Raw genomic sequence first — 140,211 nt, 5'->3', positions numbered from 1 at the left:
CCACCGCGCTTACACGTGTCCACACTGAATGATATTTGTACCAGACTGACTGATGCGATTTGTGTTGTTGTACTTCAGGGGAACTCATCAGCATCGAGTACCTGTACTCCCAGACGGGCAGAGTGCTGCAGGACGTCAGCTTGGACCCTGACATTCCGGACGCGGGGGGGGACGTTCCCCAACTCGTCGAGGATGATGAGCTCGCCGACGGCCCGCAAGAGGTGGAGGACCTCACCCTGCACGTGCCTGGCGAGTTCCCAGCTCCTCAGACGGACCCGCGGTCAGGGCGACCGGCTGACGCACCCGCGCCCGAGCCATCCAGTCCGACCGGTGCCCCCGACCCCGCACCCCACTCCCCCGGCCGGTCCTCGCCAGAGCCTCAGCAGGCTGCTGAGGTAAGCACGCCACCTCTTTGTGGTCTGCGACTGCAGTGCATCTCGCATCACCAAAAACTGCGCTCGCTCTGTTCCATCCAACTGACTTATTGTTTTCCATCTCTTCTTGTGTGTCTGCAGGACTACAGAGGACCGGATGACCAGCCGGGGTACCTGGCCGTGGTCCAGTTGGCCACGGCCTTGGTGGGGTTGCGTCACGACCCGGCCTTGTCCGAGGGGAGGGTAGACGAGCTTATCAGGCTCTACGAGGCCCTGTCACCGTACGACAGGGCCCGAGTAGTTTACCCTCCCCGCTACAGGGACAGGCCAGCTCAGGGGCGCTTCATGGCAGCCAAGCCAAGCCGCACCAGTATACCTGGTGTGGAAAGCTTGAGACGGTAAGGCTACGCTTCCATCATACATTTCCCTGTTGTACAAACAAGCTGCATTATGCAATGTTGCCCATTATCATGCTCATATCTGTCATTGTTTTTGTCCATTGTCCACAGCTGCCTGGTCGGAGAGACCTCTGGACCTGCCAGCAGTCCCAGCGCAAGCCGGCTGGTAGAGGCAGTATGCACCCAGCTCTGCCGCTTGATCCCCTCGGGCAGCCGTGCGCGCGGTGCCCGGAGGTCGCGGTGGGACAGCATACTGCTTCGGTACCAGCACATCCGGGACCTTGTGCTGGGCCACCAGAGGCTGATGGCTCGGGCGTCCATACAGCTCTTTGAGCTGAACGCCAGGACCCTCTCGCTGTGGTATGTTTGATGCTTTTGATGTTATGGTAATGACATGCTTGAATGGCATGCTCTCAAAATTGTATATGTAACTAAAACACTACGTTGAAATCCGTTTTCAGGTTCACCAGGATGCAGCGGGAGAAGGAGAGGACTGTGCTGGCTTCAGGCGTTGCAGCAGAGGGACGACCACCAGCGGCAGCGGCAGCGGGTTCGGCGCCGTGCCCAGCAACAGCGGTGGATCGTTCTCTGGCAGCAGCAACAGGCCAGGCGAGGACGGCAGCGCCAAGGGCGGCGGGACCTCTGGCAGCAGCACCGGCTGTGGCAGCACCGGTGCCTGTTCTGCCAGCGCCAGTGCGCCCACTGGCGCCTTTACCGCCTGCCCCCTCAGCTGTTGTCCTGGCCATACCACCGGCTGCTGCAGCTGCAACAGGACCTTTTCCGGCAACACAGCCTCTCTTTCTGGACCTCTCACTGCCCCAGCAGAGTGTGAGGGTGCTCCCCATCCCAACGCTCCCTCGGACAACGCCAGCCCCACACGTCCTCTCTCTGGCGCTGGCCGCCGCACATCACGCCGGCCCTCGGCTGCCTGCACCACCTCCTGCTCCCCCTCCTCAGCCTCGCTCTGCTTACAAAACTGAATGGCTGAGGAGGAAGAGGGCTGAGCAGAGGGCAGCGGCAGGAGCAGTCGTCGCTGCCCGGGCCGGCGTGCCACAAGAACAAAAGTGCAGGAGATACGGCCAGCCAAAGCGGAGGGAGACCGGACACACCCGCTACGGCAATGTACATTTTTGCTCTGCCGCCGCGGCGGGTAAGAGTGTGGAGGACTGGCTGAGGGAGATGAAGGACCAGGGTCGAGCCCCGGACTGATTTCGCATTCTGGCTAGGGCAGGTGTATATAGTTGTTTCAGTGTTTGTTTGTTTGTTTGTTTGTTTTTTAAAGACATTGACTTTACCCTCCACAAGGACCGGGACCTTGCCGCGGTGTGGAGGCTTCCTACAAACACCGGTCCACACCTGCCACAACTTTTCTACCGCAAAAAAAAAACATTGTGTATCCCATTCACACCTGTACAACATTGCCATGCCTTTGTACTATTCTGATTCTTTACACTGACAAGTTATACGGGCCTATACTGTGTGTGTCTGCTGCCTATCATATGGCTTAAGAAAAAGAAAAGAAAACATTGTCTGTCCCATTTACACCTGTATAACACATTCACACCTGTATAACACATTGTCATGCATTTGTGCTCTTCTGATTTTATGCGTTGACAAGTTATATAGGCCTTTTGGACATGTGGGTATGTTCAATAATGTGGTCACTGTCTTTGGAGTTACGTCCAGTTGCCACTGGCTCTGTTGGCGCCGCGTTGGTACTTCACACTGTATGCTGCTGCTTTATGCATCCATGCATGTCTGTAATGAGCCCTTATACTATGCGTCTGTCTGCTGTGATTTATGTGGTTTAAAATAAGAGGAATGAAGCCTTGTGCCACTGTTCTGCATCACTACCACTGTTCTGCATCTCGCCCCAGAATATTTATGCCATGTGTCTGCTCTGATGCTCTATTTTTATTATTATTATTACTATCATCATCATCATCAAAATCATCATCATCATCATCATCATGTTTTATTGCATTGTAGTTTGAAATAAATAATCTATTGCACACTGTCTACTACTGCTGTGTTTGGTGTTTTCTGCATCTATACATCATCATCAACAACAACAACAACAACAACAACAGATATTTAATTGATATTTTTTTTACTGAAGAAAAAGGTGAAACGAATAATACACGGTATGTAACTTTTATTTATACATCGAAATAAAATTATTGACATAATATAAATGTAATATAATGTTTAACATAACAAATTGTAATATATATGCAGAAAAAAGTGAAACAATATAAATACAATATATCTATGCAGAAAAGGGTGAAACAATATAAAAAGGGGAAACAATATGAATACAATATATTATTTAACATACATTTTAATAAGGTGACACAATATAAATACAATATAATGTTTAACACAACAGATTTGAATAAAAGGGGAAACAAATAATACACAGCATGTTACTTTTATGTATACACATGAAATAGGCATAATATGCTCTTTCTTACAAGAAAATGATATCTATGAAAAATTCCAGTCGGGATTCAGACCGCATCATAGCACAGAAACTGCGCTAGTTAAAATTACAAATGATTTACTTTTAGCTTCTGACCAAGGCTGTATCTCAATACTAGTTCTACTCGATCTTAGCGCTGCGTTCGACACTATCGATCATAAAATACTCTTGGATCGACTACAAAACTACACTGGTGTTCAGGGACAGGCATTAAGCGGGTTTAGATCGTACTTATCAGACCGTTACCATTTTGTCTGTTTAAATGGGGAAAAATCAAAGATAACGTCAGTAGACTATGGAGTGCCGCAAGGATCGGTGTTAGGCCCTCTGCTATTCTCAATATATATGCTGCCACTTGGTAATATTATAAGAAAACATGGAATTAATTTCCACTGTTATGCTGATGACACTCAATTATATATCTCATCACGACCAGATGAAAACACTAACTTATCTAAATTGACAGAGTGTCTAAATGATATAAAATGCTGGATGACGTGTAATTTCCTGCTATTAAATTCAGATAAAACGGTACAGAGGTACTACTTATTGGTCCAAAAAACTACCCACAAAATCCCTTACAATACAACTTTAATTTAGAAGGATGTCCTGTTACTTTATCCACTACAGTAAAAGACCTGGGTGTTATACTAGACCGCAACTTGACTTTCGAAAATCATATTTCATATATTACAAGAACAGCCTTTTCCACCTTAGAAACATTGCTAAGCTACGTAACATGCTGTCTGTTTCTGATGCAGAAAAGTTAGTTCATGCATTCATGACCTCGAGACTAGATTACTGTAATGCTTTATTAGCTGGTTGTCCTGCATCCTCAATAAACAAGCTACAGTTAGTGCAAAATGCAGCCGCTAGAGTTCTTACTAGATCAAGAAAATATGATCATATAACACCTATTTTATCATCTCTACACTGGTTACCTATTAAGTTACGTATCAATTACAAAGTATTCCTACTGACCTATAAAGCCCTAAATGGTTTAGCTCCTGTGTATTTAACAGGCCTTCTATCGCCATACAATCCATCGCGCTCTTTAAGATCACTAAATTCGAGGCTTCTGGTCATTCCTAGGATATCTAAGTCCACTAAAGGAGGGAGGGCGTTCTCGCATTTAGCTCCTAAACTCTGGAATAGCCTTCCTGATATTGTACGAGACTCAGACTCGCTATCCCAGTTTAAAACTAGATTAAAGACGCATCTCTTTAACCAAGCATTCACTTAATGCTTAACCTTTAATACTACTGCTGAATCAGTTCGAATGCATTAACATTATGAACATCAGCTATGCTAATTATTTCCCATCTGCCTTTCTGCTGTTATCTCGGGACGCTAGTAAATAGCGTTCGTCAGCTCCAGTTTGTATCCAGCCTCTCACGGAGACTTTAGATGCCCCAACGCCTGTGAAGAGACGACTCGACGCCTGTGAAGAGACGACTCGACGCCTGTGAAGAGACGACTCAAAGCCGGCGATATGTTATGCCATAAATTAATACATGATTAACTAACTGTATTTTTCTATGTACATTTCCGAAATGTACTTTCTGTAAAGCTGCTTTGAGACAATGTGTATTGTGAAAAGCGCTATACAAATAAATTTGAATTGAATTGAATAAAAAAAATTGGACCAGGCACAGGGTCAGAGTGTTTGCAAAAACAGGTATTTCATTTTACTTTAAAGGATCATTCAAACAAAATGTTAGTGCAACTCTGTTAAGGAATGCTACATTATACTCACTGTATTTTTACTTCAGGTGACTATGAAACTGCAAAGAAGTGGTCCAAAAGAGCAGCTGTGCAGTCTTCTGTGGAGAGCTCTGATGACGTTCCCAAGAGAAAAAAACGACCAGTGTGTCTCAGCAGCTCTGATGAAGGTATGAACCTGAGCATGTGAAATAAGTTTACAAGTAAACAATTAAAGTAATTCTAAAATCATTTTTATTCATTTTTTTAAAAGATACTTCTTCAGTACCTCACCCCAACAAGAAGAGCCGGGTGAACTGTACATCAACTGGTAGGCCTTTCTTAGTTTTAATTATTTTACTTTACCACTTGTGCACAATTTCATATTAAAAAGTGTTTGGGGGTTTTCAGAATACCAAAATTTCATTAGTTGATTGATACCAATACCAGTACATTTCATCGTTTTTCGTTTGTTCCTATTTTTTAGTAATTACCTTCTAATTTACAGTGGAACCTCAGCTGCCATTTCCCCGAGCATTTAAACCCAACAAACAAACCACACTAACACCAGCAAGACCTGAAGATTATACCATTCTTGATGCATCATTAAGACCAGCGCCTCCTAGAGACATCCAGAAGAATGGTAAATGCAAAACATAATTTGAAACTTAGTTTTTAATGAATTGATGTCCAATCCTAGAATCCAGCAAGCAACAGTGGAGGACATTGTGGCAGACACACTTAAGCTCCAGCAAGCTGTCAGAATGTAAGCTCCTTTGGTGCAGTTTTCTGTAAAATAGTTATTATATTCTAATTACATAATTTAAAAAAAAAAGGGAGATTACATGTTCAGTTCACTTAGTACTTTTCTTTTACTAGAAGTAGAAACAATGTGAAGTTGACCGTTTAGTCACTGGTTTGATTTACTTAAAGTTGCACAAACAAAGAACATCTGACAGTCTGTCGTTTAGGTCAGTTAGGCTTGGGGTAGGTTTGAATTTTAATTATTCCAATTCCGCTCATTCGAATCTAATTAACGGTAATTTAGGTAAAACAAAAGTTTGGATCTCGTGCTATAAGCTAACATGATTAGCGCATCTCACCTCGTCATAATTTACATATAGTTGACATATGACAATCCTAACAACAAATAAAATATTAAAATGAAAAATATAATTCATGGTTACTCACATAGAGCGCAGCTGGAGTTTTTTCTTATATCGCTCAACAACTGCCGAACAACCGTCCTTCTTCATTTGGTGTAATGGCGGGTTGCGAACCAACATCAATAGGTGCATGTCGCCACCTACTGTCATGAAGTGTGAAGAGAACTGGTTCTCACGTAATCCCTATATCCGATTTTGTAATCCACTAATCCTAATAAACTCACTATTGCATTTATTTGTTTCCTGCATTTTAACCATTTAGTAAATACAATTACTGGATTTATAGTATATTTATAGTTATCTTACATGATTAATACAATGAAACCATCATATTTTAAATAAATTATATTGACCAGCTGAATCTAACATTTAATTTCAACAAACGTAAAAGTCAAATGAAAAAATGTATGTGCAATTAATTGTATAAAACTGAAATAGGCTACTTTTCATTTTGCAGCAGAAAGACCAGAGAAAATGTGTGCAGCAACATGATGAAGATGATGAAACACTCCTACTTTTGGAAAACAAATAAGAATTTTTTTGTTGTTGAAATTTTCATATTTTTTTCCTTAAAGTAAGATCAAATTAATTAAAATCAATGTATATGCCAAATTTTCACTTCTCAATAACTTGTTAACTTTTAATATATATATATGTTAAAAATTATATGTTAATTATTTATTATCTTGAGGTGGAGAATGTCATTAACTAACTGCTGATTATTAAATGATATAAATGTTTTCTAGTTGATTGATTCTCGAGGCACACATGTGTGTGACACATTGATGCATGCGGTGCATACACACAATAGTACAGGTAACACTGAATAAATGCTGATTAAATGTATGCAGTGTTTTTTGTTGTTGTTTTTACGTGGTATTTTGGTCGTTGTTACGACTAAAACGGTCCTTTGATGTTACCTCCTCAGAACATACCAGTTAGGTCATTGAGACATTGAGACGAATATGGGCCGGTCCTGTTACGTCTTCACAACGTAACTGTGTTAGCTGGGATATATGATAGCTAGCTAGTAAGTTAGGGTAGTTAGGTAATAAATGTTATATATCCTTAAGTTTGTGATTAGTTTATTTATTTAATCAACCAACCAATCAATAAATCAATCTACATTCTGAATCTTGCAGGGCTTATAATTTCTGTAGGATGTTATCAATCCTACAGGACAGTATGTGGACAAACCTACAGGACTCAGCAACAGGCGCGTCTTAGACATGGGGATTCGGGGCTTCAGTCCCGGATGTTTTTTTTATAGCCCCGGATCTCAAAAAAATTAATTTATTGATAATTTTTTTTTTTTTTTTTAATAAATTTGTATTTATTTAAAAAAATGAACAGGTCTTTTAATCTATCCTTCGGAATCATGTATTAAAGACGATTAAAATGTGTTCAAACAGATCAAAGTTACTGTGGTTACAATAATATGCTTGCATTTAGAGTGCGCACCAGAGGAGAGAGAGAGAGAGAGAGAGAGAGAGAGAGAGAGAGCCTGAAAAAGCCATTGGTTAAAGGGTAACTAAACACTAAAACAACTTTTTAAAGTTAATGATCTGTAAGAATGGAGCTTCATAAATGCTGTTCATTGATTCCAGTACATTTTTTGACATTTTGGTTTAAAGTGTTTTAATTCTACCATATATGGTGTAGAAACGTCTGAGTGCTGCCCTCTTCAGGTTGAACGGTGGCTACTGCAGTTGAATTTTTCTATTGGATGTTTGCGGTGGTTCGTGACGCAGCGGTTGTTGGTTGCGGGATGCGCATAAGCGCTGTGTGCCGCACTGTATTGGAGTCTTTCATAATCATATCATACTTTTGGGCAATGAAAGATTATTAATAGCCTTTTTTGTTCTGTTCTGTCCTATCTATCATATGTTGCTGCCTCATTAAACAGCTGTGCTATACATTTAAATAATGTCTTAATTTTATAGTAGACTATATATAATAATTGATCTTTCTGATTTTTATCTTGTTTTTCATGAATGTATTTTACAACAATACAAAGAGCAATGTGTAACGTTTTACCAGATTTAGTGCTACACTTATTGTCTCTTTGTTCCCCACTAAATAATGTTTTTCACTAAATGTTCATATTTTATACAATTATTGTTTTTTCTAGACTAAATTTTACTGAGTTATCCACTAATCTAGTTTATAATATAATTTTTGTCAAAGGTAATGATCATATTTTTTTGATTTGTTGTTTTTATTTATAATGAAGTTGTCTGTATTAAGTGGATGATGTTTAACACAAAAGAGTGATTATCAGTTCAACACACAGAGTTATAGAAATTCTACTTGATTTAAAAAAAAAACTGCGCTGGTATCCGATCGGTATCGGTCGATACTCAAAATTTTTGGTATCGGATTGGATCGGTTCAGAAAAAATGGTATCGGGACATCCCTAATAATTTCTGGTAGGCTATATCTAAGTTACCCAGGAGCTTTGTTCACATAGGCTTAGCTTGATGAATCCAGATGAATTGATGAAACCAGTGGAAAATTATTAGCTAACGCTACAGAGGCCATAATATTTCTGACTCATGGCTGAAGTTAAGTTTCTCCAGCTCTCCCCAGGTTGGCAAAAATGCATCTCAAAATGCATCAGATTGATGGTTTAAAATATGGAATATTTTAATTTTTCTTACGGGGGAGCGTGCCCCCGAACCCCCTTAGAGGGGTAATATCCTTCTCACCTTTTTCACCCCTGGCCCGTTTTCATGCCTGCTATAGTTCCTTTTCCAGACTTATACAAGCAGACTGTTGGAGTGATGTGTGTGTGTATAGATATATATAAATATAGATAGATAAATATCTATATACACAGTATATATATATATATATATATATATATATATATATATATATATATATATATATATAGTTTTATATTCATTTTTTTAAAATATTATTTCATATTCATGTATTATTTATTTGTGTTTCTGTGAATAGCTGTTACAGTTCTACAAATAAAGCATTCTATCTTTTTTCCTATCATTTAAAATGCTACAAAAAATGCACCTGAATGCAGGAAATGAAGTGTTTAATGCCCAACGTTCCCTGGGGGAGGTCCCCCAGACCCTCCATTGATGATATTATTGCTTATTATTATGTGCCTCTGAGTAGAAGTAGTAGTTACCAAAAGCGGGGGTGGGTGGTGCGGACTGGGCTAAGCCCCCAATGTATCAAGACCCTAGCAACGCCCCTGCTCAGCAATATCCTGTTCTGTAGGATTTTCATTCTGTCTTGCAGGATTCCTGCATTAACCCCGCACAGTGAGTGCAGGGTTTGAAAGCGTTTTATTCTAACTATCCCATAGTAACTAATGCTATTGAGTCTCGCGCGGTCGTACTTTTTGGTCGCGCTCGAGCGCCGTAAGCGAAAATCCAAAGTACATTGTGAATGTTTTTCTCTTCAGTCGCTGAAACTCTAACTGAAGTCCTGCAGAAGTGAACGAGAGTAAACGCGTTTACTCCAGACGCGCGCGAAGCAGGTAGGAGTTTCACTGTGAGAGACTTAATGTTACAGTCATTCTACCGATGTAAACAAACAAAGCAGTTGCAAACGGATATGAAATTTGCATGAAGGAAATAGCGCGCTGTATTCAGTTTTATCTTTTTGCAGTAATGAGAGTGAGTTAACTAACGTAATGACAGTAATGAGGGGAGTTCACCCAAATATTAACCCGTGTGTGTCCGTCTGTCTGTCGCTGTGTGTGTGTGTGTGTGTGTGTGTGTGTGTGTGTGTGTGTGTTTGTTTGTTTGTCTGTCTGTCTCTCTCTCTCTCCCTCTCTCTCTCTCTCTCTCTCTCTCTCTCTCTCTCTCGCTCTCTCTCTGTGTGTATGTGTGTGTGTGTGTGTGTCTGTCTGTCTGTCTCTCTCTCTGTGTGTTTGTCTCTCTCTCTCTCTCTCTCTCTCTCTCTCTCTCTCTCTCTCTCTGTATGTGTGTGTGTGTGTGTGTGTGTATATACCTTCTAAGCAGAAGTTATGAGGATAAAAAAAAGAGTCAGGAAATTACATGGTTAATTTGTACATCATTGTAATGTTTAATCATTGTTTAATAAACACATATGGCACCTTTTTCCAAGTCTTCATTTGTCACTCTTTCTTTTTTTTTTTTAAATGTCGCAATAATGATCGTACCGTGGTCTTTACACCAAGGTATTATCGTATCGTGAGATTTTGTCGTTACATTCCTATTATTTACAAGTCATAACTTTTGCCAATATTTGGAATAGAATTTAAAATATATATATATACTACAAATATTTTTCTATTAATTTAGTGTGCCTTTACATTGCTTCAATGCGTTACTATTTTAGCGTCATATTTCTATCCCGTGCTGCGTGAATCCAGGTCACTTCTGAAACTTTACAGCATGCAATTGGCGTCGGTTCTCTTAGCAGCATGAAAAATAATAGTGTTATTCAATGGATTATATAGGCTGAAGCCTCGAATGCGAGTCAAGACTGCTCCCTTTACAATCACTAATGCTGTCGCTCTGTCATTTCATCACGATCTCACAAAGTGCAATGAAGCCGCCAACAATGCACAATAAATCTCTAAGGCTACGTCTACATTAATCCGGATACATCTGAAAACGGCGTTTTCGTATAAAAACGCTGTCCATCCACATTAACGTTTTCCAAAAGCTTCTCCTCCACACTAGTGTTAGTGATGGGTCGGTCATGAGTGATTTTTTTCACTGTAAACGAATCTTTAATATGACTCAGGAGCACTGAGTTGTCTCAGAGAGTGATTCGTTCATTTTGTGTTGTTGACAGGAAATGGAATTCTCACAAAAGCTCAATGAGATGATACAAATGGAAAAATAAATGATAAAGTTATCGCGCAATTCCTCTGGCAGGATAATGCTATTTAGCAAAATATATCAGCATTCACTGAGTTCACCAGGTTGCACTCAGTCACCATATGTTTGGTCTTTGCAGAACTGTGATATGAAAGTAACATTTTAGCAACAGTGTGAAAGTGAATGGCACATAAGATGCACAATACCGGTATAAACATGAATATATATCGGTACAATATGTGTCACATGACTAAACATGCGTCATCGTTTTCAAATACCTCCGTTTTGACAGTCCACACTACAATGCCAAAATGGCGTTTTCAAATTTATCCACTTTGGAGAGCGTTTTTCAAAAAGCTTAGTTTTCATTAATAAAAACACCGTCTCAGTGTGGACTGAAGGCCAAAATGTTTTCAAACGAAAACGTATTAGTATGGACAAGGTCTTATGCACGATTATACAAGTTTTCAGCCCTGATTTTAGCCCTGATTTTCACTCGCTAATATTTTATTACCAAAGTTCGGGAGAGGCACGTTCAGATAATTAACCTAATTGTCATGGGAGGAGCTCATCCAGTCAACTCAATTAGCTAACATCAGGAGGTATACAGCAGATTTTACAGCTGTTCTATGACAGCTTTCCAGCATTTGGCCCCTGCCCAATTGCAACATGTCTGAAATCGAACTCTACCTGTCTGATGACGAATCCTTTCTCTCCCCTGATCCTCTGCCGCAATCTGGCGCCACTAGGATCATCCCTCCTCCTCCAGTCACAGCCGCCGAACCCCCGGTTTCATCGCGTGGACGTCGTTCTGTCCGAACCAAGTTAAGCATTGAACGTTAGCATTTTGTTTTTTTAATTGTTATTTGGATACCACCATGAAATATGAAACGCTATATTCTGGACTGAAGACTGAGAGTGATTTTTGCAGATGTGTGTGTTCAATAGAGCTAATGTTATATTTTTTTGGCTAACCAGTGTGTGAAATATAGTGTGACAGTCTAGATTTAAGTAGCTAGCTATAACGCAAGAACAAGCTGTGACTTATTTATTTGCTCTGTGATTTAAGGGCTGTTTAAATACATATTTTCTCTTGGAGATAAAGGACTTTTTGTTTTTATCAATTAGCTCATCTTCACAGTTCACATATTTTTAGATGTTTAAATAAGCAGAGGCAGAGTAAATTGCATTCAAATGCCACAAATGTTTGAGATGCAATATGTGTTAATTGTGTTATTATAAGTGAGTGGTAAGAGTAGTTCTCTTACGAGAGTATCTCTCGTACTGCGTAATATCTTACGCTATGGGGAAAACCTCTTTTCCACGAGATATTGAAGCCAAAAATTATCCTTAATTTTGAATTAATGTAAAACGCTGTGCAGCAGCATGCAGACATAGGTTAAGACGGCTTGCGCGCCTATTGGCTGCCCTGCGGCAACAGCAGCAGCCTATCGAGAGAGGCTCTGCGTGACACATATCCAATGGGGGCATTTCGCGCCCATTTCATCACGTCCCGCCAGAAAGGGTGTGGTCACGCCCTATAAACATAGCTCGATTAGGCTGGTACAACTGATTTTCATCTCTTCAGCGAAGCATCACCGCATCGCTGGATCCGGAGTGAGAAGCCACGCCGTCTGAGAAAAAGCACACAGCGGGACGAGTTATATCCTGTTATATCCTTTTCTGCAAGTGTGTGTGTGTGTTCGCCGCTGCGACACACATTTTTTCACTGTCTCTCTCCCTCTCCTAAAAGAGCTGCGTCTTTTTCAAGATGCATAGATCCTGCGGCTCGTGCCGAGCCACACTCAGTGAAGAGGATCGCCATGTCATCTGCGTTTCCTGCCTGGGTGAAGATCATGCGGCTCTCTCTCTCGTCCACGGCGGATGCCCTCACTGTGAGCTACTGCCGATGGTGACTCTGAGGACTTGCCTGGCATCATTCTCAGAGCCTGCACTTCAGCCAGCTGTAGCGCCGCGCCGTAAAAGCGCCGTGCCAGCGCGGCCCCGAGCCTTCTCCTACCCGCCAAAGCTCGCCGGTTCGCCCGCCAGCTTCGCCGGCATCGCTCGAGTCCCTCACAGACGGACAGCAGCCGCCGTCTGCCGCCGTTTCCGCCATTGAGGTCGACGAAACAGCCCCGAGCCTTCTCCAGCCCGTGATAGCTCGCCGGTTCGCCCGCCAGCTTCACCAGCTTCACTCGAGTCGCTCGCTGACGGACAACGGCCGCCGCTTCCGCCGTTAATGAATACGAGATAGCTGCATCTGTAGAGAAGGCCAGCTGCTCTATCCTGGCGTCGGACAGTGAGGACTGGGCGAGCTCTGTGGACCTCCCCCCTCTGCCCGCTAGTCGTCAGGGAAACGGGCCACTATCAAAACCGCTGCGCGGCTAGCTCTCTTTACGTTACAAGAAAGCTATCCCGCCCCCGTGGACATGCGTCACCGGCGAAATGAGGAAAGAGTGTGTTTTGGTCACAATCCAGTGGCCATTCTCCATTTCTCAAACATTTCTCAGCTCCTCTTAGTTCGAGCGGCTGAAAAAGTTCAATATTGCAGCAATGAGCCTGTTGTATAACACGCACGCCTGCAAACAAATGCCAACACATACAAACTGTGATGATCTCTTATATCCTCGAGCTATTTTAAGCTTTTGTCGTTTCCCCCTGTGGCTCAGAGGCAAAACCCAAAGCCTTCGCACGGGAGACCCGTGTTCGATCCCAGCTCTCGCAGCAGATAAAATTTAGTCTCGCCGCGGCCAGACTTGCACCGAAACTTTTCGCTCGTTAAGTTCCAAGAAAATGCGACTGTTCCAGTGTATTTTGCAGTAAACAAGCCGGTACCATGGCCCGCTTGCCTGCACAAAATGCCGTTTCCACGGCGACCCAGAATAATCATATAAGCAGTGTATTTTCTGGTATTCCGGCCACAGCCGATGGTGTTATGAGTCTAATAAAAATGCCCACAGCCCAGTGTTCATTTCTACACACAAACACAGCCCGCCACAGTGCAGGGCTCGCACAAATGAGATCGACTCATGTCATTGTGCATTAAATGTAGTGAATGTGCCCACAACCCAGTGCCCACAAACACTACACACTGCATGTGCCACGTTTTCGGTAAAACGAAACCAACACACATACAGTCAGCTAAGACCCACGGTGTTTAAGTCTCGCCGCGGCCAGACTCCACCGAAACTTCTCACTCGTTCAGTTCCAAACAATGTGACTGTTCCAGTGTATTTCGCAGTAAACAAGCCGGCACCACAGCCCGCTTGCCTGCACACAAATGGCATTTTTACGGCAACCCAGATAAATCCCAAAAGAGTGTATTTTCTGGTATTCCGGTCACGGCCGATGGTGTTATGAGTGTTGTAAGAATGCCCACGTCTCAGTGCCCATTCCCACACACAGACACAGCCCGCCACAGTTCAGGGCTAGCACAAATAAAATCGACTCATGTCGATTGTGCAAAAATGTAGTGAATGTGCCCACGACACAGTGCCAACAAACACTACACGATGCGTGTCCCTCGTTTTCTGTAAAAACGAAACCGACACACATTCGGTCAGCACAAGCCGACGGTGTTCTCAGTGCAGTGAATGTGCCCGCAGTCCCGCGCCCACATTCCTTCACAGACACGCTCAACCCCACAGGGTTTGTCCCGCTCGCTCTCTCTCCACAACCTGTCACAGAGAATTCGAACGCGACCAGGCTGCCCGCCGTGATCGGCGCGCCTCCCGCCTCACACACTATAAACACAGTGTTTATGTCTCAGCACACCGAAGCTCTGCAGCTGCCGCTATGCCGCGGCCAGAGCCCGGATTTCATTCTACCTAGCTATTCACGCAGATGCGTGGGCAAAGCTTCCCGGGGTATCAGAATGGGTGTTGAACACTATAAAAAGAGGCTATTCGCTACAGTTCGCTCGACGTCCCTGCCGTTACACGGCGTGAGTCGAAACCACGGTAAACAACGAAGTATCTCATCTATTTCGAGCCGAAATAGCGAAACTGCTGAGCAAAGGGGCCATAGAACCTTTATCTCAGAGCGAAGGGGGGCTATACAGCAGATATTTTCTGGTACCGAAAAAAATCTGCGACAGCTGAACAGAGTGCTTATGAAGCGCCAGTTCAGAATGCTGACAACCAGGAAAATCCTCGCGCAAGTGCGCCAGGGAGACTGGTTTATGTCAATAGATCTGAAAAATGCCTATTTCCAAATACAAATAGCGTCACGTCACAGGCGATTCTTGAGATTCGCCTTCGAGGGCCAGGCATATCAATACACAGTCCTACCGTTCGGCATATCCCTAGCACCCCGTACATTTACGAAGTGCATGGATGCGGCCCTCGCACCCCTGAGACTTCAGGGCATGCGAGTTTTGAACTACTTGGACGATTGGCTGATTCTAGTTCGATCACATTCAGAGCTCAAAGAACACAGAACCACATTACTCGAGCATCTCGAGAATCTGGGTCTTACAGTCAATTTGGTGAAGAGTTCGCTGTTTCCCAGCCAGAAAATCTATTTTTCGGAAACAGTGCGGGACTCGCTGTCTATGACAGCACGTCTGTCGCCAGAGTGAGAACTGGACATTCAGCGCACTGTGAAATCCTTTCGCCACGGCTCTATAGTCCTGCTCAAAAGGTTTCAGAAAATGCTGGGCCTCATGGCCTCGGCATCTTCAGTACTCCAGCTGGGCCTGCTTCGCATACGCCCACTGCAGTTATGGCTGAAAGTGTGAGTTCCACCCCGGGCATGGACCTCTGGTCTGTTTCACCTCAGGGTGGACATGAAATGCGTTTCGGCTCTGGAACCTTGGAAAATAGCCGACTGGTATCAGTCAAGCGTGAGTCTGGGGACTCCCTCGAGTGTGACGGTGGTGTCCACGGACGCCTCCACCTCGGGATGGGGAGCGCTGCTCGAGGGCAGACCGTTCTTCGGCCAGTGGTCAGAACGGGAAAAGCTCCTACGCATAAACTGTCTAGAAATGCTGCCAGTCGACAACGCGCTATGGCGTTTTTGTCCCCAGATAAAAGGCCGCCATGTCTTAGTCCGGTCGGACAACATGTCATTGGTGGCATACAAAAATCACCAGGGTGGCGTCAGGTCCCGAAACCTTTACAGGCTGACGGAACGTGGACAACGGCGTACGCGTATTTGGAATCAGTGTATATATTGATGCACTGAACTTTTGCCAACTGACAAGCTCTTGTTAGAGCAATTAATTCTGCTACTTGAGCTGATTTATATGGCAATGAATATGCCTCAATTACACGATCAGGTAATTTGACAATAGCATATCCACACAAGTATAAATTGTCATTTGGCTTGAAACAGGATCCGTCTATATACCAATTATCTCCCTCCTCCAGGACAGATGTCGACACATCTGGCCTGCAGGCAGTCGAAGTTTGGATTCTGGTCAGGCAGTCGTGGTCGTCACTCTCAAATTCACCATCCGTCAACAACCTGTGCAGATGTACAGTAGGACCATGAATAACAGAAGTTACTTTCAACGTTAAATTAGCAGTTGCTAATAATATAGCCTCATAGCCTGAACGACGTTGAGCAGTCATGTGTTGAGTAGAAATGTTATGCATAATTGCTCCTACCTGATGTGATGTGTGAACTGTGAGTGGATATGATAAAACAACCCTTTCAGCATCCTGTACCATGATCGCTGCAGCAGCCACTGCACGTAAACAGGCCGGGAGTCCCCGAGCCACTGAATCAAGAGTTTTAGACAAATAAGCTACTGGACGAAAAGTACCCCCATGCTCTTGGGCCAGGATTCCTGCGGCTGTGCCCCCACCTTCGTGCACGTACAGGTGGAAATCTCGCTTGTAGCAAGGAAGGCCGAGGGCAGGAGGCCTTAACAGAGAGGATTTCAAATGTCTTAACGCTTGGTCCATCTCACTTGTCCATGTAATGTCCTCTTTATCATCCAGCGTAGCGTCTCGCAGGATTTTGTCATACATGGAGCAATTTGGCACCCATAATCGACAGTAATTGACCAGTCCCAGAAAGCTTTGCATTTGCTTCCGTGTTGAAGGGTGCTTGAACAAAGCGATGGCTTTGACTCTGTTCCCCAGACAGGCGAACTTGGCCTTGTGACAGTTCATGGCCGAGGTAATTGACTTTCCTCTGCTGCCACTGAAGTTTCTCTTTAGATGCCTTGGAACCAGCCTCTGCTAAAACGTTGCAGACAATTGTAGTGGCAGCAGCACACATGTCCGCAGAGGCACCAGTGACGAGAATGTCATCAGCGTATTGGAGCAGGCAGGTGTCAGGAGGGAGTCTGACATCCTTCAGCGTTGCGTGCACTACAGCGGAGAAAACAGCCGGAGAATCTCTGAACCCTTGAGGGAGTCTTGTCCACATGTACTGGCAATTCTGAAAACAGAAAGCAAAAAGTGGCTGAGTTTGTTGGTCAACAGTAATGCTGGAGAAGGCGGAGCATAAACCAATGACAGAATAAAATGCATGTTCTAAAGGAATAGAATTAATAATAGTTTGTACATCTGGCACAATAGGAGCATGTGGTTTTATCAATTCATAATTTTTTTTCAAGTCTTGCGTTAAGGGCCAAGAACCATTTGCTTTCTTGATTGGATTAATTGGTGTGTTGTAAGGTGAATGAATGCGAACTAGAATGCCTTGAGCCAGAAACTGATCAACGAGGGGTCGAATTCCCTCCTCTTTTTCCTTTGAAAGCGGATATTGTTTTAAAAAAAATAAACACAGGCCTATTCATTGTCAAATTGGCCACATAAGGTTGGATATCAAGAAGTCCCACGTCATCCTTATGGGCCGCCCACAATTTCGGGTTTACATCAGCTACTTCCTGTCCGAGCTCAGTTGCAGACACATCCTCGAAGAGAGCACTTCCTGTGTCGGTCGTAAGAGAAAAGGCTGCTGGAAACATGAGTTGCAAAAAGTCAGAATCAAATTCTAATTTAACACCCAACTTATGCATTAAATCTCTACCTAAAAAGCAGAATAAAGAATCAGGTATAATTGCATAATCATGCATTTTGAACAATGATGGTATATCATTAGAAGTAACCGGTAAAGGTGGTGTCAAATTACAAACCACTGGAATATTATCTATTCCTTTAGAATTTAATGTCTGTTATTCCTTTCCCCATTCAGTCGGATACACAGGTCTCTGTCTTTCAGAGGGAGAAAGAAAGGGAGGCCATCAGAGCGCCTAAACATCGGTTTCTCATTAGTTTGCTGAAATCTCTCAGCTTTTTTTCTGCAAAATCGCTGTGTGTGTCCGCTGTCCGCTGACATAAAAAAACACTTTATGTCATTCCTAACATTGGGTGGCGGGCGATTTTGGACAGTGGAATTTACTTGGAACATTGCGGGAACTTTTCCTCTGGAGTTTTCAAATGCCCCAGCAGACGACAGTTCACGCAAGCGTCTACCCAATTCATCAACAGAAATGTTACTAATGTTGGTTATAGTTATTCGAATCATTTGTGCAGTCTCGTTGTGCATGTTATTCAAAAATGTGTTCACAAATAGTAAATAATTTTCATCAACAGGGTAGGATTTATTTTTTATAGGTTCCGAGACAGGAGAAGTTTGAATGCTCTCATATCTGGGAGGGAGGGGCGCTCTGACTTCAGCAGGATGTGAAATAACTTTCTCCTTCTCAGGCTGTTCAGCTTGAGGGGGAGAAAGATTTTTGTTGTTATCCACTTTTGGACCACGATTCCAATAAGATTGCATGTCTTTCCAGATCTTATAGGTACGTTTCATATACGAATAATCCCAATCGGGATCGCCCCAATTTCCAAAAATCATGTATTTTGCTTCACGCATATATGTGTCTTTAAATGAGCCGTCACGAGGAAACGCATCTCATTGTGTTTTGCCAGTTGACCAGCCAGCTAAATTTGACACATATGGCTCCGTAAAAAATGCTTGATTATTTCTAATCATAAAATCTTTCGGAGATTCATTTTCTAACGGTGGACTAATTTTATTCCCCATTGTACACACACAAAAATGTCTCCTTCATGCAACTTAAATAAATTGCAATATAGCCAAATGGAACTGTAGGGTATGGACCAATCAGACACTAATTATTCATTATATACAAAGGTTTATGAAACTCCAAAACTAACAGCCCAAATGAACGAACACAAGGGGCAGAAACAGTGTCATGTTACAGGGCATGATGAGGAGATTTTACGACCTCCGAGGAATGTGGCCACATGCACAAGAGAGAGACTATGAAACAGAAACCCTCTTTAAAACAGACTTTGCTGCATTAATCATAGACTAACTGATCTATAAATGAACATGCATAAAACTGTGAAAGAAACAGTGTAAATGGTTGACTGTCTCGTGTACTATTAGGTATATATTATGGTATGTATCCTGGTATACAACCAACTAACGATCAATGTAACCTCACCTGTATCATGCCTCCTACCTAATTAATCCTCATTTAATGACTCACACGTTGATGTACATCACCTTCTTCAAGAATGCAGTGTGGATGTGTTATAGCTATCTGAGCATTAATGAAGGTATAACCACGCTAGGGACAAAGACCCGTGAATCAACTAAGAGCCACTTTCCCTCTCAGACATGTCACCTTTCTGATTGGTCGAGTTCAACCCTTAGGGGAGGATATTTTCCAGGCTTTATTAGAGACAGCCCACATGTGACCTCCCTCTCTTAGTTCTTTCATCCAGCCGCAACACTGCTCTGGTGATCCTGGGGAACCCCCTCCCCCTCCACAGGGGCCCCAGGGCCCAGCAGGCCTCGATCCAACCAGATATGGGTTCAGGCAGGAGAGAGAAGACTCTCACAAAGAACCAAGGACAATCTCAGGAGTTTTGGAACAAAGACTCCAACCAACAACGACTCCAATCACCCATCCTTCCGACTTCCTCACTTCTCCTGAGTGCTCAGCGTGGCCTCAACAGGGCCCCAGGCCCTGACCAAACCAGCCATGCGTTCCTGGAGAAAGAGAACTCTCAACCAACTTCCACTTCACACTGCCGGAACCATCAACGACTTAAATTTTCAACAACTTCAAGAATTGTTCCCACTACAAATGCAAGTATTCAATTCAATGAAATGTGAAAATTAAATTCTGATGGTTCTTCTCATAGTCCCTTTCTCCGGTTGCCAATTTAATACTATCACTTACCTATTTCTCTATATGTGTGTGTTTAGTTTATTCATGTTTATGATTTAGTTAATAAAACTTATGCACTTTATGTATTTGGTTCTGATTTGCTTGCAATACGAAGTCCCTTTATGGTTTCGGTTCTTTCTACATGCTCAAAACGCTGTACATATTAAGAAATAATTATTCTTCTGTGGCCATGGAAGATACCCTTTTCTTAGAATAAATGAATAATCAAAAGAGTTCGTTGGACGAACTGATTAATTGATTGTAATATTAATTTAGCCATGTCAAGTTAATCCAATTAACTGACCCAAATATTCATAATTAATCATAAGTTATTATTGATTATAAATATTTCATATAGCTAGGTTCCTTACAGAACTCAAAGAAAAGTATACAATTTCAAATTAATTGTGTTAGTAAATTGGCAAATAGAGAGAGAAATAAGAGAGAAGAAAAGAAAAGAGAAAGTTAAGAGAAAAAAAAATAGTGATTTATTTATTCATAGCCCTAGACCAAAGGGAAATTAAAATAGACTTTGCAAAAGAAAACAAATTATCTGTGTAGCAAATCAATTTTTTCTTGCAAAAAACGGAGGAAAGTGATCAATTTTCCTTACGTTCTTTCCGCATTTATCGAAAACACGAGAATAACCGGTCCCGTATCGTTTAAACAAAGACAAATAACATCAAAAGAGGGAGCTCAAATCTCTTTTGCTTGTTCTTCTCACATTTTTTATTAAAAATACGAGGCTACCGTCCTGTATCGTTTTATACAAGGACAAATAACAAAAAACAGAGAGAGATCAGTTCCCTTTTTTCTGCTCTTCCCGCATTAATTAAAACACGAGGCTGATTTCACCAAATATGGTAAAAATCACGGCACTACAAATACGTTTTCTCAGCAGACAGTAAGAATCAACTTTCTCTTTTGTAAAAAAATAATAATTCTTACCTGTCTGGAGAAATCCCTAACGACGCCCCCAAGTGTTTGAATCGAAATGAAATGGTCCAAACGAGAAGTGCCCAAATTCTTGTTTTTTTATTATGAATAAACAATTCACAACCCCAGCGCCGGAGGGAGACAAAACGCTCAGCTCATAATGTCTAAATTATACATTATATAGGCAAAGTATTAGAGGGAGGAGTATAAGTCTAACCAATAGAACCAAACATTACATCAGTGGCATATCATATAGACTTTATATAACAACTTCTTTATATGGGCAGTATCCGCTAGAATCTCCTTGCAAGCCTGGAGCTCAGAGGAAGCTCTTCAATGTATAACATAGAAACACAAAGAAAGAAAAGGAAGAGAAAGGAGAAGGGGGCTCCCTTCCTCATTAATGAATACCAGATGTTTAACTTTACATACATAGAAAAGAATGTGCAAACGTGTCAGTTTTAGGCTGAACAAAGAATCCTTCTTATGTTATAGATTTATGCTGAGGGTGTGAAGATTTTCATAGTGAAAACAAGGGTTGTGTACCGAAACCTGGTACCAATATGGAACCGGTACCTAATGGCTCGTCTCCACGGAGCGGTACGTTACGGTACAGTACAGTACAGTACGATTTGGGATGGTAAACCCTGATCTGGCTTGCATTTCCACCGCCAACAGTACCCTTACTTGATAGGCGTTGTAGTGTTACAAATTTATTAAAAAGTTTTAATTTAGGTTCAACACTATTTTAACTGAGAAAGTTACCATTTTGAGGCATAGGACATTAACCGTTTTGTTACTTCGCATCTGATGTCACAGATCTGCCTGTTCCTGTCTGTCCTGCTCTCTCTATTGTAAGTTAAATTGATCAGAGCACTGAGACTATCACCTTTTGTCTTTATGCACTGCCTGGCCATTAAGCTCTATGATAATGTGAAGGTATCGGTGAAGAGTCTGGCTGATTGGATTAGGATATTTACATTACACTGTTATGCTGATTGGATTAGGATGGGTAACACTCTCAGTCTAGGGCAAGTTCCTAAACTTGTATGCCTCATTTACATGCTTTTGTTTCAGAGTGTCTCCACCTTTATGTAATTCCTCCCCCTGAAAGGGTATATGAACTAAAATGTATACTGCCTTAGTTAGACTTGGGTAAGATTTTGGACGAAGCGGACTAAAGTAGGGCTGCAACTAACGATTATTTTGATAATCGATTAATCGGACGATTATTTTTTCGATTAATCGATTAATCGGATAGAAATTAAATTAGATTTTTTTTTATTATAACTAAATAAAACCGTAAATCAGGGTATTTATGTGTAAAAGTGTACTTTAAAAAGTGCAAAAGCCACACATTGAGTTTTACTAATATCAATATTTGCATTGTTTTTAATGATAATTGCTGATGGCAAGTTGACAAACATGATTATTGTTAAAAAAATGATATCCAACATATTATGTTTTAACACAATTTTTGTTAAAACAAATTTACACAGACATGTTGTTCAGATGTGAATATCTGAACTAAAAACAAACTAAAAACATCTAAAATATATAATTCATTTAATTTTTATTTAAAATTAATTATATATAAGGAATATAAGGATAAAGAATATAATATATATTATATATATAATATATAAAAGAATATAATATAAGGATAAATTGATTAAATAAATATAGAAAGACTGAAAACAATTGTGTGAATGTAGAGCCGCAGTAGATCGCGTTTGAAAAACAATTAAAACTTAGTAGACAAATGCTATAAAAAGAGAACGGAATGGAGGTAACGTTACCCAGCAAGCTAACAGGCTTGAGTAAAGGACAGGAGAAATTATGCATTAGTGCACAAGCATTCGCTGAAAACCACTGAGTACAGTGACTAAAAAACAATATTTTACTGCTGCTGTTATTAACTGCCTTTGTATTTAATGCTTCACTTTGTAAACACCGTTTTAATTTAACCTATTTCTGCGGTAGCGCTATTTTAATCCATCACTTACGTTGCGAGCGAACTGATTGCACAACCTGATGCTCGAGACAAAATACAGACATCCCGGAAGTCCCGGGAGTCTCCCGCATATTGATTGCGGCTCCCTGATGCCCGCGAATTAGTTCAAACTCCCGAAATCTAGAGCGCGCAAGCAAGAGCGCGCATGCGAGACAGAAGAGACTGCTCCAAACCGTGTAGCGCGCGCTCGGCAGAGCGCCTGAGGGAGAGAGTATGGCGTTATTATCCTATCAAATGTCGTGAGCGCATTATTGTAGCGCGAAAGTACATTAATATTATGCGCGAGCGTGAATCTCTCTGCTCGCGCGCGGAATATGATGTGCCGAGCGTGAATCTCTCTGCCTTGCTCAGAGAATATGCCTGCACTTAAAACGTGTTCAGTGCAATCGCGAATTGCTCCTCTTCCCCAGCTAACAATTTTAGGTTATAAGAACGTTTTCATAACGTTCCCATTAAGTTATAAAAACGTTATTTCTGAATGTTCTAGGGAATTTCAAAAAGTCCAGTTTTTTAGACGTTGTATTAACGTTATTTCTTGGTTATAAGAAAGTTCAATTCTCCCGTTATGTAAACGGGAACATTAACATATTAATGTTATTTCCTGGTTATAATAACGTTAGAACGTTCAATTCTCCCTTTATATAAACGTTGTATTAACGTTCTTGTTTGGTTATAAGAACGTTATTCAAACGTTCAATTCTCCCATTATATAAACCTTCTCTTAATGTTTTTCTAAGATAATGAAAAACGTTTCATTCAATAAAAAAACATTAAGAAATGTTTTAATAATTATTAAAACCTTTCTTAATGTTTTTTATATAACAAGGTAGCCTATATAATAGGCCTAGCCTATATGAAGAACCTAAAATTTTTAAAAAAGACCCATGAATCATGTCTATAATATGTGTAATGTAGTCCACTGAAGTCGAGTTGAATTGAACCGGGTTGAAGTGACCATATGAAATTAACATGAACATAAACTTGGACTAAACATAGAATCACCATCAATGGTACAGGGAACAAAGCTAGACAAGAGACAATGGGAACACAAGGACAAGGATTATGACCAAAAACAACCAATGACATTCACAAATTAAAGTTAATGTAATTTATATAGCTCATTTTTACAACAATTTCCAAGTTTATGTTCATGTTAATTTCATATGGTCACTTCAACCCAAATCGGTTTATTGGAAAAAATATAGGCCTACTTGGGTTCAATTCAACTCTACTTCAGTGGACTACATTACACATATTATAGACATGATTCATGGGTCTTTTTTTATTTATTTACGTCTTAATTTTAAAATCTGAAAGTTCTTGTTTTAGGTTCTTCATATAAGCCTATTATATAGGCTACCTTGTTATGAATGAAACATTTTTCATTATCTTAGAAAAACATTAAGAGAAGGTTTATATAATGGGAGAATTGAACGTTTGAATAACTTCTTATAACCAAGCAAGAACGTTAATACAACGTTTATATAAAGGGAGAATTGAACGTTCTAACGTTATTATAACCAGGAAATAACATTAATACAACGTTTACATAACGGGAGAATTGAACGGTCTTATAACCAAGAAATAACGTTAATACAACGTCTAAAAAACTGGACTTTTTGAAATTCCCTAGAACATTCAGAAATAACGTTTTAATAACTTAATGGGAACGTTATGAAAACGTTCTTATAACCTAAAATTGTTAGCTGGGGAAGAGGAGCAATTCGCAATTGCACTGAACACGTTTTAAGTGCAGGCATATTCTCTGAGCGAGGCAGCGAGCCCACTCAGCCCAGAGAGAGAATTCTTACAAGAGAAGTGTATCTGAGAGCGCGTGCCCAGTTCCCGCGCGCGAGCAGAGAGATTCGCGCTGGGCATATCATATTCCGCGCGCGAGCAGAGGGATTCACGCTCGGCACATCATATTCCGCGCGCGAGCAGAGAGATTCACGCTCGCGCATAATATTAATGTACTTTCGCGCTACAATAATGCCCTCTCGACATTTGACAGGATAATAACGCCATAAGAGAGACCTTGCGTGTGTGTGCGTACCAGTAAACGCTCCCCGTGACGTAAGCAGACCAACTAATCGATAATGTCATTCGTTGACAACGATTTTCATAATCGATTATAATCGATTTTATCGATTAGTTGTTGCAGCCCTAGACTAAAGCAAATAAAGAATCCTGCTTAAAAGATAAGCCAAGTTTCCTGGTCTTCGCTTCTGAGTTTTTCTACACTTAAGAAGAACAAGGTTTACAACAGTATCCTCTCCCCAAATTTGTCACAAATAAAACTCAATAAAAAATATTTAAAGAAAAGGCTTATATTTACTTTTTAATAGTTTGTTTACATCTACCTTGTAAATATATTTTTTTATTAAAAATGTTACAATTACAACAACAATTCAAGTGCAATCTTTCTTTGTAAAAACTAAAGTATACATTTTATCATACATATTTCAAAGTTAAGGATTCATTACTTTGGATATAGCCTAGGCTACATTGGAACAAACACATAATAACATATTATTTGATTACTTTATTTTTGGGCCGCGAGCGCCACCTGGAGGGCCGCAAAAAACTTTACGTTTTTCACCTGTGGGCCGCGGGACCAAACTAGTTATCAATTGAAGACACCAGAATGACCACTGTTATATATATGTTATATATATACTGTTATATATTTGCCTAGAGTAGGCAAAAAAGGCAAGGAATATAGGCAAATTCAGTTTGGATGAAAGTATGGTGTATTATAAAAAACTAAAAAACCTAAAGTAAAATAGCCAGAAAATATTATATAAAAACTTTCTTTTAGTTTATGAAATACACAGACAGGTACATAGGCTAGCACAACCCAAATCAAACCCGAGTGTGCGGTTTTGTGTGTGTGTGTGTGCTTTATCTGCGGAGTTTGCATTCTTGTAAACCTATTGAAAATATGCTATGACTGAAACGACAAGATTGGAGCTGTTTTCTTGGTTGTTTTGTTGTTTACTGACATTTATATGGTTTACCAACTTCTAAAATCAAATGTATAGTTGTCTTTGTAAATAATTGTTCGCTTATATGTAGCTTTGGAGCCGCTACTGTGACACTGTACAAACGCTTCCAGTGTGAATACTCTCGCGTGTCTGCAGCTGCAGTGACGATGTAGTTACGCTGACGCACTGCTCAAGCGCCGCTCACGCTTGCGGTGTGAAACAGCCGTTACAATGCACCATCCCACCACTAGTGGCAGTAATGCCAACACTGGAGGCTACTCTGAGCCTGAGCCTTTCCCCCATTCCACCCAGGCTGGATCTGATCATATCTGTGAAGCAGGCCCAAGTGTCTCATTAAGAGGGGAACATAAACAGGGAGTTGTAGCTTGTTCAAATTAGACTGTTGTGATTGTTATTGTTCATTTATAACAGATATGAAGAGCAACTTCAGGTTCTACCATGCAAAAATGTAGACTGCTGAAACAATTATCAAATTATTTTGCAGATTATAAAGCTATACTTTTTAATTTGCACTTTATTTAAATTTTAATTTACAACTTATTTATTTTGAAAAATATTATTATGCATTTATTTATTTAAGCAACACATTTTATTGTTTTTATTTTTATTTATATACATTTTCACAGGCAGTGATTCAAGTGATACAGCAAATTCTCTTTTGTCTTGTCGCGCATGAATGGTTCAAAAGCATTCGCACGTATAAGAGCGGGATCATGTAACACTAGCCAAAGGATGACAAAAATAACAGATGCTGCGTTAATTGCGTTAATAGCCCTATTTGTTTATTTCATATAAAATCGCAGCATTTTGCTTCATATAATCGCATTGGCTTGACATCGCGATTGCGATACGATTAATCGTGCAGCACTAGTTAGGCTAATATGCCTGACTTGAGCCTTTAAATTTTTCTTGATGCAGATTGATTTGTTCCATGAATTGTTGTGTGTTTTGCATCTTGTTGTAGCCTATGTGCAGGTTTACATACACAATAACCTGTTAAACTGCAAGTGGATTTCATTTAGTTATTGAATACAAACCAAACCAATGGTGAGATCAATAAACCAATACAGTGCTAATATTTGAATGGGCCCTGGGCCACTTTGTACTGTAAAATTTGGGCCCCGACATCAAAAAGGTTAAGAACCCCTGCTATAGGCTATTTAACATATCAGCAAAATTGGCAAACAAAAGCTTATTTGAGATGGCAAAGATTTTACAGTAAAAATGTATAATCTATCCAACACTAGTCAACGAAATGTTGTCTTTCATATGTCTGTAACATAGGTCTTTCGTTTTTATAAGAAATATAAATGTTAATTTGCAGTTTAATACGTTGCTTATACAAATACATTTTATTTCAACATATTTCAGTCGATTTTTACTCATCTCAGTATAGCAATATAGTTTGCTAAAAGCGGATCATTCATTCACACACAGAAACGCGATTTAAATTTAAACTGTCTTTTTGCGAGTTGTGGTAAACAGCGCATCTCTGCCGTTCATTCATTCACACACAGAAACGCGATTCACTTGAGAATGAAAAAAACTTACTACATGATTTCCATTACACGAGAGTAGATGTTAAAACTTCATGCTGATTGCTGATTGATGACGTAGCTTTACAGTAACCTATGCTTCTCCATCCATTTACGCTTCTTTCCATCTGGTGACGTGAATCTTCTGTCTGGTGTTAATATTGCGCGTCAGCACACACAACGGCTGCAACCACAGTGCGGTCCCCCCATAACAACCCCCTGGATTGAGCGGAGTAGGGAACATCTCTAGGGTCTTCAAGTGGGCACCTTCCGTCCTCAGTGTTTCGTCGACTAGCCCACGACACCTCAAGAGGGCTCGACTAAGGCTGTCGAGCCCCACTGGTGCGTTAATATGCAGTTTCAGTGGCAACGGTTCCGTATGGCATACCACCTACCACAAAACACAATATCTGCCCAACCACCCGTCATTCACGCAATATACACAGGAACGTAATGACTGTAAATACCATACGACCTATACAAATAAACCAACAGTTGCTGCTGAGACCTAACCACAATCTCTCCGCAACCCAACCATACGCGCCAACCCGTTTGACTAAGGCTGTCGAGCCCCACTGGTGCGTTAATATGCAGTTTCAGTGGCAACGGTTCCGTATGGCATACCACCTACCGCAAAACACAATATCTGCCCAACCACCCGTCATTCACGCAATATACACAGGAACGTAATGACTGTAAATACTATACAACCTATACAAATAAACCAACAGACCTTTCAAGTTTTCAAGAATTCTACGAAACCGTAGCATGGCGGCCTGTACACAGCCAGCTAGAATCTTTCCGTCTCAACCACAGCCAGTTGCTGCTCCTTTCTGCTGCTTCAGATAAGTTCTTTACTGTACGACGCAACTCTTGGCCACTGAATCCGATGTCTCTGAGGAACCGGGTTGTAGAGTGTGCCACAAAACCTCGACAACCCACTTCCACTGGATAAACCTGGACTCTCCATCCTCGCTGTTCTGCTTCAGTGGCCAGATGAGCATACCGCAGTTTCTTCCTCTCATATGCCTCATCTACCGCATCCTCCCATGGCACTGTTAACTCTATCAGTTGAACAATGCGTGCTGATCCAGACCACAAAACAATATCTGGTCGTAGGTTAGTGGTGGCAATCTCAGGTGGAAAAATAAGCCGTTGATCAAGTATTCCTCAGTATTATCCTACAGTATTATCATACATATTTTAAAGTTAAGGATTCATTAGTTTTTATATAGCTTACATTGGAACAAACACTATAATAACAACTTAGTTGATGAGTTTATTTTTGACAGAACATAGCCTACTATATATTTAAAATATGAGCAGAAACTGGATGACAAAAGCTTATTTGATATTTTAGAATAAAAACTTTATAATCTATCCAAAACAACGAAATGTTATCTATGGGATCAAATTACCGCCAAATGTATGCGGCCACAGGTCAAAATATAATAAGCGTGAATCAAAAAATAACAAGCATGGAAAAAAAATGTAAACACATTAAAAAATATTTTTTACAAAACTTAAACTTGTGTTCATGCTTTCTTTAAAATGATGTTTTCCTTGGTTTTATAACTCTGTACTTTGCGTTCTCTTTCATTTTCTGCTCATAATTTATTTTTTTGTACGCTTGTGCTGTTTTCCTCTTCGCTCATCTTTCCATCTTCTGCGCTTGCTCTTCCAAATGTTGCAGTTCGAGTTTCATGTAAATTAGGGCGGGCTTAAGCGTCACCATTGGTCCACTAGTTCTAGATTGACAGCTCCTCCTCTAGCCAATCAAACGAAGAGGGGAGTTGACGTCACTCCAATGCAACTCGCGCTACTGTACTGGTGTTCTCTCGTAGCTACAGGTGAAGATAACCATCAGCTCAGCTGGCAAAAATCTTTCCGTGGCAGGACACCGTTAAACTGTATGTGTGCCTGCAACTCGACCTGTTACGTCTACCTGGCGATCCGTTATCGTTAAATTCGTCACTCTAACGACGACGACCTGTTGTGTCGTTAGTTGACAGTTGTGCCTGTCTGACGATCCATCATATTAACCTTTAAAGATGAACTGAACTGAAAAGAATCAACGTTGATAACATGTTGTTTATGACAATTAAAAGTAATTTACATTAAAAATTGTAACTAAAAATATCAATATAGCTTTTTTTAAGCAGCACAAAAATTGCGTTTGTTACGCTGGCAATTTCGATACGCATTTGAGCATGTGAGGGACATGCCAGTTGTATCTGACTACCACCACATGGAGGACGACCAGTTTCAGGCTCCACATACAGTACAGGATCGTTTGGGGGGAAGTGTGTGCATGGACACTGCACCGGAGTCGATCTGTTGAAAAGAGGTCAACCTGGAACATTTATTGATCGGCGAAAATGCATCACCATGCACCGTTCATTTCGGATGCTGTGCGGTGAGAGAGACGTGTTGAAGGTGGCTATGCTATCTCTAAGGGATGTCCGAGCTGAGACGCTGGAGCGCCCCATAAGTAGCTCGTATGTAACAGTGTATTTTACGAATTGGCGACTGGGCTAGGCTAGGCTAACTTATATCCTTTTCTCAGACTGTTAAGGTTAACAGTGTACCGGCAGTTCACTCTTTGGGCGAGGGGGCATTTGGGAAGGATGAATAAGATTCCGTTCCCATCCTGTGCAGTGAACTAACGTTAACGTTACATCTTTTCCCCTCAGCTGAACATCAAGGATTCTAGTATGCGTTGGACTTGTAGCTAAATAAAACATTTGATGTCAGACGCTTCATGTACTCATTGATGTTTTCAACACATTGTCTCTCGTACCTAGGATTAAACACTAGAAATAACGACTAGAATAATTTAGTTGCCAAGGCATGGGGTAGAGAGAAGCTAGCTCTGCTAGTGTTGGTTAGCATCGGAGTAGCCTACCATTCCAGTGACGTAGTTGAATGTTGAAATCCAACATGGTGCGCCCGTGTAACAACAACAACATTTTCAAAGTACCATTTTATCCCTTTCAACAAATTCTGCCATTTAAATAATTGTACCAATGAGAATAAATAAAATACATCTGTTATATCACATTTTTTCAAATTTCAGTTCAGTTCATCTTTAAAGCCCTGGCCTTACTTCTGGACCTTGCACTGTGAGCGTCGATCACCTGCGAGCCACACAACAGTGTTTCATTAAAGAATTCCTGATTTGAACGAGAAGTTTGAATGAATGACTCACTTATAAAGACAGTAACTTGCCACCACCTACTGGCCGTTTTACTTTCATATTTAATCGATGACATGGAAGGGCAATGTCGGTCCTCCTGGATGCAGAGTTTAGCTCCTCCAACCCTAATCAAACACACCTGAACCAGCTAATCATCATCTTTAGGATTATTAATACTGCTAGCTAGGTTTTTATCGGAGTTGATGCTAAACTCTGCAGGACAGCGGCACTCCAGAAACGTTACCTATCCCTGATCTTTTCAATAATTTTCATGTTGCTGTATTAAAAATTGAAGCTATATTTAAAACATTAATCCTAAAGTAATATGCAATTATGTAGCTATGCAAATGAACACAATAACTATAATAAATCACTGCATATCAAATCCACCTGGTTTCTGTAATCTCCTCTGTACACTATCATGTTCATTAATCTTTAGTCAAATGGTACATCTATCTAGTCTAGAATTAATTTACCATGCTACCTAGGCTATATGATCACTTAACAACAACAATTAAGAAAATATTTCAGGATGCCGTATTTAACTGTAACGGATCACCAGGTATGCTGTGCGTTTTTTTCCTTTTACAAAGGCTACAGGTTTATTTTAAATTTTAGTTGTTGTTCTTTGTTTTACATACTCTGAACTGTACCACAAATGCCTTTGTATTCGTCTTGTACTTTTTGCACTGTATGCCTTGTCTGTAATGGAACAAAATAATATAAAAGCTGTGTGTAGCGTTGAAAGGTCAAAGTCCTAAATTCTTCAGACGGGTAAAATGGTCGTCTTTAACTTAATTTTAGCAAAGAAATGTAGTGTTTCAAAACTGCATGATGTTTTAGAGCTGCTTTAGCATAATCATGAGCCATTGTTTAACACCAATTGCCAGTGTGCGCATTAAAATGTAGGCTACCTCAAAAAAGAGGAATTTAATTATTTGTATATGTCCAGAGTTCAGATAGCTTTACTGCTTAAAAGTCCTTGTAAAGTTTAAAATAAACTTTTTGTGAAAAATATTTTTTAATGTGTTTAAAGTTTTTATTCATGCTTGTTATTTTTTGAATCACGCTTATTATATTTTGATCCGTGGCCGCAATAAATTTGGCGGGAATTTGATCCCATAGTTATCTTTCATATTTCATCTGTAACATAGTAGGCTACACATAAACAACAGCGCCCATCTGTGCCGTTAATTCATTCACACACAGAAACGTGATTCAAATTTAAAGTCTTTTTGCATTTACAGACATTAGAACAAAGCACAAGAATAAAATACTTAGGGTAGCTACTCACAATTCTCGGCTAGATCGGTCGCTCCTCAAAATGAAAATAAACCAGTACATGTTCTGAGGTAAATGTCCCAGGATTACTCCTCACAGTCACAGCCTCACAAGCCGAAAAGGTACATTAATCTGATGATTAAATTTGTTGTGTTATCGCGTTTATGAGGGATGTTGACACGTTTGCATGTGTCGCTTCAGATCATTTGCGTTTGAATACCGCGCGCTCTGTGGGCGTGTCACATGACAGAGTATTTTAAGTCTATTTTCCTGCTACTGTATGTGAAAAAAATCGAGCAAAACGCGCCGGCGCGTTTGTCGACCCCAGAGGGTTAAAGAAATCTTAAACATCATAGCCACACAAATGGGGTTCAGGCAATGCGTATTGGTTATATTCACTGCATGCATAACGTTAGCCTATTCATAACAAAACGAAATATAAAACAACCCTGCCTCTTTTCATTTAAATTTTAAAAATATTACAATTATTAATATGGTCCAGGCAATATGTGCATTTGTACTAAACAACAAATGTTGCAGTAAACAACATTACAGTGCTCATCTTCACTGTAATAAAATTAAAAATGACAAAACTCAACTCTGTCTCTTTTTGTTAAACTTCAGTTTTATCAATAATAGCCATTATAAAAGTATAAGTAAAAGGTACAAGAAGCTATACAATAAGAAATAAAGCAAACAATTCAGTCAAAAGTCAGCGCTCTAGTCTAACGTTACAACAGTACAGTTAAATAGCCTAAATATATAAAGTTTTGAAACTTCACTTAGCCCTCAACCATTGGCCAGGGAACAAATTATAGATTCACGAGACCAAAGATCGCCCGTTAGGTCTACACAAGACGAATTATATCTCATATTAAACCACTACAGAGACGTCAGCGGCAAACATCAGAACGACTAGCCGAGGAAAGGCTGTTCCAGGCGGGGTACATGAGCGCCGAACGCCCTGTGATCGCCTGGAATGGATCTCACAACCTAGATCAAATTTTCATAAATCTTTATAAATAAACCACAGATTTGAGCTTTAAACAACTAAATTCTCACCTGAAAAACTCTTAAAACACATTTTGAGACACAATTACAGTAATATATTTCAACTGTATATTAAAAAATGGTGCTTCTTATGTTGTCATTCTCCTTTTAGCACGTGCAAGTGACTATTCTCTGTCAACCAATCAACATTCTGCAGTGAGTCTAGCTCCACCCTTTAGGTACCGTACCACTGTGCTAAGTACTCCAACGGAAGGGTACTGAAAAAGTGGTATGGCTTTTGACAGTGGAAACGGAAATAGTTGCGTACCATACTGTACTGTACCGTACCGCACCGCTCGGAAACGAGCCATAAGTTACCGACATGTACTCGGACCGAATCAAAACGCAGATTTCGGTGACACTTATGCCTCAGCTGTCGGTTGAAATACTTCCCTCTGGTTCTCCGAAACGGACGTAAGAAGCATCATCACCGCACGTGATCGCTAGTTAACCCTTTAACACGTACGATCGTTCACGCCGGTGTGATTAGACACATAAGTAGACTACCTACTAGCAAACAATACATTTATTGTTTGTAAAATACACAACGATGTCCATGGAAGCAGCAATAACAATCCTTTCAATTATAAATTGAAGACGTGTTTATATGCATATTGTGTAGGTAACTATAAAATTTACTCTATTCTTCTCACACTTCACTGGCCACTTTCATGTATTTTGGGAGAAGTGGATGAATTGACGCGCTATAGGCCTAAATCTGACAGATGCAATTCTCTGAACTGCGGTGCGTACTAACATGGCGAACATTATGCGTTAGATCAACTAACATGAGTCATGACCATTATAAAGGTTTCTTAAAAGACAAAACACATTCACTCACACGTATTTAAGAATAAAAAATATCAGCCAAGGACTGACTCGCCCGTCACGCAACCAATCACTATCACGTTTTGTTCCGCACCATGTTTAGTGTGAAAATGTAAAGTTGATGTCCCTACAATAACAGACCTACATAGATCTAATAAATTAGTCAGGAGTCAGGAGAGGTGTCATATTTGGCCAGAGAAGACAAGAAATGTGTTAATATTTCTGCAAAAGAGAAGCTAGTTTGTAGCACACCAAGAATACACACTACTTTGCTGTTGCTGACATATTTTTATTGAATTTTACAACACATTTAACATAAGAACATAACATACACTTAATACAAACATAACTTACTCAAATCCCTCCCCCTCCACAATAACCCTGGCAGTCATAAAAAGTAAAAATAAATAAATAAATAAAAGAAAATAATAATAATAAAATTCCTTAAACATACAGTGCTATATATCACACACACTCCCATTCAGCATTATATACTACAACTTCACACATCTATAGCATTTTCAATATCTCCTTCTTTAACAAATCTCAAGAACATCTCCCAAATTTCATAAAATTCAGAAGACTTCCCCTTGATCACATATGTAAGCTTCTCAAGGGCCAAACTGGATATCAAGTTTTTCAGCCAAAGTCCAAGGGAAGGACAACTTGTATTCTTCCAGCAAAGGGCAATTGAATGCCTGGCTTGTAGTAGGCACAAATCCACCAGTTTTTTCTCTTTGACTGGCAGAGAGCAATTGTCCCCATAGACACCCAATGCACATATTACCGGACTCAAAGAGATAGGAGTAGTAGTAAATTGAGATACATACTGAGTCACTTTGCTCCAAAACTTTTGTACCTCACCACATTCCCACACACAATGAAAAAATGTGCCTTGGAAATTATTGCATTTAAAACATAAGTCAGGAATACTAGGTTTACATTTATTTAATCTCACAGGTGTGATATAAGTTCTCATTATCCAATTATATTGTAACAGTCTCAAACGAGTATTTATAGTTTGAGTTTGTGCTTTTAAACATATTGTACCCCACTCATCTGATGAAATGTCTTTATTTAAATCCTGCATCCATGCTCGTCTTTTATTTTCAGAATTTTCTTTATGATTCTGTATCAGTATATTATATAATTGGGTAATTCGCCCTTTACTGAAACAGTCTTGTGTGGAAAAGGTTTCCAGTGTGAATAATGAAGGGAGTTGCACAGAATTCTTTAGTTTTGAAAAAATAAAACTTCTGAGCTGCAGGTATTTAAAAAAATGTTTCCGGGGTATATGAAACTTTGATACCAGATTGTCAAATGACATTAAAATATTGTCTTCATATAAATCCATCAATCTAACTATTCCCTTATTCAACCATAGATAAACCCCATATCATTTTTAGCTGGAGTGAAATATTCATTCCCCCAAATCGGGGAGAAGCAAGACAACAATGGGGCCTCTCCAAGAAATTTATGAACTTCGTACCAGACCATAATGGTATTCTTCACAAATGGATTGTCTGTTTTTCTTTTTAGTTCTTTAAGGGGTGCTGAATGTAAAAAGCTGTCAAGTGTCAAGCCTTTTGCAGCCAACATTTCAACCTGTAACCAAGGCAAATTCGTATCTCTAGAGAACCAGAACATTAGAGCCCTCATTTGAGCAGCCCAATAATACCACAATAAATTTGGTAATTGTAGCCCCCCCCTGTCATAGGGCAGGTATAGAAGGGACAATCGAAGTCTAGGCTTCCTGTTGCTCCAGACAAAATTGGAAAGAAGCTTACTCACTTTTTGGAAAAAAGTAGGAGGAGGGGCAAGTGGTACCGATTGAAAGACATATAAAAATCTCGGTAATACGTTCATCTTAATCACATTTATTCTTCCCATTAAAGACAGGGGCAGGGTCATCCACCTAGTCGTCTCCTCAGACACCTTCGCCATTAAAGGTTCATAGTTGGCTGAACTAAGTGAGCCTATTTTGGGGGTTATTTTAATTCCTAGGTAATCAAAACCATTAACCGCGTTAACAAAAGGATGTACTATTTTTGGATTAATTCTCTCTTGCTCATTTAGAAACATGATTGATGACTTGTCTTTATTTACTTTAAACCCAGAAAAAACACCGAACATGCCCATGAGCTTTAAAAGGGAAGGTATCGATTTTCCAAGATCTGATAGAAACACTATAGTATCATCAGCATATAAGGCAATACGGTGTTCTAAAACTGCTGAATGAATACCGCGTATTATAGGGTGTGATCTAATTGCTATTGCAAGCGGTTCCATGGATAATACAAAGAGTAGAGGCGAAAGGGGCGAGCCTTGTCTGGAACCACGACTTAATTTAAATGGTTGTGAGATAAGATTGTTAGTGAGTACCTCCGCCGTAGAATCAACTAATACAATTTCCATCCATCTGCGGAAATTATCACCAAAACCAAACCGTGCAAGAACCTCCAACAGATATGGCCATTCAAGTCTGTCGAATGCCTTTTCGGCATCGAGCGACAGGATGGCCATATCAGGGGCACCGTTCCCGGCATGTACCAAATTGAGTACCCTCCTAACATTGTGGAAACCTTGACGATTCTTAACAAAGCCATTCTGGTCTGAGTGCACCAGCAGAGGCAGGACCTTCTCAAGTCTCATCCCCAAGGCTTTAGCAATAATTTTTGCATCTGTATTCAAAAGTGAGATTGGTCTATATGACCCACATTCTACAGATGGCTTTCCTGGCTTCAAAATAAGAGTGATCAGGGCACTTCTCAACGAGGGAGGAAGAGATCCTCGCTGAAAAGCTTCTACATACATATCCAGTAACGGGCCTATTAATTTATCTTTGAATTCCTTATAAATGTCGATTGGGAGTCCGTCCGGACCCGCCGCCTTACTGCCCCTCATTTTAAGAATAGCATTAGAAACCTCTTCTAATTCCAATTCCCTATCTAGCTCAAGTTTTGTCTCTTTGGAAATAGAGGGAATATCCAACCCATCCAAAAATTAGTTTTGAGTAAAGGCACTTATTGGAAATTCGGTTTGATACAGAGATTTGTAAAACGATACAAATGTACAGTTAATCTCAGCCGGATCCGTTGTAATTTCTCCTTTCCCATTAATAATTTCATTAATAGCTTTTTCTGATGTTAATTTCTTAAGTTGCCAGGCCAGCAGTTTACTGGATTTCTCACCCTGATCATAAAAAGTTTGTTTCAATCTTAATATACTATTTTCAGCTTTTAGTGTTGAAAGTTCCTCGTATTCCGCTTTTAATGCTAATAATTTTTGCTTAATTCGCACAGATTTATCTAGGTTTATTATTTTCTCTAAATCTCTGATTTCAGTGTCTAACTCAAGCAGTTTTTGTCTATCTTTATTAAATTTGGATCTAGTATAGCTAATCATTTGGCCTCTAATAAATGCCTTAAAGGCTTCCCATCTAATGGCCGCCGAGGTTTGATCTGTATTTATTGTAAAATACAGGTCTATCTGTTCACCAACAAATTTAACGAATTCAGAGTTTTGCAACCATCTAGTCTGCAAGTGCCATCTAGGGGAACTTTTTGTTGTTTGAGTGTCTAAATAAAATAATGAGGTGGGGGAATGATCCGACAAAACCGCACTATCGTATGTACAACTTTCTATATTAGGCAATAAAGAAACTGAAATTAAGAAATAATCTATACGAGAGGAGGTTTTAGATAAAGAACAGAAACATGAGTATTCCCTTTTTAAAGGATTTAGTGTTCTCCAAGGGTCACATAGATTTAAATCTTTCATAGCTTGTCTTATTTTCTTTCTACCCTGAGAGTGAGAGCTATCCAGTCCTGAAGAGCGATCAAGCACCGGATCAAGTGTGCAATTAAAATCACCTGCTACTATCACTGTTCCAGGTAGTGAGGCAATCAATAAGAAAAGATGTTCAAAAAATGCAGGATTATCCTCATTTGGGGCATAAATATTAACCAAATTAATATTTTTACTCATATAAGTTCCCTGCACTATCAGATATCTACCAGCCTTGTCTGTAATGTTCTTATTTACTCGAATGGGAAGAAAAACATGAAGCCAAGACCTGACCTGGCCATCTTCTTTGTACCTTTTGGAGCTCCTCTTTAAGTAAATGAGTTTCCTGAAGGAATACTATAGAGGATTCAAGTTGCTTAATCCTCGTCATCACTTGCTTAAGTTTAACTATTTTAATCATCCCCCTTACATTCCAAGAGGTAAATTTAAGCTTCTTGATCTGTGAGATTTTGTTTCAATTTAAGACAGATTGTAAAGTATAGCAATAGCCATATACAGTTCAAGTAATCATTCGATGTGGAAGTTAACCAAGAAATCCTCAAAAATAAGGAGTTAGTATAAAAAATATAAAAACAAATAAATAACTCAAAAACCTGCCATGGACACCCCCCTTTAGCTGTTATCCCGAACTCAACAGCCAAAGAAATAAGAAAAGATAATTACTCTACATATGATGAGCCTCTCCCCAAATACGCACAAGTGTCTTATCGCCTCACAGGTTACTGGTCTCAAATAAAATGGCGGAGAAACTAACTTATTTAAATAATAATAACATAAACACATATAAAATAAAATAATTTAAGAAAATAATAATCGAGCCATCTGTGTCTAGAAATACACTAGCAAAAGTACATGAGACTATTAGGCTATAGGTAAGAACCTAACGTTACCCAGCTAAGAATAGAAAAACTGCACAAAAATTCTCTCACTTCTCCGAGTCACTTCTCGCTAGGACTGAAATTAAGAAAATATGACAAGCGTCCTTTTAGGTTCTTTCAGCTTCACCTGCACTTTGCATTCCCTGCAAAAACTTTTCCGCATCAACCGGGTCCTCAAACTCACGGGTCTGTCCGTCAATCGTCAGGCGCAACTTGGCTGGGTAAACTATTCCATAATTGACGTTCATGGATCTCAACCGTTGTTTAACCCCGTCAAAACGCCTCCTCTGACGGTGAAGCTCCGCGGATAAATCGGGGAAAAATCTGACCTCATGTTCTCCATGCATGATCTTGCCTTTAATCCTGGCAGCTCTCATCACTCTGACTTTATCTTGGAAGTTCAAAAACTTAATGATCAGCACTCATGGAGGAGATGATCGATTGGATTGTGAACGACCAGGTAGTCTGTGCGCTCTCTCGATGATGGGCGGCGCGGCGAAGGTTGCCGGGCCCAACACTTCAGGTAACCACTTTTCTAAGAAGGCGACCGCGTCGGGATTTTCCACCTTTTCAGGAAGATTAACCACTCTTAGGTTCGATCTTCGAGAGCGGTTTTCAAGGTCGTCTAACTTATTTGAAAGGAAGGCTAGGCGTTTAACTACCTCTTCCATCTTGCCCTTCTCCGTAGTAACTGTGTCTTCTACGTTGCTAATTCGTTCTTCGGCCATATCCATGCGTCCCGAGAAGTCTCTCACGTCCTTTTTTACTTCATGAATCGCGTTAAGAACGCCATCTATCTTTGTCGCAAAGTCACTTCTCATCATGTCCAACTTTTGGATCACATCCAAATTCTGACCAGTGTTGGTACAACTTTCTTCAGGTTGGGAAGCGCTGCATGCGTTGCCTGATGAACTAGCCATACTGCTAGCATCCCACTCATCATCCTGGTCCTTGAGTGGCGAGGAGTCTGTTTTCTGCTTCATTTTGGATTTTTTCGACGGCATTTCGATTCTTATTTCACCTCGATCAGTTAATGAAAGAAAATTTACACTTGTATAAACAAAAAGACGGAGAATATACAGGATTTCCAACAAATAACGCCAGGAGCTCACAAAAAGACGTGCACTCAGCTCGGAGTCATAACCACGCCCCCACTACTTTGCTGTTAATTAGAAATGTAACTGCTATTTAGTGTTAAATTATTGTAGTTGGGTTAGGTGGCTTGGGTTTTATTGTGAATTTATTATGAAAATTTGTTGTGTTTTGTATTTAGTACACTTTACATATTTCAGTATACTTTAAAAAATCTATAAATTGTTAATTTTTAAGATTATTTTATTTATTTATTTTTCAATAAAAAAGCCGTTCTTTAATGTCATTCACCATCGTTTTGAGGCTCTTTTTTAAAGTATCGGTTCAGGCACCGTTTAGGCAGCGGTACCGTTTTAAAAGTATTGATTTGGCACCGAAAAAAAAAAAAAACGATAGCCAACTCTAGTGAAAACTATGAATAGTTGTGCGTTCACTGTGTTTTTATCCTTGTTCGACTCCTTGTGAGTCGAGTCTCCTGTGCGATCTGTGTTTGTTTGATGCTCAGAGCTTCAGTCATTTATGAGGTTGTGCTTTGTGTTAAGACGCTGCTTGAGAATGGTGACAGAAAGACAGTTTATTTGGGTTTGAAACAGAGCCATGATGTCTTGGTTGATTAATTGATTGATTGGTTGGTTGGTTGATCAATTTGATTGGTAACTTGGTTGGGTTTTTTTTTTTGATTGATTTATGATTGATTTGATTGGTTGGTTGTTTGTTTTATTGGTTGGTTTTTCTTGGATGATTGGTGGTTTGTTTGTTTTTTCTACTTGGTTGGTTGTTTTTTTCTTGGGTTGATTAGTTAATTGATTTGATTGGTTGGGTAGTTGGTTGTTTTTTTATTGGTTGGTTAATTGATTCGATTGGTTGGTTGTTTTGTTATTTTCTTGGTTTATTGGTGGGTTGGTAGATTTTGATTAGTTGGTTGGGTTTTTTTCTTGGTTGATTGTTTGTTTGGTTGATTGATTCGTTAGTTTTTTTCTTGGGTTTGTTGGTTGGTTGATTGATTTGATAGGTTGGTTGTTGTTTTTTCTTGGTTTATTGGTTGGTTTATTGATTCGATTGGTTGTTGGTTTTTTCTTGGGTTGGTTGATTAATTTGATTGGTTGGTTGGGTTTTTTTCTTGGTTTATTGGTTGATTGATTGGTTGTTTTGTTCTTGAAAGGAGTGGTTGTTTGGTTGTTGTTGTTTTTCTTGGGTTGGTTGGTTGGTTTTTTTTTTCTCGGTTTATTGATCGGTTGATTGATTTGATTGGTTTTTTGGTTGATTGGTTGTATTGTTCTTGGATGATTGGTTGTTTTTCTTGGATGATTGGTTAGTTTTCTACTTGGTTTGGTTGATTGATGGATTGTTTTTATTGGTTGGTTTAGTTGATTGGTTGATTAGTTGGTTGGTTATTTTCTTGGTTTGGTTTATTAGTTGGTTGGTTGTTTTCTTGGTTGGTGGGTGGTTGGTTGATTGGTTGTTGTCTTTATTGGTTTGTTAGTTGATTGGTCGTTTTTTTACTTGGTTGGTGGTTTTCTTGGTTGTTTGGTTTATTAGTTGGTTTCTTGGTTGGTTGGTTGTTTGTTTGGTTATTTTCTTGGTTTTTGGTTGGTTGTTTCCTTGGTAGTTTGATTGATTGGTTGGTTTTGTTGGTCGTTAGGTTGGTTGTTTGGTTGATATTTTAAATTGGTTGTTTGGTTGATTGGTCTGATTGGTTGGTGTAGTTGATTGGTTGGCTGTAGTTTTTTTAGTTTATTGGTTGGTTGGTAGTTTGGCTGCTTGGTTCCAGACAGTCATCACTGTACTACAGGAGATTGTGACAAACGTTACAATAAACACATAATACGCTATATATACAGATGGTTTACATGGAAATATATGAATATCTTAATTAGATGTCCTGTGCTTTCAGGTGGACCATGTGGTGAACGGACATGCCGCTTCCAGGCAGCTGAAAGAGCAGGCGGAGAAGAGGTGAGCATCAGTCGCTCTGATGCGTTTCTGTTCTCACTCAGTCTGATCGCTGAGCTTTTCTCTGCAGTGGGAAACACGTTTACTCCTGCCTGAACCTCCATCTGGAGCACATGTCTGGAGACGCAGCACAGCTGGAGCAGCTGACGGCCAGCCTGCACATCTGGCCTGATTTCCACGGCAACCGCTCTCCTCTGGCCGACCAGACATCACGGGGATCGGTGAGGAACGCTGTGCTTATTACAGTGCTGATGAAAAAATATAATAGTTTTCATTGTACTGCCTTTAATTTAATTTAATTTTTTATTATTTATTAATAAAACTGATAACTGGACGTACATTTTCTGCAGAATATGTGAGTGGTGCTTACTGCGGCAAAATTTGGCACCAGGCAGTTGTTCGGATGTTGTGGGTGGTTGCTAGGGTTGTTAGTGTAGTTGGTAGGCAGTTGCTATGGTGCTGCTAGAATGAGAATATTGAGAATGAACTCCAAATTAACATTTATAGTAATGACAATCTTTTTTTTTAATTATATTTTTGGGCTTTTTTCCTTTATTTCAGAGGACATAAATGTGGATTTAACAGGGACATTTGCTTAATGTCATGAAAATAATGTTAATAGCCCTAGAAAGTACTTTTTTCTTTACGTTCTAGAAAGAAAGATTTTCTTTACGTTTAATATAATTTCTTATTTTTAACCATTAAGAAAAAAGACACATCAGATAGTTTTAGCTTTTATAACTAATGTTTGCAGTGGTGGAGAGTTGATTGATGATGTCACTGCTGGTGTGTGCAGGTTGTGGGACTCACTTTATCACAGACACTGGATGATTTAGCTCTGCTGTATCTAGCAACTATTCAGGCCATCGCTGTAAGACACACACCACACACACACACACTCTCTCTCACATACACACACACAAACACACTCTCACTCACACACTAACTAAGTGTTCAGTATTACAGTGTTAATGTGATTGTGTGTCTCTGTTGTATGAAGCTTGGCACCAGACACATCCTAGATGCCATGAAAGAGGCAGGATATGACATCACAACCCTCTTCCTGTGCGGGGGGCTGAGCAAGAACGCGCTGTTCGTACAGACACACGCCAACACCACGGGTCAGTGCTCACTCACACACACGCTCATATATCTGACATGACATGACCAACACCACGGGTCAATGCTCACTCACACACACACTCACTCATTTATCTGACATGGTAGAGACCTGCGCGGGACGGATTTTATCCCGTTCCTGCAAAAATATATGTTGTTTTCTCCCGCTGCCGCCCGCAACAATCAAGCTTCGTCCCGCTCCCGCCCGCAAAATCCCGCGGGTAAACGTATAAGTAGTTTTTTTTTTTAAATACATTGCATATTCTGCCTGCTACTCTGTGATTTTTTTCACTTGCTCCCCTGTTGAATATAAAAAATAAAATAAAAAATAAACGGAAAATAAACCAATGTTTCGTTTTATTTGCGTTTAATTCAATGGATGAACATGAACAAGGAACTTAGAACAAATAAATACGGTAAAAAAGTAAGAAATGTACATAAATAAAAATATACCATAATGATTATAGTATAGCCTAATAAATTATATAATAATAATAAACCTGGATTTCTTTCATGTTCAAAAGTAGCCTATATATAGGGCCTAATACTGCTTAAGAATGCCGCCTTTGCTTTTAGCAATTCCTTCAAACATTAAACAAAAACTATCCTTATTCCTCAATAACAAAATATACCAATTTTAAATATTTAGCTAAATAAAAAAAAAACTGAATTAACTAAAACAATTAAAAAAAAACTGTATGACTACTTAATGTGCCCATGCAGGAATAGCATGTCGTTCACTGATGAGGAGTTCAGATTAATCCGTCTCTGCTCCAGTATGCGACCGCAAATACTGAAAGCCCTCTCCGATGGTGCGCTGGAAGCTGGAATGCAAAGTACATGGCGTGTGTCATGCGGTGCAGACATTTTGCCTCTGTGTGGTAGGCTTGGCTGTTCTGCGCCTATGAACCACGCGAGAGTTAGCTTCCGACCATGTGCCTGTAAATCGTTTTTATTTTAGTTATCCTTGTTGGTTGTGCATTAGATAAATAACGGTTTATTTGTTTCTAGTTATTTTATTTTGTTCTATATTTCCCACAAATAATTTTATTTTCCCGCAACCCGCACACAATAATATCTTGCCGCCCGCACCCGCATTCACCCATCAAATATTGTCCCGCGCCGCACTCGGTTGCGCTGGGTCCCGGGGTAGTCTCGCAGAAGTGCAGGTCTCTACACTCAGGTATCTGACATGACATGACCAACACCACGGGTCAGTGCTCTGAGGGATGTGTGTGTGTGTTTCAGGGCTGCCGGGAGATGGTTCTCAATGCGGAACATGAAATCCACGGGGAGGAGTCGGATCCAGATCCAACTCCTCCCACCTTACATACACCTAAACCTAGCCAACTCCGCCCCCTGATCCCTAAACACACCCCTAATCCCTAAACCCAACCCTAATCCTACCCATCTCCACCCCTTGGATCTTGATCCGACTCCTCCCCGTGGATCTCATGTACTGCATTGAGGTGCTACTGGCTGCCGGTGGTCCTGTCGGCCGAACCAGAGGCCGTTCTGTTGGGAGCTGCTGTGATCGGAGCCTGTGCTTCATCTGACTGTGGCTCCATACAGGTACACAACACACACACACACACACACACACACACACTCAGCCGCTGTGATCGGAGCCTGTGCTTCATCTGACTGTGGCTCCATACTGGTTCAACACACACACACACACTATGGGTGGAACGGTACACAGAAGTCACGGTTCGATACAAGTTTGGTACAATGGAGCGAAAAGCAAAAAAAAATGCAGAAGGCAATTTTTTTTTAATTGTGCATGTCTCAGGCTGTACCACCTAGTGTATTACTACATTTCTCTCTTTCTCTGTGTGAAAGTAAAGGCATATTTCAATTCAATTCAATTCAAATTTATTTGTATAGCGCTTTTCACAATACACATTGTCTCAAAGCAGCTTTACAGAAATTGCATTTCGGAAATGTACATAGAAAAATACAGTTAGTTAATCAAGTATTAATTTATGGCATAACATATCGCCGGCTTTGAGTCGTCTCTTCACAGGCGTCGAGTCGTCTCTTCACAGGCGTTGGGGCATCTGAAGTCTCCGTGAGAGGCTGGATACAAACTGGAGCTGACGAACGCTATTTACCTCGGGACTAGCGTCCCGAGATAACAGCAGAAAGGCAGATGGGAAATAATTAGCATAGCTGATGTTCATAATGTTAATACATTCGAACTGATTCAGCAGTAGTATCAAAGGTTAAGGATTAAGTGAATGCTTGGTTAAAGAGATGCGTCTTTAATCTAGTTTTAAACTGGGACAGCGAGTCTGAGTCTCGTACAATATCAGGAAGGCTATTCCAGAGTTTAGGAGCTAAATGCGAGAACGCCCTCCCTCCTTTAGTGGACTTAGATATCCTAGGAATGACCAGAAGCCTCGAATTTAGTGATCTTAAAGAGCGCGATGGATTGTATGGCGATAGAAGGTCTGTTAAATACACAGGAGCTAAACCATTTAGGGCTTTATAGGTCAGTAGGAATACTTTGTAATTGATACGTAACTTAATAGGTAACCAGTGTAGAGATGATAAAATAGGTGTTATATGATCATATTTTCTTGATCTAGTAAGAACTCTAGCAGCTGCATTTTGCACTAACTGTAGCTTGTTTATTGAGGATGCAGGACAACCAGCTAATAAAGCATTACAGTAATCTAGTCTCGAGGTCATGAATGCATGAACTAACTTTTCTGCATCAGAAACAGATAGCATGTTGCGTAGCTTAGCAATGTTTCTAAGGTGGAAAAAGGCTGTTCTTGTAATATATGAAATATGATTTTCGAAAGTCAAATTGCGGTCTAGTATAACACCCAGGTCTTTTACTGTAGTGGATAAAGTAACAGGACATCCTTCTAAATTAAAGTTGTATTGTAAGGGATTTTGTGGGTAGTTTTTTGGACCAATAAGTAGTACCTCCGTTTTATCTGAATTTAATAGCAGGAAATTACACGTCATCCAGCATTTTATATCATTTAGACACTCTGTCAATTTAGATAAGTTAGTGTTTTCATCTGGTCGTGATGAGATATATAATTGAGTGTCATCAGCATAACAGTGGAAATTAATTTCATGTTTTCTTATAATATTACCAAGTGGCAGCATATATATTGAGAATAGCAGAGGGCCTAACACCGATCCTTGCGGCACTCCATAGTCTACTGACGTTATCTTTGATTTTTCCCCATTTAAACAGACAAAATAGTAACGGTCTGATAAGTACGATCTAAACTAGCTTAATGCCTGTCCCTGAACACCAGTGTAGTTTTGAAGTCGATCCAAGAGTATTTTAGTTCTGGAGGGGCCATAATTGAGGCTGAATCATAAGACATCATAGAGGATTGTATATTTACAATTGTGTTTCGGATGCTTTCTATTTTCTCATTGAAGTAATTCATAAAATCATTACTACTATATTGTAATGGAATATTTTGCTCTGGTGATGTTTGTTTATTTGTTAGTCTAGCCACGGTGTTGAATAAAAACCTTGGATTATTTTGGTTATTTTCTATTAGTTTGCGGAGATGCTCAGCCCTGGCTGCTTTTAGAGCCTTTTTATAACGTGACATACTGTCTTTCCACGCGATTCTAAAGACCTCTAAATTAGTTTGTTTCCATTTACGCTCTAAGTTACGAGTTTCTCTCTTGATTGCATGCGTAGCACTGTTGTACCATGGTGCTTTAGTTTTCTCTCTAACCTTTTTTAATCTAATTGGTGCAACAATATCTAGTGTACTAGAGAACATGGTGCTCAAACTGCTAGTCATTTCCTCTAGTTCATCTGTTTGTTTGGGTGCACTGCGCAGCTGAGATAGATCAGGTAAGCTATTTGAGAATCTATCTATAGTGGTTGGAAGGATTGTTCTGCCTGGTCTATAACGTGGCGCAACATGACAAATTTCAGCAGTACGTATTATACAAGTTACCATGTAATGATCAGTGAGATCATCACTTTGCGGTATAATATTTATATCAGTTGGATTGGTTCCATATGATATAATTAAATCTAGTGTATGATTTAGACGATGAGTGGGACCACTGACGTTTTGCGTGACCCCAAAGGAGTTAAATAAATCTGTAAACGCAGTCCCTAACGCATCATTTGTATTATCTACGTGTATGTTAAAGTCTCCAACAATTATTGCTTTATCGACATTGACCAATAGATCTGAGAGAAAGTATGCAAACTCTTTTAGGAAATCAGCATAGGGCCCTGGAGGTCTATATAGGGTAGCCAAGGCTAGAGATAATATGGATTTGTTTCTTGCATCTAAGAGCGTAACATTTAGCACAAGTACTTCAAACGAATTAAACCTGTGACCTGTTTTCTGAGTAACATTAAGAATATCTCTATAGATTGTTGCAACACCGCTGCCACGACCGATCAGACGGGGCTCATGCTTATAACAGTATCCTGGTGGAGTAGACTCATTTAGACCGAAATAATCATTTGGTTTAAGCCAGGTTTCAGTAAGGCAAAGTACATCGAAACTATTATCTGTGACCATTTCATTTACAATAACCGCCTTAGGTGTGAGCGATCTAATGTTTAGAAGACCTAGCTTTAGAAATTGTTTTTGTTCACTGATATTTAGATTTTCTGGTTTAATTACAATAAGATTTTTGCTAGATCCTACACTAGATTTATTGTTTGGCCTCACTAAGCGAGGAATAGACACAGTTTCTATATAATGTTCTACACTACTTATATCAATTAAGTTGGGACAGCAAAGACTGTGATTTGGACTTTGACTTACTAGTCATATGGTGTGTAACGTCTTGGAGATGTTGTCCGACAGAACAGCCGCTCCGATTCTGCTGGGGTGCAGGCCATCAGCACGGTAGAGCCTAGGTCGCTCCCAGAACAGATTCCAATTATTTACAAAGAGCAGTTTCTGTTCATTACACCATGACATTAACCATTCATTTAGAGCAAATAATCTACTGAACCTTTCTTGTCCTAGTCGGTACGTGGGAAGCGGTCCAGACACGATGATCGTTGCTTCAGGCGATGTGCTGCGAACCGTCTCGATCAGGCTTCTGTAGTCCTTCTTCAGAACCTCCGTCTGCCGCAGCCTGATGTCGTTCGTCCCCGCATGTAGTACCACAGCTCCGACGCGCTCGTCACCGTTCAGGATCTCGGGAATCTGTGCAGCGACATCAAGAACACGAGCACCAGGAAAGCAGTGAGTGTGCACCTTACGCTTACCTGAGGTAGCACGGACATGACGGACGATGGAACTGCTGATGATCACGGCGGTGTCACGTTCCGGCTCGCGAAGAGGGGAGAAGCGGTTCCGGGTGGAGATCTCGAAGACTAGGAGGGGCGGTGAGGTTCTTGCTCTGGTCCTGGCTCGTGTCTTTCGCTGTGGGATCACCCAGGGTCCATGGTGTTGCCTCGGTGCCGGAGTGAATGAAGGCAGAGATGATCGCGTCCTCCTGGGCAGAGAAACGCACGGAGTAGACGAAGTCGGAGACAAAAAGTTACTAACCACTGACTTGTGAGCATCGGCGCGTGATGTTTCAAGCGTTGATCGCCGATCTCGCAGCTCGGCTTGCTTCACCAGCAGAACGCGGATCTGTTTCTCCACCGACTCCAGCTCCAATCGTACCGAAACCAGCTCGAATGTGTCCTCACCTGCACTCAGAGGTAACGTTAGACACACATCCGATATGTTCGCCATTATAACAGATGAACAGTAAATTAGTAGTGATACTACCAATATCACTACTAATTTAGGACTGAAATGATGAATATAACCCGTATCCTTTCAGTCAAACGGGTGTAAAATGAGAGGGTCGATAGGCGCGAGGCCACGCGTGAAATGCTAGCGGGCTAAAGGCTAGTAGCCGAGATTCGGAAAGTTGGATCTAAGTAGCGATATCAAAGCAATCCGATTGTTTTTTATAAGGAATAGTGTCGAGGATAAGTTCACATGATATAAAAATAGAAAGTGCTTGTTTATAAATGAGTGGTAAAGAAGAAAATCAGGGATTAATGAATCAATTCGACGGAGCCCCAAACACAAACACAGATCGCACGCGCATGCGCATATAAAATATAACCAGTTTATTTGTAGTGCATTGACAATATTTATATATAATTCATTTATTAATTAAATTAATAAAAAGAAAAAAAAGACATTGATATGTTTGGTAATTGTACCTGAATGAATTTAAAATTAATTTGATATTTCAGTTCAATATATTTGTTTTCCTTAATTTTAATTAACACTAACAATATTCTCATCTGAATTATAAAAAAATATATATTTCTGTATAAAATAATACTACCATTAATAACACATTTGATTTTCTTTTTTAATCAATGTAGAATGTGTTTTTATGAATTAACCGGAGAAAGTGAGAGAGAGCCAGAGAGAGAGAGAGAGAGACCTAAGAGTGTGTAATTGAGTAACCTAATATTGAAGCTTGTTGGTTTAATTAATTGTAACTGACTGGGAAACCGAAGTTTTCCTAAACTTGCGATCTTAAAGGAGTGGGTGAAATGCTATTTCATGCATAGTGAGTTTTTTACACTGTTAAAGAGTTGGATTCCCATGCTAAACATGGACAAAGTTTCAAAAATTAAGTTGTAGGTTTGATGGAGTATTTCTGTGCCACAAATACTCCTTTCGGTTTGTCACAAGTTTAGGAAAGTTTTTTTCGAGTATGGGCGTGTGTGACGTCAGATGCGCCGGAATTTCCTTATACGGGTCCTAAAGGCACTTCTCCCGGAAGGGCGCGCGCGCACCTGTAGCCTAGAGCGAGAGAGTGAAGGCAGTATGCCCATCAAAGCGCTGTGCTTGGCTTTTGCAGATCGTCTAATGCTTAAGGATGGAGCAGTCTTGATAAAGGTTCACGGTCGTGCCTTGGAACCGCAGGCGATAAGTAAAACTGCTTCAAATGCTGTGTGTTGTTAACTATCGGCGTGTAAGCACAGCAAGTAAACAACATGATCACGTATAGTTAATGTATCTATGGAGCATGCGATGTATGGTGTGTGTGTGTGTGTGTGTGTGTGTGTGTGTGTGTGTGTGTGTGTGTGTGTGTGTGTGTGTGTGTGTGTGTGTGTGTGTGTGTTTAAATACATTTGTTTAGCTGGCCACTGTAGGTGTCTTGTTGTTTATTGTAAAACCAAATCATGTCCTCATAAACCACGAGTAAACACACACAAATGTTGTAAAACTCACGCATGACAAGGTGTTCTAAAAACACCAAGTTCAAATAATTTCTACTTTTAAAAAACTCTCGAGACCTTGTGTTTTTCCCCCATTTCACTGCCCATCTCACGGGATCTGATTCGGGATCAAAAATGTATGGCTGAATCTGATTGTTAGCCATGGTTTGTTTTGGGATGTCACAGCTTCCAGACGCTCTCAACGCAAATGCTTTGCGCACTCGTGTTTATTTAGCTCCGCCCACACCCGCTCAGTTTTTTCCGGAAAGACTCGGTACAGCCTATCTTTCTTTTATAAATATAATAAAACTAAAGACTTTTTGGAGATATGAAGGATGCAATATTACTCTATAGGGACTCAAGATTAACATGAGATTGACTGAAACTGAGTGTTTCACCCCCCCTTTAAAGAGGCCGGCGGGTCCTCTAAAGGCCTCATTATGCTTCTGCGTCAACTCCACGGCGTAGCTACGCCCTCACTCCTACGGCGTCATGGCCGTTTTATGGTTCTGCGTCAGGTTGCGTTGCATCGTGGTGCATCTGACCAATCAGAGCGGAGGGGTCGGAGAGGGGTTCGTGGCAACGCAGAGGGGTCTGCGGGGGTACGCCGCCGATTTGACGTAGAAGCATAAAACAGGCCTAACTCTTGTGGGTCGCCACCACTCGCCATACTCGTCCTTAGTGCTGCTGTCTGTGACTCACTCACTGGACAGTCGTCGACCTGACAAAAAACTGCCTAAGGCGCGGGGCTACAGATTATGTGTCCCTAAAGAACCCGCGTATGTAACAGTAGTTCCGCATTACATTAATTAATTTGCATTTATTTTTATACCGTGTATTCTCCGTGTAAATTCATGCACCGAACCTCTTGTCTCTCTTCTCAGGAAGCAATGATGAAGATGAGCAGAATCGGGCATGTCGTCAGACCAAACCCTGCTCTAGAAAGGTGCCATCCAATGATGTTTCTCGTAATAAAGCATTAATCCACATAGCAGAGATTTAATACAGTCATAGATCAGGATTCATGTCTCCTGCATGAGTAATGAATGATTATTGGTCTCTGTGTGTGAAGCTTTTACAGAAGGAAGTACGCTGTGTTTCTACGTCTTTATGATCATCAGAAGGAGTGTGTGGCGCTGATGGAGGATGATGGAGTTTGACACACAGACGGCCAGATTAAACACTAGAAGAGTCTGCTTCAAATGACCAAAAACACTAGATTTGTATTCATCTTAACATTATAAGTGTTCAGCCTTTTACACAAATGAGCAGGAGTGAGGAAAATATCACCAGATGAAACCACTTTATAAACAAGTGTTCGACCATAACTAGAATCAGTGTTGTAATATGCATTTCAGAGCAATAAAAGGCTTTTAAAAAATATATACTTTTTACAATATTTATTCTTTTGTGTGTGTGTGTGTGTGTGTGTGTGTGTGTGTGTGTGTGTGTGTGTGTGTGTGTGTGTGTGTGTGTGTGTGTGTGTGTGTGTGAGTGTGTGTGAGTGTGTGAGTGAGTGTGTGAGTGAGTGAGGTTGTGTGTTGTCTTTTTAACTTTAGGGTGGGGTTCCTCGCAGGAGAATGATCATATATGGGGATCTGAGGCATCTAAACGATTGAACAGCCCTGCTCTAGTAGAAAGGAGTCACTTGCGCTTCAGCCTAGTTAGTGCTCACAGAACAGGACACAAAAATCTGAGGAAAAGGACCCAAGGTCTAGCGAGGACCAAGGAGCAGGACCGGAGCACAGAACGTTTTAATATTTTTATTAGTATAGAATGACTAACGTTTCGACCAGGGTGCGAACTACGGGGGAGCTAGGGGGAGCTCGGCTCCCCTTAATAAGACATGGGCTCCCCTGAAAACGTGATTCATGAAATTTTGGGGGGGTCTCAAAAAATATTGACAATGTTTCATTTTTACGTGCAATTTCAGTTTTGTGTAATGTGATCATCGTGGAGAATTATGTCTAAAATAGCAAAATATCATTCATTCATGCATGTATGATGGCGATTTAAACCTAATTCACTTCAATAAAGATAACTGTACATGCTATTCATGAGCATCAAGGTGTGGTGGCGCTGCGGTGCAAATTCCAATCATGGTTAGTAGGCTACATGTTAACTCAAAGATTCGTAGAAAAAATAAAAACTGTGGAGGCCATTGATCTGCGCGCGAAGTCCTTGAAATCCATTCTGTGTTAAGGTAAGGTATGTTGTTCCCAATTATGTTGTGGCTGGGTTGTTATAGGTCTGCGTGACTCTCGATGTCTTAGGCCAAATAGAACGGAGCAATTATGGTATACTGTAGCCGTACCGTACTGAGAGTAAGCCTTTGGCACCTGAGAGACTGAGAAGAGTCAACCGTACTGAGAGTAAGCCTTTGGAACCTGAATGTATCGAATAGAATCGAATGTAGCTCTTTAATGAGAACTAGTAATGTAGCTAGTTTTATTTAAGTTACTTATAAGCCATAAGCAATCGTCGATTAAAAGAGTATTTGGGGATGGCAGTTTGCTGTTTGACTTATCAATTTGTGTCGATAAAGTATAATAGGGTGAATCATGTATATAGTGCTTGCACTATATGAGGCTTATGCTGATAGCGTAACCTGTTTCATCAGGAAGTGCGTAGAAGACGTTGTTCCGATCAAAACAATACGGATTTACCCGAACCAGAAACCATGGATTAATGGCGATGTTCGTGCAGCACTCAACGCGCGGACCTCCGCTTTTAACTCCGGGAGTGCGGAGGAGCAAAAACAAGCAAGTTATGCCCTCCGAAAAACTATCAGAGCAGCAAAACGCCAATTCAGGGACAAGATTGAAGGACAGTTCAACACCACCGACTCTAGAAGCATGTGGAAGGGAATTAATAGCATTACGGACTATAAAGGAAACATAAACTCCACAGTGAACAACACTGCCTCTCTCCCAGATGAGCTGAACACTTTTTATGCTCGATTTGAGGGAACTAACATCCCCCTCGCGGAGAGAGTTCTCGCGGCTGAAGCTACAGAGGTTAGTACACTCTCCGTCTCTGTAGCGGATGTAACCCGATCTTTCCGTCGGGTGAACATCCGTAAAGCCGCGGGTCCAGACGGTATTCCGGGCCGCGTCATCAGAAAGTGCGCGAACCAACTAGCTGGTGTTTTTACGGACATTTTCAATTGGTCCCTCTCCTTGTCTGTAGTCCCCACATGCTTCAAAACGTCCATCATCGTACCTGTACCGAAGCAAACCAACATCACCTGCTTAAATGACTGGCGCCCTGTTGCTCTGACCCCCATCATCAGTAAATGCTTTGAGAGACTAGTCAGAGATTACATCTGCTCTGTTCTACCTTCCTCACTGGACCCACTGCAGTTTGCATACCGCAATAACCGCTCCACTGATGATGCTATTGCATCTACAATACACACTGCTCTCTCCCACCTGGAAAAGAGGAACACATATGTGAGAATGCTATTTGTAGACTACAGCTCAGCATTCAATACCATAGTGCCCTCCTTGCTTGATGTGAAACTCCGGGCTCTGGGCTTAAACAGCTTGCTGTGCAGCTGGATCCTGGACTTCCTGTCAAACAGACGCCAGGTGGTTAGAATAGGCAGCAACATCTCCTCATCACTGACCCTCAACACTGGAGCCCCACAGGGCTGTGTTCTCAGCCCACTCTTGTACTCCTTGTACACATATGACTGCGTGGCAACTCACAGCTCTAATTCCATCATCAAGTTTGCTGATGATACTACGGTCGTAGGTCTGATCACCGACAACGATGAAACGGCCTACAGAGAGGAGGTGCTCACTCTGACGCACTGGTGTCAGAGGAACAACCTCTCCCTCAACATCAGCAAAACCAAGGAGCTAGTGGTCGACTTCAGGAAGAACTACAGAGAACACAGCCCCATCACCATCAATGGAGCACCGGTGGAGAGAGTCAGCAGCTTCAAGTTCCTCGGTGTCCACATCACAGAGGAACTCACATGGTCCGTCCACACTGAGGCCGTCGTGAAGAAGGCTCATCAGCGCCTCTTCTTCCTGAGACGGCTGAGGAAGTTTGGAATGAACCGCCACATCCTCACACAGTTCTACACCAGCACCGTCGAGAGCATCCTGACTGGCTGCATCACTGCCTGGTATGGCAATACTACCAGCCGTAACCGCAAAGCCTTGCGAAGGGTGGTGCGCACTGCCAGCCGTATCATCGGAGGTGAGCTTCCCTCCCTCCAGGATATTTATGCCAGGCGGTGTGTGAAGAAAGCTCGGAGGATCATCAGAGACTCTAGCCACCCGAGCCATGGGCTGCTCTCACTGCTACCCTCAGGCCGGCGGTACCGCAGCATCAGGACACACACCAGCCGACTCCATGACAGCTTCTTCCCACAAGCAATTAGATTTCTAAACTCTTGATCCCTCATGATCAATAACCATAAACATTCTAACTGTCAACACAGCACAACATAACCTACTGCATTTACATAATATATATATATATATATATATATATATATATATATATATATATATATATATTTGCACCTTACGAGTATCTATTCTATGTATAATTACCTCTTTTTGTATTTTTGAATACTGTTGTATATTGTAAATTGTTGTATATTGTATATTGTTGTATATTGTAAACTGTTGTATATTGTACATTGTATATTATTTATTGTTCTGTTAGTGTATATGGTACTGTGAGTAATTGTGCGCACATTAGATGTGTAATCTATGTAAATCTGATGTTTGCTGTAATTGTTTTCGTCACATCGTGTCATACTGCTATGTTGCTCGGAACTGCACCTAAGAATTTCACCCACTGTTGCACTTGTGTATATGGTTGTGTGACAATAAAAGGATTTGATTTGATTTTTTTTTGCATAGTGCATATACTTGTAGCTGTTATGTATCTTTGGAAGTCCTTGAAATTAATAGGTTTCAAAGCGCAGCGCAGCGTTCCGCGTCCTGTCTAAAAGGTGCTTCAGTCCTCGGCGCGCGCAAGTGCACGAACCCCAACCCCCCCTGTATGTAGATAGATAGATAGCCTATATATACACACACACAAACATATACACAAAAAAAAAGTGTACATGCAGACCCGCTAACAACATGTCTATAATTAACTAAGAATGTGAATTATAAAAAACATGAATTATAGAAAGCATGAAAGGCCCAGTTCCTCATTAAGGCCATTTGGTTCTACTGTGTTAAGAGTGAAAATCCAGAAAGCGTCCCGTTGTAGTAGGGACTTCACTATGTCACCTCCTCGCTGGGAGGGTAGAATTTTTTCAATACCCAAAAATTTTAAGGACGCACTGGAACCATGATTAGCTTGTACATAATGCCTCGCAATTTCATAGTCCATATTTCTGTTACGAATTGCTGCTTTGTGTTCTGCAATGCGTAGTTTGAGGGGGCGTTTAGTCTGACCTACGTACACCAACCCACATGGACATTTCAACATGTAAATCACATGGGTGGTGTTACAATCTTGTATTTTTTACCTGACTGGGGATGGAAAAATTGCTTTGTGTCATTTGAGTTAGAGCAATGGGTGCAGTGCCCACATCTGTAAAAACCCAAAGGGAGGAGCCGGTAACCACGTAGGTTTTGGTGGAGGGCTCATGGTCTTGTGAACCAACCTGTCTCTCAGTGAGCGAGGGCGCTTAAAAGTACTACGTGGCGATTCTGCGCATATAACTGTAAGAGCTGGGTCACTCTGCAAAATGTGCCAATGTTTCTTAATGGCATGTTTTATTTCTGCGCCAATATGGGAGAAATCTGTGGAGAAGCAGAGTCTTTGCCCTGAGGCGCGTTTGGTTTTAACTAGGAGATGTGCTCGTTGCGTCAGTCTGGCTCGTTCATAGGCTGCAGAGATATCACTTTATCCCCTGAAACGGAAGCGCTCTGTCATTTCTACTGCCCCGCGCTCAAACTCGGCATCACTACTACAGTTCCTTGTAAGCTGTAAAAATTGGCCAATAGGAATATTTTTAAACAGTTGTTTGGGATGATGGCTGTCAGCTCTGATGAGGGTATTCCTACTAAGAGGTTTACGATAAATCGATGTCTCTAAACCTCCTTGAGAATTTTTGTAAATAGTCAGATCCAGAAAGTTAATATTGTCTGTGGAGTAGTCTACTGAAAATATCAGGAAGGGTGTGGTAGAGTTAATATAGGCCATGCATTTATCCAAATCAACCGAAGTCCCCATCCAAATGAAGAAAACATCATCAATATATCTCTTCCAAAGCAGAATCTGGGGGACATAAACCGTGATATAAGATTTTGGCCATATTGCCCATTATTTATTTCCTGCGTGACCTGTAAAGTCACGTCCACAAACCTCTTGCGTATTGTTTGGTCACACCACAAGGTGTCACTGTGGCCTCAATGCTTCAGCACTGCAATTTTGAGATCGATTGCTATGTCTTAGGTAAAACACGCCCCCCTCATTAGCATACAGAGCAATAAATGTATGTGAGCAAGCCCAGAGAAAAATTTTACAAGAGCAGAGTGTATCTGAGAGCGAGCGCCATGTTCCCGCACGCGAGCAGAGAGATTCGCGCTTGGCACATTATATTCCGCACGCGAGCAGAGAGATTCGCGCTGGCGCATTATATTAATGTACTTTCGCGCTACAATAATGCGCTCTCAACATTTGACAGGAAAATACAACCAGTTCAGAAGCCGGAAGTTTACTGAGAGTGAAATTCTCCCCTTATTAGACATTCTCTGGTTTCATGTTGTTTATTTTGTCATTTCTAACAGTCATTGTTCCTCTCTCTGTGTATAAGTAGCCATAATGTTGCCATTGTCTCTTGTGCAGCTTTGTTTGTTGTAACTGCTGTTTGTTGAGTTTTTTGTTTAATGATTTATGTTCAAGTTTATGTTGCCAAGTCTTTGTTTTCTTTTTGTATCTGTTTGAATATGTATCAGAGCTTTAGCAACAAAAAAAAAAATCGTTCTGTTATTTTAATTTATATACTATTATTAGAACCGCATCTCCCATATCTACGTGCATCTCGAAGCCGTCCCGCCGGAGGTTTAAATAGCGGAAGTGACGCAGCAGGTTAGAAGCAGCCGTTGGTTGTGTTGACATGGAGGCGATCAAACAAAAGTCTCTCGTCAGCCTGTGCTCCTGTTGTCCGCGGCGAGTGAAAACCTTCCTTTAGTGAACTATGATAATATTTGTCAGAAGTTGCTGATGATCTGGGAGAAATGAGGAGGAAAGCGAGTGTTTTGAGGCTCAGTCTGAATTAGGAGGCGCAGCTGGTGCGCGAGGAGCTGGAGAGCCGGAGGAAACTGCGCCTGCAGCAGGTCAGAGGCATTTAAATATACATATAAACTATAAACACAACTCTGACACACACAACCAGTCCTATCGGTTTAGTTATCGCTTTATATCGAGTGTTGGCTTTGGCTTGAAAACTAGAGCAGGGCTTTTCAAACGCTTAGATGCCTCAGATCCCCATATATGATCATTCTCCTGCGAGGAACCCCATCCTAAAGTTAAAAAGACAACTAACGTTATATATTTATATCTATAAAGACCCAAAGTATACTGTGGAAGAAATACTATAAATGTCTGTAAAATATAATTTGGAAATGTATTTTAGTCCATTAACTTAATGCCCCCCCCCACCACACACACTCGCTCACACAGCGGCCTTAATTTGTGGACGGGTGAATTAAGACTAATACATTTTAAAAGACTAGAAGAATTCCTGCTTAAACTCAAAATCAGTCTTCAAGAACAAAACATATAAAAATATATTTACACTAAAAAACACAAACAAAATAAGGAGCTGATACAACAAAACGGGATGTTTAAAACCCATGTCATTACCTTCCGCCCTGTAAAGGCCAATTTATACTTCTGCGTTGAGTGTGCGCCGTAGTGTACGTCGTAGGCTACGCACGTAGGCGACGCCGTCGTGAGCATTTATACTTCTGCGTTATGTCTGTGTTGTCCTGCAGTTACAGCGCCGAAACGCTAGTTGGCGGGGGAGGGTTGTAATGTTCCACTGTGTTTAGATTCTTCGCGGCTGTTTTGAGTTTAGGCTAGCCGACTACAATTTTAGTGAAATTACTAAAACTAAAAGGCAGAAAAGAAAGAAGACGTCGGAGGCGATGGTACGTGCAACCCGTGAATCGGTTGAGGCAGAAGGAGGGTGAATTTTCTATGCTTGTCCGCCCACTGAGAGACATGGACGAGAAAATGCACTTCAGATATTTCCGAATTTCGGCCGGTAAATTTGACGATTTGGTTCGTCGTGTGCAGCCATTTATCGTACATCAGTGTACGCACAGTATGCCTGTAGACATTATGCAGAGACTGGCAATCACCCTTCGAATTTTAGCTTCAGGTGGAAGCCAACAGGCTGTAGCAGCTAGCTACAAACTGTCGTCAAGCACAGTGTCTTCCATAGTGTCCGAGGTATGTAAATCTTTGTGGAAAGCACTGCAGCCAGAGTTTCTTCCCTGTCCTTCAGTCGCCCAATGGGCAAATATTGCTGCTGATTTTTGGCGACTATGGAACTTTCCGAACTGTGTTGGCAGCATAGACGGAAAGCATGTCAACATAAAAGCACCACCGCATGCCGGGAGCGACTACTACAACTACAAGGGCGCACACTCCATTGTTCTGATGGCTACCTGCGATGTAAGATATCGCTTCACCGTGGTGGATGTGGGGGGATACGGACGGGAAAGTGATGGTGGTATCTTCAAGGAGAGCCGATTTGGTTCTAGGCTTCTTGAATACAAACTGAACCTTCCCACACCAGCCAATCTTCCTGGAACAGGAGTCAAAATCCCACATGTGATAGTTGGTGATGCTGCATTCCCCCTACACAACAACCTCATGCGTCCCTTTCCAGGTATGTCACAGACAAAAATTATTTAATGTAATAGTACTTTGTGTATATGTATATATTCCTGATCACAGCTGCATTGGCAGACAATGATTCCCTATCAATTAATACGGTTTTGTTTTGCTACATAGGGATGAACCTGCCCATGGATAAGCAGACCTACAATTACCGTCACTCCAGAGCCAGACGGGTGATTGAGAATACATTTGGCATTTTGGTTGCAAGGTGGCGAATCCTTGGGCGACCTCTAGAATGTCTGCCAGACAAAGCAGTTGACATTGTGAAAGCTTGTTCTGTTTTACACAACTTCCTGGCCTACACAGATGAGGTCAGCACACCTGTTAGCAGATACATCCCTGCTAATTTCACAGACACTGACACTACAGGGTCACCTCAGCCAGGGGAGTGGCGCAGAGTGGTGTCAGGGGACACAAATCTTTTGGAACCACTAGATCCATGTCACCTTTCAAGGGCCCGCTCCACCAGAGCTGCAGTTGGTGTGCGGAATGACCTGATGGCCTTCTTTCAGTCACCCCACGGAATTGTGCCATGGCAGAACAACATAGTGTGTCGTGGTCAACTTGATCAGTAAATTGCACTGGTGTAAAATATATGCACCTGTAAATGACATGCAACCATGTTAATAAAGACCAGTTAAAAGTCACGTCATTGTTCTACTATTGTTTACAGTAACCTGCAAAATACGATGTGCAAACAGCAGGAATATAATTTTTTTTAAAGGGCAAACTATACACACAAATAGTCAAACTATGTACAAGATTGTGCAACATGTAAAGGTGCAATGATCTACAATTATTTATATTAAAAATAGATGAAAAAGAGCAAACACACAAATGGGCAAACTGTACATTAATCTTTATTTGCAGTAACCTGCACAATACGATGTGCAAACAGGAGGAACAGACAATTTTTTAAATAAAAAGTGCAAACTATATACACAAACGGGCATACTATGTACAAGATAGTGCAACATATTAAGGTGCAATGATCTACAATTATTAACAATAAATATAGATAAATAGATGCACAAGAGAAAACTGTACACAAAAGATAAAAACTATATAACCTGCACATATTGGTGCAAACACAAAATATAAAAAAATGATAACTATATACAAAAATGTACAAACGATAAAACCTGCACAAATAGGTGCAAACAAGCAAAATATTAATAGATGCAAAAGTGCAAACTATATAGACAAATTACTAAAAGATGCAAACTATATACAGATAGTGCACAGAATTAAAAGGTGCAACGTTGTAGAAGTAGGCACAATTGTTTATTTTTCTGCTGCCACTCGAACAGGACCTTGGACACATCAAACATTGCCTGCGCCCTGTGCTCCTCCGGCACCCTTCGCAGCATATCAGCAACAGTGTGCCCAAACCGGTCGCTCTCGTCATTTCCTTGACTCAGTCTCTGTCGCAGCTCCACCGCCGTTCCTCCAACTGAGCCTCCATCCGAGCAACCTGCATTTGGATCCAGTCATCTTGTTCCTTCCTCTTCCTTTTCTGTGCCATCCTTGGACTGGGGGACATAGAAGATGGCTGTGGGGACGGAAGAGATGGCTGGGGGGACGGAAGAGATGGCTGGGGGGATGGTGGACTTGGCTGGTGATGGGGGCTACAACTTGGTTGCTTGTCATTGTTGTTGGCTGGAGGTCTCACAACAGAGCTTGAATCACTCCCATCCTGTGATTATGAAAGAAATAGCAAATAGTATAAGTTAGTGTTATATACAAGCTGATGCATTCAGTGTTAATTCACAGATTGACAGAGCTATGAATACTGCATTTTCCTACATTGCAAACGCTATTATATCTGGCTTGCTGATATAATACAACAATAATACAACGTTTATTGTTGTATTATATCAGCAAGCCAGATATAATTACAATCTATTACATATAATATAAATACAACCCATTACATATAATTATTCCACATGCTTTTTGTTTCACAGAGATATTATTTTTGCATAAATCAATTCTCCATTTACGGCATGGTAGCATTGCTAGTTAAGTTAGCTAACCTAAACACAACAGAGGTTCACAAAGGACGTGCATTATTTACCTTATCGTCAAAGTTTGACTCCGTAAGCCGGTGTTTCACGTGAGGTGCCAGCCAAGAAATAAATAAATAAAACGCCGGGACTTTTTTCCCTCCTGGATCCCCGCTCCTTGTGGCGAGTTTTTTACGGAGGCGAACGTACTTGTCTCGAGAGTTCTTCCATCTCTTCATACAATCCGCTACATCCAAACCGACGTTGGAGGAAATCTCTCTCCACGAATTCATTGCCATTTGGCAGTCTTTGTATTCTGCTGAAGACGAGTCATACAGATGACTGTATTTCCGCACCTCTTCAACCAATCGTTCGTTCACTTGGTCCATTTCCATGTTTCTTTCGCTGAACTTCTGAATTTAAAAATGGCGGGCGGTGCAGAAGAACCTATGAGAAGAACACACTGGAAATGCGTAGGAGGAAACACGATGCTACCAAGCCAACCAATCACAGATCTTGTGGTCCGCGTCGTCGCGACGTGTAGTTACATTTTTGATGAGGTGCGCGTCAGGTTACGGCGAAGGGTACAGCGTATGGTACACGTCTGTGCGTATGCTACGCCGTACCTACTACGCGAACCCGATGCAGAAGTATAAATTGGCCTTAACGTAGACTCGTGAGTTTCTAACGTACACCAATGACTGTTCAGAAAATGGCGGGGGAGGGTTTTCCGGCAGGACAAAGGGAAGAGGGGAGAAGCATACATCCGCAGAAAACGGCTCTTAAAACATGATCACCCACCAGAAAATGACAAAAATCATTCTTATTGTCTGATAAAATAATTAGTTACAAATTGCAAATATGTGTTCTTTTTTAAGGGATATACACGTTCAATGAGGCACTTTTATCCAACAGCGGAGCATCACTGCACCCTCATTGAACCACCTCAAGTTAAATTAACGTTAATGTTAAATGCATATAAAGAAATATGGACTATGAAATTGCGAGGCATTATGTACAAGCTAATCATGGTTCCAATGAGTCCTTAAAATTTTTGGGTATTGAAAAAATTCTACCCTCCCAGCGAGGAGGTGACATAGTGAAGTCCCTACTACAATGGGACGCTTTCTGGATTTTCACTCTTAACACAGTAGAACCAAATGGCCTTAATGAGGAACTGGGCCTTTCATGCTTTCTATAATTCATGTTTTTTATAATTCACATTCTTAGTTAATTATAGACATGTTGTTAGCGGGTCTGCATGTACACTTTTTTTGTGTATATGTTTGTGTGTGTGTATATATAGGCTATCTATCTATCTACATACAGGGGGGGTTGGGGTTCGTGTACTTGCGCGCGCCTAGGACTGAAGCACCTTTTAGACAGGACGCGGAACGCTGCGCTGCGCTTTGAAACCTATTAATTTCAAGGACTTCCAAAGATACATAACAGCTACAAGTATATGCACTATGCAAGCACTATATACATGATTCACCCTATTATACTTTATCGACACAAATTGATAAGTCAAACAGCAAACTGCAATCCCCAAATACTCTTTTAATCGACGATTGCTTATGGCTTATAAGTAACTTAAATAAAACTAGCTACATTACTAGTTCTCTTTAAAGAACTACATTCGATTCTATTCGATACATTCAGGTGCCAAAGGCTTACTCTCAGTACGGTTGACTCTTCTCAGTCTCTCAGGTGCCAAAGGCTTACTCTCAGTACGGTTGACTCTTCTCAGTCTCTCAGGTGCCAAAGGCTTACTCTCAGTACGGTTGACTCTTCTCAGTTTCTCAGGTGCCAAAGGCTTACTCTCAGTACGGTTGACTCTTCTCAGTCTCTCAGGTGCCAAAGGCTTATTCTCCGTACGGTGAACTCTTCTCAGTCTCTCAGGTGCCAAAGGCTTACTCTCAGTACGGTTGACTCTTCTGAGTCTCTCAGGTGCCAAAGGCTTACTCTCAGTACGGTTGACTCTTCTCAGTCTCTCAGGTGCCAAAGGCTTACTCTCAGTACGGTTGACTCTTCTCAGTCTCTCAGGTGCCAAAGGCTTACTCTCAGTACGGTTGGTTCTTCTCAGTACAACAGGTGTAGGAAGCTTACGGCTGTGAAGGAGCGTCGACTGGACAGCAAGTAGGTACTCCACGTACGTTTGGTCTTCCCAATACGTCGATGCAGTAGGCTTAGGGCTGTGAAGGAGCGTCGACTGGCAGCAGGTAAATCCTCTCAATACAGTTGGTTCTTCTTAGTTCAACAGGTGCAGAAAGCTTACGGCTGTGAAGGAGCATCGACTGGACAGCAAGTAGGTACTCCACGTACGTTTGGTCTTCCCAATACGTCGGTGCAGAAGGCTTGGGGCTGTGAAGGGCGTCGACTGGGCAGCAGGTAACTGGGTTTATTCCCACTCTCAAGAACAGTGAGGATGAGACGAGAATGCACCGGCCTCAGATGGAACACACTCCGAACAGCAGGTAACTGGATTTTCTCCGTCCCCCAGAACAGCATCAATAATGAAGCAGAGTACAACAGGATTTAGATACACAACACTCAGAACAACGGGTACCTGAGGTTTCCTCCGTTCTCCACAACAGCAACGATGAGACAAATGCAGCGGGCTTCAGATGGGACGCACTCAGAACAGCAGGTAACTGGATTTTCCCCGTCCTCCAGAACAGCATCAATGATGAATCAGAATACAACAGGCTTTGGATATTCAACACTCAGAAAAGCAGGTAACTGGATTTTCCCCGTTCTCCAGAACAGCATCAATGATGAATCAGAATACAACAGGCTTTGGATATTCAACACTCAGAACAGCAGGTAACTGGATTTTCCCCGTTCTCCAGAACAGCATCAATGATGAATCAGAATACAGCAGGCTTAAAGTCCGTTTTCACTTAATCTCTTCCTCAGAAAACTCCCGACTGTAACACAAGGCAAGACCGATGGACATGTAACAGAATTCTGTACAGTAAGCATTCAATAACTCCACTTCAACCACACACAGTGGGACACAGCATTAACTCACGTCACTCTCATCCACTCCGTGAAATTTAAGGTCACGGCCAACCTCCTCGCTCTGGACAGCGGGGGTAATTAGACGGAAGAATTCAGCGACTGCGATCACAAATCCTAACAGCTGTCTTCTCATTCAGACATCTGGACTCCGTTTTTTATGTCATTTCTCCTCATATATAATCTTTTCGTGTATAACCCACATATAATACAGCCAGTAGAAGGTTGCTACTTATCTTCACCCCAGTAAGTGGACTCGATAATACTTCATAGATGACTTCGCCCTCTGCCTCTCTGTTCTCCGTCACCCAGTTCTTCGTAGCGGATTCCCTTCCCACGGATCGATCTCGCCAGCCGATTTGTCCCACAGAAATCTCTCACTCACTCTCAGCAAGAAGAAAAGTTTGAACGCTGCAGCAATCCCACCCAACCCACTCAGTCTCTCAAAGTTTTGCTTTTGTCTGTTCCTAAAAGCGACATGTCCCAATCGTCACACAGTCACTTAATGCGCCGCACCTTCTGTCACTTTGCCATCAGCGGCTGCTGTTCCTATGGTAGCGACGCATCTGAGGCCGGCTTGGTGTTCAGTTGAAACCGCTCCGGGCGGAAACATCCCCCCGTGGGCTGTGTAGTTCCGTCTCTAGTTCGTCACCTTGTGACAACTTCACCAAGGATACGGCTCACTGCAGGACTCAAACGGTAAGTAAGAAGGTAAGAGTTCTTCTCAATACAGAATCCTTTCGTCAGTGCACAGTAGTGGGACAATGATTCAAAGGCTTACTTCACCAGCGATGCTGCATACTTCCAGACTCAGACGGTAAGTAGGAAGGTAAGGATTCTTCTCAGTATAGGATACTTTCGTCAGTGCACAGTAGTGAGACAGTGATTGAAAAGCTTACTTCACCAGCGATGCTGCATACTTCTAGACTCAGGCGGTAAGTAGGAAGGTAAGAATTCTTCTCAGTATAGGATACATTTGTCAGTGCACAGTAGTGAGACAGTGATTTAAAAGCTTACTTCACCAGCAATACTGCATACTTCTAGACTCAGACGGTAAGTAGGAAGGTAAGAATTCTTCTCAGTACAAGATACTTTCGTCAGTGCACAGTAGTGGGAGACGGTGGTTTAAAAGCTTACTTCACCAGCAATGCTGCATACTTCTAGACTCAGACAGTAAGTAGGAAGATAAGGATTTTTCTCAGTATAGAATACTTTCTTCAGTGCACAGTAGTGAAACAATGATTTTAAAAGCTTACTTCACCAGCGATGCTGCATACTTCTAGACTCAGGCGGTAAGTAGGAAGGTAAGGATTCTTCTCAGTATAGGATACTGTCGTCAGTGCACAGTAGTGAGACAGTGATTTAAAAGCTTACTTCACCAGCAATGCTGCATACTTCTAGACTCAGACGGTAAGTAGGAAGATAAGAATTCTTCTCAGTACATGAAACTTTCGTCAGTGCACAGTAGTGGGAGACGGTGGTTTAAAAGCTTACTTCACCAGCAATGCTGCATACTTCTAGACTCAGACAGTAAGTAGGAAGGTAAGGATTCTTCTCAGTATAAGATACTTTCAGCAGTGCACAGTAGTGAAACAGTGACTTAAAAGCTTTCTTCACCAGCGATGCTGCATACTTCTAGACTCAGACCGTAAGTAGGAAGATAAGGATTTTTCAAAGTATAGAACACTTTCGTCGGTGCACAGTAGTGAGACAGTGGTTTAAAAGCTTACTTCACCAGCGATGCTGCATACTTCCAGACTCAGACGTTAAGTAGGAAGGTAAGGATTCTTCTCAGTATAGAATACTTTCGTCAGTACACAGTAGTGAAACAATGATTTAAAAAAATTACTTCACGAGCGATACTGCATACTTCCAGACTCAGATGGTAAGTAGGAAGGTAAAGGATTCTTCTCAACATAGAATACTGTTCGTCAGTGCAAAGTAGTGAGACAGTGATTTAAAAGCTTACTTCACCAGCGATACTGCATACTTCCAAACTCAGCTGTATCACTCTGGGCTTCTGATGGAGAGCAGATATAATAACATTTCACAATCGTGTAAGCAGGGGTTGGGGCCGCTTCTCAGTAAAAGCACACCACACTCGTGTTCACTTCAAATCCACAGCCATGAATCAATGTATATAAATAAGGCAAAAACACTGCAATTCACTCACACGATAGGGCTGATCAGAGGCCTAAATCCATTCGTTACACTCCCGTGGGGGATATTTAATCCTCAGTTCCTCCTCAACACACTCTGAAACACATAGCTTCCCCAACAGTCAGATTTACATTCACTGCATCCTCTTCAAGCTTTTCGAATGTTCATAAGATGAAATCAATTCACTTATCTTTCTCTCTTCCCCACATCCAGACAACTTCCCCGAGTAAAGCTTGAGCCCCAAACTGCTCCAAAAACAAAACAGACCACATCCACGTCCCGTTCCCCGAAACCTCTCTGGATAGCCCTTTTATCTTTGGCTTGTGAAGCCGGACACCTGTGTGAACGCCGCTCCTCTCTCTCTTGCACCTGCAGTGCATTAGCGCTAATCAGGCCGGGCAATGTTTCTGCCACACCTGGAACTGGAGTGGGATGTGTCGCAAATAAATCGTTCCCTCGAGAAACTCGTGACTCACCAAGAGAGTTCCGCTCACTACGCGTTTTTGTCACCCGTGACACCCCCCCCGCCAATCGGTTCTAGTCCCGAGAACCGGTGTTCTTCAATTCCATTCGCCATACCTCTCAGGAGGCTGTCCTCGGGTGTCCCGCTGAGACCGTCGGGGTGGCGAGGGCGGAGCCACTCTTGCTTCAACTTCAGGGTCCCTCGGGACCACAGACCACCCTACCATGAGTACCTCTGGGGCGGGTGGCGCACTTGGGGCCTCGGCCGCTAGCTGCGAATAGTTCGGACATGGACTGAGCAAGTTTCGATGGAGCACCCGTATCGGTCCTGGTTTCCCCTCGGGTCGTACCGAGTAAACTGGAGCATCAGGCCCTTGTCGTCGTTCCACCACATATGGCGTCGACTCCCAGCGATCGCGGAGCTTCCCCTTCCCTGAGCGCCGGTTGTCCCTTACCAGCACTCGCTCCCCTGGTAACAAAGGGGCCTCTCGGGCAGTCCGGTCGTATAGCCGCATGTTCTTGGCGGCTGCTGCACTCAGATGATCTGAGACTCGTCGGTAGGCATCGAGCAGTTGGTGGTGGTGCCGATTCACCCAGTCAGTGGTACTATACCCTCTTTCTGCAGCCTCGGTCCCCAGGAGCAAGTCCACAGGTAAGCGGAGATGGCGCCCAAACATAAGGTAGGAAGGAGCATACCCGGTGATACTGTGCACACTATTGTTATAGGCTTGCAACAGAGAGGGGAGACTCTCGGCCCATTGGCCCTGTTGTTCACTCTCTAGGGTCCCCAATAACCCCAACAGGGTTTGGTTCAACCTTTCGCACCCCCGTTACCCTGAGGATGGTATGAGGTCGTATGGGTCTTCCGGCACCCATAAAGGTGGCTCAGCTCTTGGATCACTCGGGACTCAAAATTTGAACCTTGGTCTGAGTGTAGGGTCTCTGGGGAGCCAAAAGGTTGTATCACTGCCCTCCAAAGGGCGCTGGCTGTGGTAACTGTCGTCTGATCTACAGTGGGGATGGCCTAGGCGTTTTTAGTTAATAGGTCAGTCATCACCAGGATATTTTGAAATCGATCCGTCGGCCGACCTAAAGTCAGGAAATCGATTCCTATGATGTGCAGAGGTGCTTTGGGCCACAGGGGGACCAATGGGGCTCGGACTTCCTTCCTGCGTTTGAACAACGTACACAGTGGACAACTCTGAACGAACTCCTCAACTTTCTTTTCCATCCTAGGCCAGTAGAAATACCTCCTCAGCAGAGACAGCGTCTTCTCTTGGCCCTGATGGCCAGTATGGGTGTGGAATGCAGTCAATAGCTCCGAGACTTGGCCCTCCGGTACCACCACCTGGTGTACTGTCTCCTGTGTTCGGGGATCTTGCATCGAACGGCAGATTACCCCTTCTCTAAGTCGCAGCCTCTTCCACTGCCTTAGGAGATGTTGTACTCCCACCGTCTGAGCCCGCTTTCCTCTGCTCTCGGCATGTATCCCTGTCTAAGGTACAACGTAACCTGACACAGGTCTGCATCTCCCAGCTGCAGCCTTCTCCACCGCCCGGGGTCCCACCCCCAACTAGACGGAACAGCCCTCAGGGTCCCGGGAGCTTCCACCATTGCCATCAGCAACTCGTCTTTGGGGCCAGGGGTACAAAGGGGTGTTTGGTTGTCCCTCCGGATGACTGGGAGTCTGGACAGGGCGTCCGCATTTACGTGTTCTCTGTCGGGTCGGTATTTAAGCTGTTAATCATAATTTGCTAGTTGTGCCACCCAACGCTGTTCTACTGCCCCCAACTTGGCGGTCTGCAAGTGTACTAATGGATTATTGTCCGTAATCACCGTCACCTTGGCTCCCAACAGGTAATCTTTGAACTTTTCCGTCATGGCCCACTTCATTGCCAGTAGTTCGATTTTGAAGGAACTGTAATTTGCCGCGTTCCGCTCTGCGGGATGTAAACTTTGACTTGCGTATGCAATCACTCTCTCCACTCCTTGGTGCTCTTGGGCCAACACGGCTCCCAAACCTGCATTGCTGGCGTCAGTGTACAGAAGGAACGGCTGGGTGAAGTCTGCGTAGGCCAAGATAGGGGCCCTCAGAAGTTCCTGCTTGAGTTCCGTCCTTTTATAAAGCGTCGACAAAATCCCACGAACCCCAGGAACGACCGCACCTGTCTCACTGCCCGGGGTGGCTCCCACCCTTGGACAGCCGCCACCTTCTCCGGGTCGGGGGATATCCCTGCAGCACTGACACGATGTCCCAAGAACTGTACCTCCTTCCGCAATAACTGGCATTTGTCTGGCCTAAGCTTTAGCCCATATTTCTCCATGGCCCTGAACACTTCCTGTGTTCCTCCTCCTCCCTAGGTGGTCCTCCTCCCACCTAGATGGTGCAGGTGAGTGCGGAAGTCAGGGGAGAAGACGATCACATCGTCCAGGTATACCGGCGTTGAGTCGACCAGTTGTCCCCCTAGACAGTGCTGCATCAAGCGCTGAAAGGTCGCAGGAGCATTGCACAGGCCGAACCGCATCCGGTCCCATTCAAATAACCCAAACGGGGTGGTGAAGGGTGTCTTCTCTCTATCTCGGTCGTCTACCTGCACCTGCCAGTATCCACTCGCCAGGTCCAATGTGGAGTACCACGCCGCTTGTGTGAGACAGGTGAGTGAGTCTTCAATCCGTGGCAACGGGAATGTATCTTTCTTCGTTACACTGTTGAGTTTGCGGTAGTCAACGCAGAACCTCCAAGCTCCCGTTTTCTTCTGAACCAGAACAATTGGCGCCGCCCACGGACTACTGCTCTCTCGAACAATTCCTCCCTCCAGCATCCCTTTCAACAGGGCGCGGACCTCGGCATAGAGGGTGGGTGGCACCGGACAATACCGCTCTTGGCTAGGCATCGCCTCACCGGTAGGTATTTGATGCCTCACTACCCCTGTGCATCCATAGTCTTCTTCGTGGGTCGAGAACACATGTTGCCATTTTCTCAAGAGCTCCTGGAGCTGTAACACCTGTTCCTCCTCCAGATTTTCACCCTTCAGGGACTCTCCCATCAAATGGGTCGGCACCCCTCCTCCCACAGAGCCTGGTTCTGCCTCAACTGGGCGGACGGCGACTTCCACCACCGCAGAGCTCACCTGCCTGAAGCAGACGTACTGATGCTTGTGAACCTGGGCAGAGCGTACCGAGGAAACTCGAACCAGACGTTGGTGTCGACGAAGGAGCACGGAGTAGGGATTGGCATTCCGCACCTTTACTGAGACTCGCCCACGGTGGATGGCCGTCAGCCCGTGAGCCACTTCAATGGGTTGACAGTCCTCATGGGGCTTTACCAGGACACAGGTACCCCTCCCACAGGGTCCTGCAGGTACTCGGACCCAAAGCACGGTCTCGCTCTGGGCTGGGACAGACAAAGCGTACCGACAGGCTACTCGACCGATGCCTTCTCTCTCCTTCACTTGACTAGCCACGTGCACTCTTCGGCAATCGGCCAGAATCCGGTCCCTGTCCTGCTTCGCCGATGACAGAGAAGTCCGAGCTGGCCGGCCCAGAAACAATTCCTCCGAGCAATCCAGTATAACGTTCATCCCTAGGAGTGCTCGATGAATGCCCAAGCAATGATCTCGGACGATAACGACCCCTTTCTGTTGGACGGGAACCCCTTGGACCAGAAAGTCTACCACGATGTACCCAGTGTAAGGGATGTCCAGACCATTTGCCCCCGTAAAGTCAGACTAGAAGCGTCCACTGCTTGGAGCCGATGATCTGCAACCAACTCCTGGGCCAGGCTCTCCGAAAATAACGTAACTTGAGAACCTGTATCGACCAGACAATCTATCGTGACTCCGTTAGCTTGAACCTCCACGGTGGGACAGCGCCCAACCCTGTCGTCTCGTAAAACAGGAACAGAAGGAGGGTCACACAAAGGGGTCCCGGCCACTTGACCCACAGTAGCCGGTGGGACTAAAAACCCCCTTGAGAACCCCGACGGAGCCCACACTGACGACTGATGTGTCCCGGGTCTCCACAATTAATACAGATGGGCCTTCCCTGGTCATCCCACTGGAACCGGGGGCCCACAGGACGTAGGGGGCGGCGCACAGGAGCTCGCCCCTTCTCCGAATACGACCTCTCGTAAACGCAAAGTGTCCATTTCACCATTAAATTAAGTGGCAAATGGGCGTCCATTTGGAGCAGAGATCCCTCCGAGTGCTTAAGCGTCCAATGGCAACTTAAATTAATAGGGATATTTCCATGAACTACCTAATTTCCCTTACTTTTGAGACAGGTGAAGGCCATCTTACCAAGGAGCTGTAGGCAGACTGCCATGCAGAATGACCTCTGTTCTGTTGTTTGTGGAATTTACAGACTGTCACACTGCCTGCAGAGCAGATTATGGGAAGGAGCCATCTTCTAAAAAGCGTATCCCTCTCATCAATAGGTTTCTGTAGTGTAGTGGTCATCACGTTCGCCTAACACGCGAAAGGTCCTCGGTTCGAAACCGAGCAGAAACAGTGGTTGGATTCTGACAGAAAATTTAAACTGTTTGCCACGCTAGGTGGGTGCAGCACTCATTTCTTTTATATGCTTTTTAATAAGCGTGCACCTAAAGATTTATGTCTGCATCCTGAAGACGTGTTTCCGTAGTGTAGTGGTTATCACGTTCGCCTCACACGCGAAAGGTCCCCAGTTCGAAACTGGGCGGAAACTGTGGGTGGTTTTTGCAAAAATTTGGTATGCGATTTTCTGTTGAGCAGGACAGTACACTTGCAGGGATGTTTGTGGTTTAATCTCTTTAGAAAAGGACAAAAATAAAACAAATGACCATTGAGGTTTCCTGTACAGTAATATAAAATGTTTGGTCTGCCAACAAAATTAGCAGCATTTTGCCATGTTAAAAACACTGGGCAATCTATAGTTTCAGTCGCTTTTGAACAAGCGCAACCTAGAAGCGGTGGGACTGACGTCCAAATCAAGTTTCCGTAGTGTAGTGGTTATCACGTTTGCTTTACACACGCGAAAGGCCCTCAGTTCAAAACTGGGCGGAAACAAGTGGAGGCATTTTAAATGTAATGCTCCAATTCGCTACAATACCCTTGCTTTTGAGACAGGTGAAGGCCATCGTACCAAGGAGCTGTAGGCAGACTGCCATGCCGAATGACCTCTGTTCTGTTGTTTGTGGAATTCACAGACTGTCACACTGCTTGCAGAGTAGATTATGGGAAGGAGCCATCTTCTAAAAAGCACATGCCATGATATCACGTTCGCTTTACACGTAAAGGTCTTCAGTTCAAAACTGGGTGGAAACAAGTGGAGGCATGTTAAATATAAATGCTGCAATTCGATACAAAACCCTTACTTTTAAGACAGGTGAAGGCCATCGTACCCAGGAGCTGTAGGCAGACTGCCATGCCGAATGACCTCTGTTCTGTTGTTTGTGGAATTCACAGACTGTCACACTGCTTGCAGAGTAGATTATGGGAAGGAGCCATCTTCTAAAAAGCACATGTGCCTCATCAATAGGTTTCTGTAGTGTAGTGTTCATCATGTTCGCCTAACACGCGAAAGGTCCTCTGTTCGAAACCAAGCAGAAACAGTGGTTGGATTCTGACAGAATATTTAAACTGTTTGCCACGCTAGGTGGTAGCAGCGCTCATTTCCATTATATGCTTTTTAATAAGCGTGGACCTAAAGATTTATGTCTGCAACCTGAAGACGTGTTTCCGTAGTGTAGTGGTTATCACGTTCGCCTCACACGCGAAAGGTCCCCAGTTCGAAACTGGGCGGAAACTAAGGGTGGTTTTTGCAAAAATTTCGTATGCGATTTTCTGTTGAGCAGGTCAGTACACTTGCAGGGATGTTTGTGGTTTAATCTCTTTAGAAAAGGACAAAAAGAAAACAAATTACCATTGAGGTTTCCTGTACAGTATTATAAAATGTTCGGTCTGCCAACAAAATTAGCAGCATTTTGCCATGTTAACTCTTCGGGGTCGCCGATCACGCCGGCGTGATCAAGTTACATGACCAGTTTAAGACGTCGAAGCATAAAAACAAAGTCACGTTGAGCGCTGCTGCCACTTCTGTCGAAAGTGCTGGCTTGAAATTCTATTTTACTTTTTGTTTTGTGTTGATAGACCAAGTAAAAACGGAGATATGATCATTTAAACTTTATATAAAAAAATACTGACGCGTTCGTAAAAGAACGCAAGATGGGATGCGACAGGCGTTGCATTTATTCTAATAACTTCGTCGGTTTTTGTCATAAAACAAAACGGAGAAAAATGTGTGAATCTGCTGACTCTGCTCTTCAGGCTGCACATTTTAGGGAATGGAGGAGGAGCCAACTGAGCTAAGACGCAAAATTGAAAGGCAGAGGATTTACGGAGTTGATAAAGATAGACATATATACGTTATATATATATAGAGAGAGATTATTGCTAGTTTTTGGAAGAGTTTGAGTAGATTTTGAGAGTAGTTTAGGAGTAGTGTTGATAGTTTAGGTAGTTTAGGAGTAGTTTAGGTAGTTTAGGAGTAGATTTAGATTAACTGTTTTGAGGAGAGGCACAGATAAAAAATAAAAATAAAAAAACACCTGATATTTGTTGTAAATAGTTGTATGTATAATTTGATTTTGTGTTCATTTTACCTTTTGTATGCTATATTTGCACTATTGAGGAACCCCTCTTACTCAAGGAATGAAATCCCTGTAATGTAGCTATCTGTGTAATTGTACATGAAGTGTTTTGTAGAGTTTCTAAGCAAAAAAGAAAAGAAAAAACGCCTATTGCCACACCTGCTTTTTGCTGCATATAGTTTAATTTTATCTCAATTTTACATTTTTTTATGTTGTTTTTGCACTATTTGCGAACCCTCATACTCTGGGAATGCAAGGCCTTAAATATAGCTCTCTGAATAATTGTTTGCACAACATTTTTTAAAAAGTGGCTGAGCTAATAAGAAAGAAAAAAAGCCTATGGCTACACCCGCTTTTTTTTGTAAATCATATTTTTTTTGTATATAGGTTGATTATATCTGAATTGTACCTGTATATGTTGACATTTACAACTTGTGTTTACATTTTAAACCTTTTAAAATGCTTCATTGAGCATGTTTGTGTTTTTTGTAGTAGAAAAGCTATAATTTTTCTATTCGGATTTTGTGTTTTTTGTGTGATTTTGGGTCCAGTATGTTGATAGAGTACATCAAAGTGAAAAACTAATTGTCTGATCATATAGGTGATGTTGTGCTGAAAAAAATTATACCAAACATTGGTATGGTAAACATTTGTTTATGTTGCAAAATTTAAAAAAAATAAAAGTACTCAAAAACGGCCAAAATAGCCCAAGACTCCGAAGGGTTAAAAACACTGGGCAGTCTATAGTTTCAGTCACTTTTGAACAAGCGTACCCTAGAAGCGGTGGGACTGATGTCCAAATCAAGTTTCGGTAGTGTAGTGGTTATCACGTTTGCTTTACACGCGAAAGGGCCTCAGTTCAAAACTGGGCGGAAACAAGTGGAGGCATTTTAAATGTAATGCTCCAATTCGCTACAAAACCCTTGCTTTTGAGACAGGTGAAGGCCATCGTACCAAGGAGCTGTAGGCAGACTGCCATGCCGAATGACCTCTGTTCTGTTGTTTGTGGAATTCACAGACTGTCACACTGCTTGCAGAGCAGATTATGGGAAGGAGCCATCTTCTAAAAAGCACATGCCATGATATCACGTTCGCTTTACACGCAAAGGTCTTCAGTTCAAAACTGGGCGGAAACAAGTGGAGGCATGTGAAATTAATAATGCTGCAATTCGATACAAAACCCTTACTTTTAAGACAGGTGAAGGCCATCGTACCCAGGAGCTGTAGGCAGACTGCCATGCCGAATGACCTCTGTTCTGTTGTTTGTGGAATTCACAGACTGTCACACTGCTTGCAGAGTAGATTATGGGAAGGAGCCATCTTCTAAAAAGCACATGTGCCTCATCAATAGGTTTCTGTAGTGTAGTGTTCATCATGTTTGCCTAACACGCGAAAGGTCCTCTGTTCGAAACCGAGCAGAAACAGTGGTTGGATTCTGACAGAATATTTAAACTGTTTGCCACGCTAGATGGTAGCAGCGCTCATTTCCTTTATATGCTTTTTAATAAGCGTGCACCTAAAGATTTATGTCTGCAACATGAAGATGTGTCTGTAGTGTAGTGGTTATCACGTTCGCCTCACACGCGAAAGGTCCCCAGTTCGAAACTGGGCGGAAACTAAGGGTGGGTTTTGCAAAAATTTCGTATGCGATTTTCTGTTGAGCAGGTCAGTACACTTGCAGGGATGTTTGTGGTTTAATCTCTTTAGAAAAGGACAAAAAGAAAACAAATGACCATTGAGGTTTCCTGTACAGTAATATAAAATGTTCGGTCTGCCAACAAAATTAGCAGCTTTTTGCCATCTTAAAAACACTGGGCAGTCTATAGTTTCAGTCGCTTTTGAACAAGCGTACGCTAGAAGAGGTGGGAATGAGATCCAAACCAAGTTTCCGTAGTGTAGTGGTTATCACGTTCGCTTTACACGCGAAAGGTCCTCAGTTCAAAATTGGGTGGAAACAAGTGGAGGCATGTTAAATATAAATGCTGCAATTCGCTACAAAACCCTTACTTTTAAGACAGGTGAAGGCCAACGTACCAAGGAGCTGTAGGCAGACTGCCATGCCGAATGACACTAGGTGGGTACCGTCCAAATCAAGTTTCCGTAGTGTAGTGGTTATCACGTTCGCTTTACACGCGAAAGGTCCTCAGTTCAATACTGGGCGGAAACAAGTGGATGCATTTTAAATATAAATGCTACAAAACCCTTACTTTTGAGACAGGTGAAGGCCATCGTACCAAGGAGCTGTAGGCAGACTGCCATGCCGAATGACCTCTGTTCTGTTGTTTGTGGAATTCACAGACTGTCACACTGCTTGCAGAGCAGATTATGGGAAGGAGCCATCTTCTAAAAATCACATGCACCTCATCAATATCTTTCTGTAGTGTAGTGGTCATCACGTTTGCCTAACACGCGAGAGGTCCTCGGTTCGAAACCGAGCAGAAACAGTGGTTGGATTCTGACAGAAAATTTTAACTGTTTGCCACACTAGGTGGGTGCAGCGCTCATTTCCTTTATATGCTTTTTAATAAGGGTGCACCTAAAGATTTATGTCTGCAACCTGAAGACTTGTTTCCATAGTGTAGTGGTTATCACGTTTGCCTCACACGCGAAAGGTCCCCAGTTCGAAACTGGGCGGAAACTGTGGGTGTTTTTTGCAAAAATTTCGTATGCGATTTTCTGTTGAGCAGGTCAGTACACTTGCAGGGATGTTTGTGGTTTAATCTCATTAAAAAAGGACAAAAATAAAACAAATGACCATTGAGGTTTCCTGTGAAGTAATATAAAATGTTCGGTCTGCCAACAAAATTAGCAGCTTTTTGCCATGTTAAAAACACCGGGCAGTCTATAGTTTCAGTCGCTTTTGAACAAGCGTACCCTAGAAGTGGTGGGACTGACGTCTAAATCAAGTTTCCGTAGTGTAGTGGTTATCACGTTTGCTTTACACGCGAAAGGTCCTCAGTTCAAAACTTGGCGGAAACAAGTGGAGGCATTTTAAATGTAATGCTCCAATTCGCTACAAAACCCTTGCTTTTGAGACAGGTGAAGGCCATCGTACCAAGGAGCTGTAGGCAGACTGCCATGCCGAATGACCTCTGTTCTGTTGTTTGTGGAATTCACAGACTGTCACACTGCTTGCAGAGTAGATTATGGGAAGGAGCCATCTTCTAAAAAGCACATGCCATGATATCACGTTCGCTTTACACGCAAAGGTCTTCAGTTCAAAACTGGGCGGAAACAAGTGGAGGCATGTTAAATATAAATGCTGCAATTCGATACTAAACCCTTACATTTAAGACAGGTGAAGGCCATCGTACCCAGGAGCTGTAGGCAGACTGCCATGCCGAATGACCTCTGTTCTGTTGTTTGTGGAATTCACAGACTGTCACACTGCTTGCAGAGTAGATTATGGGAAGGAGCCATCTTCTAAAAAGCTCATGTACCTCATCAATAGGTTTCTATAGTGTAGTGTTCATCACGTTCGCCTAACACGCAAAAGGTCCTCTGTTCGAAACCGAGCAGAAACAGTGGTTGGATTCTGACAGAATATTTAAACTTTTTGCCACGCTAGTTGGTAGCAGCGCTCCTTTCCTTTATATGCTTTTTAATAAGCGTGCAGCTAAAGATTTATGTCTGCCACCTGAAGATGTGTTTCCGTAGTGTAGTGGTTATCACGTTCGCCTCACACGCGAAAGGTCCCCAGTTCGAAACTGGGCGGAAACTGTGTGTGGTTTTCGCAAAAATTTCGTATGCGATTTTCTGTTGAGCAGGTCAGTACACTTGCAGGGATGTTTGTTGTTTAATCTCTTTAGAAAAGGACAAAAATAAAACAAATGACCATTGAGGTTTCCTGTACAGTAATATAAAATGTTCGGTCTGCCAACAAAATTAGCAGCTTTTTGCCATCTTAAAAACACTGGGCAGTCTATAGTTTCAGTCGCTTTTGAACAAGCGTACGCTAGAAGAGGTTGGAATGAGATCCAAACCAAGTTTCCGTAGTGTAGTGGTTATCACGTTTGCTTTACACGTGAAAGGTCCTCAGTACAAAATTGGGTGGAAACAAGTGGAGGCATGTTAAATACCAACGCTGCAATTCGCTACAAAACCCTTACTTTTAAGACAGGTGAAGGCCATCGTATCAAGGAGCTGTAGGCAGACTGCCATGCCGAATGACACTAGGTGGGTGCCGAATGACCTTTGTTCTGTTGCTTGTGGAATTTACAGACTGTCACACTGCTTGCAGGGCAGATAATGGGAAGGAGCCATCTTCTAAAAAGCACATCCCTCTCAACAATAGGTTTCTGTAGTGTAGTGGTCATCACTTTCGCCTAACACGCGAAAGGTCCTTGGTTCAAAACCGAGCAGAAACAGTGGTTGGATTCTGACAGAAAATTTAAACTCTTTGGCACGTTAGGTGGGTGCAGCGCTCATTTCCTTTATATGCTTTTTAATAAGCGTGCACCTAAAGATTTATGTCTGCAACCTGAAGACGTGTTTGTAGTGTGAAAGGTCCTCAGTACAAAATTGGGTCGAAACAAGTGGAGGCATGTTAAATACCAATGCTGCAATTCGCTACAAAACCCTTACTTTTAAGACAGGTGAAGGCCATCGTATCAAGGAGCTGTAGGCAGACTGCCATGCCGAATGACACTAGGTGGGTGCCGTCCAAATCAAGTTTCCGTAGTGTAGTGGTTATCACGTTTGCTGAATGTGGCCGAATGACACTAGGTGGGTGCCGAATGACCTCTGTTCTGTTGTTTGTGGAATTTACAGACTGTCACACTGCTTGCAGGGCAGATTATGGGAACGAGCCATCTTCTAAAAAGCACAAATAGGTTTCTGTAGTTTAGTGGTCATCACATTCGCCTAACACGCGAAAGGTCCTCGGTTCGAAACCGAGCAGAAACAGTGGTTGGATTCTGACAGAAAATTTAAACTCTTTGCCACACTAGCTGGGTGCAGCGCTCATTTCCTTTATATGCTTTTTAATAAACGTGCGCCTAAAGCAAACGTAGGCGGACTGCCATGCCGAATCACACTAGGTGGGTGCTGTCCAAATCAAGTTTCCGTAGTGTAGTGGTTATCACGTTTGCTTTACACGCAAAAGGTCCTCAGTTCAAAACTGGGCGGAAACAAGTGGATGCATTTTAAATATAAATGCTACAAAACCCTTACTTTTGAGACAGGTGAAGGCCATCGTACCAAGGAGCTGTAGGCAGACTGCCATGCAGAATGACCTCTGTTCTGTTGTTTGTGGAATTCACAGACTGTCACACTGCTTGCAGAGCAGATTATGGGAAGGAGCCATCTTCTAAAAAGCACATGTCCTCATCAATAGGTTTCTGTAGTGTAGTGGTTATCACGTTCGCCTCACACGCGAAAAGTCCCCAGTTTGAAACTGGGTGGAAACTGTGGGTGATTTTTGCAAAAATTTCGTATGCGATTTTCTGTTGAGCAGGTCAGTACACTTGCAGGGATGTTTGTTGTTTAATCTCTTTAGAAAAGGACAAAAATAAAACAAATGACCATTGAGGTTTCCTGTACAGTAATATAAAATGTTCGTTCTGCCAACAAAATTAGCAGCTTTTTGCCATGTTAAAAACACTGGGCAGTCTATAGTTTCAGTCGCTTTTGAACAAGCGTACGCTAGAAGAGGTGGGAATGAGATCCAAACCAATTTTCTGTAGTGTAGTGGTTATCACGTTCGCTTTACACGCGAAAGGTCCTCAGTTCAAAATTGGGTGGAAACAAGTGGAGGCATGTTAAATATAAATGCTGCAATTCGCTACAAAACCCTTACTTTTAAGACAGGTGAAGGCCATCGTACCAAGGAGCTGTAGGCAGACTGCCATGCCGAATGACACTAGGTGGGTGCCGTCCAAATCAAGTTTCCGTAGTGTAGTGGTTATCACGTTTGCTTTACACGCAAAAGGTCCTCAGTTCAAAACTGGGCTTAAACAAGTGGATGCATTTTAAATATAAATGCTACAAAACCCTTACTTTTGAGACAGGTGAAGGCCATCGTACCAAGGAGCTGTAGGCAGACTGCCATGCAGAATGACCTCTGTTCTGTTGTTTGTGGAATTTACAGACTGTCACACTGCTTGCAGAGCAGATTATGGGAAGGAGCCATCTTCTAAAAAGCATATGCACCGCATCAATATGTTTTGTAGTGTAGTGGTCATCACGTTCGCCTAACACGCGAAAGGTCCTCGGTTCGAAACCGAGCAGAAACAGTGGTTGGATTCTGACAGAAAATTTAAACTTTTTGCCACGCTAGTTGGTAGCAGCGCTCCTTTCCTTTATATGCTTTTTAATAAGCGTGCACCTAAAGATTTATGTCTGCCACCTGAAGATGTGTTTCCGTAGTGTAGTGGTTATCACGTTCGCCTCACACGCGAAAGGTCCCCAGTTTGAAACTGGGCGGAAACTGTGTGTGGTTTTCGCAAAAATTTCGTATGCGATTTTCTGTTGAGCAGGTCAGTACACTTGCAGGGATGTTTGTTGTTTAATCTCTTTAGAAAAGGACAAAAATAAAACAAATGACCATTGAGGTTTCCTGTACAGTAATATAAAATGTTCGGTCTGCCAACAAAATTAGCAGCTTTTTGCCATCTTAAAAACACTGGGCAGTCTATAGTTTCAGTCGCTTTTGAACAAGCGTACGCTAGAAGAGGTTGGAATGAGATCCAAACCAAGTTTCCGTAGTGTAGTGGTTATCACGTTTGCTTTACACGTGAAAGGTCCTCAGTACAAAATTGGGTGGAAACAAGTGGAGGCATGTTAAATATAAATGCTGCAATTCGCTACAAAACCCTTACTTTTAAGACAGGTGAAGGCCATCGTATCAAGGAGCTGTAGGCAGACTGCCATGCCGAATGACACTAGGTGGGTGCCGAATGACCTTTGTTCTGTTGTTTGTGGAATTTACAGACTGTCACACTGCTTGCAGGGCAGATAATGGGAAGGAGCCATCTTCTAAAAAGCACATCCCTCTCAACAATAGGTTTCTGTAGTGTAGTGGTCATCACTTTCGCCTAACACGCGAAAGGTCCTCGGTTCAAAACCGAGCAGAAACAGTGGTTGGATTCTGACAGAAAATTTAAACTCTTTGGCACGTTAGGTGGGTGCAGCGCTCATTTCCTTTATATGCTTTTTAATAAGCGTGCACCTAAAGTGCACCTGCATTTTAAATATAAATGCTGCAATTCGCTACAAAACCCTTACTTTTGAGACACGTTTGCTTTACACGCAAAAGGTCCTCAGTTCAAAACTGGGCGGAAACAAGTGGATGCATTTTAAATATAAATGCTACAAAACCCTTACTTTTGAGACAGGTGAAGGCCATCGTACCAAGGAGCTGTAGGCAGACTGCCATGCCGAAAGACACTAGGTGGGTGCCGTCCAAATCAGGTTCCCGTAGTGTAGTGGTTATCACGTTCGCTTTACACGCGAAAGGTCCTCAGTTCAAAATTGGGTGGAAACAAGTGGAGGCATGTTAAATATAAATGCTGCAATTCGTTACAAAACCCTTACTTTTAAGACAGGTGAAGGCCATCGTATCAAGGAGCTGTAGGCAGACTGCCATGCCGAATGACACTAGGTGGGTGCCGTCCAAATCAAGTTTCCGTAGTGTAGTGGTTATCACGTTCGCTTTACACGCTGTGGTGGCAATTTTAATGATATTCATTGATCTTTAGTAAAATATAGATGATTCAAATAATGTCACATGTGTGTCTCTCACTTGTAGTGAGAGAAGATTCTGTTTATGTACCTGGGGAGGCAGAAGGGGGAGACACTCCAGAGAACAGACGAACAAGGACCTCTGACCTAGATGTCAGAAGGCCATTTGGTGCAGGGGAGCTTAGTGGGCCAACTAGTGACGTCTATGGAAAACTACTGGGAGGAAGGCTCTGGGGGGAAGAAGGCCTTGAAACTAAGATAAAAGCTAGTTCAGTCTGTCTGGGGGTGTGTCACTCTTCTGCACAGGGTAACAACTGTGTATTAGACTGCTCCTATTCTTGCAAGAATAAATACTTCTATTTTATATAATTTGACTCTGAGTGTCTCTTACGCAGTGATGTTTGTTTAAGATGAATTTTTGCCACAACAATTTTGGTGTCAGAGTGGGATTCCTTGGAAGTGCCTTCTGGACCTGAGAGCGGACGGTGTTTGGCCACCTGGACTGAGCAGTTCCAGCTCTACCTCGTAAATTTCAGAGAGAGGGGCAGACCGCTATCAGGGCCAGGAGAAACTCCACTGGAATCAATTGAAAGAACCCGGTGGCAACAGAAGCATCTCTGGTAAGAGACAGTTCAATTTATTTTCTTTTGGGTAAGTTAATTAAATTCACTTTAATTGGGGAGAAGAGTGAAATTGAACCATATTGGCTGAAGGCTGTTTCTGTGGTACGTAATCTGAGATTAATTGAGATCTATATAGATCAAGAAATTTCAAACAGATACGAGGGAAAATGATCTGAGATTAATTGAGGTCTGTAACAGAACAAGAAATTTCAAGCAGAATAATAATCTGGGATTAAGTGAGAACTGTAACAGATCAAGAGATTTCAAACAGATAGGTACCCTGAAAATTAGTTGTTCCACGACGGAGCAAATTGTTTTTAGGTACTGAGGCTAATTAGGGGGAACCAGAACAGTTTTTGGTAAACCTTAATTAGGAGGGCACTAATAGTGCAACCCGACCGATTTGGGTTAAAAGAAAGAATCGGGTCTGTTGGGGACGCATAAACAGATTAGAGAAAACGCGCGTTGAAGAGAAATCCACAGGGAACAGAAAACAGCCAGTATGGGAAAATCTCAGAGTAAGCATGCCAAATTTGATACACCGGTTTTCTGTAGAACTAGGAAAGTATGTTTTAGATATTGAAGTAGGAAGAAGCAATAAGGCTGTCTGTGTGAAATAGAGGGAACTGTAAGTGAGACTTGGTGGAAGAGGGAAGTGAAAAAACAAAAAGGTGGTGTGTGAGACATGTGTGTGTGGGGATTGTGCAAACAATCATGTACTGGTTAGATAATGAAGGAACTGGCATGTTTGAGAAAAGAAAGGAGAAGATAATGAAGGAACTGGCATGTTTGAGAAAAGAAAGGAGAGGATAATGAAGGAACTGGCATGTAGGGAAAAGAAAGGAGAAATATAGTAGAAAACTATATGTGATGAAAATAGACATGGTCTGACAGAATTTATGGAAGTCAAATTAACTGTTTAAATGATATGAAAAGTTTTAGAATAAAATAAGGCATTGTATGATTGACAGGGATTAACATGATATGAAGAATGTTTTAAGCAGAATGGGGAACAATTCTAGATTTTGATAAAATAATGATTGAAATGATGATATATCTGCTTTATTTTATTAATGTTAAGAAAATAAGGGTATTGAAGCAAGTAGCTATAATGGTTGTCTGTGTAATTTACGGACTGAGTAATATAATCTGTTTTGGAGAAACAGTAGAGATAAGACTGAGACAATAATGATAATATTAAGTTGAATCTGCAGACTGACCATGTGATGGAAGGGAAAAGGCTTCAAACCAGTTGTAATGAAAATAATGATGTACAAATTGTTACACTTTATGAAGAGTAACTGAACAGTCCGGGAAAATAAATAAATAAATAAATAGTGAGACAGAAGAGAGCAAATGCTGTAAACAGCTCTGCTCTGAAGATCTCATTTTGAAGAGATTTGCAGATGATGTTTTGTAAAAGATAAGCTGGGATAACAGCAACAGTACTTGTAATTAGTGTTGTTGATGATAATACCAAATTAGTAAGGTAAAGACAGAAAACAAATTCGAATATTTTGAGCATTCTCTGTGCTGCTCATGAAATTATGTTCTGCCAATAATAATGATGAAGAGTATGAGTTGGCTATTGTGATTGAATCCGCCATTGGTGGATGGTCAAAGGAATACAGAGAACTGCTTATCAGTGGGTCTGTTTACATTCCTGAATGGGACACACACTGCTTCAAGGGTGTGCAGTTAAGTTGAAGCCCTTTGGAAGCTCACAGTGATCAAACTGCAAGGTGTCTGATGCTGTAGTTGAGGCTGACACACGAACCAACCAGATGACAGAGAGTGTCTTGATTGTGGTCAGCAGGACCATTTAACACGTGACACATTTCTGATAATAATGTGGGGTTGAAAATAGATCAGTGTTTAAATGACGACAGTGACAATTTTTGGTCTGAGAAATAAGAGATAAAAAAACAAGGTCAAAAGATTGAAGTCTTAAAGTGAATCCTTTTGTGACTCCAACAAATGTGAGTTGCAAAATATGTAAAGGTAATATAGAGAGACAGATCTCAAAGATGATTTATAATAACTGCACAAGATGCAGAGAAGCCTTGTCAAAATTACTGTGAATCCTAATTGGAGATTGATAAACTCCAAGAGAAAACTTAAGTCAAATATTAAACTATGGTTGAGAACTTGACAATTAAAATTGAGATTGAGAAATGTGAAACGTTATTGAGAACTAGAATAATTATTTTTATGTAAGAACAAATAAGCAGAAGTAGTAGGCTACTGAATTAACAGTTGCTAAATGTAAAATGTGTTGAAAGGCATCTGAGTAAACAAACAGCTTGAAAAGTTGACCATGAAAGAGCTAGAAGCTGATGTTTTGCTTTCAAAAGATAAGTCTGCTATTGGCTGTAATGAAACAGTTCGCTTATCTAAATCTGATGTGTGCTGTGGCTGAAACAGCCAGTGCGACAGAGACTCAATCTGAATGGAAATTTGTAATGTCTAGATTCCCTGACGTGGGCAAAGGACAACTGTAAAACTATGTTTATTTGAAAACGTATGTAATTTCTGGCAAAGAGGCCTTAAGCTGGGCTAGAGTTAAAATATGGTAGATAAAGTTTGATGTTAGAAGTTTATAAGAGGGCAGTGTACCAGTCTTGGATGCCTCAGAGTCTCTCTCATTAAATGTCAGATAAAAGCTGTTATCTGAGCCTGTGTCATAAGTGAAAATAAGTTATTGATAGTAAAGCACAGTGTTTCAGTTGAAAATCATAGACATGGAGAGGTTAAAAGAAATCATTGCCGTTCAGAGGGCAATTTGTATTTGTAAATGTTTTAAATGTAAAACTGAATGACTTTAAAGAAGTCTTTAAAATAATAATACAGACCTTAAACGATAGAGGTGACATTTTGATTAGCGTATTTTAGGACCAGTAACAACTTTGTCTCATTTAGTCTCCACCATTTAGGACCGATGGCTCCGGCTACAGATGAAGTACACTGAATGTACGGTTGTGATCTAAATTCACTGAGTATAATCTAAGCAGCTAGGTTTCTGCTTTTAAGATAGTTAATGGATTTAAGTGATTAAATACTGTTGTTTTTGACCTGTCTCCCTGTGTGAACACTATTAGGCAATCCGAATGGCTCTGGTGACTCTTGAACGTGCCTTACCTAAGCTCCAGAAAACAGCTGAGGTCTGTTGAAGAGAACTGATTGTGTGATTGGAAAGAGCGGTCACCAGTGGGCACGAGTGACCATCTCGATGACGGGTAAGACCTTCTTTGGCCAGACAGGGGGCAACCTAAGCCAGAGTGGATCACGTAAAGTCATTGGGCATCTCCTGAATGGAGGTGTGTTATGTGAGACAGGTATGAGGGTTGAGCAGGAGCTGTGAGGCCAGCAGCGTACTTATGCCGTTAAGGGGAGATGACGCGGTGACGAGTCACGGCATGTCTCCCCAATAAAGCAAAGCTCCTCTATATATACCACTCGCCAGAAGAAACCGCATTAGTTGTATGGCTTGTTTTTTTATTGTGACAAGCGTCTGCAAATATGCCAGGGGAAAACACCCTGATGGAGATTATAGATAAAGGGCTAACAGGAGTGGGCTTTCAAGAGCCAGCTGAGGCCATGAAGTGATTCCCATTAGCTGTTGTGGAGACAGTAGCAAAACTTTTTATGTACTGGTTTGCCTTATGGGCAAGGAAAATCATAGTGTTGATTTTGAACTAATAGGTCTATGACATAGTTTTAACTCTTGAAGGTCGTTAGACATGGTGGTGGCTAAAGATGAAGACAGCTTTTGATTTAAGGAAAGTCTGGATGACAAAGGTGAATGGTCAAAGGTTATTGTAATGAATACAAATTTTGTCTAAGTTACAGCCTTAGGAGGCTGGTGGAAAAATTATTTGTTATAGTGAGAGAGACTGCCTGAGTTGGAGGAAGGGATGGTAACTGTGTCTGTCTTTCTGTTATCTGCCTGCTAGAGCAAGCTGAAGCAAAATAATGATAATGAAACAAAACAACCCAGCTGACTTGTCTAAAAATCAAATGAATAATGAACAGACGTGCTTTGAAAGTGGTTAAGATACCATGTAAAATTAGGTAGAAGCTACAGGAAAATGGGAAGTTTAAAATCTTATTTAAAATTTAAATCTTTTAGCAATAATATAAAGAAAAGTGAACATTGAGAAAGAACAGTTAACATATGTGTGTCTAGTATGAGTGTGTGTGTGTGATGGTGACAGCACTTTATGTCTTGTATGTATTAGTTTGGGGCACTAATATTCCGCCTGAATGGTGTGTATATTGCGTCATTAACCTCTGGAATGAGTTTATCATTACAGATGGGTTAAGGCAAATGACAAATTTTAAAGAAGCTGATAATTCTGATGAAGAGACAATACAGAACATGGGACAAGCTTTAAGTTGATTGGCCATCAAGCTCTGTCTGGTAGTAATACTTTTGTCATACATAATGTAGATTTGAAGATCAGTAAATTGGAATTGTGTAGTTGTAGATCACCATCTGGCATGGGCTGAGATAAATGAAATGTTGTAGGTTTGAGGGAAACAACAAAGTGACATATTGGCTAAGTCAACATGAAATTATCAAGAGAGCCCCTCACATTTATGATTATTGTGAACAAAGGGGGAGAAATGATTGACTGACATTGACCAAGTCTGCACAGCACGACCTGAAATGATAGGGAAAATTGATGACTTTGGAAATGTTTGTAGATGACTGACTTGAGAGACCAAACAACAGGCCTGAAAAGCAGAATACGCTGTGAGACTGAGGGCCGTTGCCTTTCAAATACTTCGATAAGAAGATGAGATTGTGGCTTTAAGTGAAGAATGTAATATTTTTGTTTCAGAGGCAGAGAAAGATGTCTGGAGGAAATTTGTCTGAAGGACAACGTTTGGGTTAGTGTTGATGGCAAACTTTATAAAAACACTATGTTAAATGTTATGTTAAATTGATGCTCGAGTTGTGTCGTGCATCAAGAGGGAGATGGTATAACAATTGCCAAATATGGTTTATTAAGGGGTTCACATTTGCTGAATAAATGTTGGGAGAACACTAGGGGTAATTTGATAAAAGCCCTGAAAGAAGCCATTTTTTCTGCCTAACAAAATGGATGTCTGTGAGTGTGCCGCACACACCAATAACAAAGATTGTTTCAACAGGAAACGCCAGGGCATCGAAGGCCACGGGAGAACAGTAGACAAAAGAAACTACGTACTTTACTATCTGACAATAACCTCGAAATCTGTTTCTCTTTACAGAGAGCATGCAGGATTGGGAGACAGGGCAAAATGTGCCCACCAAAATAATGGTTATGGATGAATTTGGCTAACTGTCCTGGCCTGGGTTATTAGTGTGGCAGAAAGGTGCTACACCTGCGCAGCGCATAACTTAAAATTTTCCTTTTACAGAATGTCAGGAAGGATTGGATCAAACAGAACTAATTCTGTTCCAAATGTATAAATATTGTGTGGACATGAGGACAGGGGTTGAGTGTTTTTCAGGGTAAAAGGACCCCGAGTGCTATTTAGTGAGCAAGAAATTATCCGGAGATAATGTTTCAGGTTGTTGATTCCACAGGTCACACCAAAGGGGAGCGGTCAAGCGGTCACTAACAAAATACTTAAGGTCTCCATTCACAGGTGACAGTTCACTCCAGTGGGGGTGCGGTCGTGATTTAAGGGAAAACCTTATAAGGATCAGAAAATGGTTGGAGAGTGTGACACCTGGGTCCAAGCCTCTCACCTACACCAACAGGCCACAACCATCCCATAGTCCATGGGGCGAACGAGATGATCAACACGCCTGGAGGAGGATGTGAACCAACTAATGGTTTAAGAATGTGGTTTTGTGATTATTTTGAGGATTTGATTCGATTAAATCAAAATAGGGCTTAGTATTGATATACACTAGATCAAAATATTTGATTGGTTACTTATTCATTAGGAAATATTTAAGGAAAATGTTTTTGGGAAGAGAAGATCTATTAATTAATGTAAACACTAGGGATAATTGTTGAAGCTTATTAAGTAGAACCACAGCATGTTTGAATTAAAAGTTAAAGGTAAAAGAACACGGAACGTCCGTGGGGCGAACGAGATGATCAACACAACTGATGGTTTAAGTTTAACAGAAGAATCTGTTCTTGTGACGATTTTGTTTGATTGAATCAAACTAGGTATTGATTTGATTGTAAATGTAGAAAATATATTGATTGTGTCCGTAATGGAAATATTAGAGTTAATTTCGAACAACTACATTGGTTAAAAGAATGGATAAAAAAAAAATATAAAACCTTTTCTGGATAGATTTTATTAAATATGGTGTTAAATAGAGCTTACTAAGTAAAACCATTGGCTGAATCGAGTTAAAAGTTAAGAAAATATGGTTAGGAAAATGGAGGCGATGTATGGAAATGGGCGTGGACTGATGGTAAATGGATAAGATTGGTTAATCTTTGGGGGGTTGGGGGTACTGTACTACCAATTTCAGCGATAGGATTATCAATATTGTTATGTTTACCATGCATTATAGTGTGTTTCCAGCTCAGTACAGAGACTGGTTAAAGCTGGGAGTCTGTTCAATTGGATGAACAAAATATGATGATACAAGTAGTGGGAGCTACTGTGACATGTGTTAAAGTGTATGTTTCCTTTTTCTTTTTCTTTATTTCTATGAATGTTTTTGATATGAACAGAAGGTTAAAAGCTGTGGTTATCCGCTATGTGTTGACGTACAAGGAGAGGGGTCGAAATGAGGGATTTTATTCTACTTTTATTTCTTCTATTTTCTTAGCCTGTTGAAATGCCATGTGGGTTTCAAGATGTGTAATGATAACCAGGGTGTTAAATTGATGTGTTTCCTACTTAAACTATACACTATTTCTTGTTTATACTGAGGTGACTGAGGGTCCGACCTAGGTCGGGAGTGCAATAACAGTGCTTATTCATTCAGCCCGGCCGCAGATAAAGTCTTTACTTGCTTGCTAATACTTAAGGGACTATCCCCACAAAAACAGCCTAAGCTTTTTACTTTTCCAAATGTTATTTCACAAATGTTTAAGAGAGTGGTCAGTGAAAACCAGAGATGAAGAGTATAAGTGTGATGATATGACTTAAAATTTGTCTTATTGTTTATTATTGTGATTATGGGTAATCATAATGATAAAAAGTGAGGAGTTGTGGTGGCAATTTTAATGATATTCATTGATCTTTAGTAAAATATAGATGATTCAAATAATGTCACATGTGTGTCTCTCACTTGTAGTGAGAGAAGATTCTGTTTATGTACCTGGGGAGGCAGAAGGGGGAGACACTCCAGAGAACAGACGAACAAGGACCTCGGACCTAGATGTCAGAAGGCCATTTGGTGCAGGGGAGCTTAGTGGGCCAACTAGTGACGTCTATGGAAAACTACTGGGAGGAAGGCTCTGGGGGGAAGAAGGCCTTGAAACTAAGATAAAAGCTAGTTCAGTCTGTCTGGGGGTGTGTCACTCTTCTGCACAGGGTAACAACTGTGTATTAGACTGCTCCTATTCTTGCAAGAATAAATACTTCTATTTTATATAATTTGACTCTGAGTGTCTCTTACGCAGTGATGTTTGTTTAAGATGAATTTTTGCCACAACAACGCGAAAGGTCCTCAGTTCAAAATTGGGTGGAAACAAGTGGAGGCATGTTAAATATAAATGCTGCAATTCGTTACAAAACCCTTACTTTTGAGACAGGTGAAGGCAATCGTACCCAGGAGCTGTAGGCAGACTGCCATGCCGAATGACCTCTGTTCTGTTGTTTGTGGAATTTACAGACTTTCACACTGCTTGCAGGGCAGATTATGGGAAGGAGCCATCTTCTAAAAAGCGTATCCCTCTCAACAATAGGTTTCTGTAGTGTAGTGGTCATCACATTCGCCTAACACGCGAAAGGTCCTTGGTTCGAAACCGAGCAGAAACAGTGGTCGGATTTTGACAGAAAATGTAAACTCTTTGGCACGCTAGGTGGGTGCAGCGCTTATTTCCTTTATATGCTTTTTAATAAGCGTGCACCTAAAGATTTATGTCTGCAACCTGAAGACGTGTTTGTTATGTAGTGGTTATCACGTTCGCCTCACACGCGAAAAGTCCCCAGTTCGAAACTGGGCGGAAACTGTAGGTGATTTTTGCAAATATTTCGTATGCGATTTTCTGTTGAGCAGGTCAGTACACTTGAAGGGATGTTTGTTGTTTAATCTCTTTAGAAAAGGACAAAAATAAAACAAATGAACCTTGAGGTTTCCTCTACAGTAATATAAAATGTTCGGTCTGCCAACAAAATTAGCAGCTTTTTGCCATGTTAAAAACACTGGGCAGTCTATAGTTTCAGTCGCTTTTGAACAAGCGTAAGCTAGAAGAGGTGGGAATGAGATCCAAACCGAGTTTCCGTAGTGTAGTGGTTATCACGTTCGCTTTACACGCGAAAGGTCCTCAGTTCAAAATTGGGTGGAAACAAGTGGAGGCATGTTAAATATAAATGCTGCAATTCGCTACAAAACCCTTACTTTTAAGACAGGTGAAGGCCATCGTACCAAGGAGCTGTAGGCAGACTGCCATGCCGAATGACACTAGGTGGGTACCGTCCAAATCAAGTTTCCGTAGTGTAGTGGTTATCACGTTTGCTTTACACGCAAAATGTCCTCAGTTCAAAACTGGGCGGAAACAAGTGGATGCATTTTAAATATAAATGCTACAAAACCCTTACTTTTGAGACAGGTGAAGGCCATCGTACCAAGGAGCTGTAGGCAGATTGCCATGCAGAATGACCTCTGTTCTGTTGTTTGTGGAATTTACAGACTGTCACACTGCTTGCAGAGCAGATTATGGGAAGGAGCCATCTTCTAAAAAGCATATGCACCGCATCAATAGGTTTTGTAGTGTAGTGGTCATCACGTTTGCCTAACACGCGAAAGGTCCTCGGTTCGAAACCGAGTAGAAACAGTGGTTGGATTCTGACAGAAAATTTAAACTGTTTGCCACACTAGGTGGGTGCAGCGCTCATTTCCATTATATGCTTTTTAATAAGCGTGCACCTAAAGATTTATGTCTGCAACCTGAGGACTTGTTTCCGTAGTGTAGTGGTTATCTCGTTTGCCTCACACACGAAAGGTCCCCAGTTCGAAACTGGGCGGAAACTGTGAGTGTTTTTTGCAAAAATTTCGTATGCGATTTTCTGTTGAGCAGGTCAGTACACTTGCAGGGATGTTTGTGGTTTAATCTCTTTAGAAAAGGACAAAAAGAAAACAAATGACCATTGAGGTTTCCTGTGAAGTAATATAAAATGTTCGGTCTGCCAACAAAATTAGCAGCTTTTTGCCATGTTAAAAACACTGGGCAGTCTATAGTTTCAGTCGCTTTTGAACAAGCGTGCGCTAGAAGAGGTGGGAATGAGATCCAAACCAAGTTTCCGTAGTGTAGTGGTTATCACGTTCGCTTTACAAGCGAAAGGTCCTCAGTTCAAAATTGGGTGGAAACAAGTGGAGGCATGTTAAATATAAATGCTGCAATTCACTTCAAAACCCTTACTTTTAAGACAGGTGAAGGCCATCGTAACAAGGAGCTGTAGGCAGACTGCCATGCCGAATGACACTAGGTGGGTGCCGAATGACCTCTGTTCTGTTGTTTGTGGAATTTACAGACTGTCACACTGCTTGCAGGGCAGATTATGGGAACGAGCCATCTTCTTAAAAGCACAAATAGGTTTCTGTAGTTTAGTGGTCATCACATTCGCCTAACACGCGAAAGGTCCTCGGTTCGAAACCGAGCAGAAACAGTGGTTGGATTCTGACAGAAAATTTAAACTCTTTGCCACACTAGGTGGGTGCAGCGCTCATTTCCTTTATATGCTTTTTAATAAACGTGCGCCTAAAGCAAACGTAGGCGGACTGCCATGCCGAATCACACTAGGTGGGTGCTGTCCAAATCAAGTTTCCGTAGTGTAGTGGTTATCACGTTTGCTTTACACGCAAAAGGTCCTCAGTTCAAAACTGGGCGGAAACAAGTGGATGCATTTTAAATATAAATGCTACAAAACCCTTACTTTTGAGACAGGTGAAGGCCATCGTACCAAGGAGCTGTAGGCAGACTGCCATGCAGAATGACCTCTGTTCTGTTGTTTGTGGAATTCACAGACTGTCACACTGCTTGCAGAGCAGATTATGGGAAGGAGCCATCTTCTAAAAAGCACATGTCCTCATCAATAGGTTTCTGTAGTGTAGTGGTTATCACGTTCGCCTCACACGCGTAAGGGCCCCAGTTCGAAACTGGGCGGAAACTGTGGGTGATTTTTGCAAAACTTTCGTATGCGATTTTCTGTTGAGCAGGTCAGTACACTTGCAGGGATGTTTGTGGTTTAATCTCTTTAGAAAAGGACAAAAATAAAACAAATGACCATTGAGGTTTCCTGTACAGTAATATAAAATGTTCGGTCTGCCAACAAAATTAGCAGCTTTTTGCCATGTTAAAAACACTGGGCAGTCTATAGTTTCAGTCGCTTTTGAACAAGCGTACCCTAGAAGCGGTGGGACTGACGTCCAAATCAAGTTTCGGAAGTGTAGTGGTTATCACGTTTGCTTTACACGCGAGGTCCTCAGTTCAAAACTGGGCGGAAACAAGTGGATGCATTTTAAATATAAATGCTGCAATTCGCTACAAAACCCTTACTTTTGAGACACGTTTGCTTTACACGCAAAAGGTCCTCAGTTCAAAACTGGGCGGAAACAAGTGGATGCATTTTAAATATAAATGCTACAAAACCCTTACTTTTGAGACAGGTGAAGGCCATCGTACCAAGGAGCTGTAGGCAGACTGCCATGCCGAAAGACACTAGGTGGGTGCCGTCCAAATCAGGTTCCCGTAGTGTAGTGGTTATCACGTTCGCTTTACACGCGAAAGGTCCTCAGTTCAAAATTGGGTGGAAACAAGTGGAGGCATGTTAAATATAAATGCTGCAATTCGTTACAAAACCCTTACTTTTAAGACAGGTGAAGGCCATCGTATCAAGGAGCTGTAGGCAGACTGCCATGCCGAATGACACTAGGTGGGTGCCGTCCAAATCAAGTTTCCGTAGTGTAGTGGTTATCACGTCCGCTTTACACGCGAAAGGTCCTCAGTTCAAAATTGGGTGGAAACAAGTGGAGGCATGTTAAATATAAATGCTGCAATTCGTTACAAAACCCTTACTTTTGAGACAGGTGAAGGCCATCGTACCCAGGAGCTGTAGGCAGACTGCCATGCCGAATGACCTCTGTTCTGTTGTTTGTGGAATTTACAGACTTTCACACTGCTTGCAGGGCAGATTATGGGAAGGAGCCATCTTCTAAAAAGCGTATCACTCTCAACAATAGGTTTCTGTAGTGTAGTGGTCATCACATTCGCCTAACACGCGAAAGGTCCTTGGTTCGAAACCGAGCAGAAACAGTGGTCGGATTTTGACAGAAAATGTAAACTCTTTGGCACGCTAGGTGGGTGCAGCGCTTATTTCCTTTATATGCTTTTTAATAAGCGTGCACCTAAAGATTTATGTCTGCAACCTGAAGACGTGTTTGTTATGTAGTGGTTATCACGTTCGCCTCACACGCGAAAAGTCCCCAGTTCGAAACTGGGCGGAAACTGTAGGTGATTTTTGCAAATATTTCGTATGCGATTTTCTGTTGAGCAGGTCAGTACACTTGAAGGGATGTTTGTTGTTTAATCTCTTTAGAAAAGGACAAAAATAAAACAAATGAACCTTGAGGTTTCCTCTACAGTAATATAAAATGTTCGGTCTGCCAACAAAATTAGCAGCTTTTTGCCATGTTAAAAACACTGGGCAGTCTATAGTTTCAGTCGCTTTTGAACAAGCGTAAGCTAGAAGAGGTGGGAATGAGATCCAAACCGAGTTTCCGTAGTGTAGTGGTTATCACGTTCGCTTTACACGCGAAAGGTCCTCAGTTCAAAATTGGGTGGAAACAAGTGGAGGCATGTTAAATATAAATGCTGCAATTCGCTACAAAACCCTTACTTTTAAGACAGGTGAAGGCCATCGTACCAAGGAGCTGTAGGCAGACTGCCATGCCGAATGACACTAGGTGGGTACCGTCCAAATCAAGTTTCCGTAGTGTAGTGGTTATCACGTTTGCTTTACACGCAAAATGTCCTCAGTTCAAAACTGGGCGGAAACAAGTGGAAGCATTTTACATATAAATGCTACAAAACCCTTACTTTTGAGACAGGTGAAGGCCATCGTACCAAGGAGCTGTAGGCAGACTGCCATGCCGAATGACCTCTGTTCTGTTGTTTGTGGAATTCACAGACTGTCACACTGCTTGCAGAGCAGATTATGGGAAGGAGCCATCTTCTTAAAAGCACGTGTCCTCATCAATAGGTTTCTGTAGTGTAGTGGTTATCACGTTTGCCTCACACGCGAAAGGGCCCCAGTTCGAAACTGGGCGGAAACTGTGGGTGATTTTTGCAAAACTTTCGTATGCGATTTTCTGTTGAGCAGGTCAGTACACTTGCAGGGATGTTTGTGGTTTAATCTCTTAGAAAAGGACAAAAATAAAACAAATTACCATTGAGGTTTCCTGTACAGTAATATAAGATGTTCAGTCTGCCAACAAAATTAGCAGCTTTTTGCCATGTTAAAAACACTGGGCAGTCTATAGTTTCAGCCGCTTTTGAACAAGCGTACCCTAGAAGCGGTGGGACTGACGTCCAAATCAAGTTTCCGTAGTGTAGTGGTTATCACGTTTGCTTTACACGCGAAAGGTCCTCAGTTCAAAACTGGGCGGAAACAAGTGGATGCATTTTAAATGTAATGCTCCAATTCGCTACAAAACCCTTGCTTTTGAGACAGGTGAAGGCCATCGTACCAAGGAGCTGTAGGCAGACTGCCATGCCGAATGACCTCTGTTCTGTTGTTTGTGGAATTCAGACTGTCACACTGCTTGCAGAGCAGATTATGAGAAGGAGCCATCTTCTAAAAAGCACATGCCATGATATCACGTTCGCTTTACACGCAAAGGTCTTCAGTTCAAAACTGGGCGGAAACCAGTGGAGGCATGTTAAATATAAATGCTGCAATTCGATACAAAACCCTTACTTTTAAGACAGGTGAAGGCCATCGTACCCAGGAGCTGTAGGCAGACTGCCATGCCGAATGACCTCTGTTCTGTTGTTTGTGGAATTCACAGACTGTCACACTGCTTGCAGAGTAGATTATGGGAAGGAGCCATCTTCTAAAAAGCACATGTGCTTCATCAATAGGTTTCTGTAGTGTAGTGTTCATCATGTTTGCCTAACACGCGAAAGGTCCTCTGTTCGAAACCGAGCAGAAACAGTGGTTGGATTCTGACAGAATATTTAAACTGTTTGCCACGCTAGGTGGTAGCAGTGCTCATTTCCTTTATATGCTTTTTAATAAGCGTGCACCTAAACATTTATGTCTGCAACATGAAGATGTGTTTCCGTAGTGTAGTGGTTATCACGTTCGCCTCACACGTGAAAGGTCCCCAGTTCGAAACTGGGCGGAAACTAAGGGTGGTTTTTGCAAAAATTTCGTATGCGATTTTCTGTTGAGCAGGTCAGTACACTTGCAGGGATGTTTGTGGTTTAATCTCTTTAGAAAAGGACAAAAATAAAACAAATGACCATTGAGGTTTCCTGTACAGTAATATAAAATGTTCGGTCTGCCAACAAAATTAGCAGCTTTTTGCCATCTTAAAAACACTGGGCAGTCTATAGTTTCAGTCGCTTTTGAACAAGCGTACGCTAGAAGAGGTTGGAATGAGATCCTAACCAAGTTTCCGTAGTGTAGTGGTTATCACGTTTGCTTTACACGTGAAAGGTCCTCAGGACAAAATTGGGTGGAAACAAGTGGAGGCATGTTAAATACCAATGCTGCAATTCGCTACAAAACCCTTACTTTTAAGACAGGTGAAGGCCATCGTATCAAGGAGCTGTAGGCAGACTGCCATGCCGAATGACACTAGGTGGGTGCCGAATGACCTTTGTTCTGTTGTTTGTGGAATTTACAGACTGTCACACTGCTTGCAGGGCAGATAATGGGAAGGAGCCATCTTCTAAAAAGCACATCACTCTCAACAATAGGTTTCTGTAGTGTAGTGGTCATCACGTTCGCCTAACACGCGAAAGGTCCTCGGTTCAAAACCGAGCAGAAACAGTGGTTGGATTCTGACAGAAAATTTAAACTTGTTTCCATAGTGTAGTGGTTATCACGTTTGCCTCACACGCGAAAGGTCCCCAGTTCGAAACTGGGTGGAAACTGTGGGTGTTTTTTGCAAAAATTTCGTATGCGATTTTCTGTTGAGCAGGTCAGTACACTTGCAGGGATGTTTGTGGTTTAATCTCATTAAAAAAGGACAAAAATAAAACAAATGACCATTGAGGTTTCCTGTGAAGTAATATAAAATGTTCGGTCTGCCAACAAAATTAGCAGCTTTTTGCCATGTTAAAAACACCGGGCAGTCTATAGTTTCAGTCGCTCTCAACAAGCGTACCCTAGAAGTGGTGGGACTGACGTCTAAATCAAGTTTCCGTAGTGTAGTGGTTATCACGTTTGCTTTACACGCGAAAGGTCCTCAGTTCAAAACTTGGTGGAAACAAGTGGAGGCATTTTAAATGTAATGCTCCAATTCGCTACAAAACCCTTGCTTTTGAGACAGGTGAAGGCCATCGTACCAAGGAGCTGTAGGCAGACTGCCATGCCGAATGACCTCTGTTCTGTTGTTTGTGGAATTCACAGACTGTCACACTGCTTGCAGAGTAGATTATGGGAAGGAGCCATCTTCTAAAAAGCACATGCCATGATATCACGTTCGCTTTACACGCAAAGGTCTTCAGTTCAAAACTGGGCGGAAACAAGTGGAGGCATGTTAAATATAAATGCTGCAATTCGATACAAAACCCTTACATTTAAGACAGGTGAAGGCCATCGTACCCAGGAGCTGTAGGCAGACTGCCATGCCGAATGACCTCTGTTCTGTTGTTTGTGGAATTCACAGACTGTCACACTGCTTGCAGAGTAGATTATGGGAAGGAGCCATCTTCTAAAAAGCTCATGTACCTCATCAATAGGTTTCTGTAGTGTAGTGTTCATCACGTTCGCCTAACACGCAAAAGGTCCTCTGTTCGAAACCGAGCAGAAACAGTGGTTGGATTCTGACAGAAAATGTAAACTTTTTGACACGCTAGTTGGTAGCAGCGCTCCTTTCCTTTATATGCTTTTTAATAAGCGTGCACCTAAAGATTTATGTCTGCCACCTGAAGATGTGTTTCCGTAGTGTAGTGGTTATCAAGTTCGCCTCACACGCGAAAGGTCCCCAGTTCGAAACTGGGCGGAAACTGTGTGTGGTTTTCGCAAAAATTTAGTATGCGATTTTCTGTTGAGCAGGTCAGTACACTTGCAGGGATGTTTGTTGTTTAATCTCTTTAGAAAAGGACAAAAATAAAACAAATGACCATTGAGGTTTCCTGTACAGTAATATAAAATGTTCGTTCTGCCAACAAAATTAGCAGCTTTTTGCCATGTTAAAAAAACTGGGCAGTCTATAGTTTCAGTCGCTTTTGAACAAGCGTACGCTAGAAGAGGTGGGAATGAGATCCAAACCAATTTTCTGTAGTGTAGTGGTTATCACGTTCGCTTTACACGCGAAAGGTCCTCAGTTCAAAATTGGGTGGAAACAAGTGGAGGCATGTTAAATATAAATGCTGCAATTCGCTACAAAACCCTTACTTTTAAGACAGGTGAAGGCCATCGTACCAAGGAGCTGTAGGCAGACTGCCATGCCGAATGACACTAGGTGGGTGCCGTCCAAATCAAGTTTCCGTAGTGTAGTGGTTATCACGTTTGCTTTACACGCAAAAGGTCCTCAGTTCAAAACTGGGCTTAAACAAGTGGATGCATTTTAAATATAAATGCTACAAAACCCTTACTTTTGAGACAGGTGAAGGCCATCGTACCAAGGAGCTGTAGGCAGACTGCCATGCAGAATGACCTCTGTTCTGTTGTTTGTGGAATTTACAGACTGTCACACTGCTTGCAGAGCAGATTATGGGAAGGAGCCATCTTCTAAAAAGCATATGCACCGCATTAATAGGTTTTGTAGTGTAGTGGTCATCACGTTCGCCTAACACGCGAAAGGTCCTCGGTTCGAAACCGAGTAGAAACAGTGGTTGGATTCTGACAGAAAATTTAAACTGTTTGCCACACTAGGTGGGTGCAGCGCTCATTTACATTATATGCTTTTTAATAAGCGTGCACCTAAAGATTTATGTCTGCAAACTGAGGACTTGTTTCCGTAGTGTAGTGGTTATCTCGTTTGCCTCACACGCGAAAGGTCCCCAGTTCGAAACTGGGCGGAAACTGTGAGTGTTTTTTGCAAAAATTTCGTATGCGATTTTCTGTTGAGCAGGTCAGTACACTTGCAGGGATGTTTGTGGTTTAATCTCTTTAGAAAAGGACAAAAATAAAACAAATGACCATTGAGGTTTCCTGTGAAGTAATATAAAATGTTCGGTCTGCCAACAAAATTAGCAGCTTTTTGCCATGTTAAAAACACTGGGCAGTCTATAGTTTCAGTCGCTTTTGAACAAGCGTGCGCTAGAAGAGGTGGGAATGAGATCCAAACCAAGTTTCCGTAGTGTAGTGGTTATCACGTTCGCTTTACAAGCGAAAGGTCCTCAGTTCAAAATTGGGTGGAAACAAGTGGAGGCATGTTAAATATAAATGCTGCAATTCACTTCAAAACCCTTACTTTTAAGACAGGTGAAGGCCATCGTAACAAGGAGCTGTAGGCAGACTGCCATGCCGAATGACACTAGGTGGGTGCCGAATGACCTCTGTTCTGTTGTTTGTGGAATTTACAGACTGTCACACTGCTTGCAGGGCAGATTATGGGAACGAGCCATCTTCTAAAAAGCACAAATAGGTTTCTGTAGTTTAGTGGTCATCACATTCGCCTAACACGCGAAAGGTCCTCGGTTCGAAACCGAGCAGAAACAGTGGTTGGATTCTGACAGAAAATTTAAACTCTTTGCCACACTAGGTGGGTGCAGCGCTCATTTCCTTTATATGCTTTTTAATAAGCGTGCGCCTAAAGATTTAGGTCTGCAACCTGAAGACGTGTTTGTAGTGTAGTGGTTATCACGTTCGCCTCCCACACGAAAAGTCCCCAGTTAGAAACTGTGGGTGATTTTTGCAAAAATTTCGTATGCGATTTTCTGTTGAGCAGGTCAGTACACTTGCAGGGATGTTTGTTGTTTAATCTCTTTAGAAAAGGACAAAAATAAAACAAATGACCATTGAGGTTTCCTGTACAGTAATATAAAATGTTCGGTCTGCCAACAAAATTAGCAGCTTTTTGCCATGTTAAAAACACTGGGCAGTCTATAGTTTTAGTCGCTTTTGAACAAGCGTACGCTAGAAGAGGTGGGAATGAGATCCAGACCAAGTTTCCGTAGTGTAGTGGTTATCATGGGCGCTTTACACGCGAAAGGTTCTCAGTTCAAAATTGGGTGGAAACAAGTGGAGGCATGTTAAATATAAATGCTGCAATTCGCTACAAAACCCTTACTTTTAAGACAGGTGAAGGCCATCGTATCAAGGAGCTGTAGGCAGACTGCCATGCCGAATGACACTGGGTGCTTCGCAATATCCCTCCTCGTCTCCTCGTTCCTCTGTCCTCCATCCTATGACCCGGAAACCGATCGAGCGCAGCCATCTTGAAGGACATCTCAATTCTCTAATTGCACCGCGAGGAGGCGAGGATCGAGGAGTGAGGAGGCTTCCAGAGGAGTCATGAGCGAGGATACACAGGTGTATCCTATGCGGAAGAGAATTATCGACTAAACGTGACGCGCGTATACATTCTCCTCCCCCTTCACATCGATCACAATCTGTTTTAATGTATACTTTACCTTTGCAGTTTATATAAACCACACATTACACATATTTCAACAGGGTATCTTGCTTTATTATCATTTATTATGAATTTCTTAAATAAACAAACTTCAACAACATAAGGGCAGATCCTTTGAGCGCTGCTGATGACGCTATGAAGTGACGCGCGAGTGATCAAGTATTCCAATGAATAAAAAAAGCTTTCATTCGATTCCTCCGTCCTCATTTTCTTTCCTTGCGTCCTTCCCTCAAAACCTACAGGGGGTGGAGCTGAGACGCTAGGAAAGGAAGCGAGGAAAAGAAACGAGGATGCACAAATAAGAAATGAGAAGCACCCACTAGGTGGGTGCCGAATGACCTCTGTTCTGTTGTTTGTGGAATTTACAGACTGTCACACTGCTTGCAGGGCAGATTATGGGAAGGAGCCATCATCTAAAAAGCACATCCCTCTCAACAATAGGTTTCTGTAGTGTAGTGGTCATCACATTCACCTAACACGCGAAAGGTCCTCGGTTCGAAACCGAGCAGAAACAGTGGTTGGATTCTGACAGAAAATGTAAACTCTTTGGCACGCTAGGTGGGTGCAGCGCTTATTTCCTTTATATGCTTTTTAATAAGCGTGCACCTAAAGATTTATGTCTGCAACCTGAAGACGTGTTTGTTATGTAGTGGTTATCACGTTCGCCTCACACGCGAAAGGTCCCCAGTTCGAAACTGGGCGGAAACTGTGAGTGTTTTTTGCAAAAATTTCGTATGCGATTTTCTGTTGAGCAGGTCAGTACACTTGCAGGGATGTTTGTGGTTTAATCTCTTTAGAAAAGGACAAAAATAAAACAAATGACCATTGAGGTTTCCTGTGAAGTAATATAAAATGTTCGGTCTGCCAACAAAATTAGCAGCTTTTTGCCATGTTAAAAACACTGGGCAGTCTATAGTTTCAGTCGCTTTTGAACAAGCGTGCGCTAGAAGAGGTGGGAATGAGATCCAAACCAAGTTTCCGTAGTGTAGTGGTTATCACGTTCGCTTTACAAGCGAAAGGTCCTCAGTTCAAAATTGGGTGGAAACAAGTGGAGGCATGTTAAATATAAATGCTGCAATTCACTTCAAAACCCTTACTTTTAAGACAGGTGAAGGCCATCGTAACAAGGAGCTGTAGGCAGACTGCCATGCCGAATGACACTAGGTGGGTGCCGAATGACCTCTGTTCTGTTGTTTGTGGAATTTACAGACTGTCACACTGCTTGCAGGGCAGATTATGGGAACGAGCCATCTTCTAAAAAGCACAAATAGGTTTCTGTAGTTTAGTGGTCATCACATTCGCCTAACACGCGAAAGGTCCTCGGTTCGAAACCGAGCAGAAACAGTGGTTGGATTCTGACAGAAAATTTAAACTCTTTGCCACACTAGGTGGGTGCAGCGCTCATTTCCTTTATATGCTTTTTAATAAGCGTGCGCCTAAAGATTTAGGTCTGCAACCTGAAGACGTGTTTGTAGTGTAGTGGTTATCACGTTCGCCTCCCACACGAAAAGTCCCCAGTTAGAAACTGTGGGTGATTTTTGCAAAAATTTCGTATGCGATTTTCTGTTGAGCAGGTCAGTACACTTGCAGGGATGTTTGTTGTTTAATCTCTTTAGAAAAGGACAAAAATAAAACAAATGACCATTGAGGTTTCCTGTACAGTAATATAAAATGTTCGGTCTGCCAACAAAATTAGCAGCTTTTTGCCATGTTAAAAACACTGGGCAGTCTATAGTTTCAGTCGCTTTTGAACAAGCGTACGCTAGAAGAGGTGGGAATGAGATCCAGACCAAGTTTCCGTAGTGTAGTGGTTATCATGGGCGCTTTACACGCGAAAGGTTCTCAGTTCAAAATTGGGTGGAAACAAGTGGAGGCATGTTAAATATAAATGCTGCAATTCGCTACAAAACCCTTACTTTTAAGACAGGTGAAGGCCATCGTATCAAGGAGCTGTAGGCAGACTGCCATGCCGAATGACACTGGGTGCTTCGCAATATCCCTCCTCGTCTCCTCGTTCCTCTGTCCTCCATCCTATGACCCGGAAACCGATCGAGCGCAGCCATCTTGAAGGACATCTCAATTCTCTAATTGCACCGCGAGGAGGCGAGGATCGAGGAGTGAGGAGGCTTCCAGAGGAGTCATGAGCGAGGATACACAGGTGTATCCTATGCGGAAGAGAATTATCGACTAAACGTGACGCGCGTATACATTCTCCTCCCCCTTCACATCGATCACAATCTGTTTTAATGTATACTTTACCTTTGCAGTTTATATAAACCACACATTACACATATTTCAACAGGGTATCTTGCTTTATTATCATTTATTATGAATTTCTTAAATAAACAAACTTCAACAACATAAGGGCAGATCCTTTGAGCGCTGCTGATGACGCTATGAAGTGACGCGCGAGTGATCAAGTATTCCAATGAATAAAAAAAGCTTTCATTCGATTCCTCCGTCCTCATTTTCTTTCCTTGCGTCCTTCCCTCAAAACCTACAGGGGGTGGAGCTGAGACGCTAGGAAAGGAAGCGAGGAAAAGAAACGAGGATGCACAAATAAGAAATGAGAAGCACCCACTAGGTGGGTGCCGAATGACCTCTGTTCTGTTGTTTGTGGAATTTACAGACTGTCACACTGCTTGCAGGGCAGATTATGGGAAGGAGCCATCTTCTAAAAAGCACATCCCTCTCAACAATAGGTTTCTGTAGTGTAGTGGTCATCACATTCGCCTAACACGCGAAAGGTCCTCAGTTCGAAACCGAGCAGAAACAGTGGTTGGATTCTGACAGAAAATGTAAACTCTTTGGCACGCTAGGTGGGTGCAGCGCTTATTTCCTTTATATGCTTTTTAATAAGCGTGCACCTAAAGATTTATGTCTGCAACCTGAAGACGTGTTTGTTATGTAGTGGTTATCACGTTCGCCTCACACGCGAAAAGTCCCCAGTTCGAAACTGGGCGGAAACTGTGGGTGATTTTTGCAAAAATTTCGTAAGCGATTTTCTGTTGAGCAGGTCAGTGCACTTGCAGGGATGTTTGTTGTTTAATCTCTTTAGAAAAGGACAAAAATAAAACAAATGACCATTGAGGTTTCCTGTACAGTAATATAAAATGTTCGGTCTGCCAACGAAATTAGCAGCTTTTTGCCATGTTAAAAACACTGGGCAGTCTATAGTTTCAGTCGCTTTTGAACAAGCGTACGCTAGAAGAGGTGGGAATGAGATCCAAACCAAGTTTCCGTAGTGTATTGGTTATCACGTTTGCTTTACACGCGAAAGGTCCTCAGTTCAAAATTGGGTGGAAACAAGTGGAGGCATGTTTAATATAAATGCTGCAATTCGCTACAAAACCCTTACTTTTAAGACAGGTGAAGGCCATCGTGTCAAGGAGCTGTAGGCAGACTGCCATGCCGAATCACACTAGGTGGGTGCTGTCCACATCAAGTTTCCGTAGTGTAGTGGTTATCACGTTTGCTTTACACGCGAAAGGTCCTCAGTTCTAAACTGGGCGGAAACAAGTGGATGCATTTTAAATATAAATGCTGCAATTCGCTACAAAACCCTTACTCTTGAGACATGTGAAGGCCATCGTACCAAGGAGTTGTAGGCAGACTGCCATGCCGAATGACCTCTGTTCTGTTGTTTGTGGAATTCACAGACTGTCACACTGCTTGCAGAGCAGATTATGGGAAGGAGCCATGTTCTAAAAAGCACATGTCCTCATCAATAGGTTTCTGTAGTGTAGTGGTTATCACGTTCGCCTCACACGCGAAAGGGCCCCAGTTCGAAACTGGGCGGAAACTGTGGGTGATTTTTGCAAAACTTTCGTATGCGATTTTCTGTTGAGCAGGTCAGTACACTTGCAGGGATGTTTGTGGTTTAATCTCTTTAGAAAAGGACAAAAATAAAACAAATGACCATTGAGGTTTCCTGTACAGTAATATAAAATGTTCGGTCTGCCAACAAAATTAGCAGCTTTTTGCCATGTTAAAAACACTGGGCAGTCTATAGTTTCAGTCGCTTTTGAACAAGCGTACCCTAGAAGCGGTGGGACTGACGTCCAAATCAAGTTTCGGAAGTGTAGTGGTTATCACGTTTGCTTTACACGCGAGGTCCTCAGTTCAAAACTGGGCGGAAACAAGTGGATGCATTTTAAATATAAATGCTGCAATTCGCTACAAAACCCTTACTTTTGAGACACGTTTGCTTTACACGCAAAAGGTCCTCAGTTCAAAACTGGGCGGAAACAAGTGGATGCATTTTAAATATAAATGCTACAAAACCCTTACTTTTGAGACAGGTGAAGGCCATCGTACCAAGGAGCTGTAGGCAGACTGCCATGCCGAAAGACACTAGGTGGGTGCCGTCCAAATCAGGTTCCCGTAGTGTAGTGGTTATCACGTTCGCTTTACACGCGAAAGGTCCTCAGTTCAAAATTGGGTGGAAACAAGTGGAGGCATGTTAAATATAAATGCTGCAATTTGTTACAAAACCCTTACTTTTGAGACAGGTGAAGGCCATCGTATCAAGGAGCTGTAGGCAGACTGCCATGCCGAATGACACTAGGTGGGTGCCGTCCAAATCAAGTTTCCGTAGTGTAGTGGTTATCACGTTTGGTTTACACGCAAAAGGTCCTCAGTTCAAAACTGGGCTTAAACAAGTGGAGGCATGTTAAATATAAATGCTGCAATTCGTTACAAAACCCTTACTTTTGAGACAGGTGAAGGCCATCGTACCAAGGAGCTGTAGGCAGACTGCCATGCAGAATGACCTCTGTTCTGTTGTTTGTGGAATTTACAGACTGTCACACTGCTTGCAGAGCAGATTATGGGAAGGAGCCATCTTCTAAAAAGCATATGCACCGCATCAATAGGTTTTGTAGTGTAGTGGTCATCATGTTCGCCTAACACGCGAAAGGTCCTCGGTTCGAAACCGAGTAGAAACAGTGGTTGGATTCTGACAGAAAATTTAAACTGTTTGCCACACTAGGTGGGTGCAGCGCTCATTTTCATTATATGCTTTTTAATAAGCGTGCACCTAAAGATTTATGTCTGCGAACTGAGGACTTGTTTCCGTAGTGTAGTGGTTATCTCGTTTGCCTCACACGCGAAAGGTCCCCAGTTCGAAACTGGGCGGAAACTGTGAGTGTTTTTTGCAAAAATTTCGTATGCGATTTTCTGTTGAGCAGGTCAGTACACTTGCAGGGATGTTTGTGGTTTAATCTCTTTAGAAAAGGACAAAAATAAAACAAATGACCATTGAGGTTTCCTGTGAAGTAATATAAAATGTTCGGTCTGCCAACAAAATTAGCAGCTTTTTGCCATGTTAAAAACACTGGGCAGTCTATAGTTTCAGTCGCTTTTGAACAAGCGTGCGCTAGAAGAGGTGGGAATGAGATCCAAACCAAGTTTCCGTAGTGTAGTGGTTATCACGCTGCTTTACAAGCGAAAGGTCCTCAGTTCAAAATTGGGTGGAAACAAGTGGAGGCATGTTAAATATAAATGCTGCAATTCACTTCAAAACCCTTACTTTTAAGACAGGTGAAGGCCATCGTAACAAGGAGCTGTAGGCAGACTGCCATGCCGAATGACACTAGGTGGGTGCCGAATGACCTCTGTTCTGTTGTTTGTGGAATTTACAGACTGTCACACTGCTTGCAGGGCAGATTATGGGAACGAGCCATCTTCTAAAAAGCACAAATAGGTTTCTGTAGTTTAGTGGTCATCACATTCGCCTAACACGCGAAAGGTCCTCGGTTCGAAACCGAGCAGAAACAGTGGTTGGATTCTGACAGAAAATTTAACCTCTTTGCCACACTAGGTGGGTGCAGCGCTCATTTCCTTTATATGCTTTTTAATAAGCGTGCGCCTAAAGATTTAGGTCTGCAACCTGAAGACATGTTTGTAGTGTAGTGGTTATCACGTTCGCCTCCCACACGAAAAGTCCCCAGTTAGAAACTGTGGGTGATTTTTGCAAAAATTTCGTATGCGATTTTCTGTTGAGCAGGTCAGTACACTTGCAGGGATGTTTGTTGTTTAATCTCTTTAGAAAAGGACAAAAATAAAACAAATCACCATTGAGGTTTCCTGTACAGTAATATAAAATGTTCGGTCTGCCAACAAAATTAGCAGCTTTTTGCCATGTTAAAAACACTGGGCAGTCTATAGTTTCAGTCGCTTTTGAACAAGCGTACGCTAGAAGAGGTGGGAATGAGATCCAGACCAAGTTTCCGTAGTGTAGTGGTTATCATGGGCGCTTTACACGCGAAAGGTCCTCAGTTCAAAATTGGGTGGAAACAAGTGGAGGCATGTTAAATATAAATGCTGCAATTCGCTACAAAACCCTTACTTTTAAGACAGGTGAAGGCCATCGTATCAAGGAGCTGTAGGCAGACTGCCATGCCGAATGACACTGGGTGCTTCGCAATATCCCTCCTCGTCTCCTCGTTCCTCTGTCCTCCATCCTATGACCCGGAAACCGATCGAGCGCAGCCATCTTGAAGGACATCTCAATTCTCTAATTGCACCGCGAGGAGGCGAGGATCGAGGAATGAGGAGGCTTCCAGAGGAGTCATGAGCGAGGATACACAGGTGTATCCTATGCGGAAGAGATTTATCGACTAAACGTGACGCGCGTATACATTCTCCTCCCCCTTCACATCGATCACAATCTGTTTTAATGTATACTTTACCTTTGCAGTTTATATAAACCACACATTACACATATTTCAAAAGGGTATCTTGCTTTATTATAATTTATTATGAATTTCTTAAATAAACAAACTTCAACAACATAAGGGCAGATCCTTTGAGCGCTGCTGATGACGCTATGAAGTGACGCGCGAGTGATCAAGTATTCCAATGAATAAAAAAAGCTTTCATTCGATTCCTCCGTCCTCATTTTCTTTCCTTGCGTCCTTCCCTCAAAACCTACAGGGGGTGGAGCTGAGACGCTAGGAAAGGAAGCGAGGAAAAGAAACGAGGATGCACAAATAAGAAATGAGAAGCACCCACTAGGTGGGTGCCGAATGACCTCTGTTCTGTTGTTTGTGGAATTTACAGACTGTCACACTGCTTGCAGGGCAGATTATGGGAAGGAGCCATCATCTAAAAAGCACATCCCTCTCAACAATAGGTTTCTGTAGTGTAGTGGTCATCACATTCGCCTAACACGCGAAAGGTCCTCGGTTCGAAACCGAGCAGAAACAGTGGTTGGATTCTGACAGAAAATGTAAACTCTTTGGCACGCTAGGTGGGTGCAGCGCTTATTTCCTTTATATGCTTTTTAATAAGCGTGCACCTAAAGATTTATGTCTGCAACCTGAAGACGTGTTTGTTATGTAGTGGTTATCACGTTCGCCTCACATGCGAAAAGTCCCCAGTTTGAAACTGGGCGGAAACTGTGGGTGATTTTTGCAAATATTTCGTAAGCGATTTTCTGTTGAGCAGGTCAGTGCACTTGCAGGAATGTTTGTTGTTTAATCTCTTTAGAAAAGGACAAAAATAAAACAAATGACCATTGAGGTTTCCTGTACAGTAATATAAAATGTTAGGTCTGCCAACGAAATTAGCAGCTTTTTGCCATGTTAAAAACACTGGGCAGTCTATAGTTTCAGTCGCTTTTGAACAAGCGTACGCTAGAAGAGGTGGGAATGAGATCCAAACCAAGTTTCCGTAGTGTAGTGGTTATCACGTTTGCTTTACACGCGAAAGGTCCTCAGTTCAAAATTGGGTGGAAACAAGTGGAGGCATGTTTAATATAAATGCTGCAATTCGCTACAAAACCCTTACTTTTAAGACAGGTGAAGGCCATCGTGTCAAGGAGCTGTAGGCAGACTGCCATGCCGAATCACACTAGGTGGGTGCTGTCCAAATCAAGTTTCCGTAGTGTAGTGGTTATCACGTTTGCTTTACACGCGAAAGGTCCTCAGTTCTAAACTGGGCGGAAACAAGTGGATGCATTTTAAATATAAATGCTGCAATTCGCTACAAAACCCTTACTCTTGAGACATGTGAAGGCCATCGTACCAAGGAGTTGTAGGCAGACTGCCATGCCGAATGACCTCTGTTCTGTTGTTTGTGGAATTCACAGACTGTCACACTGCTTGCAGAGCAGATTATGGGAAGGAGCCATGTTCTAAAAAGCACATGTCCTCATCAATAGGTTTCTGTAGTGTAGTGGTTATCACGTTCGCCTCACACGCGAAAGGGCCCCAGTTCGAAACTGGGCGGAAACTGTGGGTGATTTTTGCAAAACTTTCGTATGCGATTTTCTGTTGAGCAGGTCAGTACACTTGCAGGGATGTTTGTGGTTTAATCTCTTTAGAAAAGGACAAAAATAAAACAAATGACCATTGAGGTTTCCTGTACAGTAATATAAAATGTTCGGTCTGCCAACAAAATTAGCAGCTTTTTGCCATGTTAAAAACACTGGGCAGTCTATAGTTTCAGTCGCTTTTGAACAAGCGTACCCTAGAAGCGGTGGGACTGACGTCCAAATCAAGTTTCGGAAGTGTAGTGGTTATCACGTTTGCTTTACACGCGAGGTCCTCAGTTCAAAACTGGGCGGAAACAAGTGGATGCATTTTAAATATAAATGCTGCAATTCGCTACAAAACCCTTACTTTTGAGACACGTTTGCTTTACACGCAAAAGGTCCTCAGTTCAAAACTGGGCGGAAACAAGTGGATGCATTTTAAATATAAATGCTACAAAACCCTTACTTTTGAGACAGGTGAAGGCCATCGTACCAAGGAGCTGTAGGCAGACTGCCATGCCGAAAGACACTAGGTGGGTGCCGTCCAAATCAGGTTCCCGTAGTGTAGTGGTTATCACGTTCGCTTTACACGCGAAAGGTCCTCAGTTCAAAATTGGGTGGAAACAAGTGGAGGCATGTTAAATATAAATGCTGCAATTTGTTACAAAACCCTTACTTTTGAGACAGGTGAAGGCCATCGTATCAAGGAGCTGTAGGCAGACTGCCATGCCGAATGACACTAGGTGGGTGCCGTCCAAATCAAGTTTCCGTAGTGTAGTGGTTATCACGTTTGGTTTACACGCAAAAGGTCCTCAGTTCAAAACTGGGCTTAAACAAGTGGAGGCATGTTAAATATAAATGCTGCAATTCGTTACAAAACCCTTACTTTTGAGACAGGTGAAGGCCATCGTACCAAGGAGCTGTAGGCAGACTGCCATGCAGAATGACCTCTGTTCTGTTGTTTGTGGAATTTACAGACTGTCACACTGCTTGCACTTACTTGTGCTAAATGTTACGCTCTTAGATGCAAGAAACAAATCCATATTATCTCTAGCCTTGGCTACCCTATATAGACCTCCAGGGCCCTATGCTGATTTCCTAAAAGAGTTTGCATACTTTCTCTCAGATCTATTGGTCAATGTCGATAAAGCAATAATTGTTGGAGACTTTAACATACACGTAGATAATACAAATGATGCGTTAGGGACTGCGTTTACAGATCTATTAAACTCCTTTGGGGTCATGCAAAACGTCAGTGGTCCCACTCATCGTCTAAATCATACACTAGATTTAATTATATCATATGGAACCAATCCAACTGATATAAATATTATACCGCAAAGTGATGATCTCACTGATCATTACATGGTAACTTGTATAATACGTACTGCTGAAATTTGTCACGTTGCGCAACGTTATCGACCAGGCAGAACAATCCTTCCAACCACTATAGATAGATTCTCAAATAGCTTACCTGATCTATCTCAGCTGCGCAGTGCACCCAAACAAACAGATGAACTAGAGGAAATGACTAGCAGTTTGAGCACCATGTTCTCTAGTACACTAGATATTGTTGCACCAATTAGATTAAAAAAGGTAAGAGAGAAAACTAAAGCACCATGGTACAACAGTGCTACGCATGCAATCAAGAGAGAAACTCGTAACTTAGAGCGTAAATGGAAACAAACTAATTTAGAGGTCTTTAGAATCGCGTGGAAAGACAGTATGTCACATTATAAAAAGGCTCTAAAAGCAGCAAGAGCTGAGCATCTCCGCAAACTAATAGAAAATAACCAAAATAATCCAAGGTTTTTATTCAACACCGTGGCTAGACTAACAAATAAACAAACATCACCAGAGCAAAATATTCCATTACAATATAGTAGTAATGCTTTTATGAATTACTTCAATGAGAAAATAGAAAGCATCCGAAACACAATTGTAAATATACAATCCTCTATGATGTCTTATGATTCAGCCTCAATTATGGCCCCTCTAGAACAACTACACCGCTTTACAACTATAGGACAGGAAGAGCTAAATAAACTTATCATTGCATCGAAACCAACAACATGTTTATTAGATCCAATACCCACTAAACTACTGAAAGAAGTGTTACCTGTAGTCGAAGAGCCTCTTCTTAATATTATTAACTCGTCTTTATTTTTAGGTCATGTTCCAAAAATATTCAAGCTGGCAGTAATAAAACCTCTCATTAAGAAACCGCAATTAGATCCAAATAACTTAGCAAATTACAGACCCATCTCAAATCTTCCATTTATGTCTAAAATACTAGAAAAAATTGTGTCCGCTCAATTGTGCTCTTTCTTACAAGAAAATGATATCTATGAAAAATTCCAGTCGGGATTCAGACCGCATCATAGCACAGAAACTGCGCTAGTTAAAATTACAAATGATTTACTTTTAGCTTCTGACCAAGGCTGTATCTCAATACTAGTTCTACTCGATCTAAGCGCTGCGTTCGACACTATCGATCATAAAATACTCCTGGATCGACTACAAAACTACACTGGTGTTCAGGGACAGGCATTAAGCTGGTTTAGATCTTACTTATCAGACCGTTACCATTTTGTCTGTCTAAATGGGGAAAAATCAAAGATAACGTCAGTAGACTATGGAGTACCGCAAGGATCGGTGTTAGGCCCTCTGCTATTCTCAATATATATGCTGCCACTTGGTAATATTATAAGAAAACATGGAATTAATTTCCACTGTTATGCTGATGACACTCAATTATATATCTCATCACGACCAGATGAAAACACTAACTTATCTAAATTGACAGAGTGTCTAAATGATATAAAATGCTGGATGACGTGTAATTTCCTGCTATTAAATTCAGATAAAACGGAGGTATTACTTATTGGTCCAAAAAACTACCCACAAAATCCCTTACAATACAACTTTAATTTAGAAGGATGTCCTGTTACTTTATCCACTACAGTAAAAGACCTGGGTGTTATACTAGACCGCAACTTGACTTTCGAAAATCATATTTCATATATTACAAGAACAGCCTTTTTCCACCTTAGAAACATTGCTAAGCTACGTAACATGCTATCTGTTTCTGATGCAGAAAAGCTAGTTCATGCATTCATGACCTCGAGACTAGATTACTGTAATGCTTTATTAGCTGGCTGTCCTACATCCTCAATCAACAAGCTACAGTTAGTGCAAAATGCAGCTGCTAGAGTTCTTACTAGATCAAGAAAATATGATCATATAACACCTATTTTATCATCTCTACACTGGTTACCTATTAAGTTACGTATCAATTACAAAGTATTCCTACTGACCTATAAAGCCCTAAATGGTTTAGCTCCTGTGTATTTAACAGACCTTCTATCGCCATACAATCCATCGCGCTCTTTAAGATCACTAAATTCGAGGCTTCTGGTCATTCCTAGGATATCTAAGTCCACTAAAGGAGGGAGGGCGTTCTCGCATTTAGCTCCTAAACTCTGGAATAGCCTTCCTGATATTGTACGAGACTCAGACTCGCTGTCCCAGTTTAAAACTAGATTAAAGACGCATCTCTTTAACCAAGCATTCACTTAATGCTTAACCTTTGATACTGCTGAATCAGTTCGAATGCATTAACATTATGAACATCAGCTATGCTAATTATTTCCCATCTGCCTTTCTGCTGTTATCTCGGGACGCTAGTCCCGAGGTAAATAGCGTTCGTCAGCTCCAGTTTGTATCCAGCCTCTCACGGAGACTTCAGATGCCCCAACGCCTGTGAAGAGACGACTCGACGCCTGTGAAGAGACGACTCAAAGCCGGCGATATGTTATGCCATAAATTAATACTTGATTAACTAACTGTATTTTTCTATGTACATTTCCGAAATGCAATTTCTGTAAAGCTGCTTTGAGACAATGTGTATTGTGAAAAGCGCTATACAAATAAATTTGAATTGAATTGAATTGAATTGCAGAGCAGATTATGGGAAGGAGCCATCTTCTAAAAAGCATATGCACCGCATCAATAGGTTTTGTAGTGTAGTGGTCATCACGTTCGCCTAACACGCGAAAGGTCCTCGGTTCGAAACCGAGTAGAAACAGTGGTTGGATTCTGACAGAAAATTTAAACTGTTTGCCACACTAGGTGGGTGCAGCGCTCATTTCCATTATATGCTTTTTAATAAGCGTGCACCTAAAGATTTATGTCTGCGAACTGAGGACTTGTTTCCGTAGTGTAGTGGTTATCTCGTTTGCCTCACACGCGAAAGGTCCCCAGTTCGAAACTGGGCGGAAACTGTGAGTGTTTTTTGCAAAAATTTCGTATGCGATTTTCTGTTGAGCAGGTCAGTACACTTGCAGGGATGTTTGTGGTTTAATCTCTTTAGAAAAGGACAAAAATAAAACAAATGACCATTGAGGTTTCCTGTGAAGTAATATAAAATGTTCGGTCTGCCAACAAAATTAGCAGCTTTTTGCCATGTTAAAAACACTGGGCAGTCTATAGTTTCAGTCGCTTTTGAACAAGCGTGCGCTAGAAGAGGTGGGAATGAGATCCAAACCAAGTTTCCGTAGTGTAGTGGTTATCACGCTGCTTTACAAGCGAAAGGTCCTCAGTTCAAAATTGGGTGGAAACAAGTGGAGGCATGTTAAATATAAATGCTGCAATTCACTTCAAAACCCTTACTTTTAAGACAGGTGAAGGCCATCGTAACAAGGAGCTGTAGGCAGACTGCCATGCCGAATGACACTAGGTGGGTGCCGAATGACCTCTGTTCTGTTGTTTGTGGAATTTACAGACTGTCACACTGCTTGCAGGGCAGATTATGGGAACGAGCCATCTTCTAAAAAGCACAAATAGGTTTCTGTAGTTTAGTGGTCATCACATTCGCCTAACACGCGAAAGGTCCTCGGTTCGAAACCGAGCAGAAACAGTGGTTGGATTCTGACAGAAAATTTAAACTCTTTGCCACACTAGGTGGGTGCAGCGCTCATTTCCTTTATATGCTTTTTAATAAGCGTGCGCCTAAAGATTTAGGTCTGCAACCTGAAGACGTGTTTGTAGTGTAGTGGTTATCACGTTCGCCTCCCACACGAAAAGTCCCCAGTTAGAAACTGTGGGTGATTTTTGCAAAAATTTCGTATGCGATTTTCTGTTGAGCAGGTCAGTACACTTGCAGGGATGTTTGTTGTTTAATCTCTTTAGAAAAGGACAAAAATAAAACAAATGACCATTGAGGTTTCCTGTACAGTAATATAAAATGTTCGGTCTGCCAACAAAATTAGCAGCTTTTTGCCATGTTAAAAACACTGGGCAGTCTATAGTTTCAGTCGCTTTTGAACAAGCGTACGCTAGAAGAGGTGGGAATGAGATCCAGACCAAGTTTCCGTAGTGTAGTGGTTATCATGGGCGCTTTACACGCGAAAGGTCCTCAGTTCAAAATTGGGTGGAAACAAGTGGAGGCATGTTAAATATAAATGCTGCAATTCGCTACAAAACCCTTACTTTTAAGACAGGTGAAGGCCATCGTATCAAGGAGCTGTAGGCAGACTGCCATGCCGAATGACACTGGGTGCTTCGCAATATCCCTCCTCGTCTCCTCGTTCCTCTGTCCTCCATCCTATGACCCGGAAACCGATCGAGCGCAGCCATCTTGAAGGACATCTCAATTCTCTAATTGCACCGCGAGGAGGCGAGGATCGAGGAATGAGGAGGCTTCCAGAGGAGTCATGAGCGAGGATACACAGGTGTATCCTATGCGGAAGAGATTTATCGACTAAACGTGACGCGCGTATACATTCTCCTCCCCCTTCACATCGATCACAATCTGTTTTAATGTATACTTTACCTTTGCAGTTTATATAAACCACACATTACACATATTTCAACAGGGTATCTTGCTTTATTATCATTTATTATGAATTTCTTAAATAAACAAACTTCAACAACATAAGGGCAGATCCTTTGAGCGCTGCTGATGACGCTATGATGTGACGCGCGAGTGATCAAGTATTCCAATGAATAAAAAAAGCTTTCATTCGATTCCTCCGTCCTCATTTTCTTTCCTTGCGTCCTTCCCTCAAAACCTACAGGGGGTGGAGCTGAGACGCTAGGAAAGGAAGCGAGGAAAAGAAACGAGGATGCACAAATAAGAAATGAGAAGCACCCACTAGGTGGGTGCCGAATGACCTCTGTTCTGTTGTTTGTGGAATTTACAGACTGTCACACTGCTTGCAGGGCAGATTATGGGAAGGAGCCATCATCTAAAAAGCACATCCCTCTCAACAATAGGTTTCTGTAGTGTAGTGGTCATCACATTCGCCTAACACGCGAAAGGTCCTCAGTTCGAAACCGAGCAGAAACAGTGGTTGGATTCTGACAGAAAATGTAAACTCTTTGGCACGCTAGGTGGGTGCAGCGCTTATTTCCTTTATATGCTTTTTAATAAGCGTGCACCTAAAGATTTATGTCTGCAACCTGAAGACGTGTTTGTTATGTAGTGGTTATCACGTTCGCCTCACACGCGAAAAGTCCCCAGTTCGAAACTGGGCGGAAACTGTGGGTGATTTTTGCAAAAATTTCGTAAGCGATTTTCTGTTGAGCAGGTCAGTGCACTTGCAGGGATGTTTGTTGTTTAATCTCTTTAGAAAAGGACAAAAATAAAACAAATGACCATTGAGGTTTCCTGTACAGTAATATAAAATGTTAGGTCTGCCAACGAAATTAGCAGCTTTTTGCCATGTTAAAAACACTGGGCAGTCTATAGTTTCAGTCGCTTTTGAACAAGCGTACGCTAGAAGAGGTGGGAATGAGATCCAAACCAAGTTTCCGTAGTGTAGTGGTTATCACGTTTGCTTTACACGCGAAAGGTCCTCAGTTCAAAATTGGGTGGAAACAAGTGGAGGCATGTTTAATATAAATGCTGCAATTCGCTACAAAACCCTTACTTTTAAGACAGGTGAAGGCCATCGTGTCAAGGAGCTGTGGGCAGACTGCCATGCCGAATCACACTAGGTGGGTGCTGTCCAAATCAAGTTTCCGTAGTGTAGTGGTTATCACGTTTGCTTTACACGCGAAAGGTCCTCAGTTCTAAACTGGGCGGAAACAAGTGGATGCATTTTAAATATAAATGCTGCAATTCGCTACAAAACCCTTACTCTTGAGACATGTGAAGGCCATCGTACCAAGGAGTTGTAGGCAGACTGCCATGCCGAATGACCTCTGTTCTGTTGTTTGTGGAATTCACAGACTGTCACACTGCTTGCAGAGCAGATTATGGGAAGGAGCCATGTTCTAAAAAGCACATGTCCTCATCAATAGGTTTCTGTAGTGTAGTGGTTATCACGTTCGCCTCACACGCGAAAGGGCCCCAGTTCGAAACTGGGCGGAAACTGTGGGTGAGTTTTGCAAAACTTTCGTATGCGATTTTCTGTTGAGCAGGTCAGTACACTTGCAGGGATGTTTGTGGTTTAATCTCTTTAGAAAAGGACAAAAATAAAACAAATGACCATTGAGGTTTCCTGTACAGTAATATAAAATGTTCGGTCTGCCAACAAAATTAGCAGCTTTTTGCCATGTTAAAAACACTGGGCAGTCTATAGTTTCAGTCGCTTTTGAACAAGCGTACCCTAGAAGCGGTGGGACTGACGTCCAAATCAAGTTTCGGAAGTGTAGTGGTTATCACGTTTGCTTTACACGCGAGGTCCTCAGTTCAAAACTGGGCGGAAACAAGTGGATGCATTTTAAATATAAATGCTGCAATTCGCTACAAAACCCTTACTTTTGAGACACGTTTGCTTTACACGCAAAAGGTCCTCAGTTCAAAACTGGGCGGAAACAAGTGGATGCATTTTAAATATAAATGCTACAAAACCCTTACTTTTGAGACAGGTGAAGGCCATCGTACCAAGGAGCTGTAGGCAGACTGCCATGCCGAAAGACACTAGGTGGGTGCCGTCCAAATCAGGTTCCCGTAGTGTAGTGGTTATCAAGTTCGCTTTACACGCGAAAGGTCCTCAGTTCAAAATTGGGTGGAAACAAGTGGAGGCATGTTAAATATAAATGCTGCAATTCGTTACAAAACCCTTACTTTTGAGACAGGTGAAGGCCATCGTATCAAGGAGCTGTAGGCAGACTGCCATGCCGAATGACACTAGGTGGGTGCCGTCCAAATCAAGTTTCCGTAGTGTAGTGGTTATCACGTTCGCTTTACACGCGAAAGGTCCTCAGTTCAAAATTGGGTGGAAACAAGTGGAGGCATGTTAAATATAAATGCTGCAATTTGTTACAAAACCCTTACTTTTGAGACAGGTGAAGGCCATCGTACCCAGGAGCTGTAGGCAGACTGCCATGCCGAATGACACTAGCAGATCCTTTGAGCGCTGCTGATGACGCTATGAAGTGACGCGCGAGTGATCAAGTATTCCAATGAATAAAAAAAGCTTTCATTCGATTCCTCCGTCCTCATTTTCTTTCCTTGCGTCCTTCCCTCAAAACCTACAGGGGGTGGAGCTGAGACGCTAGGAAAGGAAGCGAGGAAAAGAAACGAGGATGCACAAATAAGAAATGAGAAGCACCCACTAGGTGGGTGCCGAATGACCTCTGTTCTGTTGTTTGTGGAATTTACAGACTGTCACACTGCTTGCAGGGCAGATTATGGGAAGGAGCCATGATCTAAAAAGCACATCCCTCTCAACAATAGGTTTCTGTAGTGTAGTGGTCATCACATTCGCCTAACACGCGAAAGGTCCTCGGTTCGAAACCGAGCAGAAACAGTGGTTGGATTTTGACAGAAAATGTAAACTCTTTGGCACGCTAGGTGGGTGCAGCGCTTATTTCCTTTATATGCTTTTTAATAAGCGTGCACCTAAAGATTTATGTCTGCAACCTGAAGACGTGTTTGTTATGTAGTGGTTATCACGTTCGCCTCACACGCGAAAAGTCCCCAGTTCGAAACTGGGCGGAAACTGTGGGTGATTTTTGCAAATATTTCGTATGCGATTTTCTGTTGAGCAGGTCAGTGCACTTGCAGGGATGTTTGTTGTTTAATCTCTTTAGAAAAGGACAAAAATAAAACAAATGACCATTGAGGTTTCCTGTACAGTAATATAAAATGTTAGGTCTGCCAACGAAATTAGCAGCTTTTTGCCATGTTAAAAACACTGGGCAGTCTATAGTTTCAGTCGCTTTTGAACAAGCGTACGCTAGAAGAGGTGGGAATGAGATCCAAACCAAGTTTCCGTAGTGTAGTGGTTATCACGTTTGCTTTACACGCTAAAGGTCCTCAGTTCAAAATTGGGTGGAAACAAGTGGAGGCATGTTTAATATAAATGCTGCAATTCGCTACAAAACCCTTACTTTTAAGACAGGTGAAGGCCATCGTGTCAAGGAGCTGTAGGCAGACTGCCATGCCGAATCACACTAGGTGGGTGCTGTCCAAATCAAGTTTCCGTAGTGTAGTGGTTATCACGTTTGCTTTACACGCGAAAGGTCCTCAGTTCTAAACTGGGCGGAAACAAGTGGATGCATTTTAAATATAAATGCTGCAATTCGCTACAAAACCCTTACTCTTGAGACATGTGAAGGCCATCGTACCAAGGAGTTGTAGGCAGACTGCCATGCCGAATGACCTCTGTTCTGTTGTTTGTGGAATTCACAGACTGTCACACTGCTTGCAGAGCAGATTATGGGAAGGAGCCATGTTCTAAAAAGCACATGTCCTCATCAATAGGTTTCTGTAGTGTAGTGGTTATCACGTTCGCCTCACACGCGAAAGGGCCCCAGTTCGAAACTGGGCGGAAACTGTGGGTGATTTTTGCAAAACTTTCGTATGCGATTTTCTGTTGAGCAGGTCAGTACACTTGCAGGGATGTTTGTGGTTTAATCTCTTTAGAAAAGGACAAAAATAAAACAAATGACCATTGAGGTTTCCTGTACAGTAATATAAAATGTTCGGTCTGCCAACAAAATTAGCAGCTTTTTGCCATGTTAAAAACACTGGGCAGTCTATAGTTTCAGTCGCTTTTGAACAAGCGTACCCTAGAAGCGGTGGGACTGACGTCCAAATCAAGTTTCGGAAGTGTAGTGGTTATCACGTTTGCTTTACACGCGAGGTCCTCAGTTCAAAACTGGGCGGAAACAAGTGGATGCATTTTAAATATAAATGCTGCAATTCGCTACAAAACCCTTACTTTTGAGACACGTTTGCTTTACACGCAAAAGGTCCTCAGTTCAAAACTGGGCGGAAACAAGTGGATGCATTTTAAATATAAATGCTACAAAACCCTTACTTTTGAGACAGGTGAAGGCCATCGTACCAAGGAGCTGTAGGCAGACTGCCATGCCGAAAGACACTAGGTGGGTGCCGTCCAAATCAGGTTCCCGTAGTGTAGTGGTTATCACGTTCGCTTTACACGCGAAAGGTCCTCAGTTCAAAATTGGGTGGAAACAAGTGGAGGCATGTTAAATATAAATGCTGCAATTCGTTACAAAACCCTTACTTTTGAGACAGGTGAAGGCCATCGTATCAAGGAGCTGTAGGCAGACTGCCATGCCGAATGACACTAGGTGGGTGCCGTCCAAATCAAGTTTCCGTAGTGTAGTGGTTATCACGTTCGCTTTACACGCGAAAGGTCCTCAGTTCAAAATTGGGTGGAAACAAGTGGAGGCATGGTAAATATAAATGCTGCAATTCGTTACAAAACCCTTACTTTTGAGACAGGTGAAGGCCATCGTACCCAGGAGCTGTAGGCAGACTGCCATGCCGAATGACCTCTGTTCTGTTGTTTGTGGAATTTACAGACTTTCACACTGCTTGCAGGGCAGATTATGGGAAGGAGCCATCTTCTAAAAAGCACATCCCTCTCAACAATAGGTTTCTGTAGTGTAGTGGTCATCACATTCGCCTAACACGCGAAAGGTCCTTGGTTCTAAACCGAGCAGAAACAGTGGTCGGATTTTGACAGAAAATGTAAACTCTTTGGCACGCTAGGTGGGTGCAGCGCTTATTTCCTTTATATGCTTTTTAATAAGCGTGCACCTAAAGATTTATGTCTGCAACCTGAAGACGTGTTTGTTATGTAGTGGTTATCACGTTCGCCTCACACGCGAAAAGTCCCCAGTTCGAAACTGGGCGGAAACTGTGGGTGATTTTTGCAAATATTTCGTATGCGATTTTCTGTTGAGCAGGTCAGTACACTTGAAGGGATGTTTGTTGTTTAATCTCTTTAGAAAAGGACAAAAATAAAACAAATGAACATTGAGGTTTCCTGTACAGTAATATAAAATGTTCGGTCTGCCAACAAAATTAGCAGCTTTTTGCCATGTTAAAAACACTGGGCAGTCTATAGTTTCAGTCGCTTTTGAACAAGCGTACGCTAGATGAGGTGGGAATGAGATCCAAACCGAGTTTCCGTAGTGTAGTGGTTATCACGTTCGCTTTACACGCGAAAGGTCCTCAGTTCAAAATTGGGTGGAAACAAGTGGAGGCATGTTAAATATAAATGCTGCAATTCGCTACAAAACCCTTACTTTTAAGACAGGTGAAGGCCATTGTACCAAGGAGCTGTAGGCAGACTGCCATGCCGAATGACACTAGGTGGGTACCGTCCAAATCAAGTTTCCGTAGTGTAGTGGTTATCACGTTTGCTTTACACGCAAAATGTCCTCAGTTCATAACTGGGCGGAAACAAGTGGATGCATTTTACAGATAAATGCTACAAAACCCTTACTTTTGAGACAGGTGAAGGCCATCGTACCAAGGAGCTGTAGGCAGACTGCCATGCCGAATGACCTCTGTTCTGTTGTTTGTGGAATTCACAGACTGTCACACTGCTTGCAGAGCAGATTATGGGAAGGAGCCATCTTCTAAAAAGCACATGCCATGATATCACGTTCGCTTTACACGCAAAGGTCTTCAGTTCAAAACTGGGTGGAAACAAGTGGAGGCATGTTAAATATAAATGCTGCAATTCGATACAAAACCCTTACTTTTGAGACAGGTGAAGGCCATCGTACCAAGGAGCTGTAGGCAGACTGCCATGCCGAATGACCTCTGTTCTCTTGTTTGTGGAATTCACAGACTGTCACACTGCTTGCAGAGCAGATTATGGGAAGGAGCCATCTTCTAAAAAGCACATGCCATGATATCACGTTCGCTTTACACGCAAAGGTCTTCAGTTCAAAACTGGGTGGAAACAAGTGGAGGCATGTTAAATATAAATGCTGCAATTCGATACAAAACCCTTACTTTTGAGACAGGTGAAGGCCATCGTACCAAGGAGCTGTAGGCAGACTGCCATGCCGAATGACCTCTGTTCTGTTGTTTGTGGAATTTACAGACTGTCACACTGCTTGCAGGGCAGATTATGGGAAGGAGCCATCTTCTAAAAAGCACATCCATTTCATCAATAGGTTTCTGTAGTGTAGTGGTCATCACATTCGCCTAACTCGCGAAAGGTCCTCGGTTTGAAACCGAACAGAAACAGTGGTTGGGGTCTGACAGAAAATTTATACTGTTTGCCACGCTAGGTGAGTGTAGCGCTCATTTCCTTTATACGCTTTTTAACTCTCTTGGGTCGTTTTTTTTCCACATAGCAGCAACATAGACTTAAAATACTCCGTCATTTTTCGTCATATAAATAAAATCAATACATGATTATAAACTATAGAGGGTCTTCTTTTTTTGTGTACACTCACATTAACATCAAAACCGTGTGCTTTTGTAAAATGAAGAAAATAAACAGGGTGTGCTTTCTGCCTCTCTGTCTCCGTTAAATTTTTTTCTGGTGCACGTCTCTAAACTTAAACAAAGCTCAGCGAATACTATTCACACAAGCACGAGCAATATATCTTTATAATCATTTAAGTTTGTACTTTTAAAATATCTAATTCAAAACTAAAATAAATATTCTCTGTTTATGTAATCTATTAAAAAAGAGAGAGGTGTCAGCCGATCTCATTATCGTTCTCTTAGCTCATTATTCTGCTAATCTGACACGCCCACGGAGAGCGCGCGGTATTCAAACGCAAATGATCTGAAGCAACACATGCAAAGTGTCAACGCCCCTCATAAACGCGATAACACAACAAATGTAATCATCAGATAAATGTACTATTTCTTCTTGCGAGGCTGTGTGAGGAGTAATCCTGGGACATTTACCTCAGAACATGTGCTATTTTTTTTTCATTCCGAGGAGCAACGGATCCATCTGATAAGTAAGTTCTTTATTATTATTGTTCTAATCGCGATATCATAGTGTATGTAAACCGTAAAAAGACTGTTTAAATATGAATCGCGTCTGTGTGTGAATGAATGAACTGAACAGTTTTTACCAAACCCTATTGCTATACTGAGATGAGTGAAAATCGACTGAAATATGTTGAAATAACGTTAAAATGTCTTTGTATTAGCAACGTATTAAACTGCAAATTAAAATTTATGCCCTAATATAGGCTCATAAAAACAACAAACGATATGCCTATGTTACAGACGAAATATGAAAGACAACATTTTGTTGACTAGTTTTGGATAGATTATTAACTGTTTAATGTAAAATATGATACTGCCACATTGAATAAGCTTTTGTTCACCAATTTTTGCTCAAATGTTATATATTAGGCTATGTTTGTTTTGTCAAAAATAAAGTCATCAAGTAGGATGCTATTATAGTGTTTGTTCCAATGTAGGCTTTATTCAAACTAATGAATCCTTAACTTTGAAATATGTATGATAAAATGTATAATTTAGTTTTTACAAAGAAATATGAAATATCCATCTGAGAAGTAAGTTTTTTTATTATTGTTCTAATCGCGATATCATAGTGTATGTAAACTGCAAAAAGACTGTTTAAATATGAATCGCGTGTGTGTGTGAATGAATGAACTGAACAGTTTTTACCAAACCCTATTGCTATACTGAGATGAGTGAAAATCGACTGAAATAGGTTGAAATAACGTTAAAATGTCTTTGTATTAGCAACGTATTAAACTGCAAATTAATATTTATATGCCCTAATATAGGCTATCATAAAAACAACAAACAATATGCCTATGTTACAGAAGAAATATGAAAGACAACATTTTGTTGACTAGTTTTAAATAGATTATTAACTGTTTACTGTAGCCTAAACTATAGACTACTGCCACATTGAATAAGCTTTTGTTCACCAATTTCTGCTCAAATGTTAAATATATTAGGCTATGTTTGTTTTGTCAAAAATAAAGTCATCAACTAGGATGCTATTATAGTGTTTGTTCCAATGTAGGCTTTATTCAAACTAATGAATCCTTAAATTTGAAATATGTATGATAAAATGTACACTTTAGTTTTTACAAATAAATATTACACTTGAAATATTGTTATTTTAATTTTTGCTGTAATTGTAACCTTTTTAATAAAATAGCAAATAATATATTTACAAGGTAGATGTAAACAAAATCTTAAAAGGTCAATATAAGCCTTCTCTTCAAATTATTTGTATTGTGTTTTATTAGTGACAAATTTGGGGAGAGGATACATATTCAAAACTTTCTGAAAATACAGTATGAGAATTAACTACACAATTACTAGAAATGTTCACCTTGGATATTATACAATTTGCAAGCAAAAATACAAGTGGAAAAATACAATTTTTTTATAGATGTTTCCAACTGTGAACCAATTTTGTAGTATATTTACACATTTCTTTTCTTGTGTCCTTGTATTCTTTCTTGTGGCTCAGTGACACACCTGTGGAAAGCTCATTATGCAGGCTCATTAAGCAGGTCTTTTGTCTTCACAGGTGTGAATCAGACCATTATACATGAGTCACGCCCATTTCGCATATTGCCTTTCCAAACAAAAAGTGTTTTACTAAATTTAAATCAATGTATTGTTTTATGTGAATGATTTGGAAGGAGGATTTTCAGATCATTTTGAAGCAAAAATCCTAGGCGAGAACATCAATTAGTCAAAAGTCTTGTGGACACATATTTAGTATGTGTTTTGTGGCCTTATTTCAGAGACTTTAAGTTTTAGTTTTTTCAATAACCATGCATAAACAATATTCTCTCAAAAATACAAACATGTACATACATCTTGCTAACATATTATGGTAGCCCTGTTTGTGCTATATAGAGTGAATTTACACCTTTGCCATTAACATGTTTATAAATAACTGAAAAAAGCTCAAATGTTAGAGCATGTCAGAACACCTCCAGAACCCCAAAAACACTTTGGACCCCAGAGGGTTAACAAGCGTGCACCTAAAGATTTATGTCTGCCACCTGAAGACGTGTTTCCGTAGTGCAGAGGTTATAACGTTCGCCTCACACGCGAAAAGGTCCCAAGTTCGAAACTGCGTGGAAACAGTGGGTGGTTTTTGCAAAAATTTCGTATGCGATTTTCTGTTGAGCAGGTCAGTACACTTGCAGGGATGTTTGTGGTTTAATCTCTTTAGAAAAGGACAAAAATAAAACAAATGACCGTTGAGGTTTCCTGTACAGTAATAAAAAATGTTTGGTCTGCAAACAAAATTAGCAGCTTTTTGATCACATTCACATTCGCCTAACACACGAAATGTCCTCTGTTCGAAACCGAGAAGAAACAGTGGTTGGATTCTGACAGAAAATTTAAACTCTTTGCCACGCTAGGTGGGTGCAGTGCTCATTTCCTTTATGTGCTTTTTAATAAGCGTGCACCTAAAGATTTATGTCTGCAACATGAAGACGTGTTTGTAGTGTAGTGGTTATCACGTTCGCCTCACATGCGAAAAGTCCCCAGTTTGAAACTGGGCGGAAACTGTGGGTGATTTTTGCAAAAATTTCGTATGCGATTTTCTGTTGAGCAGGTCAGTACACTTGCAGGGATGTTTGTGGTTTAATCTCTTAGAAAAGGACAAAAATAAAACAAATAACCATTGAAGTTTCCTGTACAGTAATATAAAATGTTCGGTCTGCCAACAAAATTAGCAGCTTTTTGCCATGTTAAAAACACTGGGCAGTTTATAGTTTCAGTCGCTTTTGAACAAGCGTACCCTAGAAGAGGTGGGACTGACGTCCAAAACAAGTTTCCGTAGTGTAGTGGTTATCACGTTCGCTTTACACCCGAAAGGTGCTCAGTTCAAAACTGGGCGGAAACAAGTGGATGCATTTTAAATATAAATGCTACAAAACCCTTACTTTTGAGACAGGTGAAGGCTATCGTACCAAGGAGCTGTAGGCAGACTGCAATGCCGAATGACACTAGGTGGGTGCCGTCCAAATCAAGTTTCCGTAGTGTAGTGGTTATCACGTTTGCTTTTCCCCATTCATTTAAGTTGCCATTGTCAGCACCGACACTTCGAGGTCCGCGTGCTCGAAATGGACGACACGAGCTGCTTATTCAGTGGTGCCGTGTCACTTTTCCAAAATCGCATATAAAGAGGCCAAGATTAGCATATATTACCATAGGCTCTCTGTGGACGCCTCTGGGGGTGCCATTGCACCACGTGGGAGTCCACCAAGTGCTTTTGGGGTACACCAACTACCTACTCTTCACCATAGTCCTCCTCAGTACCACAAAGTGCCTATTTTGACCCCTAACCACCTATTTTCTTCTTCATTGCCACGAAGTGCCTATGGGGTCCCCTAACCACCTAAACTTCACCATAGTCTTCCTCAGTACCACGAAGTGCCTATTTTGACCCCTAACCACCTATTTTCTTCTTCATTGCCACGAAGTGCCTATGGGGTCCCCTAACCACCTAAACTTCACCATAGTCTTCCTCAGTACCACGAAGTGCCTATTTTGACCCCTAACCACCTATTTTCTTCTTCATTGCCACGAAGTGCCTATGGGGTCCCCTAACCACCTAAACTTCACCATAGTCTTCCTCAGTACCACGAAGTGCCTATTTTGACCCCTAACCACCTATGTTCTTCTTCATTGCCACGAAGTGCCTATGGGGTCCCCTAACCACCTAAACTTCACCATAGTCTTCCTCAGTACCACGAAGTGCCTATTTTGACCCCTAACCACCTATTTTCTTCTCCATTGCCACGAAGTGCCTGTGGGGTCCCCTAACCACCTAAACTTCACCATAGTCATCCTCAGTACCACAAAGTGCCTATTTTGCCCCCTAACCACCTGTTTTTTGTCTCAATTCACTGTGTCTCTAACTCTGAGCCGAAAAGTCACAGGGCCTCGAAATTTGGCGTGAGGGTAGCCCAGCGGGCCCCGGGCGAGATCCTTAGTTTCAAGGTTCTACGTGGTTCCCAAGTGTGCGTTTCGGTGGTTCGGCCTGATCCACACATGGTTCAGCTTTCTCCATCCCCCAGGGTCTTTCTGGGCCCCAGTGACAGTAGGCAGATTAAGTTTGGGGCCGCCAGGGCCCCCGGGGGCCAAACGGCAAAGCGTCCCACGTACAACTTATCCCATTGATTTTCATAGGTGTTCTGTGGACATTGGGCAACAAGTATTTTTTTTGTGTGACTAGACGTTCCCCTCTCTGTGTGCTTTCCGGGGCCGAGTGACGCAGCTTTCCAAGAAGTTTCGGGCCCCTAGCACCTCCAGGTGCCGAACGAGGTTCAGTGACACGTGCAACTTATTCAATGCGATTTCACAGGTACTTGGTGGACGGTGGTCCGATTGGCCCGAAATTGACACGTACGTCCCGTCACGGGCCCCTTGGATGGGTTCTAGAGTTCCGCGTCCCTCTGACCTTTTTTCGCGCTAATTGGCCACCAACAGCCCGAGGGAATAAGTTGCACGTGGGACGTCAAAAAAACAGGGGCCAAAACGGGTCGAAAGGTTGCAGCGGCCCCAAATTCGGCGCGGCGGTGGTCCGGGGGCCCCCGGTTCTAGATCACGGGTTTGGTGGTTCTAGATCGGTTCCAAGTATGTGTTTCAGCAAAACGGTTCGAAGGAAACGCCCGATCGGCCCAAAACTGACGTATGCGTCCCGTCACGGGCCCCTGGGACGGGTTCTAGAGTTCCGCGTCCGAAGCTGCTCGTTTGGCCAAAAAACACCCCCTTGACCTGGAAGCGCCTGTGAAGTTTGAACTGAACAAGTTGCACGTGGGCGGCCGGAAATACAGGGCTCGAAAGGTCGCACCGCCTCCAAATTCGCCGCCCTGGTAGTCGAGGGGCCCCCGGTTCTAGATCCCGGATCGCAGGGTTCTAGATCGGTTCCAAGTGTATAATTTTTTTGTGCAAAAATCTCCTCGCTTTGGTTCTACTGAGCATATTTCTTTCTGTGTGTGCAAGAGGGCTGCCATTAATTGGACCATGTGCTCGGTGAAGGGTGGACAGAAAGGTCCGATCGGCCCGAAACTGACACGTACGTCCCGTCACGGGCCCCTGGGACGGGTTCTAGAGTTCCGCGTCCCTCTGACTTTTTTTCGCGCTAATTGGCCACCAACAGCCCCATGGAATAAGTTTCACGTGGGACGTCAAAAAAACAGGGGCCAAAAGGGGTCGAAAGGTCGCAGCGGCCCCAAACTCGACGCGGTGGGTGTTCGGGGGCCCCCGGTTCTAGATCCCGGGTTTGGTGGTTCTAGATCGGTTCCGAGTGTGTTTTCAGTTTGACCCTTCAAGAGGGAATGCCAGTCTATGAGCTGACTATGAGTACAAGTGGCATTTGAAGAGAAACTTGAACAAATGTGGAGAAAAAATTAGCCCTGAGCTCTAGAGACTCGTCCACCTGATATGTCGTTCGGGGGCCCGAGGGGCCCCGGCACGCAGTGTTTGGGGCCCGTGGGACCTCCGGGGGCCGTATAGGGGCCACTGACACGTGTGACTTATCCCATTCATTTCCACAGGTGTTTGGTGGACGTGTTTCAGAAAGGTCCGATCGGCCCGAAACTGACGTATGCGTCCCGTCACGGGCCCCTGGGACGGGTTCTAGAGTTCCGCGTCCCTCTGACCTTTTTTCGCGCTAATTGGCCACCAACAGCCCCAGGGAATAAGTTGCACGTGGGACGTCAAATAAACAGGGGCCAAAAGGGGTCGAAAGGTCGCAGCGGCCCCAAATTCGGCACGGCGGTAGTCCGGGGGCCCCCGGGTCTAGATCACGAGTTTGGTGGTTCTAGATGGGTTCTAAGTATGTGTTTCAGCAAAACGGTTCGAAGGAAACGCCCGATCGGCCCGAAACTGACATATGCGTCCCTTCACGGGCCCCGGGGACGGGATCTAGAGTTCCGTGCCCAAAACTGCTCGTTTGGCCGAAAAAAGCCCCCCTTGACCTGGAAGCGACTGTGAAATTTAAACTGAATAAGTTGCACGTGGGAGGGCGGAAATACATGGGTCGAAAGGTCGCACCGCCTCCAAATTCGCCGCCCTGGTAGTCGAGGGGCCCCCGGTTCTAGATCCCGGATCGCAGGGTTCTAGATCGGTTCCAAGTGTATCATTTTTTGTGCAAAAATCTCCTCACTTTTGGTTCTACTGAGCATATGTCTTTCTGTGTGTGCAAGAGGGCTGCCATTAATTGGACCATGTGCTCGGTGAAGGGTGGACAGAAAGGTCCGATCGGCCCGAAACAGACGTATGCGTCTCGTTACGGGCCCCTGGGACGGGTTCTAGAGTTCCGCGTCACTCTGAACTTTTTTCACGCTAATTGGCCACCAACAGCCCCATGGAATAAGTTGCACGTGGGACGTCAAAAAAACAGGGGCCAAAAGGGGTCGAAAGGTTGCAGCGGCCCCAAATTCGGCACGGCTGTGGTCCGGGGGCCCCCGGTTCTAGATCACGGGCTTGGTGGTTCTAGATCGGTTCTAAGTATGTGTTTCAGCCAAACGCTTTGAAGGAAACGCCCGATCGGCCCGAAACCGACACGTGGGTCTCGTCACGGGCCCCGGGGACGGGTTCTAGAGTTCCGCGTCCCTCTGACCTTTTTTCGCGCTAATTGGCCACCAACAGCCCCATGGAATAAGTTGCACATAAGTTGGAACAAGTAGGCCGTCTAATCCTAACTGCTGAATTAACCCTTGCAGACACATGCTCCCATAGAGATCAATGGGAGACAGAGAGGTGCATAAAAAATAGCTAAAAATAAACTTGGCATGTCTCGATCTAGCCCGCTCTGTCTGTCGCAGAGGGCCACGTGACGCAACTTTTTGTAGAGTTTGGGGCCCCTCGGACCCCGGGGGCCGCGCGGGAGCCACTGACACGTGCAACTTATCCCATTCATTTTCATAGGCGTTTGGTGGACATCCCCACGCAACGGTCCCAATAGCTCTGAATGGCTCCGATTTGAAATCTGTGGCCCCTCAGGGTCCCCTCAGACGGTCCGCAAAGCCTGGGGTCCGTAGTACCCCGTTAAGTTCGTTACAGTCAAAAACAGCATTCCATCTGTAACCTATTTGACGGGTGCCCTAAATGCTGTCCGTGGACAGTCCATATTTAGGCTAATTATGCATAATTATTAGCTTTAATGTACATCAGTGTGTTGTATTGTGTCCCCTGTGTGGTGTACAGTAGGTTTCACCTCATAAAACCACTGTAATTATGAAATATGACCTGTTAATGCATTGACCACGGACAGCCTATTTGGACCCCGTCAAATAAGTTGCAGGTGGGACTTCACCACATGTGATAAAATCGCCTAATCATTACGGGGATTCACCCACTGAAAATGTCTAAGTTAAAAACAGCATCCCACCTGTAGCTTATTCGACAGGGTCCAAATAGGCTGTTCATGGACAGTCCATATTTAGGCTAATTATGCATAATTAATAGCTTTAATGTACATCAGTGTGCTGTATTGTGTCCCCAGTGTGGTTTACAGTAGGTTTGACGACATAAAACCATTGTAATTATGAGATATGACCTATTAATGCATTGACCACGGACAGTCTATTTGGACCCCGTCAAATAAGTTACAGGTGGGCCCTGTTTCAGGTTTCAGCTCCAAATTGTGTCCAGAGGCTGAGATCTGGACGTCCCACCTGCAACTTATCCCATTCAAAAATTTAGGCTGTTCGTGGACAGTGGAATTTCGGGGTTCTGAAGGCTGCTAATTGCTCAGGGGGGCCCAAAGATGAACCTAAAATTGATATTTAATCATTTTTATGCATTTTTATCAATCATGACAACAAAATATAAAAAAGATCCCACCTGTAACTTATTTGACAGGGTCCAAATAGGCTGTTCGTGGACAGTCCATATTTAGGCTAATTATGCATAATTAATATCTTCAATGTACATCAGTGTGTCGTATTGTGTCCCCAGTGTGGTGTACAGCAGGTTTCACCTAATAAAACCACTGTAATTATGAAATATGACCTATTAATGCATTGACCACGGACAGCCTATTTGGACCCCGTCAAATAAGTTACAGGTATACTTTGCCTACTTGTAACTTATTTGACAGGGTCCAAATAGGCTGTCTGTGGACAGTCCATTTTTAGGCTACAGTGGGCCCTTAATTTGCCCACCTGTAACTTATTTGACAGGGTCCAAATAGGCTGTCTGTGGACAGTCCATTTGTAGGCTACAGTGGGCCCTTAATTTGCCCACCTGTAACTTATTTGACAGGGTCCAAATAGGCTATTCGTGGACAGTCCATTTTTAGGCTACAGTGGCCCCTTAATTTGCCCACCTGTAACTTATTTGACAGGGTCCAAATAGGCTGTCTGTGGACAGTCCATATTTAGGCTAATTAGGCATAATTAATAGCTTTAATGTACATCAGTGTGTTGTATTGTGTCCCCAGTGTGGTGTACAGTAGGTTTCACCTAATAAAACCACTGTAATTATGAAATATGACCTATTAATGCATTGACCACGCTCAGCCTATTTGGACCCCGTCAAATAAGTTACAGGTGGTTCCTTACTTTGCCCACCTGCAACTTATTTGACAGGGTCCAAATAGGCTGTTCGTGAACAGTCCATTTTTAGGCTAATTATGCATAATTGATAGCTTTAATGTACATCAGTGTGTTGTATTGTGGCCCCTGTGTGGCGTACAGTAGGTTTCACCTAATAAAACCACTGTAATTATGAAATATGACCTATTAATGCATTGACCACGGACAGCCTATTTGGACCCCGTCAAATAAGTTACAGGTGGGCCCTTACTTTGCCGACCTGTAACTTATTTGACAGAGTCCAAATAGGCTGTCCATGGACATGCCATTTTAAGTCTAATAATGCATAGTTCTTCTGATGGGACACATAGGCCATTCGTGGCCACACAGGCGGTCAGTGGGATGAATAGGCCGTTCGTGGTCACATAGGTGCACAGTGGGATGAAAATGGCTGTTCGTGGTCACACAGGCGGTTAGGGGGATGAATAGGCTGTCCGTGGTCACTGGGCGGGGCCACGGGCCGTCACTTAGATTGGCCATGGACGGACGGGCCGTTCGTGGTCAAGCAGGCTGTCAGTGGGACGAACAGGCTGTCCGTGGCCAGACAGGCGGTCAGTGGGATAAATAGGCGGTTCGTGGTCAAACAGGCTGTCAGTGGGACGAATAGGCTGTCCGTGGTCACTGGGCGGGGCCACGGGCCGTCACTTAGATTGGCCGTGGACAGACGGGCCGTTCGTGGTCAAACAGGCTGTCAGTGGGACGAATAGGCTGTCCGTGGTCACTGGGCGGGGCCACGGGCCGTCACTTAAATTGGCCGTGGACAGACGGGCCGTTCGTGGTCAAACAGGCTGTCAGTGGGACGAATAGGCTGTCCTTGGTCACTGGGCGGGGCCACGGGCCGTCACTTAGATTGGCCGTGGACAGACGGGCCGTTCGTGGTCAAACAGGCTGTCAGTGGGACGAATAGGCTGTCCGTGGTCACTGGGCAGGGACACGGGCCGTCACTTAGATAAGCCGTGGACAGACGGGCCGTTCGTGGTCAAACAGGCTGTCAGTGGGACGAATAGGCTTTCCGTAGTCACTGGGCGGGGCCACGGGCCGTCACTTAGATTGGCCGTGGACGGACGGGCCGTTCGTGGTCACATAGGCTGTCAGTGGGACGAATAGGCTGTCCGTGGTCACTGGGCGGTCGGTGGGATGAATAGGCCGTTCGTGGTCACATAGGTGGTCAGTGGGATGAATAGGCTGTTCGTGGTCACACAGGCGGTTAGGGGGACGAATAGGCTGTTCGTGTCAGTGGGCGTGGCCAGGGGCCGTCACCTAGGTTGGCCGTGGGCGAAAAGGCCGTTCGTGGTCACACAGGCGGTTAGGGGGACGAATAGGCTGTTCGTGTCAGTGGGCGGGGCCAGGGGCCGTCACCCAGGTTGGCCGTGGGCGAAAAGGCCGTTCGTGGTCACACAGGCGGTCGGTGGGACGAATAGGCTGTTCGTGTCAGTGGGCGTGGCCAGGGGGCTGTTCGCAGGTCACAGGTGGGACGGACGGGCGCTCCGGTCTCACTCGCTGCTGCCGGTCCGTCAGGAAGCTGGTGATCCACTGACAGATCGAGGATGGTATGGAGAGCTGGGTCAGTTTGGCTGTGAGAAGACCAGGCATGATGGTATTGAAGGCCGAACTGAAGTCCACAAAGAGGATCCTTGCATAAGTCCCTGGTCTGTCGAGATGTTGCAGGATATAATGCAGTCCCATGTTGACTGCATCATCCACAGATCTGTTTGCTCTGTAAGCAAACTGAAAGGGATCCAGCAGGGGTCCAGTGATGTCCTTCAGGTGGGCCAGCACCAGTCTTTCAAACGACTTCATGACCACAGACGTGAGAGCGACAGGTCTGTAGTCATTAAGTCCAGTGATTTTGGGTTTTTTGGGGACAGGAATGATAGTGGAGCGTTTGAAGCAGCAGGGAACTTCACACTGCTCCAATGATCTGTTGAAGATCTGCGTGAAGACTAGGGCCAGTTGGTCAGCGCAGGCTTTTAAACAAGCAGATGAGATGCCGTCTGGGCCTGAATCTTTCCTAGTCTTCTGTTTTTTGAAGACTCGGCTCACGTCCTCCACTCAGACCTTAAGCTCAGGTTGGATGGCAGGAGGGGGGAGTGATAATTGGAGTGCAGGAGGTGATGGTGAATGTGTGAAGTGCAGATCAGACCGGGTGTGTGTTGTGAATGAGGGCTTTTCAAACCGGCAGTAAAATGAATTTAAATCGTCAGCCAGGTGTTGATTGTCCACAGATCGAGGGGATGGTGACTTGTAGTTGGTGATGTTCCTCAGGCCATTCCAGACTGATGATGGGTTGTTGGATGAAATCTGTTTTTTCAGTTTATCAGAGTAGTTCCTTTTAGCAACTCTGATCTCCTTTGTCAATCTGTTTCTGGCCTGGTTATACAAGATTTTATCCCCACTTCTGTAAGCATCCTCTTTGGCATGACGAAGGTGTTTGAGTTTCCCAGTAAACCATGGTTTATCATTTGTGAATGATAAGAATGTCCTGGTAGGAATGCATGTATCCTCACAGAAACTTATATATGATGTTACAGTATCTGTGAGCTCATCCAGATCATTGGTAGCAGCTTCAAAAACAGTCCGATCAGTGCAATCAAAGCAGGCCTGTAGATTCTGCTCTGCTTCATTAGTCCATCTTTTTACAGTCCTTATTCCAGGTTTAGCTGATTTCAGTTTCTGCCTGTAGGTCGGTATGAGATGAACCAAACAGTGATCAGAGAGCCCCAAAGCTGCCCGTCGGACGGAGTGATACGCATTTCTTATTGTGGTGTAACAGTGCTCCAGTATATTACTGTCTCTGGTGGGACATGTAACGTGCTGTCTGTATTTTGGTAGTTCACGGGAAAGATTTGCTTTGTTAAAATCCCCAAGAATGATTAAAAGAGAGTCTGGGTACCTTTGTTCCGTTTCAGATATTTGTTCAGCCAGCTGTTGTAGCGGCACGCTCACGCACGCGTCTGGAGGGATGTAAACATTCACGAGAATGAAAGAGGAAAATTCCCGAGGCGAGTAGAAGGGTTTACAGTTTATGAAATGTGCCTCTAAATTAGGAGAGCACATCTTCTTCAGTGTTGTTACATCTGAACACCAACTTTCGTTAATGTAGAAACACAATCCACCACCTCTCGTTTTCCCCGTTAGCTCCGCGATGCGATCCGCTCGGAACAGCTGGAAGCCCGGCAGATGTATTGCGTTGTCCGGTATGGCTTCACTCAGCCAGGTTTCAGTGAAGCACAAAGCAGCAGAGTTTAAAAAATCCTTGTTAGTGTGGGTGAGGAGAAGAAGTTCATCCATTTTGTTAGGAAGGGATCGGAGATTCGCGAGATGAATACTGGCGGAGTTTAACCAGCGCGCCGGCTCGCTTCCCGCGTTTGCGTCTGAACGCGCGTTTGAACAACACCGCTGCCCCTCCGACGAGAATGTCCAGCAAAACGTCTGAATAATCAAAAGCTGTAGAAAAGGTTTCTGGTGTGTGTTTCCTAATGTCCAGTAGTTCGTCTTTAGTTAAACTGATAGGAAAAGAATGACTAAACGCAGAACAAACGAACAAAAACAACACAATAGCTGGAGAGCTCCACACCGAGGCAGCCATCCGCGGCGCCATCTTGGATTTTGTGCCAATATCGGAGAGATATTTGTTTACCAACTTGTTAGGAAACTTGTTTTGTTTTGTTACTGTCTAAACTACCTTACCTGCAGGCAGATTTTAACTCAGGTAACTGCATTTACATCATTATTCAAATATTTTATCATTTAAATTGCATGTATATTATCATGTAATCGTATTGTTATCGTGTTGAATGGTTTGTGACGTTAAGAAACAGCAAACCAAACTCCTGGGTTTAAATACAGCTGTTATTTTACAATGGTATCTTTGTTTGTAAAGGTGAATGTTTCATCATTGATTTCATCATTGAATGTTTCATTATATTATGCACTCAAATAATATGTTTAAAATATGTTAAAAGTGAAGTAAGATGTAATGTGCAGTAGTATGGAGGACCAAACTTGCAGAATTTAAAAATGAATAAATAAATGAATAAATAGATAAATAAATAAATATGATAATAGGAAAATAAATAATTGAATCAACGACTATAATAAAATAAATATCATTAATTTTTAATCAAATGTATTTTTGTATTATTTGTCCCCTAATTAATTATTATTTGCTTTTATATTTTAATGTATTTTTATTGTTTTAAATTATTTTTTTCCATTTATTCTTATATTTATTTATGCATTCATTTATTTTTATATGCATTTATTCCAATATGTATTTATTTCCACATTTATTTATTTTTAACCTTTATTTATTTACATTTTCTTTCTTTCTTTTTATATTTATTCTTACATGTCTTTGCCGTGCATAATAATGTGGGTTGGTCTTGCTTACCAAATATAAAAATGAATTACAGAATAAATAAAAGTTAAAAAATATTTTGTATGTAAAAATGTAAAAAAGAAAATAAATTAAGGAAAAAAACTACAATTTATTCTTTGATTAAGAATAAATCATATTTATTTTATCAATCCATTTAATCCTTTATTTATTTTCCTATTATCACATATTATCACCTATTATCTTTTTATTCATTTACATATTTATTTATTCATTTTTAATTTCTGCAGGTTCGGTCCTCCTATTGTCACCGATTCATTCATCAATGACACCACTTCATCAATCGCAACTCAGCGCACCTGGTCTCGCTCAACATCCCCGGAATTCTAATCGCTTCCACCTGCTCATCATCATTACACACCTTGTTGCACACCATTCATAAGCTTCAGTCTCCTCTCACTCAGCGTCCGGTCTCGTCTATCCGTTACCTGTGACTCACTGGTTCCTTGTGTTCATTGCCTGGTTCCAGTTATTGCCTGACTTCAAGTGGTTTTCACTCCATGCTAATGTCCTATTTATATCTCCTCTGCGGTGGCCGTGAATTGGGTTTCTTGATACTCACGATCACCTTCCTGTGTTTCACCTGCACTGATCTACGACTGTTCAAGTGTCCTTCAGTAAGATCCAGCTGATCAAGTCGAGCTCTTTCTGTATCACTCCTGTTCACGGAATCCTCTGGGACTTGGGAATTAGCCTTTCGCCGAGCCCCGCCCCCCTTAGTTACTGTTGCTACGACCGACAAACAAATGGTCAAACACGACCAGCGGGACAGATTGCCATGACGGGAAGAGGTGTACCCGTGCGTGTCAGTGACCTTTTTTGGATCAATACCTCCGCGATATCCTCCAGATCGAGGCAAAATGGGTTACAGTATGCAGAGGAGGGATATATTCCAAATATAAAATACGCAATGAAGGAGACACGACTACTATCGAGGCTAATGCTTATACTGTCTCAAGCGAAATCTGAGAAACCCTATGACCTGTACCTCAAATGCAACCAGCACAGCCTTTAAGAAGATTTTATAAGCTGGTTCAGTGGCCAATTGTTTGGAGTTAGAAATATATAACTCACGCTGCATATTTAGTAATTTTGCCTCCGATACAGGATTATACATTCTCTTTAACGAGCAGGTTGTTCATTACCACGGCAACCGCTTGCGTGTCATGCTGAATGCGATTTTCGTGTTTATAAAGTAACTATACATAAGAGACAGAAAGATGCAGATAATCATACATTATTTAAGGTTATTTCTATTCGTTACGATATTGATATTAACTGATGTTGTCAAGCAAGCTTCATGCTTTCCCCGTTGCGAACCTGCACTCCTCTAAACTGTAACGTTAGCCTACAGGTGCTGCACTGCTAGTGACTGTTGCTCATTTCTCCCCGAAAATATCATGTTAACAACAAACCTTTAGAAAACGTAATTCCTTTGTGGATCCTCTTGATCTGCTTTCTCCATGTTTCTTTGACTAATCTCAGTGTCAGTCTCACGCACGCTGCACGCGAGTTAACCATGTTCAACACATGTAACTGGGAGTGGGGCCGTCCACACTGTTTTTATCCATTGTAGGCACCGCTCACGTTGTGTTTTCGGCTTTGGAAACGGATAGAACACAACTCCTCCAGACAATCTCTCGGGGTATCTAGTGTCCGATTTACAAACGCCGTGGGCACCGCTTCACCATCTTGCTTGGAGTCAATGTTTGACGGACCTGCTCACATAGTAACGGTTGCTATGATGTGTGATTGGTCAATGGCCGTTTTGGGGGAGGGGCCGGCGAAAGGTCAATTCCCCGGGACATCACGAGCCTTCAAGTATTCTAAAGTTGCTTATGCTTGTTTAAATAAACATTGTCACTCTATCTTTGTGTCTTCGTCCATCAGTACAAGCCTGACAGAAGACCGGACCATACTATGCAAGCTTCATCGGCTCATAATGTTCTACATTCCGGTGCTGAGACCACGCAGGGCGCCACCGCATCGACTGCCACAGTACATTCGCCTCTCTTCGCAGCGGACGCTGCATCATCCAGTCCACCTACCTCACTTCAAGAAACCCTCGCTGAACTTAGTCGCACTCTACAGAGTCTCCGACCGGCATCCAGTAGCCCCATGGCCCGACCCGCTTCATATTCGGGAGACGAGACATGCAGTGGATTCCTTTTGCAGTGTCGACTTTACATGGAGATCCACGCCCACCAATTCATCTCTGAAAGAGCCAAGATATCCTATGGGTACAGGAATGAGCTATGGGTTTCTAATGCCTGCTCTACAATCGTTGAGTTGCTTTCTGGAACACTTTCAAGTTGTCTTCGCACAAACCTCGAATGCGGTTTCCATCCACGATCAGCTGCTATGTTAACGTCAGGGCTGTTCTACGGTGGCAGACTATGCCCTGCAGTTAAATTAGCAGCTTTTTGCCATGTTAAAAACACTGGGCAGTCTATAGTTTCAGTCGCTCTTGAACAAGCGTACCCTAGAAGAGGTGGGACTGACGTCCAAATCAAGTTTCCGTTGTGTAGTGGTTATCACGTTCGCTTTACACGCAACGGCCAGTCGCATGTAGGTGTAGAGCGTTGCTAGCCAATAAGAACGCAGGAAATTCCAGGGAGGCGGGACTGAAAAAATACACGAAATAACATGTTCGATTCCCGTCTCGACCACAAATACCATAAAGTGTATCTACTGTAGATTCAAAAATGATTAGAAACTCATGTTAAGTACGATTTACATATAATAAACTAACTTTGTGCACAAAATAGAATAAAACGTGTAAGATTTGTTATTGTGTAGGATGTACAAAATGTGCAATTACCTTAATAAACATTTACATTATAATAGGGTATAGTTTTCTTTAATATAGAAAATATTTTAATGTGAATAATTGTAAAGAACATTTTGATAATGTTTTAGACTTTTACATTTTACATTGAGATATTTACATTATATTTGTTTAACTATGTACACAAATCCAATATATATGAAATATAACCAGTAAACACCAAATAGTAAGTTTCTCGTTTTATTTATAGTACAAAAATATACATATTATTATGTAAAACTGAAAAAGGTAATGTATTAAATACTTATAGATTAAACAAAAATAACATTAATAACATTAATAATAATAATAATAAAATATAAAGCTGTGGAGAACAAGGGAAAAAAAGATTTTTTAAATCAAATAATTATGTAGTGTTTAATGATAACAGTTATTAACATTTAGTGTTTACACATCTGAGCAAGATAAAATAATGCAAGTCAATACATCCTCCATCTGGACTCCAAAAGCCTCCATCTGTACTCCATAACATCTTGCAAGTAGCTAGTAACAGGTGCTTCCGTCTGTGCAGACGTCATTGATGCAGGAGCTGTAGGTGCTGATTGTGCTGCAGGAGGTGGTACAGAGCCATCAGTCTGTGAAGAAGGTCTACACACAGGAGCTGGTGGACTGGGAGAACTAGAGACTGCATGTGATGTCGGTGAAGGCTGTGGCAGAACTGCACGTAACACAAAGCAAAGGAAATAAATGCATATATATATATATATATATATATATATATATGCGTGTATAACACATTTAATGCACGTGTGTTTAACTGTCTTTACTTTTTTTCTTCGAGTAGCTGGGAACAGGGGTTTCAGTCAGTGCAGACGGCATTGGTGCAGGTGTAGGTGCTGATTGTGCTTGAGAAGAGGTGGGACTGACGTCCAAATCAAGTTTCCGTATTGTAGTGGTTATCACGTTCGCTTTACACGCGAAAGGTGCTCAGTTCAAAACTGTCCGGAAACAAGTGGAGGCATTTTAAATATAAATGCTGCAATTCGCTATAACACTCTTACTTTTGAGACAGGTGAAGGCCATCGTACCAAGGAGCTGTAGGCAGACTGCCATGCCGAATGACCTCTGTTCTGTTGTTTGTGGAATTTACAGACTGTCACACTGCTTGCAGAGCAGATTATGGGAAGGAGCCATCTTCTAACAAGCACATGTGTCTCATCAATAGGTTTCTGTAGTGTAGTGTTCATCACATTCGCCTAACACGTGAAAGGTCCTCGGTTCGCAACCGAGCAGAAACAGCGGTTGGATTCTGACAGAAACTGTTTGCCACGCTAGGTGGGTGCAGCACTCATTTCCTTTATATGGTTTTTAATAAGCGTGCACCTAAAGATTTATGTCTGCAACATGAAGACTGTTTCCGTAGTGTAGTGGTTATCACGTTGCCTCACACGCGAAAGGTCCCCAGTTCGAAACTGGGCGGAAACTGTGGGTGGTTTTTGCAAAAATATCGTATGTGATGTTCTGTTGAGCAGGTCGGTACACTTGCAGGAATGTTTGTGGTTTAATCTCTTTAGAAAAGGACAAAAATAAAACAAATGACCATTGAGGTTTCCTGTGTTTCGCTGTAATCCAGCAATTCGCTACAAAACCCTTACTTTTGAGACAGGTCAAGGCCATCTTACCAAGGAGCTGTAGGCAGACTGCCATGCTGAATGACCTCTGTTCTGTTGTTTGTGGAATTTACAGACTGTCACACTGCTTGCAGGGCAGATTATGGGAAGGAGCCATCTTCTAAAAAACACATGCGTCTCATCAATAGGTTTCCGTAGTGTAGTGGATAACACGTTTGCTTTACAATTTTTCTGAAATGTCATGACTTGAAATTCCAGGTGCCATAGAATCCCATAAATTGCACTAAAGTGTTACTTTAAAGGTCATGTACTGCAGGTCAGTGTTACTTTAATGTTTGGTTAATTCTAGCATGAACTGAATTGCAGTGCTTTGTCAACATTACTGCATTTCTGGATAAACTTGCCAGAGGGTTAAAGACTCTAGCTTGAGCCTGCAGCCAAAGGTTAGGTTTGTCAGAAGTGGGATTCGAACCCACGCCTCCAGGGGAGACTGCGACCTGAACGCCAGCTGCCGAAGGATAGTCTGTCAAAATGGGGATAATGTTGAACAATGTTGAACGCCACAGCCAATCACGTTGACGCGCTATAACATTTGCAGCCAATTAGAGAGCGCCATTCTCGACATTATAACATTTGCAGCCAATCTGAGAGCGCCATTCTTGACTTTTTCCTTATCATTTTCGACATTTGACCAATCAGAGTACAAGGAAATGTCGATGGCACGTTTACGCTTAGCACCGCTAGGAGGAGGAGTCAGGAAGCTAGCCAAGTGTCAATCAAGTTGCCGAACTGAGCCGAAGGTGTACGAAGTAATGACATATCCTGAGGGGCGTGTCAGAGGTCAAAAAGTTCAGACGTCGAGCATCACTGTCACAGAGGTTAGGCAGCATCATTTTAACGGAGGACTGCGAAACTTATTTTCGGACAATGTAATTTTATATTTGTATATAATTGTATATATTATAATTGTAAATATCGTGTGTGCTTTTTTTAAGAAATAATTTGTATTATAGTAGTTTTGTTCAAAACGATATAACCTAACCGTTAGCCCCCCAACAAAAAAATGTCTGGCAAAAAATCCCATAAAGCCATGTCAGATACTGACTGGATTGCAAGGCTTAAAAAAGTTTGCAAGCACAGGAGTTTGGCCATCAAATGAGGGTAACAGGCCAGCTCCTCGACAGAAAAAGTGGCATGACGTGTACCAAAGGGTGAGTGTGCTTTTGTCACCTTTGCATTATGTAATAATTGTAATCCTAATCATTTAATTCTATGTCATCATTATTTATAGATATGTATGTAGATAATGTTGCAGGTATGTGAGATTTATGTTTATTTATGTAAAAAAAACAACATTTTTTTGCACTGGGAGATTCAGAGATTTGAGGCAGTGGGGGTGGGGATGTTGAGTGAATGGATGTTTTTTTGAAGGTGTGAAATGTTCCTCTCTTGTTCTTTTAAAGGAGGATACAAACTTTACTCACTCTTTATCTCTAATTTTACAGTTTGTATCTCCCCTTCAAAGAACATGAATAAAATTAAATTACACACTACAATAAATTAATGTGGCATTCATACTGATAAGTTAGAAATGCATGTATTCTATATTATATGTGTGTTAATGTTTACAGATTGAAAGATGTCCGATGCAGTCTCGCGGCCAGACAACCTTGCTCGGAGCGGTCCCAAAGTGCATATGTGGTTTTCACACTTAAAAGGTAACAATGTAAAGATGTAACTTGTATTTTTTTTATATATATATATATAATTTACTGAACAAATTCTTCTCGTTCAACAATTATTGTAGCCTATGTATTTTTGTGGTTGTCTTAAGCAGGCCACAGCCTCTATTGGACAAGCACCAAGGGTTGTTGAACAACAGTCTGCCGCTACTGGACCAGCACATGGCGCAGAGTC

General features: G+C 42.2%; 1 protein-coding gene, 1 long non-coding RNA gene and 52 other non-coding genes across 54 annotated transcripts; all 54 read left to right on the top strand.

Moving 5' to 3' along the window:
• The first annotated feature begins 40,278 nt into the window (after window positions 1-40,278).
• Window positions 40,279-43,703, top strand: LOC143712772 (FGGY carbohydrate kinase domain-containing protein-like). Its single transcript, XM_077204779.1, has 6 exons — window positions 40,279-40,305; window positions 41,618-41,679; window positions 41,747-41,897; window positions 42,473-42,547; window positions 42,677-42,797; window positions 43,681-43,703. The coding sequence occupies exons 1-6, from the start codon at window positions 40,279-40,281 to the stop codon at window positions 43,701-43,703; spliced, it is 459 nt and encodes a 152-aa protein (XP_077060894.1).
• Window positions 43,704-44,043: 340 nt separating this feature from the next.
• On the top strand, window positions 44,044-51,377 carry LOC143712769 (uncharacterized). The gene is made up of 3 exons (XR_013195080.1): window positions 44,044-44,367; window positions 50,881-50,942; window positions 51,069-51,377. It is a non-coding gene; the product is annotated as an uncharacterized LOC143712769 (long non-coding RNA).
• Window positions 51,378-70,972: 19,595 nt separating this feature from the next.
• trnav-aac (transfer RNA valine (anticodon AAC)) lies at window positions 70,973-71,045 on the top strand. The gene has a single exon. It is a non-coding gene; the product is annotated as a tRNA-Val (tRNA).
• A 123-nt stretch (window positions 71,046-71,168) lies between these two features.
• Window positions 71,169-71,241, top strand: trnav-cac (transfer RNA valine (anticodon CAC)). Its single transcript has one exon. It is a non-coding gene; the product is annotated as a tRNA-Val (tRNA).
• A 1,009-nt stretch (window positions 71,242-72,250) lies between these two features.
• trnav-cac (transfer RNA valine (anticodon CAC)) lies at window positions 72,251-72,323 on the top strand. Its single transcript has one exon. It is a non-coding gene; the product is annotated as a tRNA-Val (tRNA).
• Window positions 72,324-73,970: 1,647 nt separating this feature from the next.
• trnav-uac (transfer RNA valine (anticodon UAC)) lies at window positions 73,971-74,043 on the top strand. The gene has a single exon. It is a non-coding gene; the product is annotated as a tRNA-Val (tRNA).
• A 667-nt stretch (window positions 74,044-74,710) lies between these two features.
• Window positions 74,711-74,783, top strand: trnav-cac (transfer RNA valine (anticodon CAC)). The gene has a single exon. It is a non-coding gene; the product is annotated as a tRNA-Val (tRNA).
• A 266-nt stretch (window positions 74,784-75,049) lies between these two features.
• trnav-uac (transfer RNA valine (anticodon UAC)) lies at window positions 75,050-75,122 on the top strand. Its single transcript has one exon. It is a non-coding gene; the product is annotated as a tRNA-Val (tRNA).
• A 137-nt stretch (window positions 75,123-75,259) lies between these two features.
• trnav-uac (transfer RNA valine (anticodon UAC)) lies at window positions 75,260-75,332 on the top strand. Its single transcript has one exon. It is a non-coding gene; the product is annotated as a tRNA-Val (tRNA).
• Window positions 75,333-75,732: 400 nt separating this feature from the next.
• Window positions 75,733-75,805, top strand: trnav-cac (transfer RNA valine (anticodon CAC)). The gene has a single exon. It is a non-coding gene; the product is annotated as a tRNA-Val (tRNA).
• A 1,007-nt stretch (window positions 75,806-76,812) lies between these two features.
• trnav-cac (transfer RNA valine (anticodon CAC)) lies at window positions 76,813-76,885 on the top strand. Its single transcript has one exon. It is a non-coding gene; the product is annotated as a tRNA-Val (tRNA).
• A 574-nt stretch (window positions 76,886-77,459) lies between these two features.
• trnav-aac (transfer RNA valine (anticodon AAC)) lies at window positions 77,460-77,532 on the top strand. The gene has a single exon. It is a non-coding gene; the product is annotated as a tRNA-Val (tRNA).
• A 465-nt stretch (window positions 77,533-77,997) lies between these two features.
• Window positions 77,998-78,070, top strand: trnav-aac (transfer RNA valine (anticodon AAC)). The gene has a single exon. It is a non-coding gene; the product is annotated as a tRNA-Val (tRNA).
• A 154-nt stretch (window positions 78,071-78,224) lies between these two features.
• On the top strand, window positions 78,225-78,297 carry trnav-uac (transfer RNA valine (anticodon UAC)). The gene has a single exon. It is a non-coding gene; the product is annotated as a tRNA-Val (tRNA).
• Window positions 78,298-79,521: 1,224 nt separating this feature from the next.
• trnav-cac (transfer RNA valine (anticodon CAC)) lies at window positions 79,522-79,594 on the top strand. The gene has a single exon. It is a non-coding gene; the product is annotated as a tRNA-Val (tRNA).
• A 574-nt stretch (window positions 79,595-80,168) lies between these two features.
• trnav-aac (transfer RNA valine (anticodon AAC)) lies at window positions 80,169-80,241 on the top strand. Its single transcript has one exon. It is a non-coding gene; the product is annotated as a tRNA-Val (tRNA).
• Window positions 80,242-89,342: 9,101 nt separating this feature from the next.
• On the top strand, window positions 89,343-89,415 carry trnav-aac (transfer RNA valine (anticodon AAC)). Its single transcript has one exon. It is a non-coding gene; the product is annotated as a tRNA-Val (tRNA).
• Window positions 89,416-89,875: 460 nt separating this feature from the next.
• On the top strand, window positions 89,876-89,948 carry trnav-uac (transfer RNA valine (anticodon UAC)). The gene has a single exon. It is a non-coding gene; the product is annotated as a tRNA-Val (tRNA).
• A 137-nt stretch (window positions 89,949-90,085) lies between these two features.
• Window positions 90,086-90,158, top strand: trnav-uac (transfer RNA valine (anticodon UAC)). The gene has a single exon. It is a non-coding gene; the product is annotated as a tRNA-Val (tRNA).
• Window positions 90,159-90,896: 738 nt separating this feature from the next.
• trnav-uac (transfer RNA valine (anticodon UAC)) lies at window positions 90,897-90,969 on the top strand. Its single transcript has one exon. It is a non-coding gene; the product is annotated as a tRNA-Val (tRNA).
• A 224-nt stretch (window positions 90,970-91,193) lies between these two features.
• On the top strand, window positions 91,194-91,266 carry trnav-aac (transfer RNA valine (anticodon AAC)). Its single transcript has one exon. It is a non-coding gene; the product is annotated as a tRNA-Val (tRNA).
• Window positions 91,267-91,420: 154 nt separating this feature from the next.
• On the top strand, window positions 91,421-91,493 carry trnav-uac (transfer RNA valine (anticodon UAC)). The gene has a single exon. It is a non-coding gene; the product is annotated as a tRNA-Val (tRNA).
• A 203-nt stretch (window positions 91,494-91,696) lies between these two features.
• trnav-cac (transfer RNA valine (anticodon CAC)) lies at window positions 91,697-91,769 on the top strand. The gene has a single exon. It is a non-coding gene; the product is annotated as a tRNA-Val (tRNA).
• Window positions 91,770-92,839: 1,070 nt separating this feature from the next.
• On the top strand, window positions 92,840-92,912 carry trnav-aac (transfer RNA valine (anticodon AAC)). Its single transcript has one exon. It is a non-coding gene; the product is annotated as a tRNA-Val (tRNA).
• Window positions 92,913-93,372: 460 nt separating this feature from the next.
• trnav-uac (transfer RNA valine (anticodon UAC)) lies at window positions 93,373-93,445 on the top strand. Its single transcript has one exon. It is a non-coding gene; the product is annotated as a tRNA-Val (tRNA).
• Window positions 93,446-93,582: 137 nt separating this feature from the next.
• Window positions 93,583-93,655, top strand: trnav-uac (transfer RNA valine (anticodon UAC)). The gene has a single exon. It is a non-coding gene; the product is annotated as a tRNA-Val (tRNA).
• Window positions 93,656-93,858: 203 nt separating this feature from the next.
• Window positions 93,859-93,931, top strand: trnav-cac (transfer RNA valine (anticodon CAC)). The gene has a single exon. It is a non-coding gene; the product is annotated as a tRNA-Val (tRNA).
• Window positions 93,932-94,196: 265 nt separating this feature from the next.
• trnav-uac (transfer RNA valine (anticodon UAC)) lies at window positions 94,197-94,269 on the top strand. Its single transcript has one exon. It is a non-coding gene; the product is annotated as a tRNA-Val (tRNA).
• A 666-nt stretch (window positions 94,270-94,935) lies between these two features.
• On the top strand, window positions 94,936-95,008 carry trnav-cac (transfer RNA valine (anticodon CAC)). Its single transcript has one exon. It is a non-coding gene; the product is annotated as a tRNA-Val (tRNA).
• Window positions 95,009-95,582: 574 nt separating this feature from the next.
• On the top strand, window positions 95,583-95,655 carry trnav-aac (transfer RNA valine (anticodon AAC)). Its single transcript has one exon. It is a non-coding gene; the product is annotated as a tRNA-Val (tRNA).
• Window positions 95,656-95,686: 31 nt separating this feature from the next.
• On the top strand, window positions 95,687-95,759 carry trnav-cac (transfer RNA valine (anticodon CAC)). Its single transcript has one exon. It is a non-coding gene; the product is annotated as a tRNA-Val (tRNA).
• A 1,006-nt stretch (window positions 95,760-96,765) lies between these two features.
• Window positions 96,766-96,838, top strand: trnav-cac (transfer RNA valine (anticodon CAC)). The gene has a single exon. It is a non-coding gene; the product is annotated as a tRNA-Val (tRNA).
• A 948-nt stretch (window positions 96,839-97,786) lies between these two features.
• Window positions 97,787-97,859, top strand: trnav-cac (transfer RNA valine (anticodon CAC)). The gene has a single exon. It is a non-coding gene; the product is annotated as a tRNA-Val (tRNA).
• A 266-nt stretch (window positions 97,860-98,125) lies between these two features.
• Window positions 98,126-98,198, top strand: trnav-uac (transfer RNA valine (anticodon UAC)). Its single transcript has one exon. It is a non-coding gene; the product is annotated as a tRNA-Val (tRNA).
• Window positions 98,199-98,422: 224 nt separating this feature from the next.
• trnav-aac (transfer RNA valine (anticodon AAC)) lies at window positions 98,423-98,495 on the top strand. The gene has a single exon. It is a non-coding gene; the product is annotated as a tRNA-Val (tRNA).
• A 1,358-nt stretch (window positions 98,496-99,853) lies between these two features.
• trnav-aac (transfer RNA valine (anticodon AAC)) lies at window positions 99,854-99,926 on the top strand. Its single transcript has one exon. It is a non-coding gene; the product is annotated as a tRNA-Val (tRNA).
• Window positions 99,927-100,386: 460 nt separating this feature from the next.
• On the top strand, window positions 100,387-100,459 carry trnav-uac (transfer RNA valine (anticodon UAC)). Its single transcript has one exon. It is a non-coding gene; the product is annotated as a tRNA-Val (tRNA).
• Window positions 100,460-100,683: 224 nt separating this feature from the next.
• trnav-aac (transfer RNA valine (anticodon AAC)) lies at window positions 100,684-100,756 on the top strand. Its single transcript has one exon. It is a non-coding gene; the product is annotated as a tRNA-Val (tRNA).
• A 1,358-nt stretch (window positions 100,757-102,114) lies between these two features.
• trnav-aac (transfer RNA valine (anticodon AAC)) lies at window positions 102,115-102,187 on the top strand. The gene has a single exon. It is a non-coding gene; the product is annotated as a tRNA-Val (tRNA).
• Window positions 102,188-103,143: 956 nt separating this feature from the next.
• Window positions 103,144-103,216, top strand: trnav-cac (transfer RNA valine (anticodon CAC)). Its single transcript has one exon. It is a non-coding gene; the product is annotated as a tRNA-Val (tRNA).
• A 1,265-nt stretch (window positions 103,217-104,481) lies between these two features.
• Window positions 104,482-104,554, top strand: trnav-cac (transfer RNA valine (anticodon CAC)). The gene has a single exon. It is a non-coding gene; the product is annotated as a tRNA-Val (tRNA).
• A 562-nt stretch (window positions 104,555-105,116) lies between these two features.
• Window positions 105,117-105,189, top strand: trnav-aac (transfer RNA valine (anticodon AAC)). Its single transcript has one exon. It is a non-coding gene; the product is annotated as a tRNA-Val (tRNA).
• A 1,358-nt stretch (window positions 105,190-106,547) lies between these two features.
• On the top strand, window positions 106,548-106,620 carry trnav-aac (transfer RNA valine (anticodon AAC)). The gene has a single exon. It is a non-coding gene; the product is annotated as a tRNA-Val (tRNA).
• Window positions 106,621-107,576: 956 nt separating this feature from the next.
• Window positions 107,577-107,649, top strand: trnav-cac (transfer RNA valine (anticodon CAC)). Its single transcript has one exon. It is a non-coding gene; the product is annotated as a tRNA-Val (tRNA).
• A 4,230-nt stretch (window positions 107,650-111,879) lies between these two features.
• trnav-cac (transfer RNA valine (anticodon CAC)) lies at window positions 111,880-111,952 on the top strand. Its single transcript has one exon. It is a non-coding gene; the product is annotated as a tRNA-Val (tRNA).
• Window positions 111,953-112,514: 562 nt separating this feature from the next.
• trnav-aac (transfer RNA valine (anticodon AAC)) lies at window positions 112,515-112,587 on the top strand. The gene has a single exon. It is a non-coding gene; the product is annotated as a tRNA-Val (tRNA).
• A 1,358-nt stretch (window positions 112,588-113,945) lies between these two features.
• Window positions 113,946-114,018, top strand: trnav-aac (transfer RNA valine (anticodon AAC)). The gene has a single exon. It is a non-coding gene; the product is annotated as a tRNA-Val (tRNA).
• A 956-nt stretch (window positions 114,019-114,974) lies between these two features.
• Window positions 114,975-115,047, top strand: trnav-cac (transfer RNA valine (anticodon CAC)). Its single transcript has one exon. It is a non-coding gene; the product is annotated as a tRNA-Val (tRNA).
• Window positions 115,048-115,830: 783 nt separating this feature from the next.
• On the top strand, window positions 115,831-115,903 carry trnav-uac (transfer RNA valine (anticodon UAC)). The gene has a single exon. It is a non-coding gene; the product is annotated as a tRNA-Val (tRNA).
• Window positions 115,904-116,355: 452 nt separating this feature from the next.
• trnav-aac (transfer RNA valine (anticodon AAC)) lies at window positions 116,356-116,428 on the top strand. The gene has a single exon. It is a non-coding gene; the product is annotated as a tRNA-Val (tRNA).
• A 956-nt stretch (window positions 116,429-117,384) lies between these two features.
• trnav-cac (transfer RNA valine (anticodon CAC)) lies at window positions 117,385-117,457 on the top strand. Its single transcript has one exon. It is a non-coding gene; the product is annotated as a tRNA-Val (tRNA).
• A 783-nt stretch (window positions 117,458-118,240) lies between these two features.
• Window positions 118,241-118,313, top strand: trnav-uac (transfer RNA valine (anticodon UAC)). Its single transcript has one exon. It is a non-coding gene; the product is annotated as a tRNA-Val (tRNA).
• Window positions 118,314-118,527: 214 nt separating this feature from the next.
• On the top strand, window positions 118,528-118,600 carry trnav-aac (transfer RNA valine (anticodon AAC)). Its single transcript has one exon. It is a non-coding gene; the product is annotated as a tRNA-Val (tRNA).
• Window positions 118,601-119,060: 460 nt separating this feature from the next.
• Window positions 119,061-119,133, top strand: trnav-uac (transfer RNA valine (anticodon UAC)). Its single transcript has one exon. It is a non-coding gene; the product is annotated as a tRNA-Val (tRNA).
• The last annotated feature ends 21,078 nt before the right edge of the window (window positions 119,134-140,211 follow it).

This window comes from Siphateles boraxobius, unplaced genomic scaffold (genome assembly GCF_051911475.1).
Source record: "Siphateles boraxobius isolate OS27281-9 unplaced genomic scaffold, OSU_SipBor_1 51, whole genome shotgun sequence".
NCBI classification, from domain to species: Eukaryota; Metazoa; Chordata; class Actinopteri; order Cypriniformes; family Leuciscidae; genus Siphateles; species Siphateles boraxobius.
Note: the sequence above shows the minus strand (reverse complement) of the source record. Positions and strands in the feature narration are given on the sequence as shown.

Excerpts from the sequence above, each read along its gene's own strand:
- LOC143712772 (XM_077204779.1), top strand. The coding sequence starts at position 40,279 with ATGGTGACAGAAAGACAGTTTATTTGG. Across the intron at positions 40,306-41,617 it reads CAGAAAGACAGTTTATTTGG|GTGGACCATGTGGTGAACGG; the intron begins GTTTGAAACAGA and ends CTGTGCTTTCAG. Across the intron at positions 41,898-42,472 it reads ACCAGACATCACGGGGATCG|GTTGTGGGACTCACTTTATC; the intron begins GTGAGGAACGCT and ends TGGTGTGTGCAG.